Raw genomic sequence first — 140007 nt, forward strand, 5'->3', positions numbered from 1 at the left:
CCCCACACAGAAAGCATCTGCAAAACAACCTACTTAAGCAGAACCCGGTGTAATATTTAATTTGTGGAAGAGAACCACATTTTAGAAGGCTAAAAACAATAACAGTGAGGAAACGCTCGTTTCTAATGATCGGCCAGCGTGTCTGGAAGTCAGTCCGGCCCTGTTCGTCCCCTCTGGTCCCCCTGCCCCCCGCCCCTCCTCAGTTGTCGGCTTTCAGTTCCTCCAAAGATCCAGGCTCCCCCTCTGCCTGGCATGGGCCTAACCCTTACAACAGAGAGCCCTGTCCTCATTTCAGCTGGGGAAACTGAGGTGCGGACTCTCGACCGCTTCATGGTCACCCTGTCAGGAAATGGCAGAACCGTGCGCCACGCAAGCCCCAGGGTGTGTGACTCCACGTGCCTGCCCAGCAGGGGCTCCTGGAGGTATTTTTAGTTCCTTCCGCGTGAATGTCTCCTGAGTGCCCTGAGCATCCTGTGGCCCATTTACCAAACGTTAGCGACCATTCAGGATACGCCAGGAGGCTGGCTCGGGCTGCGTGGCCCATCTGAGCAGCACACACAAGGCCGGACGCCCTCATTTTGTGATCTGTGCTATGTTCCAAGGTCCCCACACTGGCCCTTTCCAAGTTTCTGGTCTGAGATCTCCCCCTCTGTTTATTGGAAAAGGGAATACAGAGGCGATGGCTGTGATTATGTGGTTGTGCTTTCAATTAAACACGCTCTCCTGTGACCATGCATTAACAAGTCGGGCACAGTGCTGTCTCCACGAGCAGGGGCGACGGGCACTGTGCCTCTGGTTGTGTGACAGTGCCTGCTGCAGCCCTGCGTGTGGGGCTCTGCTGTCCTTCTCGGCGGTGGTAGGCTCCGTGGCTGAGTGAGTGGACTGTTCCGTGCGTGGCTTCCACGTCTGGCATGGCAGGGGTGGGCGCGGCTGGCATGGACCGCTGGGCCTCCAGCTCCTGCCCGACTCCAGACCTCGCTGTTCCTGGTTCCCGAAGCCCCCCTTTAAAGAGCCTGTTTCCTTTGTGGCAGCCTCATGCTTTTTGACTGGACAGTGGCTACCCATCTGTCCATCCGTCCATCCATCAGCACATTTTCCATCTGTTCCCATTGCCCCGGGATGAGGCCAGGCTCCTGCTGTATCAATTTAGGATGGTTTTTCTCTGAGTCACAGGAGGCCTCAACTCAACCTGCTGTAAACCGTGGGGATGTGTGTCGCCTCACAGCCCAGACGTGCGAGGAAGGCCTGCGCCTGAGGTGATGACAAGGCCCTGGCCTCCTCTCTCCCCAAGCCCACTGGCTCTGCCCAGTCCGGCCTGTTGGCTTTGTCCTCAGGCTGGAGGTGAAATGGGCGCAGCCACTCTGGGCCTCAGAGCCAGACACAGACATGACGCTGTTCCAAGGAAGAAGAGGGGGGCCTCTTCCCCCCACCCCCCACCTCTTTCGATGGCCTTCGGTTGTGGATGTTCTCATCCCTGGGAGCAGCCAGCTACAAGCCAAACGCGAAGAGCAAGTTCAAACCTAGTGGCTGTCTCCCGGAGTCGCAAACCAGGCCAGGGTGCGGAGGAATGCCACCTTCAGCCGATTCCTGGACACCCAGCACTGGTCAGCTGAGCTCTGTCCTTACGACAGGCCCCTGTCCAGAGGACAGCGCTGTCTCTCTTCTCCCCAGAGCCTGGCATCATGTGGCCAGCCATTAAAGGACAGAATCCAAACTGTCTGCTCACCTGGCAGCTTTCCGTCCTGCATCCACGCCCCATCCCAGAACTGGCCTCCCAGGGTCTTACAAACAATCTTCTCGCTTGTTACCTGGGGTTTGCTTTTCTTTTTGCCCAGGAAAGAGGACAATCAACATAATGGTTCCCTTGTGCTCAATGTGATACCAGAGACGAGGCCACCAGAATGGCCTGTGAGCTCCTCTCTCCACCCTGTGCCCATGATAAGAGCCCTTGGGCCCCAGCCCAGCCTGCCTCTTCTGCCCCACATGGCAGAGGCAGCGTGGGGCTGCGGAGATCACGTGGGCTCACTCTTATGCGCTGCCTGAGCAGGGGTAATTGCCTAACCGCTCCAGGCCTCAGTGTTCTCATCTAGGACATGGGGATAATAATGCCATGTTTTAGAATCAAGTGAAATGAGACACCTGAAAAGTGCTTTGTACACTGGGGAGGACTATGTAAATTTGAGGGTGGGGGGCAAGGGACTTATTCTAGAACTGGAGGGAGCAAAGTCTTTGAATTCCAGTGTCAAGGTGGAAGCAAGTAATCTGGACGGTGTTTCTCACATCCTTCTTTATTTTATTTTATTATTTCTTTAAAGGCACATTATAGAAATCTTCTGCAAATTGAAATGAGAGGAAATATCTGAAGTCAGCTGCCCTGGAGTATGGGGGCAAGATGGGCATCTTCCTGGGCATACCTTGCCACTTGCCCCCAGCACCAATGGGCAGCCCCACCTCTCCTCCCTGGATAAAAGGAAAGTCAGAAAGGAAGCACCATTTACATAGTCATTCAACAAACTTTGTGGGGCACCTCACCTACAGCGTGCTAGAACTGGTGCTAAGTGCTGGAAATGGATAAGGAGAGGTCCAGCGGTGGTAAGGCCCATTGGCTGTGGGTTGAGGCAGACAGATAGACTGCCTCTCAGCATCTGGCTGATTAAATAAGCCACATAACCCCTCTGAGCCTTGGTGCCTGGTTACAAAAAGAGAGCAATGGTACCCATCTCAGAGGATGATTACCAGAATTAGATAAAATATAGTGTGTGTGTGTATGTGTGTGTGTGTGTGTGTGTGTGTGTGTGTGTGTAGCATTTAGATGTAGTAAGAAAAGATAGATGAGTGTGATGGTGATGCTGCTGCTGCTGATAGTGATGATGGTGATGATGATGGTGGTGATGGTGATGATGATGGTGGTGATGATGGTGGTGATGGTGATGATGGTGATGATGATGGTGGTGATGGTGATGATGATGGTGGTGATGATGGTGGTGATGGTGATGCTGATGGTGGTGATGGTGATGGTGATGATGGTGATTGATGGTGATGATGGTGATGATGATGGTGGTGATGGTGATGATGATGATGGTGATGGTGATGATGGTGATTGATGGTGATGATGGTGATGGTGGTGATGATGGTGGTGATGATGATGATGGTGGTGATGATGATGATGGTGGTGATGGTGATGATGATGGTGGTGATGCTGATGGTGATGATGGTGATGTTGATGATGGTAGTTATGGTGGTGGTGATGGTGATGGTGATGATGATGATGATAATGATGGTGATTGATGGTGATGATGATGGTGGTGATGAGGATGACAAATAGCTTCCCCTGTGGAAATCACAGTTCACTACAGAAGCACAGATTGGGGACCTGAGTTTCATTAGGGACCTAGGTCAGAGGCTTCTAGAGGAGATGACTCGAGTTGTATGAAAGAAATTCACCATGTTATCAGTCAGGATGGGTTAAACCTCTGCCATAGTAACTGCAGCCCTGAAATCTCAGGGGTTGGGCACATATGATTTATTTGATATTCACGCACAGGCCAGGTATGTTGAGAGACTCGACATCTAGGTGTACTCTTTGCAGTGACTCAGTGATGGAGGTTCCTCTGCTGTGGGGTTCACCATGTCATCAGACAGCACATGAAGAGCTGCCACCTGTTCTTCTGTCCTTCAGCCTGAAAAGATACACATTACCATTGTCCAGAACTCATCACATGACCCAGTCTAATTGCAAGCAGGACTGGGAAATGAAGGGGAGCGCACAGACACTCAATGCACAACCATGTGTCTGGTACGTAGAGGGTGGTGGTGGTGAGTGCCTCCCAGGCTGAGGTAGCAACACATTTGAAGGCCCGGGGACCAGGAGAAGGGTTTTGGAAACCATGAGCTGCAGAGCTCTGGCTACAGTGGATTGGAGGGCATGGCTGGAGGCAAGGAGGCCTGTGGGAGCCTCCTGCAAGGATTTTCATGAGGAGAGCAGAGGCCTGCAGTGGGGTCATGCAAACGGAGCAAATGAGGAAGGGCCAGATCCTTAAACTGTCAACAAGCAGAAGGGAGAGACCAGCTGGAAATCAGGGCAATTCTCAGCTTTCTGTCTTGTGTGACTGGCCTTCCCTGAGCCAAGACAGGGAGGCTGGGCCAGCTCTGAGGGATGGGGGAATTCGGTGATGCCCAGGAGGCAGCAGAATACAACATGCCAGGGCTTGGGAGAAAGACTTGGGCTTAAGATTCATCAACCAACAGAACATAGCTGTCCTGCCCATCTCCCTGGGTGCCATGACTGGCACCCCCTGGTCTTAGCAGTCCTCCTTCCACAGCCCCCCTGCGAGGCACGGCTTGGAGGAGACAGGGAAGCCAGCAGTTCTGAAGAAAAAAAAAAAAGAAAAAGGGGAGGCTGACAGATTAAAAAGCACCAAGTGTTGTTCCAGCCACTGAACTTCTGAAGCCAGTGATCCATTAGTCCGAACACATCCAATCCCAGGTGGACGACAAAAGTCAAGGTGCTAATAATGGCAAGTGGAAGGACACTTTGGACACGGTGGAGGGCAGGGGCCCATCACATTGATCTCAGGCTTCGCAGCCGATGGGGTAACTGAAAGGTGATTAAGCCCCTGCTCTCTGGTCTCGGCCAGGCGACACGCAGTCAAAGGCTCCCTTCTGAAACTGGCTCTCTCTGCTCGTCCTCTGCGACTCCCACAAGTATCAGAAGAAGCCTCCTGCATTATTGAAGGGCAGAGGTAGTTTCCAGCATCCTGAAGTCCTCTGCATTATCTGTCTCCTTCCACGTCAACAAGTCTTCCAGACCCAAGTCTCAGGCTTCAGGGAGGCGCCCTGAACATGGAGGTTAGTGGAAGATGATCAGAGGCGGGCTTGTTACAAATCAACCAGTACCTGCCTTTGATTGCAGCCATTTCGCAGATGGGCACAGGGAGGTGCAGAGGGGGTAAGCCATTTGTCAGACTGGCTGAGCAGAGCCAGATCAGGGTGAAAATAGGGAACCGGAAGCCGGGCTCTGGCTTATGTAAGTTGGGGCTGCACCCTCCTCTGCAGAGAGAACCCCGGCTACAGAAACAGGAGGAAGCTCCTCTTCACTCACCTGACCCCGAAGTGGCAGCTTCTGGGGAAGACAGCCACCCTTGTCTGAGCCTCTCTGCCCCGTAATGGCCCGAGCACCTTTCATTAAACAGACGGCTATTCAACAATAAATATTTCTCACCCGCGGCCCGAGGAGTTACCGCAACTGGCTCTCGCCCAGCCTGGCTGAGTCAGCAGGAAATTAGCCAAGGTGCAGAAAACCTTGTGTTCTGTGGCTTTGGTGTGTTGATTTTTTTTTTCTAAATACCAGCTGGAAAGCAAAAAAGACTGAAAAACACACGCAAAAGCCAGCACCCACCCTCCCGGGTCCCCGATTCCAGGGATAGTGGGTCAAGACCCTAGGGTGCCGGGAACCTTCTCCTCCGCGGGAAAGGGCCGGTGGAGGAACACTGTGGGGGTCTGGGGATGATGTCTGAGGCAGAGCTCTCTGAGCGGGGGTTCCTAATCTAGAAAATGGGTTGAATAATGTGCACGCTTCTGCGCGGCTGTGTGGCTGAGATCTGCTCAGCTGGGAGGGGTTCACAGAGAGAACATTAAGAGCATTAGCCTCAGGTGAATCCTCCCGTTCCACTCAGGACTTCTTAGCTCCGGGTTCTTGGGCAAGGCCCCTGCTCTTTCTGAGCCGACAGCTTCATTTATAAAACAGTGTGTTCCTATCTCCCTCTGGGTCTTTCAGAGCCAAGGTGCAAGGCCCGCAGGACGGGACAAGCACTGGAGTGTTTGTAAACTGTAAGGCCCTAGGGACGCCTGGGGTACACTGCTCTCGCTGCTGATGTTACTGCCACTCTCTGCCCGGGGCAGGTCCTGGCTGAGGCCGTGGACTGCATGTGGGGCTTTGTTTATCTTTTAGGCTTTTCTCCAAGACTGAGGACAGACAGCGCCTTCCTTGGGCTGAACAGAAAAGGACTGGCTCTGTTCCCTCACATAATTAATATTCCAAACAAGAATTATGCAGTTGTTTCTATGAATATTTGATTCCCCCACTCTTCAAATATTGCTCAGCTTTCAGGCTGACTTGAAAGAGGAAATAATTGTTTTTACAACGACCCCCACGGGAAGGCAGCTGTGCCCTGGTCATAGCCGAAGTAATGACTTTGGTGACACCGTGCATGATGCAGTTGTCGGCGGCTGTGGTTCCGGAAGGGGCAGAGAAGCGGAGCTCAGTGCTATCTGAGGCAATTATCCAAGGACTCGACTTCCGAGTCCTGAGCCCCCGTGAGGCGGGAGGGAAGTCCCTGGCGAAGGCCAGTTTCAAGGGAGCCCCTGAAAGGGAGTTTGGTGCTTGACACCCAGGACTCGCAGAGGCTAGAGGCCCAGCTCTGTGGGGAAAGAACAGTGCGGTCTAGGGGTGGGGGTGGGGGTAGAAAGGGCAGCTCGAGGCTTCATCTCCAGTGCAACCCTGGTGGGCACCTGCGGAGGCAGGCAAGGCCCAGGAGGAATAGATCCCCCCTCCTCTCAGTTCAAAGAAAACGGGTCCTCCTGGCTCTGGAAAGAGGGACAGCGGGCCTGCATGCGCTGCAGAGCCTGGAGGCTCCAGGAGATGCCCTTCTCACTCCCCGGCCTCTCAGGGACCCACTCCCTGCTCCCAGACTCCCCCTTCCCTCGGGGTCTACCAGAGGCCAGACACATCCCCCTACCAGGATACATCTGGGCCTGGGCCATGGAGTAAAGGGAGTAAACAAGAAATGACACATGGTCCCGAGGCTTGTAATGGCAACACTCACCTGAAAACACTCACGGTTTTTGATGGCATGTGATACTGGTGTATAGATATGCAAATCAGGAGCGAGGTGACCGGTGGCCCTTGAATTCCTGGAGGAGACACCTCACTGAGTGCCCAGCCCTTGGGGTGCTGACTGACCGGGCTGGGACTCTCAGGTGACATCTGGCTCATTTCTGGTTGGCGAGGCAGGGGTGTGGGGTACCACCCTGTCTCCTGCTCTGCTGTGTGCCAGGCTGTGGCCTGCCTTCGGCCAACTACACGAGCCTCCGTTTTCTCAATTGTAAAGTGGGACAGGGCCGTCTTGGCCCTCACAGGCCCGCACACGATCAGCTTAGCTGAGGAGTCCGGAAGCCATTGGCACAGAGGGACAGAAGTAATAGCCTGCGGACATCTCTCTTGCAATCTGACTTGGTGGGCTCCACTTTTTACATAATTTCTTTTCTGACTTAGTTGCCAATCAAAGATTTTTTTCTTTTTCTTTTTTTTTTAAAATAAGGCTACTTCACATCAGAACTCAGATTTCTGGCTCCCTGGAGCCCTCTAGCAAGAGCCTAGACCTGCCTGGGTGTTTCCCAGGACGGCTGCCTGCACTCTGCCATGCCTCAGGCCCCGTAATTCCCCACTGGCCCCTTGTGGTCTTCTTTAGTGGTGTCTTGGTCTGAGAGAAGACCCCCAGAGGAGGGCCTGGCATGAGGTCAAGGTGGGATAGACATCTTCTTCCCGTCTCTATGTGGCAGTAAGGCTCCTCGCGGGGCGTGGGGGACTGCTCCTTCTCTTTTGCTCCTCTCCCCTTCCCTGTGGCCTCAGGATAGCCAGGTGGCTGGTCCAGCTCTTTGCTCTGCCCATGTGCTTAGGAGACACGGGTAGGTTTGGAGTCCAGGCCTCTGAAAGGGTCCAGGAGGTCAGGAGGTCCCACCTCACCATTGACCAGAAGGGCCCTCAGCTCAATTCCAGATCCATGACCAGTGGTGAAGCCAGCTTCTTCTGGGGCCCACTGAAGCAGCCCATCGGTGAGCCCTCACCGAGTTGTGCCTTGACTGAGTACCCCCATCTCAACCTCTCCAAAAGCTCAGGATGCCTGTGGCTTGGGAAATGACAAAGCCACCTGCAGTCTCCTCTTAAACTCAGTGAGTGGGGGTGACGGAACAGGAGGAGAAGGGCTCCCGATGGACATTCACAGACCTGGGGGCTGCAGGGGGTGGAGCAGGTCTGGGCTGGGCCCTGCTGCAAAGCTCGGCATGGAACGACTACAGGTCACCGACAGCAGTGTGGAGCCTCCATGTGTGGCTGTGTTAATCCCTTTGCCTCCCATGCGCCCCTTTGTGACATTTGGCTGCATTAAACACTCAACCAGGAAAATGAAATTTCTTTGGAAGGCTCCAGGATTTCACATTGAGGGCAGCAATGCAATTCTAAATTTCCTAAGCCAACAGCCCATTTCTGCTGTGACAGCTTAGAACACAGGCAAGTGAACACGCTGCTGGCTGTACACTTTATCTTATTGGAGAAATGTCCATTATGCAGCTAAAGACATCTAGTTAACAGGCCTTCTCTTCAACTATTGGTAGCAGCAGAGTCTGAGGCCATGAGAACAATGACACTATGTCTCTTTCATCAGCCCTGGGTTCTTTGTGTCATCAATTACTGACCACACGTTCCTGCCCGGCCTCACTCGCTGGAGGGTAGAGAGGGGCCCCATTCCTATGAGGCTGTCATCAGTGAAACCGCTTGGAGAACGTTTGAGTCTAGGAAATAGTGGACATCCTTTGAAGTCTGGTGGATAAGTCATCAGTCAAAGCAGGAGATGCCAACTGGGTCATTCACCAGGCATTTACTGGGCATGGAGGCCATGCTAGGCCCTGTGCTAGGCTCTGGGAAAGTAGCGACTCCCACGACTTCGTCTCTGCCCTCAAGGGCTGCCTGTGTCTCAGACTTCTCGAGGGGGAACTCTGAAACAGAATTCTGCAACCTGCACACCGTGGCAGCACCTTTGGAGCGAGGACCTGCCCCTAAGGGGACCCGCGTAGAGTAGACGGCTGTCACGTGAACACACGAGTTCAGGGGTTTGTTTAAAACTGGTCCCGTTCCCCTTTTCACTGAAGTTTCTGTGCAGAGTGGAAGCCTGCAGCTTTAAGGCACCACTGCGTGTTAGTACCCTAAATCCAGCAGAGGTTTTGGATAGAGGGTAGGAAATTTCCCCAAGAACCTAAATTTCACGTCGATTTGTGATGGATTAGCATACCAAAATTGGCTTAAAGTGCACTTAATGGATGCATTCCTGCAGAAGGAATCTGTCTAACCAGAGTATTTCTAAATTTATGAAATTGAAATGCACTTCAGGTTGCCGAGAGAAGTCTAAATTTGTCAAAGTCACAGGGCTGGAGGCAGGTTGGTGGCAGACCCACCGAAACGAATTTGAGAGCCTGTGCTCTGATCCCCAAGGCTCCCCTCGCGCCCAGGTAGAGCCATGCCCTGCAAAAAGGAACCCTGACTCCAGCAGCCGCCCCCGCCCCCATGCTTATCCCCTTGGAAACAAGCTCAAGTGTGGAAATACGGTGTAGGTACATTGAAACCTCATGGCAGTCTCTGCAAAAGTGTTAACTGAAAAGTAACGCCTTAGCTGTAATGAAGGCCTTTGCATCTCACACGGTTTTTCCTTTGGGGGCACTGCATTCTGACAGCAGGCAGCTGGAGGGCCCCAAACTTCCATGTTCTAAGGGTGGGACGACCGAGGGCAAGGCTGTGGCTGCTGGGCTGGGGCCTATAATGAGGGGTGCCCAAGGCCCGGCCTCGTCTCCTTTTCTCCTAAGGTGTCCACTGTCCCCACTTTCACGTTACTAGAATGGTTTGCAGAACTGTGATTCCCTTCCCTTCACCCCTTCAGAAGGGATTGACTTCCTACAGCGATTCCTCTTGAACTCACAGCTCTAGAAAACTCCAGAGCTGCTGCTTTCAAGGTCATTTCCCCCTGCGGTTGGAGAAATTGAGGGCCAGAGAGGGGCATGAGGTTTCACGGATGGTTGGTGGCAGGAACAGAACCCGGCCATCCGAGTGTCAGTTCTTCCCAAGCACCTGGTACATGCGTGGCACAAGGGGCGGGGCTCTAGCTGTGCTCACCCGTTCTCTGTTCTCACCGCACTTCCCTACTGGCTGCCCCTGCCACGAACTTGAATTCATTGGTGCTAGCACAAATTACTGGGGTAGATTGGTCCTTTTCCTATGTGGTTTGGTTTCTGAGCCTCAGTCTTCTTATCTGAAAAATGGGGATGAATAATACTGGCTCACACGGTTGTTGTGAAGATCAAATGATGTCGCATGGGAAAGGGCTTAGCAGAGTGCTTGTCACATAGTAGGACTCTCTGTAGGTCACTATCTTTGGGAGGGGACGGAGATTTGGTAACACCAATATTCACTCCACTGTGTGGCATAAAGTATTCAGGGACTATCTGCTGAATGAATGAGTGAGCCAATGAGTGTGATTGGGGATCATGGCAAGTCCCTAGTCTTTCCATTTTGTGATGTCCTTGCTCTGACTCTTACAGAACCTTTATTCAAGTTATACTTGTTCACTGATTCAATTAATCAATTAAAAAAGTTATGTTGCTATGCAAAACTACTGTCAATAACGTTGACTACTAATAAGAATATATCTGTGTTCTTTCTATATCCGAAAAATTATATTTGTCAAATATTTTGTCACTAACCTTCACAGCAGCCCACTGAGTGAAAGTATCAGTTAGCTACTGCCACAATAGTGGTGTGTAACAAAACTCCCACATTCACTGGCTTACAGCAAGCATTACCCCCCACCCCTTGGTCAATATGTCCTTAGGTCAGCTGAGGCAGCTCTGAGTCAAGCTGTACGTGAGGTGACTGGGCTCCAGCCTGCGGGTTAAGTTCAGGTTTGCTGTATGTGTGCTCGTTCTGGAGCCTTGCTGGAAGACATGTTCACATGTTCTTCTCATGATGGACCACCAGAGCATAGGAGGGCAGGCCTGACTTGCAACACATTTCAAGCCTCTGATTCAGTCAGTCACAATCCCCCAAATCTCATTGTCTAAAGCAAGTCTTGTGGCTAAGTCCAAAGCCAGAGAATGGGGAAGTATATCCATGCACTATGGGACTGTGACAAGGATGTAGACCAGTCACTCCCCTGCGGGCCCCCATGGGATCAATAATTCAATGTACTGCTGGTAGGTGCTATTTTAAGCCCCAATGGAGACACAGGAAGGAGAAGTGACTTGCTCAACATCATTCAGCTAGTAGGTTGGAGAAGAAGGGTTTGAACCAGACAATTTACCTTCAGAATTATAGTGTCCTAAGAGTGTGCATACAGGGAGGGGATATTTGTTTTCTCAAATTATCTGCATTTTTTCTCACCCCTTTACTTGCTAATGTCATGTTGGCACCAACCTCTCTCACAGCTGTCTGTCCCTCTAGCCATTGTCCTCTCATTCACACACATCTGGCTTTTGGGTGTGCTCTCACTCTCCAGACTTACAGGCTCAAGTGCAATTCTTGGGTATTTTTTGAAATTAATGCTGAAGGGGGAAAAACATCGCCCTCCAGTTAATCTCAGGCACGTGTATAAATACCTTTGGAAAGTCCCCCGTGGAATTGGTATCAAAGTGGCTTCATTTGATTTTACTTAAAAACAATTTGCTCCATGTCAACAGTGATTTCTGACACCTGAATTTGAAAGTGATCTGGGTGGGCCCAGCGCCGTCTCCATAACGGAGTCATGTGTTTACTTGGAGGGAGGAGAGGAAAGATGGTGGGGCGGTGTGTGTGGTTGTGGAATAATGTCCCACACACCCTTACAGGAGAGATTTCCTCTTCGGTGTTTCCATAGAACCTTCCCTGTGTTTGTTTAAACCCGTCGCACACTCTGGTCTGACAGCTGCCTGGCCCAGGGCCTTCCTTGCAGACACATGTACAACCAACCCTTTTAACAGCACCCTGCACTATGTCCCCTGATGCAATTACTTGAGTATATAAACCTCACTGAAAGGCAGGCTTTTCTTGGGAGCTAATAAATGAGCCCCAAAGCCACAACGTGTGTAAGACCTTGAAAAATGGCATCATCATCTATTGGGAATTATGAACCCTGCAAAAAGCAGCTCATTGTATTTCCAGAAAAAGTTATTTTTTTTTTTTTTAAATAATGAACAAAAATCACCAAGGGGAGTCTGTATGGAAAAACGCAATCCAGTTTGAGATTCTCAGGCTGGTCACTTTGCTGGCTGCATTAATCTTTCATTGTAGATTTTATGTAAGAGGCATTATTTGCAGAAAAACAAGACACAGCTTTGAAGAATCCCCCTTTCACCCATCTTCCCACTTGCAGTTATAATCCTCTGCCTGGGACCTCTATATTAATTGCCACAGACCTGAACAGAAGTTGACTGCTTCCTGGAAGGTTATCTCTCTCTTTTTTTTTTTTTTCCCAATGGGAGGTGTGTGTGAGATGAAGCCTCAAGCAATAAAGATCACGTTTTTTTCAGGAAAAGAGGAAGGGGGACAAGGCACAGTCAGGAGGCACCCCCTCAGTGGTGTGCAGGCACTAGGGTTCAGCAGCATTTTTGACTCCACTCTGGTTGCTTTTAGGAGGTTTCTGGACTGTGGCCACGGGGACATGGGCAGGCAAAGGGCTGAGTGACTGAAGACAAGGATTCTTTTCTGTCCCTTGGACCTGTTTCCTGAGAGGCTGGGCTTGGTTGCTCTAAGCGCCCCTTGAGTCGAGTCTTCAGAATCCAATGTCTTTTCTTGAACTGATGGCGTCTTTAGCCCAGAATCCGGGGAATCAACCATCAGTGCGGCTTCCATGACCTCGGGCAGCCCAGGTGGTTTCCTGGAGCAGCTGCCTCCCGGCCACTGCGGCAGGCAGTGGCGCTCAGGGTCCGGCCAAGCCGTCTCCTCCCCTGAGAAGCAAACACACTGGGCCCAAGAGCCCAGAGAGCCCTCGCGGGATATGCACAAACACAACAGAGGGCGCAGAACCCACCAGCGCCGTGGCCTGGAATATCAATGTATGGGCTGGCTCCAGACCGCCAAGTTCGTTTAAAAATGTCTCTGGCAGGGTGTCACTGGCAGACTTTAGGGGTCTCGGTTTGCTTTCTATTTGAAATCACCGCATCACACAAACCGTGTTTACTTGTAAGGGGAGGGGGCGGGGACCCAACCCACCGCTGGCTCACATTCTTTGATCTCACATTCTAGACCTGAGCTGATGTGTGTCAGCGCGACATGGGGCGGGGGGAGGGTTCTCTTCGGATGTTTCATTCGCCATCTGCACGTCACTCCCAAACTTTTCCTCCCTGCGCTCGGGGAGTCAGGTTGACGCGCCCTGGATGCGGGGCTTGAGTCGCAGGGCTGGGCGCGCTCCCGCGAAGCCGGAGCCGCAGAGGCTCCGGGGCTGGACTCGGGTTTCTCAGGTACAAGTTGGGTGCCAGGCGCGGGGCTGGGGGCGGAGGGGAGCGGCGGGTGGGTGTCTGGCTCCGGGTTCCCGCACCTCTGCACGTTCCCGCCTGGCTGCGCGGGCGGCGGCCGGGGCTAGGCGAAGGGAGTCCGGGCCGGCGGAGGCTTCGCGCAGCCTCACTCTCCGCGGCGCTCCCGGCGTGGTGGTGGTGGTGGTGGCGGCGGCGGCGGCCCAGGCAGACAATGAACTTGCGAGTGAGCCGAGCCGAGGCAGGTTTTGGCCCGGTGCTCCTCGGCCCAGTTTCCTCGAGGCTACCTCGGTCCCCAGAGCGGGGCGTCCCCTCGCCCCCGCGGGTCCTGGCAGTGTTACTGGAGCTCCAAGCTCCGGGGACCCATCGGGAAGGGCTGGCCGGCAGCGGCGCCGGGGCTCACACGCCCCCTCCCTGGCTCGAGAGAATGCTGCCGGAGCTCAGGGACCGGGGATCTAGCGCTGGGTGGTGGCGCTGCGGGCAGCCGGAGGCCTGCGGGGGCGCACGCCGCAGGGCACACACAGGTCGGCTGACCGGAAAAATGGTCCCAGGAACCGGCGCCCCCTCACCGCTTGTCTTTGGAAGCTGCAGGCTGAAGACGGACGGACAGACAGACCAGTGCCTTCACCTAGTGAGCGCGTGCTGGGTGGTGGTGGTTGGGGCAAGGGGGACGGGAATTCCCCCGCCATGCGCTCCGCTCGGTCGCGCACTTTGGGGAAGTTTCCAGGCGCGGGCCGAGGCTGGTAGGTGGGCATCGTCACTCTCTCCCCGACTCTGGCTTGGAGCCACCTCCCAACCCCAGGCTCCAGTTTCCTGACCGCTCTGGGCGGAGGAGGCGTGCGAGGGGAAGGGGTGTGTGTAGGGGGGTCCTAGGTGGCGGTGACGCCTAAGGCGATCCGGTACTGGGGGGTGGGGACCGCGGAGGCGGGCCTGGGAGGAGACGGGGGTGCGGCCGGGCCTCCAGCGGCCTGAACTTTTGCTTCCCGCTCCCTCCCCTTTCCTCTCCGCCTTTCACCCGCTCCCTGCACCCTGCCGCCGTTCCGGAGGCAGCGAGACCCGGGAGTTGCCGGCGCTTCCCGGCGGCAGTGCGGCGTCCCTGGGCACGGTGAGCCGAGCGTGGCAGGTCTGAGTGGCGCGGCGGGGCAGCGGGGAGCCGTGGTGGCAGCGGCCCCTGTGCGGGGGAGACTCTGGCAATCGTGATGGAGCGCGAGTCTGTGGGGTTGTGTGTGCGGGTGGAGAGGACGCGGTGGCTGTGGGAGGATAGGGGGCAGGTCGTGGCGCAATTGGTCCCCTTGGAGCCCTCTGAGAGCCCCCTGGTGTCTCGGGATGGAGGCGCCCGGTGCAAGGGAGCCTGGCCTTTGGGGGAATGAATGAAGAGCTGTGGAAGCGCTTTCGACTTCTTCAGGCGAACGGATTGGCCAGCGTGCGTGCGTGTGTGTTTAGGATTCGAAGCCGCCTGGGTTCTGGGCGGGGCTGCTTGACCGTCCCGTCGTGGTCCTGGTGCCCAGTTGCCCGTCCGGCCCGCGGCCTGGGTCGGCCCGTGCGGTTGGAGTGGCCAGCCAGTGTTGACACTGGAAGATGCGGGCTCAGTTGCCAGCTGCTGGTGGCTGGACGTCCGCACCTCGTGTAGGGAGGTTCGAGAAGGAGGCGGCAAGGCTGGGGCTGAGACCTGTTCCCTGGACTCCCATCTTTTCATTCCCTGGGGCCTTTCCCCCGTATTCACGTTGGTTGAGTTAATGGCACGGGATTTTGGGAATGAAGTTGTATCTCCAGGAAGCCCCAGAACACCCCGCGAAGGTGGCACAGCATTCCGTGAGGCTGAGCAGAAGGGCTCGCTTTGGTTCCCGCTCCCTGGCTGTGACCCCCTCCCCCTTCCTGCTCTTCATCAGCTGTGGTCCCCTGAGGGCAGACACCACTCTGAGGGGCCCAGGAGGAAACAGGCCTGGCGATTTGCCTGAAGTTTCTTTAGGACCCTTCCACACCATTCTCTATCCCCAACTGTCCGACTAGCCCCCACCCCACCCCCCACGTTGGAAAATCAAGAACTCTCCTTTCCAGAATGTGGCACTTAACTAATTTTACAAACTGTATGTACGTTGAATCAGGATGTCATGATGGATACACAGTACAGATTATAGATGATTTTGTTTTAGACAGCATGGGAATAAAAATGCTTTTTAAATTAGGTAGTTTTTTCTTCTTTTTAATCAGGTAAGTTTTTCTAATAGTCCTGAAAGATTGGCAGGAAAATGTTCTTCTTGCCTCCTAGACGGGGAGACTGAGTCAGCGAGGCGAAGTGGCTGCTGGCAGCCTTCCTCCCGGTGCCTCCTTGAGCAGAAGTGGAGCTGCTGGTCAGGTCGTCTCTCCGGGGTCCAGCTCCTCAGGGGCACCATCTAAGGCTTTCCACAGGACATCCAGTCATGTCTCTGTGTCTTTTCTCTCCTGGCATTGCAGGACTGCAGCAGGCTGGCTGGTGGGTGAAGTGAGCAGGGTTCATTCATCCAGGATATTGGGGGGCTGGCAGGCAGGACTGCCCACAGTGGATCATCACACACGGTACCCTGCTTTTCTTTGGCCGTTAGACCTTGTGATTCCTGAACCAGTGTCTTGGCTGAGCGTCCTAGCACTGTCTCTGTGGCCTGTTGTGTGAGGGCCTGCTGCTGTTTCTGCAGCCTTCTCAGCCTCTGTTGCTGTTGCCCCCCCCCCCCGGGGCCCTGAGAGACCAGGCATTGGTAGGGTTTTCCACCTGCCTGAAAGCAATCAGAGGGATCCCTGCACCTGGAAGCGGGGCTGTCTGCAGGAAAGGTGGGAGAGGTTGGGAAGTGGACTCTGCTTACTTGGTGTTTGGAGAAGAGCAGAAAAGAAACTGGGAGCTAAGCAGTGGGCCCCAGGAGCCCCAGGCCCGTTGAACCAGCACTGCCAGAAGCTTTGGTTTAGGGCGGGTTTGGGATTAGATTGTGGCTACCTCGCCTGACGGGCAGTTGCCTTGGCCAGCTCAGGAAGAGGGGGAGAGGAGGCTGGGGCTGTCCTGAAGCAAGTGCTCCCATGACCCTCCCGTAAAAGGAAGCCTCGACTCAGTTCCAGCCAGTTGAGGACAACACAGACTAGACGGGTCTCATTAATTTTCAGGGGAATGCTCAAGCCTAGGTATTTAAGTGTGGGCTTAACTTCTAGAATGTGAGTAGAAAGGGTTAGGTGAGTGCCAGGAGGTCTGAAGCTTGACATCCAGCCCTGTGTTTGTTTGCTGGGAAGGGTGTCCCACCGCCCAAGAGATGTGACACATGACAGGGCATAGATCACACTCTCCCCAGGGCTGAGAAACTAAGAAATGACGGATGCCCATCCTGCCTGTGGCCATGTGCCAGGCTCCTTCACATTTTTGTGGGTCATGTATTCATTCAATCACTTTTTGATGAATTCCCAACATGTGGAAAGTGACATTGTGTGTAAAGTTTGTCATATGATTTTATTTATAAAATAGATCCCGTAGCTGAGCATCTGGGGGGAGATGCGGTGATAAGACAGATAGGGCCGGCCCTCGCAGGCGGGGAGCAGGCAGGAATGCCTGGGCTGGACCAATGTGAACCATAAGCAGTGTGAGGAGCTAGCTGGGAAGGGAAGCAGCTAGAGAGGGCTGGGTCATGGGGGTCCTCATCTCCTTTTACAGATGTGGAGACTGAGGCTTGGAGCAGGGGCCATGATTTGCCCGAGTTCACACAGCCAGTAAGTTGATGATCGGCCCAGGCCTCTGACCCGCAGCTCCCAGGACAGCTCCTTCATCCATCCATCCCACCAGGCTGGGCCGGCGCCTCTGGGAAACTCCCAGGTGAATGGACATCCGCTGTGGTCGGCTGCAGTTCTGCATCTGTGGTCCGCAGTTCTGCTTCTGCGGTCTGCGCACTTGGACCCTGCCCCTCCCTCGTGCCTCACGAGGCCCAGGAGTTCACAGATGCCACTTGGAACCCATTGGTAGGACAGAGGAGTCTCCTTTGATTCTAAGGGCAGAAAAAAATTTAAAAGTAGCTACTGGCCCCGGAGGGTCATTTATGAGCAGTCGGGTCAGCGCCCACCCCTTTAAACAGCATGTGAGTTAGAAGGGACGCTTTTAGTCACTGGTGACAATAATGCACCCTGTCTTCCCTTCCCCTCTGTGGTTGGGATGCTCGGGAGTGATATTGACTTACTTCCTCTCTGTTCCTGTTCTGTGAATCGCTAGATTGTGTTCTCACTTAGCTGACCAGGTATTGGGAGAGGGACCGTTCTGACGCACACAATGTATTTCTTTATTGTCCTCAAGAGCTAGGGTCTAATTTCCTTCCTGAGACGCCCCTCCCTTACATAGAGCCCCGGACAAGATGGTTGACGTGTAGACCCGTGTTTTCACAGCATGGAACGAAGCGTCAACGTGGCCTTTATCTAGTAAGTGTATCCAGTTTCGTTCTCCAGGAAGGAAAGGAGAAGTTTTGTGTTGTTTTGGGCCAATATAGAATTTTTTTTTTTTTTAAAGTCAGGGAGTTGGGAAGGAAGACATTTGATCACAACAGCTGTTTGCTGGGTTCCTGCTGGCTCCCAGCTGGCCCTGTGCCAGGCAGGTCAAACAGGTGTCTCCCTTTGTCTCGGAGGGCGGGAGGCGCTTTGAGATTGCAAGGACTCAGCTTTTAGTCCTCTGGAGGCGTAGGAGGGCGGATGAAGGAACGAGAGCCGAGCTGGAGGAAGGAGTGAAGTGGGTGGGGGTGGGGGTGTAGACTGACAGTCTCCTCTTCAGAAGGGAGGGCGGGTGTGACCCCGCAATGGAAGCTGGGGGATGTGGCAGCCGCCAGCACGATCTCGGTCGGTGCTGATTTAGAAAGGGACGTGGAGGAAACTCAGGCAGCATCTCTCAGCATCAGCAGCTCTGTGTGGCAGGGATGTGTGCCGGCCCAGGTGCAGGCCCAGGGCCAGGTGCACGGGGCAGAGTCAGCACTCAGCTGGAGGCAGTGCTCAGATGAGTGGGCGAGGCAGAACCTGAACTAGTCAGAGTTACATAATGCGGCTGACAGGAGGCTCTGGGCCTGGGGACGGTGTCGCAGGAGCCTGGCAGGAGTGGTCTCAGACAGCTGCACACCCTGGCCTTGGAGCTGGGGTCCTGAGCATGAGTTAACACCTGCTGCGTGCTTGGAGCGGTGCCTGGCATACAGTAAGTGTTCAATAAACGTTGGTTCTTTCTTTAATACTTACAGCCAGGGGTGGGAGGGGTGTGCCTCTGAACTCCCTGAGACTGCATGTGCAGTTTTTATGTGCAAGTGTATATTTTGGTGGGAAGAGCATGAATTCTGGCAGATTCTACCTCAGAGGGTTTCTCGGACACCCCATAAAGCCAGGAGCCTCAGGGCACCTTGGATTCTAGTCGGTGTCCTTGGGCTGGTTGGTTCACTTCTCTAGGCTGATTCTTCATCGGTGCAGAGAGGGGGCTGGGGACCCAGCTGCGCTCCGAGACCCTGACCTTGTGGACGAGCGAAGTGGCAGTTCATCTGTGCTCCCACTCGAGGCCATTAGCAGGCGGCAGACCGGCAGCGCTCGCTGGAAATGTCCTGGGGTAGCTTTGGAATGTCACGTATTGAGCCGCACTTGAAGCTTGAAAGAGCCCCGAGCAGGCGTGCAGGGGCTGCTGCTGGGCATGCTGTCCCGGCACCTATTTTAGGTTTCTAGAACTCATCCTGGTCCAGGCCTTCGGCTCTGAAGGAAGCAGGGCTGGCAGGTCCTCAAAAGCAGAGGTGTCATTATAATGGAAACTTGGCTGCTTTCCAGAATTGTGTTTGTGATGAAAATATTGAAACAGGCAGCCTCGTCACCCCGGTGCCTGGAAAATACCCCGGTATGGGCAAATAATTAGATACAGGCCGGGCACAGTTACTTTGTCATATGGTATGTTGGGACTTGGAGGCTTCACATTTTCTCTTGAAATGGAATATACGCCCGCAGGTCCCTTCTGCTCCCTGTGGTCAAAACGATAATGGTGTGGCCTCTGAGAGGGAGGAAGGGCCATGAGAGGGGGTGGTTCCAGCCCTCCCTGGGCAGCCCTGGATCTCGGGAAAGTTCTACCCTGCTCTGCTCTGCCCTGGTAAGCAGCTGTGCCAAGGGCCTGGGCTTGTGGCTTTGCGAGGAGGTTGGAAACTGCATTCCAGGGTCTAAGAGGTCTCTGAGGGGGTACTGGTCACTCACCCCTCATCGAAAGCGGTCTGGTAGCTCTGTCGGACCCTTCCTGACACCTGTTAGCTCACTCACGCTGCTGGAAGTAAGTGCAGCCAGCACCTTCAGGGTTCTCGTCAGACAGATGTTTGCTGCCCAGCTCGCAGCTGTTCTTGTATCCTGGGTGTTGAATCCTCCTTGCAGGCCAACATCGGGGACAAGGGAGTGTGGACACCAGGCTGACCTGGCTTTGAGCCCCTCATGTGCTTCTTTGTCCCATTACTGTGACCTTGGGCAAGAGACTTAATTTCTTTGCGTCTCGGTTTCCTTATTGGTAAAAGGTGGGTGATAATTCCCACCTTTTGTAGTATGGTTTGAGTATTATAAATAGCACAATTTAGGGTTCAGAGGGGCTCCTCAAATTGAACCCCTCTTTCCTGGCTGAGTTCTGAACTTATGGAGGGAGAAAGAGGATGGGTGGGGATAACCGTATGGTGTCTGCTCCCCACCGAAGCTAATGTTGGAGCACGTGACTGACCTGGTGGGCGGGCACTGTAGTCCTGAGCTGAGAGCTGGGTGGTCACAGGCAGCATGGGACAGCTGAAGCCTCTCCCGGGGCAGCCCCTTCCTGCCCCCCCCCCCAGCCTCTTCCTCCCCGGCAGCCTGCAGGGTGTCATGCCAACTCTGGAATGGCAGGTCCCCAGCCCACACTCCTGGGATGGTGCAGACACCACCAGGTGTAGACCCTGAAGTGTTATACAGGTGGAGCTCTCCACGCCAAAGGAGCCCTCAGGCGTGGGCAGGAACAGTCCCCCCGAGAGTGACTATAAAGTCTGAGGCCAGGGCCCGGCCCATGGTGTGTGTGGAGGGGGTGTTGATAGATGGCCCCTTTTAAGGTATGCAGTTGATAAAGACAACTGGGCATTGAGGTTAGACAGCGAGGCTTATCGACTATGTGTTATCTGCAGAGCACGGGAGCGATGAGCCAAATGGATGTGAGGATTAACCATGGACATCAAAGCTACATCCCGTCCAAGTGTTACCTTCCTCCTCTGAGCGTCTGTAGTTAGTTCTACTCTGCTGAGCTCAGCCTTGAACCCATCCTACTTTATAAGCTTGTTCTGCTTTCCCCGGTGTGGCCTGCTCCTGCTGACCCGGTGAGCCTCAAAGGGGAGGCTGGGCCCGCGCATAGTCCTGGGAGCCGGCCGTTTGTTGATTTTAATGCATCAAGTGGACAGGGTTCTTTCAAAGCCCCGTTTCTCCTGGAGAGAGGGTGTTACGGACTTCCTGTGGGCTTCTGAGTCTGCGCCCAGAAGGCAGAAAAGAGTCTCCCGTTTGGCAGCACGGTACAGGAGAGTCACTGCTTGTCACTTAGTTTCCAGAGGACTCAAGAGCGTCCTGGAACAACCTTGGGTTTTCTGACGTTAGGTTTTTGGACTATTTTAAAAGGTGGTAACCACAGTTTTTTTCGTGTGTCTTGAGCATCTCGGGAAGAATAGGATGGACCTTTGGTTGGTGTTTCAGGAAATCAAGCAGGAACCATCTACTCGGGCAGGAACGGGGGGCCCTCAGTGTGTCTTCGAGCAGGTGTAATAGCTTGTCCTGATGGCTCCTTGCGTCTTTGTTTGGAATGTCAATATTTGCATTTAAAATCGAAAGTACGTCCTGGCATGTATTTATAGGGGCCATAATTTCCAAGCCAAAAATCAGATTATTGGTCTACAGAGGATCATTTCTTCTGATTTGTGAACCTGTTTATACGAAGAGCCTTCCAAATGCCCACACAGGCCCATCCTCGCTTTGTGCACGGAAGGGAGAGCCAACTTTACAAGAAAGCAGGGTTGCCCCAGGGAATGTGGGCCAAGCGGTTCTATCTCCCAGCATACATGTCTCGTCGGGCAGCCGCGGCCGGAGGGCAGAGTTTTGGCAGAGGCCCCCTGGGACTGTCTGTCCCCTCTGTCCTCAGTTTCCTGGACATCCAGGTGGGGGACTGGCCGCAGCTGGCCCCGCCCTGCGCGTGGTAAGCAGACGCTGAATTTCGGAAGTGCTCTTCCCTTAGGAAGATGTTGAGGAGAAGGGGGGACTGGTGTCCTTTTGGTGGCCTGGCGTGGGGAACAGGAAGTTCTTGTTTCTGGTTCAAGGTTAAATTCCGAGGGCGTTTGAAGGATGTCTTCCTTCATCAGATTCTTGAGAGCTGGTTAGCTTTCAAATTTTCTTAAGAACAGACCAGACTTCTCAGACACTAGCCGGTGGCAGAATGTCACCACTAATCTGGCCTCCGTCTCTGCTCTGGAGTGAGAGCTGCACCCCAGAGAGGCAGTGCAGTGGAGTAGGGGGTGGTCCAAGGGCAGAGAAGTGGGAGCTGGCTCTGACCCCCACACTGCCTCTGGCTGTCACGGAACTTACCCTGTGGGGGCCCATCCTTTGACCCATCAGCGAACTTTCCTTACCCGAGAGAAACATTGGCCGGGCTTAGAAAGGGTGCCTTCTTACTAAGCACCCTCTTCCTGGGTGCCAGGGTGTGGTTCTTGAACTGTGGGAAACTCCCGATCGCCTCTTCTGTGGTCATCTTCAGCCGGACCTGCAATGATGTGACCCTTCTGATTCTTCATCACAGTTCTTAATAAGATCGTATGTCCCAGAGAGGCCCGTCTCACCCCACCAGTGCACCGTTTTGAAAGTCAGAGGAAAGAGCAGCTCTTGGGACATGCCGCACTTGCCCGAGGAAGTCACCAGTGAACGAGGGGGGTGAACGGAGGGATCAGCCTGACATTTGTCTCGTCCTGATTTGAAAAGCTGTTTGTGTCCACTCTGTCGCAGTTTCTATGAGAACTTTAATAGGAATGGACGTACAAAAGAGGAGCAGGAGCTTAGCAAATGGGACCTCCTCGTCAGAAATATCTTCCAGGACCCCCCACCCCCACCCCCAAATAATTATTGGCTGGCGGCGACAGTTGCAAATCCTCAGACCCTTTGGATGGGATACAGTTTGGCTCAGAGAATAAAAATGATGTATTATAAAAAGTAGGTGAGAACTTGGTTGCCATTTGGGGGGAGGGTAGGAAGTAAATTTGGTTTTGGCTGTGAAAACTGAAACAAATCAATAGAGAAATGCAGCCCGCCCGCTTGTGAGTCCACCGCGGTTCTCCTTGGTGTATGGAAGACGGAGAAGCCTTGCCCTCCGAAAGTCAGCTTTGGGCCCCTGGGCCAGTTAGGAGGCCGCAGAATTGTTGAGGGAGGTGTGTGTGTGTGTGTGTGTGTGTGTGTGTGTGTGGTGTGTCTTTTACAAAGTTCTTGTGTGATTGATTTTTAAAAATCATGGAACAAACCCGTTCCCCATTTAGCCGATTCTCTTTTAGAGACAGCTTTATCGAGATAGAATGCACGGGCCAGACAATTTACCCATTGGAAGTATGCGGTTCACTGGCTTTTAGTCTGTTCACAGATGTGTATGACCAGTACCCCGTTCAATTTCGGAACATGTCATCATATCAGAAGAAAACCTGTGTCCATCAGCTCTTCCCCTCCCCCACGCCCCCATCCACCCCCTCCCCCTGCCCCCAGCAGTAAGCAGCTGGAAACCTACTTTCTTTTCTCTCTCTCTCTGTTTGGACTTCCTATATGCTTTCTATATGCTTTTTTGGAGGGTCTGGCTTCTATCACTCAGCGTGCTCTCACAGTCCATCCACGTTGTAATATATGTCAGCACTTCATTCTGTTTTATGGGCAGATGATATTGTTGTGTACGGACAGACCGCATTTTGTTTATCCATTTGTCCGTTGAGAGACGTTAGGGCTGTCTCTATCTTTTGCGTCTTGTGGACAGCGCTGCTGCAAACTGTCATTACGAGTTTTTGAGTGGACGCGTTACTGGGGTTATCTTTTATGAGATTTCTTGTCCCCCTTTGCTCTTATCGGAATTAATCAGACAAATTGCTCCACCAACTAAGACCCCTTTGCTCTTTTTTTTTTTTTTTTTAATTTTATTTATTCATTTTTTAGAGAGGAGAGGGAGAGACAGAGAGAGAGAGAGAGAGAGAGAGAGAGAGAGGAGAGACAGAGAGAGAGAGAAGGGAGGAGGAGCTGGAAGCATCAACTCCCATATGTGCCTTGACCAGGCAAGCCCAGGGTTTCGAACCGGCGACCTCAGCATTTCCAGGTCGATGCTTTATCCACTGCGCCACCACAGGTCAGGCAAGACCCCTTTGCTCTTGATAATAAGATGGATGGACTTTTTTTTACATGCTTTCCCTGGTCCTAGAGAAGGCTTGATTCTCAGGTGCGGTTCTGATGCCCCTCGGAGTTGTCTTCAGTTTAGAGCTTGGCGGGGCCTTCAGGAAAACACGCGGTCCAGTCCCACGTCACAGGTGGGCAAACGAGGCCACACGGAGTCAGGATTGAATTTGGCTTTTTGGGGTCAGGCCAGTTACTTGGAATGTTCTCACTGATAGGCTCCTTGTAAAACCTCAGCCCCCCTGTCCCGACGGGCTGGGGCCATAAACGAAGGCTGGTTGGTGGACAGACAGTGCCGGCCTTGCCGAGTCCACTGCTCTCCCCCACTCTGACCTGGCCCCGGCTCTAGAACACCTTGTCGTCGGCAAACACTGTAGCTGGTGGCGCCAACCCCTCTCGAGCTGTTTCCCTGCGGCCACGGGAGGCCAGCGCTTATCCGGGAATAATTAAATTAGGAACCAATTCAGAGAATGACATTTTATCTGATCTGGCCAAGCCCATAAACAAGGGAGAGACCATTCTGCAGGGGCTGGGGGTGCGTCCCAGGGTGGTGGTAGGCTGTGTTCCCAGACTAGCTTTCCAAGCCCTTGGTTCCAGGTACCAAAGGAGTTCTGGTGCCGTAGACGTGTTTTATGACTGGAATGTTCTCAGGGCTTAGGGAAGGGCATGTTCCAGGGAAGGGATCCTCTTGGATGTATTTCGCACGTGTTGTTACTGTTGACATCAAATGCACCTCTACAGCCGTAATAAAAAGTCAACTTTGCAGGAAGCTCGTTGGCTCTAAGTCCTGGTGCTGCATCAGGATCCCAGTGGTGCTTTTGAAAATAAATACACATACGCCCGTTCTACGTCAGTTCTCAGAGGGGTGGGCCCTGGACATCTGCATGTGTGCGTGCATGTGTGTGTGGGCGTGCATGGATATTCACATGTATACACACGTATGTCGAACTCTTTAGCTAAGTACCACTGATGGAACTTAGCAGGGATTAGACTCCCTCTTCTAAGGACTTCATAGTCGCTGTCACCACTTCCATGGCAAAGATGGGGGACAGGTGACCTGCAGAGTGACCAGTGATCTCAGGAAGCAGCCTCTTTTGTCCTCAGTCTGTGCTGGGACTTGGATGGTGACTCTGAGTTTCTTGACCATCACCCTGCAGCAACTGTGGGATAGTAGATCTGTTTCTCCACGAACAGACACACCCTCATCTCCATAGCCACGGGCCCAGGGGGTCTCCTTTGGCCCTCAGCTGGTTAGTGCAAGAATTACCTTCATTACATCTCTGTCACTGGAACCGCCTTTATCCCTTTAGGGCAGTAACTGTACATTATTCAAGGTTATAATCCCCAGGGAGAGCCCATGGGGAAAGATGACTGGATAGATGAATGGATGGATAGATGAATGGATGGAAGGAAGATGGGCAAGAATGGGCAAGAGTTGACTGGACAGTTGACAACATCAACCCACGGTGCAGGGACAAAGGTCTCACAGATCGTTTGGTTTGTTTTCCTGCCCTGCTCACCCTCCATTTGTAGCCGGGGAAACTGAGCCCTGTGGAGGTAATGACTTCCCCCCCATCCTTCAGTGTCATTGAGGAAGAACATTGGGAGCTGATCCTTCCACTGCCCCAACTTTTCTGACTCAGTCTGCATCTTCCTTAAGACTGACCCTCCAGTGACGGGGACTGCTCTGTGCTCGACACTGTCCTGGGAGCTGGGAGTCCAGCCATAACTAGGACAGGACCCCCGTGCTCAGAGCATCTATCCTCAAGTTCACAGATATCGGAGAACAAATGAGTGCCGAGCCACGGGGAGCACCTGACTGGGTGTTCGGGACGGACTTTCCACGGGGGTGACATCCAAGCTGACCGTTGAATGACAAGAAGGCACTGCTTCAGACGCTTGGGAAGAGTGTCGGAAGCAGAGGGAACAGCCAGTGCCAAGATCCCAAGAGGGGCCGGTGACGGGATGGGGTCCAGTTGGCATGGGAGAGCCAGTCGGGACAGTTGATGGCGCACTCGGGCGGACGTCCGTTCTTCTCTGTTCTGCCTCCTCCGGGCTGTCATCTGCAGCTCCGCCTACTTCCCTGTCTCGTCGCTGGGTGAGGGGCACTTGTCCGGTGCCGTACTCTGTGAGGCAGCAGGGCCCACGAGAAACTAAGGGGAGCCCATCCTCCTCATCCTCTCCCTGAGGTTTAGCTGGCGAGCAGAAGTTATTTTCAGCAAGCACGTGCTCAGAGGGGGGACGTCTTGGAGGTGGGGTGGCCCCTGGAAGCACACTCATCAAAGCAAGACAGGAATAGTGAAATCCCAAAGGTGAGCCTGCCATGAATAACTTGGATTGAGTGGCAGTTCTAGGCAGCCTGGTTCGGGGACCCTTTGGAGAGGGACTAGGGTGTAGCAGACTCCTGGGCTGGTGTGGCCCCTTCCTTGAGCGTGGCTTTCCTGCCCTGGCCTTGACCGAGTCCCAGCCCTTGCGTGGGACTTGACTTCCTCTCGAGCCCTCGAGGGGCAGGTTTCCCCCTCCCATTGCAGCCCCTGGTGTTTCTCTCCGGGAGAGCTTCCGCTCCTTGAGGAGCTGTGCCTTACAATCATCTCCCTCCTTCCTCGAGGGGTCCCCCAGGCGGCCCCTCCGCCCCAGGCCCTGCCATCGCCAGGTGTGGTGGTCTTCGCGGGGACAACTGATTCGGCACACGGGCCTCTAGGGCCCTCCGCCTCCTCAGGCCAGCGTGTACTGCCTGCAGTCAAGCCAGGCGAACAACGTGTTAATAACCACAGCCTCTGTTTCTTGGGAATCAACGCCCCAGGACCAACTGGTCAACCCAACCCATAGGATAGCCTCAACAGATTGTTTCTGTCAACTGTTTTCTGAACCTTTTCATCTCTCCGGTCCTTCCTGGACATCCTTAAGAAGTGTAACATGGCAGCATTTTCCTAATAAATGTTTATCAGTCGTGGCAGCAATATAATACGTCTTCATTTTATGTTAGGATTCATTTTTAAACAGTGGACCAAAACTAAATTTTCCTGTGCTTTAGTAAATGGAGAAATAAAAGAGAAACCGGTGGTTTTTTTTTGTTTTTATTTTTTCAGAATAGCTTGATTTAGAATCAGTCCAGATGCTCATTCAGCATCTTTTTCCAAATCCCCAAGGGGGCCATAATGACTGGAAACTGACTATATTGACACATTGGACACTTGCCAAGAGCCCCCTTAATCTTTTTGGCACTCTGAGATGTTGCCTTGTAATTTTATTTCAGCTTTTTAAAAAATTTTGAAGTGCTTTTTGATTCACCGGAAGCTGCAGAAACAGTTCAGAGTTGCAGCGCCCCCTTCAATTGGCTCCCCGCAATGGTGACATCGTCCATGGCCGTGGACTGTTCCCCAGGTCAGGAAATGGGTCCTGGTACCATCAGCTGAGCTACAGGCCGTATTCTGTCACACTCTCCTTTCATTCAGTCTAGGGATCTACAGCCCTCTGGAAGCATTCTAGAATTTCGTAAACTTCGGTGGTGGTGTTTATCTTTTAGATCGTTTTTGGATCCCTTCCCACGGGCGACAATTAAAATTCATTTCCATCGGGTCAGTCAATCCTGGAAGACCCACGGTCGATGCCTTTCCCCATGTTCCACGTGCCCTGTGCGGTGCATTGTGGGGCATCCGCCCTGGTGTGTGCGCAACATCGACGAACTTCTTCCCGGTGTGAGCAGTTCTTGAGGAGAAGGAACCATCGAGAACAGTTTGGCATAACAGAATGTAGGACCACCCTGGCCGGTTGGCTCAGTGGTAGAGCGTCGGCCTGGCGTGCAGAAGTCCCGGGTTCGATTCCCGGCCAGGGCACACAGGAGAAGCGCCCATCTGCTTCTCCACCCCTCCCCCTCTCCTTCCTCTCTGTCTCTCTCGTCCCCTCCCGCAGCTGAGGCTCCATTGGAGCAAAGATGGCCCGGGCGCTGGGGATGGCTCCTTGGCCTCTGCCCCAGGCGCTAGAGTGGCTCTGGTCACAACAGAGCGACGCCCAGGATGGGCAGAGCATCGCCCCCTGGTGGGCAGAGCGTCGCCCCTGGTGGGCGTGCCGGGTGGATCCCGGTCGGGCGCATGCGGGAGTCTGTCTGACTGTCTCTCCCCGTTTCCGGCTTCAGAAAAATACAGGAAAAAAAAGAAAAAAAGAAAAAAAGAATGTAGGATCGGGAATGGGGAAACAGGTTCTGTTTCAGCAACCCTTAAGATGGACGTGGTCCACACGCCCGTTTTACAGACGCGAAGAACTGAGGCGAGAGGTCTTGGCAGCTCAGGAGGGCTGGAGTTGGGACTTGCACCCAGGCCGTCCCGCCTGAGAGGTTGCTGGCTCTCACCTTGGAGGACTGCCCGTCCTTGGTTTGGGCCTGGACATCTCTGGCCCCCGTTCTCACTGACTGCTTTGTATTCTGGGCCCGCTCACTGGACTTCTCTTGAGTCTCTCTCCTCAAGGACCAGGGGCGCGGCTGAGAAGGTCTGTCCCTTCCATTCCTGAGCGCAGTGCGTTTTACTAGCGAAGACAGTGGTACCGGGAAAACCCTCCTAGAGCCTGGTGAAATTCCTGCCCCGTCTCTCTCGTGGGTAACTGCAGGTTGAGTAGATGTCTACCGCCTCTTCTTCCGGTTCGACGGGCTCCTCACTCCCAACAACTGAGTTATGCTCTGGTGTATTTTAGTGAAACCCCCTACAAACGGATGTTTAAAGATGGCACACTCCCCACACACAGCGTTGCTGTGTCTGAGCCCCCGACCTGCATTCAGCTCCGGGTCAGAGTTGGTGCTTGAGTAACCAGAAGGGGTGCCACGCCGCTCCCTGCCAGCTTCGTGGGCAGCATTGATTGTGAAGTGCCGCCGGAAGGAGGTGCGAGGGCATTGTCAGCGAGGACTTGATCGACTCTGCAGTCTCCATGACCCAGGGTTCCAATTAAGCTCGTTTGTACACGGTGTTTGAACTGCACGGTCTTAGGGACAGGCTGTAAAAACCAGCCGAGCAGGGCGCGCAGGGGAGGCTGAATTTTCTCTTCAGGTTGTGGGATGAACCCGACCCTTTTCGAAGGGAAAGATTTTCCCGTTTGAAGGGTCTGGAGGAGCGTGAGCGCACGGGAGGCGGCCAGACTCCTGGCACGGATGTGTAATTGCATTAACATGATGAATTAAAGGGCCCCATGGTTTTTGAAGCGTCAGGCAGAGCTGCATTAGAGAAGGTGCTGCTACAGATCAGAGAGGATGATAAATGCTCTCATGGAAAGTGCTTTTGCTAACCTCATTCCTGGTGCAGAATGGGAGAGTCTGATTCTGAAATGCTCCTGGAGGGGTCCCTGCCATTTTCTGAGCATTTGCTCTTTAGCTGTTACCTGCACCTGGCGTAAGGGAAGCTCCCTGGATGTGATTTCTCCTTTAACTCCTGATTAAGTCACGCCTTCGGCGTCTCCAGAACCAGCTATATAATTTGCAGAGCCTAGTGCAACGTGAAAATGTGAGCATGTATTAAAAAAAAAAAAGTTATTAAGAATTTCAAAACTAGCCTGACCAGGCGGTGGTGCAGTGGGTAGAGCATCGGACTGGGATGCCTCAGGACCCAGGTTCGAGACCCCGAGGTCGCCAGCTTGAGCGCGGGCTCATCTGGTTTGAGCAAAAGCTCACCAGCTTGGACCCAAGGTCGCTGTCTTGAGCAAGGGGTTACTCAGTCTGCTGAAGGTCGGCGGTCAAGGCACATATGAGAAAGCAATCAATAAACAACTAAGGTGACGCAATACGCAAAAGAAAAACTAATGATTGATGCTTCTCATCTCTCTCTGTTCCTGTCTGTTCATCCCTGTTTATCCCTCTGACTCTCTCTCTGTCCCTGTAAAATAAATAAATAAATAAATAAAAAATAAAAGCTAGGACAGCGAGAGCATTAAACCTTGTGCGGGCCCTTCTGAGCACCGAGCCCTGTAGCTCCTGGCCGCAGCCCCTGGGGCCGGCGCGGGGCATCTTTTCTGAGGCTTTCATGGCAACTCGTGTGAACGGGGGATTGTAAGTGGCCAGAAGGCAGGGCTGCAGCCCCGTCACCTTGGTGCTCTCTGAGAGGTCTGCTGGGGTGCCTGACCCCAGTCCCGCACTTAGGAGAGACCTGTTACGCTGAACTGGTTCACGGAGAGATTGTCCTGGTCTGTCGGTGTGATTTCCTGTGGCTTTTTTAGGTTCTACGCACCAGGAAGTCTGGGGAAAATCCTCCTCTGGGCTCTTTAGAGTGGGCAGGTACAAGGTTCAATGTCCGATAAGCGCAGTGCAGAGGAGAGGAGGGAGTCTAAATTTAAAACCTTTCTCTAGAGAGAGAGAGAGAGAGAGAGAGAGAGAGAGAGAGAGAGAGTGTGTGTGTGTATGGTGTGTAAACCCAAAGTCACAGTGACTTTTCACTGCAGAACAGGAGAGGCTGACAAACAGTGCTGACCCCGTCCCTGAGCATGGTCAACGTTGTCTCTCTCTGCGCCCCGTGTCTCAGTCCCTGGAGTGCCTCCCGTGTCCAGTGCTTGGGCGGCGTCCCCCCAGCTGAGTGGAAGGCCCCTGGAGAGAGTCCAGGATTTTAGGTCCCCTGTAGGTCACCCTAGTCACTTCCCAATCATGGAGAAAGCCAGTGTGCAGAATTGGGGGGCCTGGCATTGCACATCTTGGCGAGGAAGAACTCCGGCGCCCGGAGCCTCCTGTCTCTGGAGCTAAGGGGCTGCAGGGCCGGGCAGGCGGCCTGCTCTGCTTTGTGTCAGGTCTTCGTTCGCTCCCTGCGTGGTGCTCTGGGACCGGCACCCGCTGGGGGTGCCTTTCTTCTTCGAAGCCCGTGGAGAAGCGGAGAGCTGCCAACCAAAGAGGGGGAAGTTCAGCAGGACTTTGCAGGTTTTAAATCAGAACCAGGATCCTTGAATGAGGATTCAAGTTATTTTTGGTGGCGGTGGCGGTGGGGGTCGGTGGGGGAGTGCGGGGTAGACACCGCTCAGAACACAGGAGCAGCGCTCCCCAAGGCAGGTCCGGCAGAACCTCGTCTCGGGGGACCCGGGGCACTGTCCCTGGCTGTTTTGCCTTTTGTGCTCGGTTTGCGCAGAGGTCATTCATTGGAGCCGGGAGCTGCCAGGGAGCCAGGACGCTGTGCTCCCCTGTCATTGTCCCGAGCTGATGGTCTGAATGGGGCTCTGACGCTTGTGGAAAGAAAGCAACTGCCTTTTGTACCTGTTGGCCGGGGAGAGAGGACCCATCGGGAACTGGGCAGCTCTGGCGGCCGCAGCCGGCCGCCCTGGTGAGCTCGGCACTGGGCAGGCAGGAAAGTCTGGGTGGCACGTGGGTGTCTGCAGTGACATCCTCCCTTTCACGGGGGCTCGGTAGCAGCCAGCGCGGCTCCGTCGTGTGCAAGCAGCAGCTGGTTTTGTTTTCTTTCTCTGTTAAGATTTCCCCAGTCTTTTTGATTTTTGAAAAGAAAACTAATAGGAATAAAACCCACAATGTTTTTATTACTTGGTGTGGGAGTCTGAGATAACTTAATATGTCTGGTTTGGAGCTATTGGGGGGAAAAACATCTCGAGGCACCAACAAAACAAAAAAAGAGAGAGAGAGAACATAGAAAGCTGAAGGTGGCCACATAGTCCTCTGTGCAAAGCTCACACTGTGCAGAGGCAGGGTCCCGCCCGCCCTGCCCCTGCCCCTGCCCCTGCCCCTGCCCCATGCCCCTGCCCCTGCCCCTGCCCCTGCCCCATGCCCCTGCCCCTGCCCCTGCCCCTGCCCCCTGCCCCTGCCCCTGCCCCTGCCCCATGCCCCTGCCCCTGCCCCTGCCTGGCACAGCCACACTGAGTGGCATCTGTTCATGAACCAATCAATCTGGTACCAGTTCCTCTTCGGGCCTGTGAGTTGGCATTCTTGGACAGTGGCCTCAAACGGAAGGGGACTCTGAAGCTAGTAGATAACAGTATTGTCATGTGTTGAGGCATTGTGGTCAGTACTTTCCATAACTCAGTTAATCGGCCCTCCCGCCCTGAGACGTAGGCGACTTGTTGATAGAGGGGCAGACCATACCCAGAGAGGTTTGGTAACTTGCCCAGGGTCCACCAGCGGCAGTGGCTGGGCTGAGACGTGGGTGTGGGCCCTGCCCCCACGCTGTGCTCCACTCCTGCGCCACAGCGGATGCCAGGGAGGGAGAGGACTAACGCGGACGGCTCGGTGTTCGGGATGCCTGCCTGGCCCCACTCAGCGCACCCCGGACCCCCCGGGGGGCACGGACAAGGGAGTCAGCACTGGCTGTCGGGGTGGCTGAGGCCCTGTTCTCGTGGACCTCGGGTTCTGGGGGGTGGACTAGGCATAAACACTTAGTCGGGTGGTCATTTGATTCCTATTGTGATGTGTGTGACAAAGGAGTGACCGTGGGGTGAGGGGGAGCGAGGCACGAGGGTTTCTGTGGGTGGACTGAGCCGGTCCGGCCCGGGGTGCAGGCGGTGGTGGAGAGTCCCAGGTAACGATGGAGGAAGCGTGGGGAACAGGAGGGAACCAGGGAGCTCTGGCCCAGCGGGGAGGGAGGGGAGGTCCCAGAAGGCCTGCTGGAGGGGCAGAGACTGCGGGTGCCGGGACAGGGCCTGAAGGGGGAGGCTGCACCCAGTGAGGGGCCCGTACTTCTCTCTCTTTAAGGTACAGAACGTGTGGGGTCCTTGCTTCTGGAGCCCGGGCTGATGCCACAGCTGCTCCCCCCGACCCCACCCCCGGCCTTGTGCCCAGGAGTCGGGGTGGCCCACACTGTCTGGAGCCTCCTCCTTCCACACCTTGAGGGACCTGGGCTTCTTGGCGACATTTAGGGTTCCTGGGACTGACTGATCTTCTCTCTCCACAGGGAGACTTGAGGGCGTCTCTGGAAGTGACCTGCAGGGGCAGCGTTCCACAGCCGCAGTGTGAGTCTTCTACGTCCCCTCTTCCTGGGGGTCCCGGTCCTCTTGGACACGAGGTGGGAAGACTGAGTCAAATAGCAGGTTGCTGTCCCCGGGGGAGGGGGTGCCGCAGGAAGGCGGGGGCTGGCTGGTGACGGCAAGAGGCTCAGCAACAGCAGACGAAAGAACGCCCTTTCAAAGCCCTGCCTCAGACCTCACCCCTGCCCAGGGGATAGGTGGCCGCCAGCCTGAGCAGGACCACGATGTGGCCCCGGAGGGCTCGGGACTGCGGCCTCCTGGACAAGTCCACTCCTGAAGGAGCTGTTTAAGACCCTGGCAACGGGAGGTCGTTACCCATCGACTGTGGGCTGGGTTGTAAAATCAGCCCTAAGTGGTTACAAGCTCCGTTAACCAGTCCGAGATTGCGGGAACGGAGCAGGCCTTGGCTTGGCACCTCCGAAAGCCCGTAGGCATCGATCTGATGGGGGAACCCTTACTTCGCGGCCAGGGTGAGAGGGCCGGCTGCACTGGCACAGTCATGCCCGTGTCAAATTGCCTGCATGCCCTTGGCTCCTCTCTTGGTTTCTTACAGGGCAGAAACTTAACACCACCCATTCTAACTTTCTCTCTCTCTCTCTCTTTTTTTGTGAAATTTTTTTCTTGGAGCATATCATATATGCGTTAGGGAGCACCTACCAGACCCGTACGGCCTGATGGGTGTGCATAAACTGAACTCACCTGTGTAACCAGATCCTAGGTCCAGTACAGGACCAGCGCCCCAGAAAACCCTGGCTTCGTTCTGCGCGGTAATCACCCCCTCCCCCCAGGCAGGGACCCCCCAGCCTTGCCTGGTTCTTCCTATACTTTGTACTTTGTGTGGGGGGAACCAAGCAGCCTGTCCTCTCTGTGTCCGGTTTCTCCTACTCGGTACCACGTTGACGAGATTCTGTCCCCAGTGTTTCTTGTAGCTGTGGCTTCTTCTTCATGTTGATTGCTCAGTTGTAGCATCCATTCGACTGGGGATGGAGAACCGCAAGTACGAGCTTCTGGCTCTGGAGCCGGCGCGGAGCGTTCTGAAACCTGTCTGATGCGCACCCGGACGCATTTCCTCTGGGCACGTCCCTAGGCGCGGATCTGCTGGTCCTGGGACCGAGTGTGTGCAGCTTCAGTGCTGCTGCCAGTTTGCCAAGCGAGTGTGTCAAATTCAGGTCCTGCCAGCAGAGCAGGAGCCACTGGAAATATGGAATAAGAACCTGGAAAAATAAGACCGGGAGACGACTCCCCTTAGCCCCCTGCCCCAAAGGGAGAGGCCCCGGGGAATCCTGCTGACCCTCTGGTGGCTTTGTGTTGAATGGGTGGCTGAGAAGGGACTCTCTCCTTGATGAGGCCCCAGAAGAACGCCACCGTCCCTCCTGGGATTCTGTGTGTCATGGTCACGTCTCGCTGGCAGCCATCTCTGTACTCCAACGTGGGATGGGGATGTGTTGGTTTTTGGGAGGAGCCCAGAATGCAGTATTTCCATCACCCGCACTGAAGTAAGGACTCCAGGGCAGTCGCTGAGACGACACGGGTAGGCCTGGGGTTCCTCTCCCCTGGGTGGGTGGCGGGATGGGGGCGGCCACCACTGTGGCCCGGTCTAAAAGATTTAATTCGGAAATCACTGCAGTCCCAGAACCAACTGGTTCTGCACACTCCCCTCTTCCATGCAGCTTGACCAGTCGGACCTTTGTACCCTTTGCTCAAGGTGGGTGAAGAACATTCCTCTCCTCACCTTGAGCTGACGTTCGGGGTGACTGATAGGTTCACATGTGACCGATGTTCAGTGTGACCGGGGGTCCAAAGCAGTGGGAAGAAGCAGCTGGTGTTTCCTGGGTCCCTGTGGGTGGGTAAGGACTCAGAGTGCAGGTGTGCTGGTCTCACTGTTACAGACAGGAAACCGAAAGGGAGGGGACTCACGCTGTCCCTGAGCGCAGAGCCCCCCTGGGGCCGGGCCTGGCTGACTTCTGAAGTGTCCGCTGTCCACCTGGCTCCGTCAGTTGCTAACTCACAGCCCTGGCTGCGGCTGGATAAGGGAGGCTTGGGAGAAAAGGAATTCTGGGGCCATGAGCTTGAGGCTGAAAAGCCACCTGCAGTGACTGCCCATCTGCATCCCCTGCTCACAGAGGAAGCAGTTAATCTGGGGCAGGGCCTGGAAACCGCGCTTTTATCTGGTGCCCTGTGGAGTTGTGCATCGATTTTGGGACACAGAGACTTCGTGGTGCCTTTGGTTGGCGGCCTGGGTAAGGGGGAAAGTGAAGGAGGTAAGAAATGGTCCCGAGCAGCCCTGCTGGGTAAGGGGGAAAGTGAAGGAGGTAAGAAATGGTCCCGAGCAGCCCTGCTGGGTAAGGGGGAAAGTGAAGGAGGTAAGAAATGGTCCCGAGCAGCCCTGCTGGGTAAGGAGGAAAGTGAAGGAGGTAAGAAATGGTCCCGAGCAGCCCTGCTGGGTAAGGGGGAAAGTGAAGGAGGTAAGAAATGGTCCCGAGCAGCCCTGCTGGGTAAGGGGGAAAGTGAAGGAGGTAAGAAATGGTCCCGAGCAGCCCTGCTGGGTAAGGGGGAAAGTGAAGGAGGTAAGAAATGGTCCCGAGCAGCCCTGCTGGGTAAGGGGGAAAGTGAAGGAGGTAAGAAATGGTCCCGAGCAGCCCTGTGTGGTGGGACTTTCTGTGATGATGGAGACGCTTTGTTCCTGCCCTGCCTGGTGTGGTGACACCAGCCGCATGTGACCCATGAATGCTTTAAAATATGACGAGTGCTGCTGAGGAACTGAAACTTTAAATTGTACTTCGTCTTGATTTAACTTAAAAACAATCACTGGAAAACTTCTGAGAGTTGTTTGGAACAACTTGGACCCAGAACTTAACTTTTTCAGCTGTAAATTTCATGAGCTCTTGGAGGTCAGTGACTTGTGATGAAAATTTAGCATCCAGATTGAGATGGGCTATCAGGGTAAAATTCATACTGGATTTGGAAGACTAAGTGGGAGAAAAAATATAGTGCAAACTATTTCATTAATAACGGTTATTTATACTTGAGCCCGTATTAAAATGATACTATTTGGGGACAACATATCGATGTGAATAAAACATATGAAAACAAACTTCATCTGGAACACTTGAGATGGGGCACGTGGCCCCCATTCTCCTCCCTCTGGGACCTGTGGTTGGAGGGACCTCCCTTCCGGCGGCAGTTGGAGCCAGAGCGCTGGGAATTGGGGGAGATGAGGGCTGCCCCTCCCCCGGGCCGTCCCCTGGGCTCGGCTCACCTGGAGCAGGGTTCCAGGCCGGCCACATCCCTGGCCCTGTGCGTGGCCTCAAGAACACCTGCCCGATGAAGGCAAGTCCTCAGGGGGCTGCTCTAGGGCCCTGCCCTTCCTCCGTTCTCTCCAGGAGGGGCCTTTGGAATGAGCACGTGCTCTGGCACTCCACGCGGGGAGGAAATGCCAGAACGTGCGTGAGCACGCCTCCCTCTGGACATGCGCGGCCGGCACACGTGAGCAGGCTGGGACTGGCCACCCGTCAGGGTCAGAACTTGGCCGTGACTTGTCAGTTAAGTTGGATTTAATTTAAGTCTCCACCCTAATGGGGTAGAGCCCCTCCAAACACGATGCCACAGAAATGTGCCCCAGAAAGTATGTCGTCGGGACGGGTCTCTGCCTCCCGCCTTGGCCCCGCCGTGTCCGGAGGGGCAGTGGGAGTCCTGCGGGGAGTCCTGGGGAGGCGTGGCAGGTGGCCACACTCCGGTGAGGACTTCGGCAGACCAGCGGGTTCTCTGGGTCGGGCCAGTGGGTTCCGTGGGTCGGGCCAGCGGGTTCTCTGGGTCGGGCCAGCGGGTTCTCTGGGTCGGCAGCACTTAGCCCGTCCGACATGCTGTTACCTTCTTCCTCTTCTTCGTGGGGTTCTGGTCGCCTCCCTCGCGGGCTGTGAGCCGGGCCTGGCAGTGGCCTGGCTTGGTTCATGGCCGTGTTCTGGCTGTGCACCGGGGCCTGGCACACAGTAGGGGTCTCGTGCTTCGTTGAATGGACTGAATTAGGAGCGTGCTCTCCTAACGTGAGGGTCACGTTTGGCCCTTGGAGGTGGGTGGGGGGATTGGCCTCCTTCCTGAGTTATCCAAGTGAGTGGCCCGAGCATTGGCGGCAGGTCAGGAGCTCTGGGTCTATATTGTGCGTTAGTCGAAAACTCCCAAGTGACGGGTTTGCTTTTCCTTCTAAAAACTGCTCCTATTACATATACTGAAAAGAGAAATCTCCCGTCAGGCAGAACTTTTCTCTCTACCAAGTACTGCCTCTGTCAAACTCTGTCCTCTGCTCCTGACAGCACCGCGGGGCGACACCAGGTGTTCATGTTGTCCCAGGAGACAGCTGCAGCCACGTGGCCGCAGTCGGGCAGCGGAACTGAGATGTGGGGAACTCCCATCTAGGGTGACTTTTGCACCCTATTGTATCCCCACATTTACACGGAAGCCCAATGCGCAAAACCGCGTCGGTCAGGCTCGGAGGGGGGGGACACGACACAGCAAAGTCAAGGTAGGGAGAGAGAAAGCGGGGCCCCGTCTCCGGGGGAACTGGGGTCTGGTTCTGTGTGGATGGGCTGGCTGGTTGGGGAGGGCCTCAGGCTGACCTCTGTGCTCAGGTGTCCCTGGGCAGAGCCTGTGGCGGGGAGCACGGTGCTGCTGGCTCACCGGTCCTCTGCTCTGCTCGCCTGTTCAAAGTCACCGACTCAAACTTCTACAACCTGAAACCATAAACTCGTGACCTACCAGACTCCCAGCCCCCTCGAGTCTTCTCCCCACCCCGGGCGCAGGCCCTGCCCACTTCTCGTTTGTGCTTTTCCCTCCATCATCTCGGGGTGGGGGGGCACCCTGAGACCTGCCGGAAACCCTGGGTTCTCCACTTCGCCTCCCAGGGCCAGGCTGATGACCCCCGCAGGGCCAGATTGTTTACGCCCCTTGGCCCGTTTTCACCCATTCCGTTCTGCAGGTGGGATCTGAGTACGGCAGGGACTGACTTGAACTTCAGAGACTCTTGCATTTACTGGCCATACTCGTGGTCTGTGTGGCTGTGGTCTGTACCTGAGTTAAGCCTGCAGCGTTCAGCTGAACCCAGTTTTCTCTATATTTGGAGTGCAACGAGATGTGGGAACTCAAAGGGGACATGGGTTTGTGGGAATTTGCACCTTGGGCTGGCCAAACTCAGACTCGCCGCCTGCGCAGAGGGGCCTCCGGGGCACAATGCTGAGTGGATCTCTCTGCAGGGACACAGAACGTCTCCCCGCCTCTGAGGGGCAGAGCACCCCGCCCTCCTCCACCGACTGGTCATGTCCCACCCACGTCTGATGGCAGCTTAGCTCGGTGGGACGTGCTCCTAGTTGTTTGGAGACTTTCTTCCCAGCTTGGACTGTCGTCTTGCTAAGCCTTATTTTTTTGGGGGGGGGATATGGGGCCCCAAATCCTATCAGGCCTAAAATAAGAAGGATCCTCTTTTTACCGTTTGAATTTGTGTTTCTTTTTAATTAATGGAACGCTTTGCAGTTATTTACGAGACAAGGTCTTATTTTAAAAAGAACGTTTTCTCTAGCACCCATTTGCTTCTCCACCCCCGCCCCCTCCTTCCTCTCTGTCTCTCTCTTCCCCTCCCGCAGCCAAGGCTCCATTGGAGCAAAGATGGCCCGGGCGCTGGGGATGGCTCCTTGGCCTCTGCCCCAGGCGCTGGGGTGGCTCTGGTCGCAGCAGAGTGACGCCCCGGAGGGGCAGAGCATCGCCCCCTGGTGGGCAGAGCGTAGCCCCTGGTGGGCGTGCCGGGTGGATCCCGGTCGGACGCATGCGGGAGTCTGTCTGACTGTCTCTCCCTGTTTCCAGCTTCAGAAAAATACAAAAAAAAAAAAGTTTAAAAAAAAAGAGTGTTTTCTCTGCCTTTCTAATTGATTGGTATTTACGAGAGGGGCTGTCGAGGCAGGTGATAAGGGAAGCGGAATTTCTGTAAAGAGCTCGGTGATTCTTTTTAAACAGAAGACATTCAGCTGTATGTCTTCATCTTCTTTTTCTGGACCAGAATGTGATGGATCCATTGTTATAGCGGGCGGGGAAGTGATTCCTTTTGGGGAGTCGGCCTTCAAGAAGAGGCCAGGGTGGAACATGGCAGCGTGTGACAGAACAGACCAGAGACACCCCGACAGGTTAGGCTGAGACAAACGCGGAGAGCCGGTGGTGACGGGACCAGCAGTGGGGATGATGACAAGCGTCAGAGCAGAGCGGCCAGGCTCCTTGCCCAGCACTGTTCATGGGTTAGCCACCCCCCCCCCCCCCGCCACCCCACAACTCCGTCAGACCAGACAGTGTCGCCTTCATCCCGTTTTTCAGATGGGTACTGAGGCGGGCGTGGGGTCAGGCCGTCTCAGTGACCCCTGGGCTCAGGGCCACCACCCTGCTCCCGAGGGCCCAGCCAATGGAGACTGACCCCGGAGCAGGTGGCCATATGCTTTTTCTTTTTCTTTCTTTCTTTCTTTTTTTTTTTTTTTGCTTCAGTTAGTTTACTAATCGAGGCAAAGAGCCTGCGAGTTTTGACATGAAGTATCTGGATAATTGCCTCAAAGCGTCATTTCCATTTCTGCATGTTAAGACACAGCCTTTAATGAAATTTGAAAACCCAGCTTCACTTGGGGAAATGGTATCAATTTCTACGCCCGACTTTGCGGAGAGACCGCGGTGGCTGCGGCCTGTGACGGGCTTCCCTGCAGCCACACGCCCCGTCCGTCACCTCCTGTTTGTCTGGCTTGGCCGCCAGCTGGGACTTGGGGCCGTAGGTTGGCTGACCTCCTGACCTGGGAAGGGTGCCCTTTACAAAGATGGTCTCTCTGGTGCCTGGCTTTGGTTCTGAGGTTCTGTTCTGGTGGCTTCTGTGCCCACCGGGACCGCAGGTGTTGGGCGGGCAGGACGGAAGCGTGCCCTCTCTTCTGCGGCCCTCCCCGAGGACCGAGCGCTGACCACCGAGCAGATCAGTCTGAACAAGGAGGGAGGGAGCCAGCAGTGTCCCTGCATGTAAATTACGGGCCAGAAAATACCCACAGAAGGTAATAACTAAGAGCTTCATGCCACCTTTGAAAAATGTTCCTAATTTTTTTTTTTTTGAGATCCCCAAAGAGAACTTGAAAGAGGCTTGATATAAGCTGCCGGTGCTTGTGCCCGATGATCGTGTCATCCGGCTTCAGGGCAGAATGTGGTTCCAGGGAGCTATCATCGTGTCCCTTGTGATGGGGGCTCGCACATCCAGTGCTGCTCTGAGAAGCCCTGTCAGTCACGTTGGGTTTGCAGACAGTGGCTCTGCTTCAACTGCAAAGCCTCTGGCGGGGGGTGGGGGGGGTCCAGATCCTCACGGGGGAGGGGTGAGCGGGACAGAAAGGGAGAAAGGGCATTGGCTCCACGGCATGTACTCCATGAGTCCTGTCCCTCCCAAACCCTGTGTGGTCTCAGGAAGCTGTGGGAGGGGAATGGCCAGTGGTGGGGAGGCAGCCCCGAGAAAGAGCTGTCTGACTGTGTGACCTCTGCCCCACCCCTGCTATGGGGGAGAGGTGCTCAGCAGTCAGGTGGCGGTGCTCCCTCCCCAGCTGACTCGCCTCCCTCCCCTTTTTAAATTTTGGACTGAATGCTATTGGCCGTTTTTAGGGAAGAAAGCGTCTTTGGGATTGGTTGCTAATCACTCATTTTTGCTCAGCATTTTACAACAGCAAGAAAGGGTGCGAAAAACTCAGCGCACCTGAGTCAACCTGGGGCAGTCCAGCCTTGTAACTCCTTTGTCAGCAGAATGAAAATAGCTCCAATGTCTGAACGTAGAGGGAAAAAATAAAATAAAAAGTGAGCCCAGACTGCTCTGTGAGGCTGTGAACTTGCTTCCTTCTGCCAGCTCGCCAGCGGAGGAGGGGGCGAGGGTCAGCAACCTTGGGCAAACTGGGGGGGGGGGGGGAGAAACCCCTGGGATGGAGTCCTGCCAGGTGGAGAGCTTCTAGAAGCATCCGTTGCGTGTGTGTGTGTGTGTGTGTGTGTGTGTGTGTGTGTGTCCCGCTGCTGGAGCAGAGCTGGCTGACACCCGGAACACTTCCAGCCCGGCACTCGGGAATGCCATGGATAATTTTTTTCAATCCAAAATTCTAGTCTTTCCCCCACCCATTAAAGCCGGTAAAACCCTGAAATTAATTAAGTGGAGGAACTCATTTAATTACATAGGTAATTGGTACTTTTCTCTTCTGGAGAGTAGACAAGGGGGAAGCAGCTGAGGGGACAAAAAAAGAAGGAAGAAAGAAAGGAGACGGCATGTGGAGGTGTAAGTTGACTTTGACCACTTGGTGTTGCTGAAACAGTTCCAAGTTTCCTGTATGGGAAAGAAAGGAAAGTGATCCAGAAGGAAAAGGGACCCCCCCTTCTTTTGTCCTGAACTCAGGCCCGAAGCATTGTGTCTATGGAGGGAGCGCCTTCAGAAAGGACTCTACGAACTGAAAATGGGTAAAAAAACGAAGCAAAACGGAAAAAACAAAACTGGCCACAGATAAGAATCCTGTAATTAACAAAGACATGTCATTTTGGTGTTTTCTTAAGTAGGAAAGCTAATTTAGAGAGGCTGGAGGCGTGCTGGAGGTGGGCGGGGGTGAGACCGCAGGTGGGGGCCCTCTGAGACCCTTGTTTCTGCTCCTTCAGAGCTGGGGGGGAGGGCTGGGGGCTCTCTTCGGGTGTCAGGAACCTGAGGCCACCAAACAGCCCCACAGTGGAGCCAGGGCCAGCTGTAGGATCAATCCGTACCAGGAAATGGATTTGTTTGGTGACATAGGTACTAATCCTAGACAGCCAGAATTTAAAAACCTGCAGAAAATTCTATTTAAAAACAAAACAAAAAAAGCCCTCCCGTTTTTATTGGGAATTTTCTGTTCACGACAGATTTGTATATGTGTTGCTGGTCTCCCTCCCTCCCTTCCTTCCTTCCTTCCTTCCTTCCTCCTTCCCTCCCTCCCCATTTTCTTCCTTCAGGAAATATTTGTCACCATGAACAAAATAGATAGATACCCTTGCCTTCCCAGAGCTGGCAGTAAGGTGGCCTGCCCCAAGTCACACAGTTTGCGTGGTGGTCTCAGGATTGTGTGCTGTCCCCTGTGTGCCTTTCCAGAGCTGGCAGTAAGGTGGCCTGCCCCAGGTCACACAGTTTGCGTGGTGGTCTCAGGATTGTGTGCTGTCCCCCGTGTGCCTTTCCAGAGCTGGCAGTAAGGTGGCCTGCCCCAGGTCACACAGTTTGCGTGGTGGTCTCAGGATTGTGTGCTGTCCCCTGTGTGCCTTCCCAGAGCTGGCAGTAAGGTGGCCTGCCCCAGGTCACACAGTTTGCGTGGTGGTCTCAGGATTGTGTGCTGTCCCCTGTGTGCCTTCCCAGAGCTGGCAGTAAGGTGGCCTGCCCCAAGTCACACAGTTTGCGTGGTGGTCTCAGGATTGTGTGCTGTCCCTTGTGTGCCTTTCCAGAGCTAGCAGTAAGGTGGCCTGCCCCAAGTCACACAGTTTGCGTGGTGGTCTCAGGATTGATTGTGTGCTGTCCCCTGTGTGCCTTTCCAGAGCTGGCAGTAAGGTGGCCTGCCCCAAGTCACACAGTTTGCGTGGTGGTCTCAGGTTTGTGTGCTGTCCCCTGTGTGCCTTCCCAGAGCTGGCAGTAAGGTGGCCTGCCCCAAGTCACACAGTTTGCGTGGTGGTCTCAGGATTTTGTGCTGTCCCTTGTGTGCCTTTCCAGAGCTGGCAGTAAGGTGGCCTGCCCCAAGTCACACAGCTTGCGTGGTGGTCTCAGGATTGTGTGCTGTCCCCTGTGTGCCTTTCCAGAGCTGGCAGTAAGGTGGCCTGCCCCAAGTCACACAGTTTGCGTGGTGGTCTCAGGATTGTGTGCTGTCCCCTGTGTGCCTTCCCAGAGCTGGCAGTAAGGTGGCCTGCCCCAAGTCACACAGTTTGCGTGGTGGTTTCAGGATTTTGTGCTGTCCCCTGTGTGCCTTCCCAGAGCTGGCAGTAAGGTGGCCTGCCCCAAGTCACACAGTTTGCGTGGTGGTCTCAGGATTGTGTGCTGTCCCCTGTGTGCCTTCCCCTGTGTGCCTTCCATTGCCATCTGGTGGCTCCACGGCCAGTGCCTCACGTGGGCACTTGGGTTGTCAGGAGAAGTTCTTATGTTGAGCTGACTTCCGCTCTGAGCACTGTGTGTGCTTCGGCCAAATATTTGTTTTTATGAAACAGACCAGAGCAGTTCTTGATAGGAAGTCAGCTATAAGGACTGTTTAAAAGTCATTTTTAAAAAAAATGTTTGAGCCTTTTTTTTTTTTTTTAGCCCGGGAGAAGTCTGTTCTCTGTAAACAAGTCCCGACCTTCCCAATGAACACCACCCAGGTCTTTATGAAAGAAGCCCCCATTTTTCTGTGGTTGATACCAAGAAGGATTTAACTTGTTTACCTGCAGCTCAGCAGTCAGACTTTATATCCTGGGTCACCTCCCCTCCAGTCCCCTCTCTGCTTTACCTACTTGCCGCAGGGGGCTTCTGTCCTGGGCCAGCAGCCCCTGCCCACTGACAGGCTAGACATGGATGGCAGCGTTCCATCGGCGTCTTAGCTGGGCTCTAGAGACACAGAGGTGTTCTGGAAGAACATAACCCTGTTAGGATATTTATTGAGTGTCCACCTCTTCACCATCGAGTATTGAAACTTGGAGAGATTTATTTTTTGGGAAAAAAGAAATCATACACACTACCAAATGCTTTCAGAAATGTGTCTACTTACCAGAGGAGAGAAAAGAATTTCTTTTCTGTAGACCGGTGACATCTAAGGTCAGCGCGTAGGGCGGGACACCTCTACAGAAATACTTGCTCTTATTTATTTTACAGACGGTAGGAATCTGGATTTCGGGTTTGAATGGGGTCATCAGAAACTGGGTCTGCTTTCTGAAAGGGTTTGGAACTACCATTTTTAAAAAGTCAGTTTCTTCTCTGGGTCTCTATTCCCATCTAAAGAGCAGCTCTTGGCTCTAGTGTCCTGGTGGCACCAGCATCTTCGTCGCTGGGTCACTGGGGGGGGGGGCTCCTCTCTGTTTCAGACTTGTCCAGACATTGCTGATAGGAAGCCTTTGTGACTTTCCTTCTCCCTGTTTCTATCCACACTTGGCTGGTCTTCCTACTCCAGGCGGGAGTTCCTCCTGCTGACCTGAGATCCTGGTGGCAGTCGGGAGGGAGGGAGAGACGGAAGGACGGAAGGCGGTCATGGTGGTGTGGGTGTCGTTGATTGAGCATGTGGGGTTGGCAGGCACCCTGCAAGCTTGTCGCGTGGATTATCCCATGTAATCCTCACAGCTCTCTACACCACTTCACTGCTCAGAGCCTCAGTGTGCTTACCTGCAAAATGGAGCAATTATATAGACTCTTTGAAGACTCCAAAATTGAGAAGTAGCATAGTGCTACTTCCCGTTCTGTTAACTCCACCACCCTCATCTGCGAACACCCCCACCCCCACCCGCCCTACATTGGTGCTTCTTAAGCTCTTCTCCAGGGTACCCTGAAGGCAGAAAGTGATCAACTCCCACTAGGGGGCCCAGGCTGGCCCCAGGCAGCCTGCAGCAGAGGGGAGCTGGAACTCTCTCTGCAGACTTTGTATCTCTCAGTGACCTATCTGAGTGTAACTTCATTTAAAAACAGTATTTCAAATGTTTAAATAGTTTAAACTGGAAGATTCAAATTGTTTTTGTAGCTTCCTGCAGCTTCTGGCATGCCTCGGGATAACCCTGGGAGGGGGTGGCACACCTCCTCACACCCGTGGGGGGCTGGTACACCTCCCCCCCCCCCCGCCCCTGGGGGGGCTGGCACACCTCCTCACACCCGTGGGGGGCTGGCACACCTCCCCCCCCGCCCCTGGGGGGGCTGGCACACCTCCTCACACCCGTGGGGGGCTGGTACACCTCCCCCCCCCGCCCCTGGGGGGGCTGGTACACCTCCCCCCCCGCCCCTGGGGGGGGCTGGTACACCTCCCCCCCGCCCCTGGGGGGGCTGGTACACCTCCCCCCCCCCGCCCCTGTGGGGGGGCTGGTACACCTCCCCCCCCGCCCCTGGGGGGGCTGGTACACCTTGCCCATCCCTGGGGCTTACGTTCCCAAGCTGGAGTTGGGGCTAGAGGTATAGTCCTTGCCTCTTCCCACACCTTGTGAGGGCCAGGCCTGTCTCATGGGACAGTGAATGTTCACCGACTGCAGGTGACACCCTGGAGAAATCCTCTGCTACCTGTTTCTGAAATCCCCCAGAGGACAGGGAGACACAGTCAGCTGACTTCCTCTTCCCATCAGAAAGAAATTCCAAAGTAGTGCTATTTCAGGCGATTCTTCTCATTCAAGGGTTAACCGGATTCTTATTTTGCTTATCTTTGGAAATAAAACAATGTTTAAAAGTGTACTGATCAGCAAGGCCATCTGGTGGGGAGGACGCAGCTGCTCCTGTTAGATTGTGCCGCCTCTAATTTATTCGCTGTCGGGGGCCCTGCGCAGCTGCAGGGCCATTGTTCGCAGATGGGTTTGAACGTGGAAGCTACGTGTCCATGCATGTCCTCTGTCCTCTGGTCTCCGCCTGTCCTGAGGGACATTTGGGTTGGGCATCTTCTGCTATTTGCCAGCCTTTGCATTCTTCCCGAGTCATGCCAAAGCAGGCAGGAGGGATCTGGGGACCCAAGTGGGGACAGGGCCATCCTGCTCCTTTGGGCCCTCATCTGTATTGTACTTGGAGTCTCATTTTGTTCATTTTCCTGTTGGTGTGAAGGAAAAGCTGTTGGAAGGTAACTAGACTCTACTTCTCATCTTTGTGGTCTGGCTGTGCAAGAGCGTCAGTCTAAAAGTGGGTCACTTCCTCCTGATAGCTAAGGTTCATGGGGGCTGATGTTTGAACCCTCAAAAGCATGCATGAAAGAGTAATAGAATTTGTCACATATCTGGGTTCCTGAGATCATTGGACCATGTGCTGATCCTTTGAGAAGAGGACGCTGAGGGTCTAAGTCAGGGGTCGTCAACCTTTTTATACCTACCGCCCACTTTTGTATCTCTGTTAGTAGTAAAATTTTCTAACCGCCTGCCGATTCCACAGTAATGGTGATTTATAAAGTAGGGAAGTAACTTTACTTTATAAAACTTATAGAGCAGAGTTACAGCAAGTTAAAGCATATAATAATAATTACTTACCAAGTACTTTATGTTGGATTTTCGCAAAGTTTGGCAGAATAAATCTTTATAAAACCACTAACTATAGTTAAATCTATCTTTTTATTTATACTTTGGTTGCTCCGCCACCACCCAACATGAAAGCTGGAACGCCCACTAGTGGGTGGTGGGGACCAGGTTGACCAGCACTGGTCCGGAGTTTACCTGCAGTCATGTGACTGGGTAAGGGGCGTGCCAGGGGCCTGCCCAGGCCTCTAGACTCCCAGGCCAGCTCTCTCTCCTCTACTCTAAGTCAGTGATTATCAACCAGGGTTCTGCAAAGAATAGTTAAAACATGCAAAACCTGACTATTTGGTCAGGGGCGCTGACCTCTTTTCCCTTAGATCGTCAAATAAAAAAAAATGACAACATCCAACAGAACAATAGTTATCTGGGGCAAATGAATCAAAATGATACCTATTTTGTTTGGTCAGATCATCAAAAACATATTTTTTGGTGTGCTGCAGAATTTTAGTAATTAGTATATATTGTGCTGTGAGATGAAAACAGGTTGAAAATCACGGTTCTAAGTCCTATTGGGGGGTGGGGGGTGGGGGGGTAGGTGTGTATAGCATGAAATTCTGTGGGCCCGTTTCCCCCTCTGTAAAATGGGAGTGTTCATTGTGCTTTTCTCTTAGATTATCCTGGTGTCCCAATAGGACAACTCACCTAAACCCCAGCCTGGTGTCTGGACCCCGGGAAGCTCTCAACAGACAGTAGCTTGCGTCACTTGTAGCATGGTTCTCACTAAGGGGTTAAGAGCCCTGCTCTGGGGGTCTGCTGGCAGGTTGCCCCTTTGCTTGGTAACCTAGAAACTGTTTAGTGGGCAGCCTCACTCCCTGTGCCCTGGTCGAGTCACCCACTCCTGCCGTGCCTCCTGGCCCGGGAGATGGGGTTGGCTGAGGGCTGACCTTGCTGCTGCTTCATCTCGGGTTCTGAGCCGGTTTTCCCAGAGCTCTGGTCTTAATGATGGTGCCGGAGAAAGGCTCATGGACCTGGTTAGCGGTGGGGTTCGGTGCAGGCTCTTAACCCAGCTCTGCCTCAGTTTCCTACATGTAACTCGGGGATGTCAGTGCTGACCTCCCAGGGCTACCATCACGAAGGGACCCTTCGTGGCTCTGCGCATGGCAGGGGCCCAACAATCGTGTGTTCCTCCTGCTGCTGTCACCGTCCCTGGATTCCTTGAACGCCCTAAACCAGGTCCACATCTAGATGTGCGCACCCCAGTCTGCGCCAAGAGTGATATTTAATTTTTGATTTCATTTCAAATGTCTTAAAACGGGCTGAACGTTGCTTCCTTGGTATGCTTTACGTGATGCGACTGTCATCGCTTCCCTGCCAAGAGCCACTTCAGTGGGCGAGTTTCACAGCGAAGTGTGGAGGCGCGTCTGGCGTAGGTCCGTCGGCGGTCGGAGAACCCTCGTCAGTAGGTAGACAAGCCTGAGCGGGAAATCTAGCCTAAACCTAGTACTTGTTTGAGTTGCTACTGGAAATAATAACATGAATGTTCAGCAAGAGCGTTCCCCCCCGTCGGTTTCAGAAAAAGAAAATTGTGGGTTGTGTCACAAAGACCTGTGGCGTCTTGTGTGCACATTGGAATCACTGGGTGACAGCTGCGGCGTGAACATGGTCACAGGCTCTTGTCCCCTGCCCCTGATCGTTTGTGCACGTCAGAGAGACGGGGGCAGTGCCCTCTCGCCGGGCGGTTGTGCAGGAAGATGGAGCAGATGACCCTGTTGTTGGAGAGCCGCCCGCCCCAGAGACCATTGAATAGACCCCTTGCCCTCCCGCCTCCCGGTTGGAGAGACTCTGGGCTGGGGGTTGGGCAGAGCTGTTATGAGGCTGTGTCGTTAGCTCCGTGAATCAGCGCTGGGTCTTCCCGGGGTCTGCACGTTCTCAGGGGCTGGTGGGCTTCAGAGGGTCTCGGATATGGGATCAATGGAGGGTGGGCAAACAGAGGTTCGCCGTTGTGAGTGCACGACACACATTGATTCTTGTATCATTGTTTATTAATTATGGTATTCTTTGCCTTACAACGGTGAGCCCACGTTTGCCCACCCCCTGTGTGATCTTTGAGTGTGGGTGAGTTTTGGAAGCTTCTGGAGACCTTGTTCTGGGATCTGATGGGCTGTCGCCGAAGGGCTGGGGGGGTGTGTTTTCTGTATCTGTGGCCTCAGCAAACGCTGTGGGTGCCTGATAAACCGTTAGGCTGTAGGCTGCGAATAAGGAGAAAACACTCTGTGCGTCTTCTGGGTCAGTTGACCGTTCTGTTCGGCATAAAGCGGGCACTGCCCGGCTTCCCAGTCCTCGCTGCGGAACCGCTGGCTTCTTATCAACCCTGGACGGCATAACAGGTGATGACAATGGGATTTTATTAGGGGCATGTCAGTGTCAAACCGCACACGTGAGTGTTAGGGCGGAAAGAGGACGTCCCGACTCCATGGTGTACACACAAGGACAACGGCCCGCAGAAGTCCGTCCTCACTGCAGAAACTCAGCTCAGGGGCCGCACGCAGTAGCTTGTTGCCTTGTCGGGAAGGTGCCGCCATAGTGGCTCTGTCCAAGTGCAGACGGTGGTGGCAGCCCCCACTCTGTCATCCAGAACCCAGGCTTGTCCCTTCAGTGTGCAAGAAGAGCAAAGGATGGGGGGACAGCACTGCTCCCGTTCCTGCCTGCCTGGCACAAGGCCCATTCCGTCCCCCTCCCCCATCGCGGCTTCAGCGCTTTGTTATCAGACAAGGGGGCCACCCCCAGCCCCACCGCTGCCCACCCTCCCTCCCAGCCCTCTGCCCGCCTTCTCCCTGCCCCCCACGTGGCTCCAGGCCAGCCTCCGCAAAGCTCGTTCCTGTCCTGGTGCTGTCCCTGTCACATATCACACTGCACAGCTGGCGGAGGTCCACCCCAGTGGCCATGGTTGGAGACTCGGTGTCCCAGACCGACAAGCTGATTGAAGGAAGTGCCCGTGTCCCCTCCCATGGCCGCCTCCCCGAGTGCTTCCCTCCCCGGGGCTCCTCGTCTTGGGTCTCTGGGTGAGACGCAAGCCTGTTCTTCACGACGGATTCCTGCAGCGATGGAAGGTGCTGGCAGCACTGCTGGGCTATCTGCGGCCAGGCTGGGCTGACGGGGCAGAGGTTAGGATGAGCTCCCTCGTTGATGAGGTGCGGGGAGAAGACTGGGGTCAGGATCCGGGTCTTGATCATGAGCTGTGCGTCCTTGGGCAGAACCGCACTGGGCCTCAGTTTCCTCAGTTGTAACCCGCAGGGCTGCACGAGCAGGTGCCCACAGGTTTTGGTTGGCAGGAGCCAGCTGAGGTGTTGACCTGGGCTGTGTCTGCCCCTCCCCCCGGCACTTTCGAGGAGTTCCAGATTTTTCAGCGAGAAGGACTGCAGTACAGGTCCCTGGGATGCCCCAAGAGTCTCTCTCTGCTGTCTCTCCTCCCAGGAGTGGCTCACTCCGCCCAGACGTGTAAGGCCTCTGGGGATGGCCACCTTTCTGGAAGGCTGACCCTCCCTGTGAAACCCTGAATCAAGTTCTGGATGGACGATCGGTCTGAATGGGCCAAGCCTTTCTCGAGCTGCACCCACAGAGGCCCCAGGTTCTCAGGGCTCCCCAGCCTGGTGACTGAGGTGCCCGAGTGAGCCCGGTGGGCCCTGTTGTTCCCTCTCTCGTTTCTGATGTGCGGCCTGACTCTCCCTGCGCCTGCCTGCCTGTGGCTGCCACCTGCCTCTTCTCCTTCATTACTCAGGATCAGTTGCAGACAGGACAAGCGGACGCCTGTGCTGACAATTACATACATACAGTGAAAGCAGGGAGGCCCGGGGGCCACTCCTGTAATAATAACACGAACAACACCTATCATTTGCTGAGGCTTGCCCTGTGCCGGGTGCCAGGTTAAACATTTTGTGTATGTGATCCCATTTGCTCTTCACATCCATGTTGGGGCGCAGAGAGAGTTTTAGCCCCATTTTACAGATGAGGGAATCAAGTCACAGAATGGTTAAGTTGGTCTCCTGAGATAAAGCTGATTCCCTCGGTCGGATGCAAAGGAGGCTGCAGAGTGTGGAGACTTGATCTCGGTGAAAATGCATATATTTATATATATTGTGGAGTCAGTTGAGAGTGTGCTTTCTATGCCATAAAACATGGAAGGTAGTCATTAACAAGTAGGGTGCTGATGATGAACTTATGTGATTAGAAATAACAGGCTGAGTTTCGTATGACACACATTTTGGGCCAGCTGGGTAGACCCTGCTGGTCGCACAGGGTGAGGATGAGGATCCCGTTTCAGATGCAGCACGGATGAGGCGTCTCTGGCAAGGAAGCCGTAAGAATCATGCAGGCTGCAGGAAGGGCTTGCTCAAGGAGAGGAAGCAAGGAGGAAATAATAGAAACTCTAAACCTGGGAAGGAGCAAGGCCTTGTCATTAGGAAGTGGGAAGAATGGGGCCCTTCGTCCGGGTAACTAAAACAGAACAGCTGTGGTTGTCATAACACATGTTCTGCCAGAAAACCACCTGGTGCGTGACATTTGGGCTGTTACGTTTTGGTCTGAGAAAGGCTGCCATCTGGGCTTTTGGTGTCTCTGGTTCTGGTGTTTGCTGAGGGGTTCTTTAGGTCTTTGGGTGAGTTGCTTGTGATTCACGTGACTCATATAAACACACTTTTTGGAACTCTTTACGTGTGGAATTATACCAGTTTAACTTAGTCGCGTCGCTTGTTTGTAACCTGTGGCAGAGTGCGTCACATAACAAAATGCCCCAAAACTCAGTTACTTAAAACAAGCATGAATTATTCCACGCGTGTCCCTGGGGACCAGTTGCGGCAGGCTGTGCTCATCCAGGTGGCTCTGCTCCACATTCCCTCGTCCCCGTCCTGGCCGCGCCACCGTGCCCTTCCCGCGGGGACGGCATAGCTGCCCAGGGCAAGCAGCATGTCTTCAGCCCCGGACTTGGAACTCCTTGTTGTCACTCCTGCCTCATTCTGTTGGTCAAAGCGAGTCTCCACACCCAAGCCAAAGAGGGGAGAAATGTATTCCACTCCCTTTGTTGGAGGAACTGCTGAGTCACTCACGGGGCGGGGGGTGTGAATACAGAGAGGGATCTTACACTGAGTTATGGGGTCGATGCTCTAACCCACTGAGCCATCCAGTCAGGGCGGGATTGTACAGTGAAACCAATAATGCAATCTACAGTAACTATACTGCTCACAGGAATGAGGAGATATTTAATTGCTTCATATTTATTTTGAGATATCCCCTAATTTTGGTGAGCAGTATAGTAACAGACTGCTACTTATCAAATGCTTAACTGCGGGCCGGAACTCTGTGGACATAGCACTAGTAAGCACCATGGTACGTAGTAAGCACCTGCGATGGGCCAGCCACTCTGCTAAACGCTTTACAGGAATTGTCTCACTTGCTCCTCACAGCAGTGCTATGACATGGGTCCTATAATCATTCCCAGTTTACATCTGAGGAAACAGGACGAGAGGGGTTGAGCGTCTTGCTCAAGGTCAAAGCTGGCTAACCAGCTCCAGCACCCATGCTGTGCTGTTGGATGGCATCTGTTACTGTCAAGGGCTTCTTTTGAGAATACCGAGGCCCAGATCACTGAAGTGACTTGTCTAAGGTCACTGAGGTGGACACGACCTTAGCATCCTGGTCCGTACGGCTGCTGCTTTTTCTTTCCACCACGGTGGAGGCCAGTGAGCCTTCATCAAAGGGCGTAGCTTTATCCTGTTGATTGACTACCGCGTGATCAAAAGCATTAAACCCCAGGTAGGAGATTGAAACTGACTGTCTCTGGTAGGTACAGACAGTCTTGTTAGCTTTCTCAGCCTCAGTGACAGCCTTCTGATGTCTTTGAGCTCTATGTGAAAAAAAAAAACAAAAACCACACAAATATTCCTTCCTCTACTTGTTGATGAAAATTCCTTTGAAAAATGGACTTCCGTATACATAGCTGAAAGAGAAATGTCGGCAGGTAGACAGGCTAATCAGAAGAAGGCTTTGTGTTTTAGTAAAGGTTAATTAGAACCATCAATTTTTTTCTTTTCCTCCCTTTAAAACATTAAAGTGAAATAATGTTATTAGCCGTATTTTCTTCTCTGCTCCCAGAGGGCACATGTAAATGTTCTACCTAAATGAAGCTATTTATTTAAATCCATTCAGATTTCTTTTGAAGTTTCATACATCTTTCTTCTGCTGTATCAGCTTATAGCTACAATAATTTAATAAGTTTTTCCTGGGGTGAAATTGGATGCCCTTTATCGATCTAACACACCGAGGGGGCATTCAATTACTTAATCTACAGCAGGATTGCTGGGTCTTTCAATTACGATTTTTGTTATAAATGGCTTGCTAATGATGCTTGGGGTGCATAGGTTAATAGGGGGCATCCTAGCCAGGGCCGGGGGAATCGGACGCTTTCTATTTCGGGGCCAGTTAATCTGATCTCTCGCGGTGGCAGGGGGCTCCCACAGGTATAGTCTGTGTCCACAGGGCTCAGCTCCGCGCCCAGCCTGGGAAGCGATCTCACTGAAACGGACACCTGAGCACTTAGGTTGAGAATCTAAACCAGAGCGCCAGGGGTCCCGTCTAATCTGAGCCCGCTGGCACCGAAACGTGGACATTCTAGACAGGTGGGTGCGGTGCCAGGGGCGTGCGTGGTTCCCTTGTTCAGTGCAGTGCCCCCCCCAGTGTTGGGTTTCTGAAGGACCAACTGTTCTTGGGATAATTGGTGGCGGAGGGAGGAAGCCAGTTCAGGGACAGAGGGAGTCATCCATTTTCCTCAGCACAGTCACATTGACTTGAGTTTTCTTCGCGGAGTTACGCTCGTAAGTAGTTATACATAGTGTAAAGATCCTTTTGGAAGGCTAGGTCGTGGGCATCCCTGTTTGCACTTGGATGAACCCCAGCCCTGACTCTGCCATCCAGTCCCTACGGAGCCTGGTCCCTGCCTTCCCTCCCACCTGCGTCTCTCAGGTCCCACCTGCCCCCTTAGCCCAGGGGTCTGCCCTCGCGCATGCGGTCCGGTCCGGAAGGTCCTCGAGGTCCCTGGTCTCCAGAATCTCTCCTTCGTGGGGTCTTCACTTCTCCGGATTCCTGTGTGGCTGCCTCCTTGGTGGTCGTACGGACGTCCCTTCCTAAACTGCGGCTTCCCTGGCGGTTCTGTCTGCTGTACCTCCGCCCCTGAGGCGACCACTCTCATGGGGCCGGGGGTGAAGGTCAGGGATGCCGCTCCGAATGCCACAGGGCACAGAACAGCCCCCGACAGCGAAGAATGGTCTTGTCTGTAGTGCGGCATCGAGAACCTCCATTCCAAGGGTTTTCTTGTACTCTCCCTTTTAATTTTCCTCATGACCTGTGGGCATCCGAGGTGCTTCTCTTCCTCATTGTGACTTTCTTGTTGTCTGCAGCCACCGATTCCCGGTGGAACGCAAGCGCCAGGCGGGAAAAGCTCTGCCCCTCCCAGTCACCCCTGCACCACTCCTGTCCTGGAGGGCGAGGTTTGGCTCTGCCCTTGCCAGGTTGCATGCCCCGTCCCCACCTGTTATTTTTAACCAGCATTTCATATACTATACTCGGGGCATATGCTTTGGTAAAACTTGTACAGGTTAGATAGTTTTCTATTTTATCTCAAAGCCCCCCCCCCCCCCCCCCCCCCCCCCCCCCGCACCAGACTCCAGCTGGGCGACCTACAACTCAAGAAGTTCTGACGCTAACTGCTGGGAGTTAGTGCGGAGCCCCCAGGTGAGGTGCTCAGTCCCCCGAGGCTGCCCCCACTTCAGATGCCAGTTGCAAGTATCGGGTCCCCAGGCTACCCACACTTCCGTCTGACCTGGCAGCCAATGCTGAGACCCCCGCCCCCACCATGCTCCTCCAGTTTGTTAATTTGCTAGAACAACGTGCAGAACTCGGGAAGATGCCGTACTTATTAGTACCAGTTTGTTAGAAAGCGCACGACCCAGGAACAGCCTGTTGGAAGAGTTGCACTGGTGAGGTGTGAGGGGAGGGGCCCACAGTGTCCCTGCCCACTCTGGGGTGCCGCTCCCAGCACCTCCATGTTCACCAGTGAGCAAGCTCTCCGAACCCCGTCTTTTAGGAGTTTTATATGGAGGTCCCGTTACGTAGCCACGATTGAGGAGATCATCGGCCCTCGGTGATTGACTCAGTCTTCAGTTTCTCAGAGAGGCGGGGCTGGGAGTACCAAGTCTCTGAACCAGAATTGGCATTCTGGTGACCTGCCCCATCCTGAAGCTGTCTGGGGACTCACTGAGAGACACCTCATGAACAGAAACTCAGGTGTGTTTGAAAGGGGTTTATGAATAACAGTCGACCACTCTGACATTCCTAGGGTTTTTGAAATTGTGCGCGAGAAATAAAGACCAAATATTAATCTTTTCATTGTATCACTCCCCCCCACCCCCAATCTGGTACTGGACCCAGTGCCCCCAGACCTGGGTTGGCATCTTCAGCAGTGCCCGGTACACCGCTGGCCTGCACAAGGGCTCTGGTGAACAAAGAACAAACCAGCGAATAAATGATAACTCATACGACACCGAGGGTTCTTTTTCTAAAGCCCCTGCGGCACCTGGAATTGTCTCCCCAGTTTCCTGCTCCCCGTTGTGTGTTCAAGCAGTGAGACGGAGTCGGGAGAGGCACCTGCCCAGGGAACAAATGCTCTGACAGGTCCCAGAGGCTTGGGTCTGTGTCTGCTTTCTCCATCTACCCGGGTTAGTTTATTTACTTTGCGTGTAATGAGAAACCTTTGCTCTTGTTTAGGAATGTTTTGCCCATTCTGTTGGGTCCAGATATTGTACATTCTTGTCTTGGAGCTTCAAAGACCATGTTTTTTCTTTCTTTCTTTCTTTATTTATTATTATTTTTTTTAATTAGGCCTTGCACAACTAGAGAGACAGGCTGGGAACTCGCTCCCCACCAGGAACCTAGCGGGAGCCTTGTTTCCGACGTGTAAAACAGCGTTTTTTCTGGCTTAGTGACGGGGTGGCCGGGTCAGGGAGCTCGCCCTTTTGTTTCTTTGGTTTGGAAGGGTTGTTTGTACCGAGAGACAGGTCAGGGGTGGCTGAGGAGTTGGAGCCTTGCGTTCCTAACGCGTCTCTCTAACTGCTCCCGGGGGAGCTGCGATGTGGCCAGGACAGTTTGCTCAGGCAGCCCCCACGCCCCTGCTCTCCCCAGAGCTGCCCCGACCCCGTCTCAGCCCTCACTGACCAGCCTGTCTCAGACTGGTTCCGTGAGACCCCACTGAGACAGTCCATGACCAGTTTGATGTTTGGAAAGTTCTGTGTATTGTCTCTCTCTCCTGTGGATCCACAGGGCTGACGAGCAGGCTCAAAGACCCTGAAAAGTCTTGTTATAAAGCAGCATGTACTTTTTTGTTTGTTTGTTTGTCTATTTCAGCTTTTCTCCTGGTAATTTAAGCATAGAACTTACGGACAACACATAGAACATTGTGTGGGAGGCCTTGCAGGATAGGTTGCTCTGGCTGTTTCTTGGTCAACGTGTTTTGATACAATGCGGGCCTTTTGGCCCAAGGGGAGGGCACACTTCTCTAGTGGGTTCTGCTTGTTCAGTCCTTTAGCCAGCACAGGGAGGCTTCAGTGCAGGGTCAGTCATTTCCACCTTCTCTGGGGACAGACAGCGAGGCTTGTTTGAGGGTGTGCGCACAGAGCTGGAGCTGTACCAACCGCCCTCGGGTGAGGGTGCTGAGGGAGAGTCATAGGAGAGGAGCCCCCATTTCTGACTTCCTTTCGACTGTTCTTGGCATTCACAGACAATTAAAAATCATAGTAGTTGCAGTCATCGATGATGCTAGCTAGTATTGTTATCTCCCTTTCAGGGATGCTAAATATGCGTGGACAGTACGCACACTCTTTACATGCACTAACTTAGTGTTTTTGTAGATGTATAGGGGAGGTTCTTTTACCTTCATTCTCGTGGGGAGGAAGCCGGAGTTCAGAGGGGCCATAAGGCTTGCTCAAGGCCATACTGCTAGTTAGTGGAAGTCTGTTTATCACTGTTGGAAACTAAGTAGCTCTCTTTTTTCTTTTTTACAACATCTACAAAGAAGTATCGTTTGGCATCGTTTGGCAATAATGCATATTATAACCATCAGATTCTATTAATAGATTTTTAAGAATCGTGTTTTCACCAGGATGATGAGAGTGAGAAACTATTTCAGGGTCTAGAAGAGTTAGGTCCCACAGGGGAAGACTGCACATTGGGTTTAATTGCTTTGCTTAATATCTTCAAGTCAAATGGTTTTTTGGTTGTTTTTTTTTTTAATGATATACTCTACTAGAGAAGAGAATCATTTCAGTCTTTCCAAACTTTCATTAACTTTTGCCTCCTAAACCGATAATAAAGGTTAGCTCTAGGGGAGAGACTCTTGGAGCTATCAGAAGAGAAGAAACGTTTTTATCTCTGCCTGCTTGCAACCGAACCATCCTCTTTTCTGGGTTTTTAGTCGACTTCAAAGCGCTGATGTTTCCGTTCATCGCCCAGGTTCATAGTGGCCGACTGTGCATGAATCTGAGAATGATGGTCAAGTCCTGAGACTGGAGGCTCCCATAACTTACCTGTGTCAGGCGGAGGCATGACTGGATTTGTGAATTGGGCAAAATAGGAGGCGTCTGACGTGGTGCTGGGGCTGCTGGTGTCGAGGCCACATTTCTGGTGGAGAATGAACCCCAAAGCCAGGCACCAAGGCCCCGACACCTCCCTTCATCCCGTAGAATTTTCTATGACTTCTTTGTGACCCAGCGGGCTTGGCAGAAACCTAGACATTCTCTCCTGGGAAGAGGGTCCCTGGGCTATTGCTATTTGTCGCAGGATGTAACAAAACCTCTCTTCTTTGTTGTGTAGGTAGGTAATCTGACATTTTAAGGATTTTTTTCTGGCCCCGAAGAGGAAACATGTCAAAGGCACCCGGGACGTGAAGGAAGGAACGCTCTCGGGCGTCGCCATGGCTGGTGTGCCGGCCCAGCCCTCACCGAGAGGACCGTGATGTCTGGCAGCCTCCCGGGCACGTCCGTGTTCTCCAGCAAGACTTCTTCTGCTGCACGTGGAGTCATGGGGAAAACCTGAAGGAGGGGCAGGGTCACCCCCGAATGTGCGATGGTTCCCTCCAGTCTCCGTGGCCCGGACAGAGCATGACCATTGGAGGCCACTTTCTTCTGTGGTCCTTCAGAGTCAAACCAAAGAAGGTCCCTCCTCATTCTCGAGGGCTTGGGCGACGGCTCGTGTCTGTAACAGTCACCGGTGCTTCCCCACCCTCTTCTGTCACCGCAGGACGACGTCCCCCCCGTCTTCCCGCACGACGTGCCCGCCCCGGCCGCCTCGTCCCTATGGCTCAGGGGGCCAGCCGTCCACGGCCGTTACCATGAGGCACTGCGTGAACTGCTGCATCCGTTTGTCGCCCGACGGCACGCGCCAGCAGGGGGTCGGTGGCCACGAGGGCCCCCATCACAGTCGCCAGGAGTGCCCTGCGTGCCAAGGGGAAAACAAAATAGTGTTGCGTGTGGACGGTAAGCAGATGAACTTGCTTGCCGTCCTCGAGGTGAGGGCCGAAGGGAACGAGGGCTGGGGCGGGCTTCTGCGCTTCAAGAAGGGGAAGCGATGCAGCCTCGTCTTTGGGGGGGTCATCATGACCTTGGTGATGGCCTCTTACATCCTCTCCGGGGCCCACCAAGAGCTGCTGATCTCGTCGCCCTTCCGCTACGGAGCCTTCCCCAGCAGCGGCCCCAGCCCGGCGGGCGGTGAGAACCCGAGTGACCCGAAGGAGCACCATCACCAACCCTCTGTAACTAATATTTCATACGTGAAGGACTACCCGAGCATTAAATTAATTATCAACAGCATCACCGCCAGGATAGAGCTCACCACCAGGCAGCTCCCCGACATAGAAGACCTCAGAAAGCAGGAGGCGCATGTGAGTAGCCCGGTGGAAAACCTCTGTTGATTGATGGACTAAAAAAAAAAAAAATGGATGCTTTTGTTTTCTGACACGGTCTTTAGGACACATTCCTCCAGTGTCACACGGATAATTTGACAGCCGTGTAGACCTGGGTGCACCGGGTAAGGGCTGTCTGTTTACTGCGTTTTCGCCAAGAAAGGGAATTTGCAGGACCGAAGTGGTGCAGCTAGAAATGTTGAAGGCTGACCCCTCCTTACCAATCTAGTCCAGGACTTCCTGTATGAAACGTGGCCGTGGCGATTGAGGCTGCTTTCGTCGTAGGTCACCATCGTCCTGGTTCTATGCTGTGCACGTCAGAACGTTTGTCTCTGATGACCACCAGATAAGCCACTAGTCAAAAGATTCCAGCTCTTCAGTTAGACTGTTTGTGAGTGTGTGAGAGGTAGATCATGGCAGAATGAATGTTGATCAGACTCTTCATTCTCTCCAAGGTTTGTCTTTATTTTGGGATAAGAAAAAGCATTGGCTCTTTGCCCATTTTGCTTGATTTTAGTATTTAGTTACTGTCAGAAGATACTTCAGAGTTGAATGCGGGCCTTCGGTGTCCAAGCGGGATTGTGTTGTGGTTAGCGAGGGGGCTAATTCCTTTCCGCTGTGTGTCTGTCTCCCCCTTTTCTTCTCGTGGCAGATGTTTTCCATAATCCCCAGTAAATTCCTCCCAAACAGCAAGAGCCCGTGTTGGTACGAGGAGTTCAGGGGGCGGAACACCAGCGACCCCTACCTGACCAACTCCTACGCGCTCTACTCCAAGCGCTTCCGCTCCACCTTCGACACGCTGCGCAAGGCCTTCTGGGGCCACCTGTCCCACACGGCCGGCCGCCACTTCCGCCTGCGCTGCCTGCCTCGCTTCTACATCATCGGGCAGCCCAAGTGCGGCACCACCGACCTGTACGACCGCCTCCGGCTGCACCCCGAGGTGAAGTTCTCCGCCATCAAGGAGCCACACTGGTGGACGCGAAAGCGGTTTGGTGCGTGAGAGCGTGGTCCCCGCTGCCGGGGTGGGGGGTGTCCAGCGGGTGGCCTGGGTCTGGCTTTCTGCTCACTATCGTTTTCGGGGTCAGGTGGGGGTTCAGTGCTTTCTGCTCACTGAGGTCATCAGGATCAGGTGGGGGGGTCAGTGTCTTCTGCTCACTGAGGTCACTGAGGTCAGGTGGGGGGTCAGTGCCTTCTGCTCACTGAGGTCACTGAGGTCAGGTGGGGGGTCAGTGCCTTCTGCTCACTGAGGTCATCAGGATCAGGTGGGGGGTCAGTGCCTTCTGCTCACTGAGGTCACTGAGGTCAAGTGGGGGGGTCAGTGCCTTCTGCTCACTGAGGTCATCAGGATCAGGTGGGGGGTCAGTGCCTTCTGCTCACTGAGGTCACTGAGGTCAGGTGGGGGTCAGTGCCTTCTGCTCACTGAGGTCACTGAGGTCAGGTGGGGGGTCAGTGCCTTCTGCTCACTGAGGTCATCAGGATCAGGTGGGGATCAGTGCCTTCTGCTCACTGAGGTCATCAGGATCAGGTGGGGGGTCAGTGCCTTCTGCTCACTGAGGTCACTGAGGTCAGGTGGGGGGTCAGTGCCTTCTGCTCACTGAGGTCATCAGGATCAGGTGGGGGGTCAGTGCCTTCTGCTCACTGAGGTCATCAGGATCAGGTGGGGGCGCTCAGTGCCTTCTGCTCACTGAGGTCATCAGGATCAGGTGGGGGCGCTCAGTGCCTTCTGCTCACTGAGGTCATCAGGATCAGGTGGGGGCGCTCAGTGCCTTCTGCTCACTGAGGTCATCAGGATCAGGTGGGGGGTCAGTGCCTTCTGCTCACTGAGGTCATCAGGATCAGGTGGGGGGTCAGTGCCTTCTGCTCACTGAGGTCATCAGGATCAGGTGGGGGCGCTCAGTGCCTTCTGCTCACTGAGGTCATCAGGATCAGGTGGGGGGGGTCAGTGCCTTCTGCTCACTGAGGTCACTGAGGTCAGGTGGGGGGTCAGTGCCTTCTGCTCACTGAGGTCACTGAGGTCAGGTGGGGGGGTCAGTGCCTTCTGCTCACTGAGGTCACTGAGGTCAGGTGGGGGTCAGTGCCTTCTGCTCACTGAGGTCACTGAGGTCAGGTGGGGGGGTCAGTGCCTTCTGCTCACTGAGGTCATCAGGATCAGGTGGGGGGTCAGTGCCTTCTGCTCACTGAGGTCATCAGGATCAGGTGGGGGGGTCAGTGCCTTCTGCTCACTGAGGTCACTGAGGTCAAGTGGGGGGTCAGTGCCTTCTGCTCACTGAGGTCACTGAGGTCAGGTGGGGGGGTCAGTGCCTTCTGCTCACTGAGGTCACTGAGGTCAGGTGGGGGGTCAGTGCCTTCTGCTCACTGAGGTCATCAGGATCAGGTGGGGGGTCAGTGCCTTCTGCTCACTGAGGTCACTGAGGTCAGGTGGGGGGTCAGTGCCTTCTGCTCACTGAGGTCACTGAGGTCAGGTGGGGGGGTCAGTGCCTTCTGCTCACTGAGGTCACTGAGGTCAGGTGGGGGGGTCAGTGCCTTCTGCTCACTGAGGTCACTGAGGTCAGGTGGGGGGTCAGTGTCTTCTGCTCACTGAGGTCACTGAGGTCAGGTGGGGGGTCAGTGCCTTCTGCTCACTGAGGTCACTGAGGTCAGGTGGGGGGGGTCAGTGCCTTCTGCTCACTGAGGTCACTGAGGTCAGGTGGGGGGGTCAGTGCCTTCTGCTCACTGAGGTCACTGAGGTCAGGTGGGGGGTCAGTGCCTTCTGCTCACTGAGGTCACTGAGGTCAGGTGGGGGGGTCAGTGCCTTCTGCTCACTGAGGTCACTGAGGTCAGGTGGGGGGGTCAGTGCCTTCTGCTCACTGAGGTCACTGAGGTCAGGTGGGGGGTCAGTGTCTTCTGCTCACTGAGGTCATCAGGATCAGGTGGGGGGTCAGTGCCTTCTGCTCACTGAGGTCACTGAGGTCAGGTGGGGGGTCAGTGCCTTCTGCTCACTGAGGTCATCAGGATCAGGTGGGGGGTCAGTGTCTTCCGCTCACTGAGGTCACTGAGGTCAGGTGGGGGTCAGTGCCTTCTGCTCACTGAGGTCATCAGGATCAGGTGGGGGTCAGTGCCTTCTGCTCACTGAGGTCACTGAGGTCAGGTGGGGGTCAGGCCCTTCTGCTCACTGAGGTCATCAGGATCAGGTGGGGGTCAGTGCCTTCTGCTCACTGAGGTCACTGAGGTCAGGTGGGGGTCAGTGCCTTCTGCTCACTGAGGTCATCAGGATCAGGTGGGGGTCAGTGCCTTCTGCTCACTGAGGTCACTGAGGTCAGGTGGGGGGGTCAGTGCCTTCTGCTCACTGAGGTCACTGAGGTCAGGTGGGGGGGTCAGTGCCTTCTGCTCACTGAGGTCACTGAGGTCAGGTGGGGGGTCAGTGCCTTCTGCTCACTGAGGTCACTGAGGTCAGGTGGGGGGTCAGTGCCTTCTGCTCACTGAGGTCATCAGGATCAGGTGGGGGGTCAGTTTCTTCTGCTCACTGAGGTCACTGAGGTCAGGTGGGGGGGTCAGTGCCTTCTGCTCACTGAGGTCACTGAGGTCAGGTGGGGGGTCAGTGCCTTCTGCTCACTGAGGTCATCAGGATCAGGTGGGGGGTCAGTGCCTTCTGCTAACTGAGGTCACTGAGGTCAGGTGGGGGGGTCAGTGCCTTCTGCTCACTGAGGTCATCAGGATCAGGTGGGGGGGTCAGTGCCTTCTGCTCACTGAGGTCATCAGGATCAGGTGGGGGGTCAGTGCCTTCTGCTCACTGAGGTCACTGAGGTCAAGTGGGGGGTCAGTGCCTTCTGCTCACTGAGGTCACTGAGGTCAGGTGGGGGGTCAGTGCCTTCTGCTCACTGAGGTCATCAGGATCAGGTGGGGGGGTCAGTGCCTTCTGCTCACTGAGGTCACTGAGGTCAGGTGGGGGTCAGGCCCTTCTGCTCACTGAGGTCACTGAGGTCAGGTGGGGGGGTCAGTGTCTTCCGCTCACTGAGGTCACTAGGGTTCGGTGGGAACAAGAGAGCGGGCTCTGGGCTAGGCGCCGTGCTGGGCTCTGGGGCAGGGGAGGTGAGGAAACCTGCAGAGAAGCAGAAACTAGATCATTCGTCTGTCGAAGATCCCAGGCAAATACCCGATGGGCTGGACCCCTGCTCCCAGCCACCCAGAGGACACTGATTGAGTGCCAGCTGTGCACAGGGTGAGAGGAAGAGTGCAGAACCAGCAGCCCGTCTTGTCCTCAAAGGCCGAGGTGCCAGGTGCCGGGTGGACATTTGCTGGGGCTGTCCCCTCCCAGCTCCGTAGCTGTCCTCCTGGGGCTTCTGCACGGGGAGGAGACGGGAGAAAGGCTGACACATGGGCCGGGGCCGGATTTCTGCTGGCGCAGCCGAGGGCCCGCTAGTATGTCATTGAAACCAGGCTTTGTGTTCTCACACCTGCCCCGTCTGTCTCATGGGGTTGGAATGGAAACCACATGTAGATAATTCTTGGTGACTGCTCACGGTACCCCTCTTTCTCACGGGGCTGTGGGCACAGCCCATCCCCCCTGCAGGCTGGTTTCTGCTCCAGCCCGCTGGGCCGCCCTGTGGCTCTTGGGTCACTGTTTCCTCTCCTTAACCTTTTCCTCTGCCAGGAGACATTTGGTCAGTGGTGCTCAGGGACGGCAAATGCCAAAGTCAGGGCGGGCCGCAGGGCGTGTTCCCTGGACAGGCCCAGGTTGCTGAGAAGGGAACCTTAAAAGCTTTCCTTAGTGGAACCCAAGTTGAGGCCAACGCTTAATGCGTTTCCTGACGAGCGTCCGACTTCCTCCTTTTGATGTCCCTCCCGGAGCCGACCAGAGTACCCGCGTGTCTTTTTGGGCTTTCGCCGCAGCAGCCGTGGGAGACGGGGTTTCACGTTCGTGCCCGTTTGGGATGCGCCCCCCCACCCACCGTTCTCCCTTTTCCTAATGAAAAATCCCGGTTCCCCCTGCGAGGGAGGGGGGAGCCCGGGGCCGTTTCTCTGGAACCCGCTATCCCAGGTCACTCTGCCAGGGAGGGGGGGGCCCAGGGCCGTTTCTCTGGAACCCGCTATCCCAGGTCACTCTGCCAGGGAGGGGGTGGCCCAGGGCCGTTTCTCTGGAACCCGCTATCCCAGGTCACCCTGAACCTCTGGTCTTGCCCGTTTGCGTCCCCTTTCCACTCCCGGTTACCATGGTATCCGTGGTTTGGGGCAGCGGGTGGTGAAGACTCTTGCAAGAGGCAAACTGAGGCTGCATGTGGCCCATCCCAGAGTAACTACTGAGTTCACCCTGAATGTCCGTCTGGGGGCCATCCGGACTCCTTGTTATTTGGACAGACAGACAGACTGCTTGATCTGACGGGACAGTAGCTGGAGCCTCAGGTGGAGCCGCTCTTTTCTCTTTGGTGTCTGCTTTGTGGCACGGATGCTTTTCTGCCCACAGAGGTCAGGGCCTCACCCGGTGCTGGTGTTAACCAGCCCCAAGCTCTCCGGCCCTCCAAGCAGACACGCTTGTAGTGTTTACAGTTCTTGAAGAGCTGTGACACCCTTTTAGTTGCCACCGTGCTGCTTAATGGTGGTGCGCGTCGCCCCTTGAGGCAAACGGGTTAGAAGAGGGCATCCGGTTTGATGCTGCCCGTCTGCCCGCTGCCCCACTTCAGCAGCTTATTGGGCCGAGCCTTGGCTGCGGCAGCTGGTCCTGGGGCCTTTCCGTCACTCCCCAGGAGGCCAGCAGCCCAGCAGTGGCGATTGGTCCTCAGTGGCTCCCTGCTTCTCTGTTCCCATAGGAATCGTCCGCCTGAGAGATGGGCTGCGGGACCGCTACCCCGTGGAGGACTACCTGGACCTCTTCGACCTGGCCGCGCACCAGATCCACCAAGGACTGCAGGCCAGCTCTGCACAGGAGCCCAGCAGGCTGAACAGAATCATCATCGGTAGGCACGGCTCCCACGTGGTGCCGCGGGGCTGCCCCGCCCCTGCCCTGGGCCAGGCCCAGCTTGGCGCTACCTGCACTGCCCACCTGGCCGTCACACCTTCACATCACTGCCTGGTTTCTTTCTTTTTTTTTTTTTCTGAAATAAGAAGTGGGGAGGCAGACAGACTCCCGCATGCGCCCGACCAGGATCCACCCAGCATGCCCACCAGGGGGCGATGCTCTGCCCATCTGGGGCCGTTGCTCTGTTGTGGCCAGAGACATTCTAGCACCTGAGGCAGAGGCCATGGAGCCATCCTTAGCGCCCAGGCCAACTTTGCTCCAGTGGAGCCTTGGCTGCAGGTGGGGAAGAGAGAGACAGAGAGAAAGGAAGGAGAGGGGGAGGGGTGGAGAAGCAGATGGGTGTTTCTCCTGTGTGCCCTGGCCGGGAATCAAACCTGGGACTTCCACATGCCGGGGCCGATGCTCTACCACTGAGCCAACTGGCCAGGGCCTTGCCTGGTTTTCTATAAAGCCGAAATGATAGTGGACTTTCTAGTTCTATGGAGACTCAAGTGCACCAGAAATGACTTTTTTTTTTTTAAGTTGCCATTTCTTTGTTTTGATTTTAATTAAGCACACATTTTTGGCTTCTTGAAATGATAAACCAACCTAAGTTTGGATGGGGGCAGCTCGTAAATGCAATTAACCAGTTAGTGGGCTTTTGGAATCCCAGCTGCTGGGCCCCCGGAAGACAGGGCAGCCTCCCAGGAAACGGGCACCTTTCACTCACCCTTGCGACCTGTTACGAAAGCCCAGCCCAGTCAGCCTCATGCCTTTAGACATTCAAAATGAGGCGGACTGATGATCATTTCTTTAACTCACAAGCATGTTTTATTAGAAATGTGTCTGTTGGCTCCTTGTATGGGGTTCAGCACAGGCGAAGGCATTTAACCCCATTGATATCATGAAAGAGGGAAATATAATCACATATTTTGCTTAAATTGGGAGGTAACCAATTAAAAAAAAATTTCTCAAAATCTATTATAAATTCAGTAAATCTGTTGGCAACTAGGAGGAATTGTAATTGACTATTTGAAAGATGGCTCATATGACTCTCTTGTCCAAGGTACCTAAGCTCTGATTTAAAAAAAATAAGATAATTTTTATTTTAGCTAATAACCAAGTCCTGGGGGCCATACGAGATCATACCCCTCTCCCCTGCAGTGTGAATTGGCTACTAGCTATATTTTTATAGTCTTGGTCCAATTAAACCATAAGTCTAATTAATATTTGGCTGTGATTTCCACCCCATATGCCTCTGGAAAATCTCATGTTCTTATGAAAGCCAAAAAAATGCATTAGAGGGCCAGGAAATGGAGACTAAGATAATGAATGAAAATGGAAGGCCTTAGTTTGGTTTCCTAATTTTATTTACTTCTAGATTTAAAAAGGAAGAATAAAGAACAAATATGCTGCTCTGATTTTATTTTTTTAGCAAGAGAGAGAGACCCACAGATAGGCAGGAAGGGGGAGAGATGAGAAGCATCAACTCATAGTTGCAGCACCTTAGTTGTTCATTGATTACTTTCTCATATGTGCCTTGGGGGGGGGGGGGCTACAGCAGATGAAGTGACCCCTTGCTCAAGCCAGTGACAGTAGGCTCAAACCAGTGACCTTGGGCTTCAAGCCAGATACATTTGGGCTCAAGCCAGTGACCATGGGGTCAGGTCTATGAACCCACACTCAAGTCAGCGACCTTTAGGCTCAAGCCAGTGACTATGGGGTCATGTCTATGATCCCATGCTCAAGCTGGTGAACCCACACTCAAGCCAGCGACCTCGGGGTTTCAAACCTGGGCCCTCAGTGTCCCAGACTGATGCTCTATTCATTGCACCTCCCCTGGTCACGCATGCTGCTCTGATACTTACCCAAAGCAGAGTGTGGTGAGTCTTACGGTAGTAGAGAGCTGGCATCTAGCCCTGCTCGTGCCACCAGCCTGCTTGCTCTGTGCAACCTTCCAAGTCAGTCTTCGTGGTCCTGACCTCAGTCTGCACATCTAGAAAATGGGTTTGTTGGATCAAATCAGTTCTGGGCTCCTCCCAGTCCTGCAATGTGATTCAGCTCTGCCCTGGCTCCCTCCTGTTATCTCCTTGGTAGACTCATCAGGGCCTTTTCTTCATCTTAGCCCATACTTCACATAGAGAGGGCCTTCCTCAGTGGTCTGGCTAACAGCTGGGGTCACAGAGGACTCGAGTGGCCAGGTCCTTTGGAGCTGGGGCTCTAGACATGTTGAAAAGTGCCTGCCTCTCCTCTCGTGGCCCCTGTTCTGCCCGGTCCAGGTGCACATGAGGGGGGGACGACTCTGATTGGTCATTGAATTGATGGTCTTTCTCCAGATTGTACTGTCTGAGAGAGGAGGGGAGTATCTGTCTTGTTTCCCTGATCTATCCCCAATGCCAGGCATATAGTAGAGACCAGATGAATGCTTTCTGGATGGATGGATGGATGAAGGATGGATGGATGAAGGATGGATGGATAGATGGACAGGTGGATAAACTAATGCTTCTCTGGTTGGAGAGCCAGTTCATTTCTGAGAGATGGCAGAATTTGTGCCAAGCAAGTTTTAAAGATACTTGCCTTGTCCTAATAGTCCCTTATTCACTGTGAGTAGAATTTTCAAAGGACTTCTGATTGACTTGTCTTTTCTGAATTCTATGGCATTATTGCTTTAAAAAAAATAAAAGGAAAGCAAGACCGAGCTGAAATCTCCCCTGGACATGATTGCACCCCCAAAAGCACCGATGGGCGCCCCCCCCCCCCCGCATGTTGTTCTGCGCTCATCCCTGATCAAAGAGACGGCGTCTTTGGTTGGGCTCCGGCTTGTTCCTGCATAAGTGACTTTGAGCCGTATCATAGAGTCCCACGTACGATGTCAGGAAATGGAGTGTATACCTGATTGGTTGACTTGCCTTTTTTTCTAAAACTCTGAAGACTGTCCTAAAAAAAAATAATAATCAGAGAATTGGTTCAGTTTTCTGAGGGAGAAAGGTGTCTCGGCCTCACCCCTGTCCTAGAACATTGGACATTTTCACCCTCCTTTCATGCGGACCACGATAGACAGGGCGAGCACCCTGGTCCTGCTCCCCCAGCGGGACTGAGTGGACGTGGCCGTGTGAGGGGCAGTTGGGTGGGTGGGCGGGCATGGCGGGCACGGAGCCTGAGACTGAGGTCCTGGGCCCCCTCCGGCAAAGCCTTCCTCTCATTTGTGCCTGGAAGTCGCTGCTGTGACTGCGCAGCAGGATTGATACAGATTGTTTCCAGTGTTCTCGCGAGGATCAGTTTCCCCAATGGCTCCTCTATTCCTGATGCTTTTTTTTTTTTTTTTGAAGAAAACCATCTTGTACCTTCTCAGTGGGCCCTTAAAACGCCACAGAACTCTTTGCCCTGAGCAACGTTAACTATCGTGGCATCGGGAGGCCACGTGCACATGCTGGTGGAGGTTTTCTGGCCCGTTCCAGAGAGAGGAGCTGGGAAAGGCATGCCCGGTGTTACCTGGCTCATCCTTGATTTCCAGACCAAGGTCCTTGGTGGGCGGGGGATGTCCCTGTGGCAGAGGGCGGTCTCAGCCTCCGCTGTCTAGAGACCAGTCTGCCCGCATGGGGGACCGGCTCGCGCCCTTGGGGCTGTTTGAGGGGACGGCATCAGAGCCAGGTTTGGCTCCTGGCCCGTCACTTACTGGGCACTGCTCATCTGCCGTGCCTTCCGTTCCCAGGGGAGGCCAGCGCCTCCACCATGTGGGACAACAACGCCTGGACCTTCTTCTACGACAACAGCACGGACGGCGAGCCACCGTTCCTGACGCAGGACTTCATCCACGCCTTCCAGCCCGATGCCAAGCTGATCGTCATGCTCAGGGACCCCGTGGAGAGGTGAGTGGTTTAGATGTGGTGTGGGGGCGGGGAGGGGAGGAAGAGGCAGTTTTAAAGAACAGTCTGCCTTCTCATCACGAACAAGATTGTGCCTTCTTTGTTTTGTTTTTCCAAAAAGGAAGCAAGCTTAACTCGCAGTGTTAGTGCTATTTCTTATGTAAATATTATTGTTGGGCAATCTTTGCTGTGTCTAAACAGATGGTGGACTGCTTTCCTGGCCGTTCTGACCCTGGTCTCTGGGCTTTAGCCTCTGGCTGGTTTGACTCAGGGACGTGGGACCCACGGCTTCTCCGGCGGGCGTTGTCAGGACATGAACAAGGCCCTTGGAATCTTCGGGTTTAACTCCTGGAATTCCTTGTCTCCCCTGTGGCTATGGGCGTGCAGGCTCCAGCCTTCCTTGAGAGGCGGAAGGGAAGGGAAATGGCGGGCAGAGCTGCTGTGTCAGAAAGAGCAGGGGTCCCCCAGTGTGGATGAGGCCAAGCTTCCAAGGGTGGTGCACATTCCTGACCCCGTCCGTGTCCTTGCCAATGACAGCAGGAAGACGTGCGTCGTGGAAATTTTAGAAAACACCGCCACTCTCCCGCCCAGACACCTGTTATCTGTATTTTGGTGTATTTTCTTCCAGACTGCTTACTGAGGCAGATGAGTGTAGGGTATGTGAAGATAGTCTTACGTCTTTTTTCTTAAGTTTCACATTATTGCCCCCAGAAGGACATGCCTTAAAGTCCTGCCCTGGGCACTACCGCCACCAAATCTGTCCCTTCTCGCCACGGCCCTGCTGCTGTCCGTGCGATCTGGTCAGAGGAGAGCTGACGGGCCTGCTCGGTCTCTGTCCCGCGGTCCCCCTGGTGTCACGCCACAGGGCCGTCCCCCTGCCTTCAGCGGCTTCCTTTGCCTCTGTGCAGAGTGCGTCCTCTGGCCTCGGGGACCGTCCTCTCCGACTGCGAGGCAGCCCTGACTGCGGAGCCCCTCCCCTGTCCTACCTGCCAGTTCCCACAGTTTGGAGGCAAGAGTTTGGCTGTCTGCTTATGGAGAGGGCTAGTCCCCCTCGGTCGAGAACAGGTGGCTCAAACCAGTGGGCCCCTCGGGTGGACACAGTCCTTAGGCACCTTGAAAGGAGAGGCTTGGTGACTATACTGACCAACGCCCCAGCCCACCCCCGCGGCCCACGGGGGTGTTTTCACAGCTGCTCTGCGCCCCGCCCCTAGACCACACCCTGGCTGCAGTCCGCAGGGCTAGAACATTCTCTCACGTCTTCCTGCCCCATCTCCCCTGTTCCTCATTCCAAGGAAGCCCACACTCTGTCTTAACACCGGGGCTGGGAATTGTGGCCTTTTGTTGCTCCCTGGGCACAGAGAGGTGGGCGCCAGCCCCGCTGTCGGCCCCGGGGCGGCGGGGGCTCACGGCTGGTCAGGGAGACAGGCCTGGTCATGGTCCCGATGGGCTGCAGCTTTGGCAAGAGCGGAGGGAGGACGAGGTGTAGCACGGAGTGGGGGAGAGACCTCCTGGGCCCCCCCCCCCGGCAGGCTGCTCTGGGGGAGCTGAGGCCAGGCAGGGTTTTGAAGGACGAGGAAGGGTTTGTCAATTAAACAAAGAAGGGAGGTGGGCAAGGGAGGACGCGTCCTGCACGGGAGAGCAGAGAGCACGGGTGAAGGCTGAGCTTCTGAGAATGGAGCCGCCCCCCCTGAGTGTCCATCTTCCTGCAGTTCTGACTCTGCCCCTGAGACCCGAGCCCCGTCCAGGTGAGCCTTGGAACGTGGAGGGCAGTTCTGCTGCCTGGGTCCAGGCAACTAAGTCAGGGTGGCACCTGCCCAGCTCACCTCTCGGACCCCAGCCCCGTCTGTCTTCTGTAAGGAGGCTCATGGGTCATAAGACGGCTGTCACAGGTAGCCACCGTGCGCGCTCTCTCTCTCTCTCTCTCTCTCTCTCTCTTTCTGTAAAGAACAAATACTCTGTTTATACTAGGAACTAAAAGTGCAGGTTGCTTGCCTCCCCGGTCCTGGTCTCAGTCTTAATAGAAATATTTCATCGGTTGAAATGTTTATGGATCCCCCACCCCACGTTGGGCACCGTGCTTGTTGCTGAGCAAACACTCGGTGGTGAATGATGGAGGTGTCCCGGCGCCCGCCCTCTGGAAGCCGGCGCGTTTCAGGGAGTGAGGTGAAATGGTGCCGAGGAGAAGGGAGGCTTCGTGGTGGCATCTGACATCGGGAAGTTGACCCAGTTTGGGGGCTGCCTGATGTATTAGTCATCTACAGCTGCGTAACAAACATCCCAAAAATGTAGTGCCTTTAAAAGAACAGTTTCTGAGGGTCAGGACCTGGGCCAGCTCTCCTGGGCCCTTCTGCTTCAACATCCCATCACTCCCACGGCTGCTAGGAGGGTGTCACCAGGGCTGGTTCTCATCCAAAAGGTGGACAGGGGAAGGGTCTGCTTCCCACTTACATGGTGATTGGCATGATTCAGCTCGCCAAGAGCTGTTTGAAGGAGGGCCTCTGTTCTCTGCTGGCCATCGACTAGAGTGTGCCCTCAGTATTTTGTTGTGGCCTCACCAACATGTCTGTTACTAAGTCAGAAGTTTCCATGTCTTGTAGTCTGGTCAGAAGAGTGGCAGCCGACCACCTTTGCCATGTTCTGTTGGTTAGAAGCAAGTCATGAGATCCTGGCCACACTCAAGGGGAGGAGATTATAGGGCGTAATATCCGGGAAGGGGGATCCCGGGGACCATCCTGGAAGTTGCCTGCCACACCTGCCCTGTCTGCTCCATGCTCTGGTCCTTCAGGAACGGGGTCCTGGTAGCCAGTAGGAGACAGGATTGGCCAGGGTGGTGCCAGGTGGACGTCGCAGCCGGCCTCCACGGGGCACCGCAGAGGACGTGTCCACAGGCAGTCTCCCTGGGGGTTAGTTGACAGCAGCAGCCGTTCCGTTGCTTTTTAAACATTTATAAAGATACATTAACGATAGGAATTTCTTCTTTTTAGAAACTCGTGACTCATGGTCTCTCTGAAGTGGCTGGCCCGTATCCCATCCCAGCCAGCAGCAAGGATGATAAATATCGCGTGTTTAGGTCACTCTTGAAGAAACAAACACTGAAGCCCAAGTTCCCATCGTCTAATTGGGTCCCGGGCCATTAGCCGTGTCAGTCAATCCCTGACCTTGCACTTCTGCGAGAGGGAGGTTCCTTGGTTAGCCTGCTGCCCGTGGGATTGGGCCAAATTGTTCATTTCCTTTTACAAATTGGCTTGGAGATAAAGGGTGTGTGTGTGTGTGTGTGTGTGTGTGTGTGTGTGTGTGCGCGCGCGCGCGCACGCGTGCGCGCACGCGTGCTTTTATTTCTAGATTGAGTTTCACACGGACCCGTTATTTCCATAACTGACCAAACAGGTAGAGGGTTTGAAAATGTTGGACCTGTAGACAAAGTCAAATCCGTCCCTTGGAAGTTTCCAGAGAAGGATGTCAACGTTAAGCCTACTTATTTATCTTGGTGGTGGTGGGGGGGGGGGGGGGTAGAAGAGAGAGGAATAGTGAACAGAGGATGGGATGGTTCTTACAGCCCCGGGCCAGCCAAGAATTCCTGTAAGTTCCTCCATGTAAAAAACAGCGATGACTTACAACTCAAGGGGTGCGTTCCTGGGCTCACCTGCCCAGTGAATTTAAAAGAAGCCACCTCACATTGGCCTCTTGCTGATGAGATGCTTGATAGAGTTTCACTCAACTCAGGCAGTTCCTGCCCCTGTGAAATGTGAACCGTGGCTGGGAGGCGCTGACCCCTCTGACGTCAATGTCCATCGAGGGGACATTTGGAAAGTGGTCATGCGCCATCTGTTAGGGCCTTTACTGTCTCTGTATTTGGGTTTTAGTTCTGCGGGCAGCCTTGCCAAGGCGGGGCGGGGGGTCTGTGTTGTTTTTCATGTATCAATATTTCGGTGATGAGTCAAAGGAGAATGGAGCTCAGTGAGGACTGGGAACTGGATTTTGACCCAAACGCCCTGGAGCCTGGGAGCCCAAGGCGTGGTTTTCCTCATCTGCTTATGTAAACGGATTTTCAGTGACCAGACCAGGGGCTGGTTAAATAATTAATCATTTTACGAGGATAAACTAGGAATGAAAGGAATGAGGCCCTTAATGGAAGGCATTCACTTCCATTGGGGTCATTCGGATAGAGACTGATGAGCCAGAGCCCCGGGCTCCCGGCTTTCCCTCCATCTGCGGGGTGGGCTGTGGGGGTGGGCAGTAGGCTATGGGGGTGGTGGGGGTTGTGGGGGTGGGTGGTGGGCTGTGGGGGTGGTGAGCAGAGAGTGAGTCAGGAGCATGGCAATAGAGACACAGCCTTTGGGGGATAGACGGTCTGTTCTGAACCCCAGATCTGCCACTCACTGGCTGTGTGACTTCAGACACATTACTTAACCTCTCTGTGCCACGTTTCCTCACATCGGTGAAATGGGGGGCTGGGGGTGGGAATGACCCTACCACTAGAGTTGTGAGAATTAAATGGCAGGACAAGTGGAAAATGCTACAGAATTCTTAGCTATTATCACTAGGTCCCTGTAGGTGCAAATAATCATAACCATAAGTACACCGAGCACTTCTTGGCTCACCTTGATGTGCTAGGTGCTGTGTAAACCCTGGAGAGTAGAGTGCTCCCGCCTGCCCTCCGAGGGCTTGTCTGGCTGGGGTGGGGACAGCGCTCAGGGAAGTGACCTCGCACTGACTGAGCACCTGCTCCAGACGGGCTCTGTGCCAGGCTCTTTCTAGGCATCGCCTCCCTGGAGCTCTGTAAGCAGGTGAGAGCACTGAGGCGGGCGGGTTCCGTGGGGAAGGTGCCTGCCCACGGTCACCTGGTTAATAAGTGACCAGGCTGGGATTTGATCCCGTGTCAGTCTGGCTGAGGTGCTAAGGCTTTCCCCCCCTGTCGTGGCTCAGGATCCTGGGGGGACGTTCTGAGACAGCGATTTGTGTGCGGGAGGCTGATGGCGGGGGACACGTGGGACAGCCCTGTGAGCTCTGGGGCTGGGACGGCCCCTTCGTGGGGCCAGGGAGACATCTCCCACCCACTGGCCGTTAGCTGTGGTCTGTCCTGGGACACTTGACCTTGGGTGTGGCCGGTCTTTTCAGAGAAACAGTTTCCGGGGGGTGGCTGGACTGTGAGCCATCAACAGGATGACTCCCCACTTCTGCAAAGGTCCATAAGCAGTGAAGGACCCAGTCTGTGTGGGTGCCGCAGCCTGGACTCAGCCCGTTCCCTTACTTCCCCATCAGAGACGGCGAGATGGGCGCCCTGGGAAACGACCAGCATGCATTGCAGGGAGCAGAGGGGGGTGGATGCTCCTGAATCGCTGTTGACCTCTCACTGGAGAATCCTCCTGCTCAGCGGTGCTGAAAACCTGCAAAGAGCCGGGGGAGCAGCTCCAGGTCGAGGGGCGGGGGGAGGGAGTGCTGGCACCCCGCATCGGGCAGCACGGCTCTCTAACAGATTTGCACGAGGGTTGGGAAGCGGGCTCTCCCCGGCCCTGGTGGATCAATTATTAATATGAACGATCTCACCAGGGAATTAGGAGAGCTTCCCGTGGGCCGCAGAGGGAGTGGGCGAAAAGGCCGCTGTGGTCTGAAGGTCAGGACGACAGCCACAAATCCATTTCCACCCCCCGCCCCCGCCCCACACTCACCCACCCACCCTTTCTCTCCTGAGCCTTTGGGGGATTACGAATCATAGGCAGTGGGCTTGAGGAAGACTGGAGCGCAGTGTCTCGAAGCTGCCTGTTAATTTTCCGGTGAATGGAGGCATTTTGCTTCCCCGCAGCTGCCAGTCTGGGTGTCACTGACACCCCTTTTTGTGGGCCCTGCAAGTGGTACGTGGTCACTTTCATGGGCTGAACGGTGAGCCGCCCCCAGGCAAGGGGCTGGCCTCAGACCTTGCAGCTGGTGGGAGAGGTGACTGTGGCCAGGCCAGCTCGGCCGGTGAGGACTGTTCAGTGGAACCAGCCACCTGGTGAGGGACCCCGTCTTGTTGTTGGTGGGAAAAGAACCGTCATGCCGAAAATTCCTGTGTTGAACATGCTTGTTTTTTTGGGAAGTGTTCACAGGCCATTGGCCGTCCTCAGCGTCCTCACAGGATCGTTTGTGGAGGGCGGTTCTGTGTGGTGAGGGTCACGGGAGACGCCTGTCTTTCCTGGGTCTGCAGACATTCCGATGGGGGCCGTGTGGGGACATGTGTGGGCTGACGGCCCGACTCTGGACCCCCAGGTGGAGTTCAGGGACCCCCTCTCCCAACAGTACTGGGCAGTGACGGGCTGCCCATGTCACGTACAGGGACAGTGGCTCTGCAGTGGGGCAGGCCCTCGCCCAGGGACCTCGGCTGACCTGTGCCGCTGCCTCAGCCAGGGGTGGCCACCGACCCCCGGGCGCCTGCCCGTTCTCATGGTGGACACCTGCTGTCAGGGTCACTGGGTCACGTGGAAGAGCTTGTGAGCCACACCCAGCTCGTAGATAAAGGGGACATTTGGTATTGTCTCCGAGAGGCGCTGCCTTTCACTCCACGGGCACTTTCCAAGGACCCAGGAGCGGGTGGAATAGAACAAAAAGGGGTGCCCAGCCCTCCCCTCGCACTCAAGGGGAGGAGACAACCACCCCCAAACGGCCCCAGCGAACCGGACGCTCTGCGTCCCTTTGGACATTTTACACCCATACCTGGCAGAACAGGAGCCTCCTCAGTGTCACCCACATGGATGGCGTAAGGTGACTTGACATTTCCTCCACATGAGCTGGTCTGTGGAGCCCCACTTCATTGTCCCTGGTGGTCACGGCGTGTGAATCAGTGGGACAAAAGAGCCTCCTGCCCGGCTTCATTCTCTGGCCTTTTCTCCTTGTAGGAACGGTGTATACAATGATTAGTACTGATGGCGCGTGTCAGAACTCCAGAACGTTATTGATGAGTGGATCTGGATGTCGGCAAATGGAGAATAACGAGGGGCTCCTTGGGGCCATCCAGCTGTTGTGACCCTTCACGCGTCATCACAGCTGTTGTGACATTCATGTGGCCAGAGAACCATGCGATGTCATCGGGGGAAGGTTAACTGGAAGGCAAGCATGTGCCTGCCTCCCAGGGGCTCCTGGTTGGGGGAATGTCTCTGTTCACATGGGTGACATTGAGAAGCGGCTGGCAGCCCCGGAGGAGCACAGGGACGTGGGGTCAGCATGGCCTGGGGCGCGCCTGCCCAGGAACGGTCAGCTGCTCCTAGTCATCCGTCACTTTGGCATCGCCCCACATCTTCCCTCAAAGCCTGGGTCTCTGCGATGCCCCATTCAAGGAGCGCTCACCGGGAGGGACACACAGCTCAGGGCCACCACGAGCGTGCCCTGTCTGACGTGAACCCTACCCTGCGGCTTGTGTTTTGTGTGCCCTGTGGGCTTGGGATTCTTAGTGACTTCTGACGTCAGCCCCTCCGGGAACCAGCAGCTTAAGACCAACACCCCCCCCCCTTTTGGGGGAGGAAGATGCTCTGGAACGAGACATTGGTGGTGGTTGTCCTGCTGACTTTTGTTCATATTAGAGGGTGAAGTTTATGCTGTATGGAGTATATCTTAATATTAAAGTGGTAGGAAGAAAAATATGACGAAAGGAAGAGAGACCAGCCCAGGGAGAGGTTTCACCACACTCGTGACGTTGCAGCCACAACGTGCAGAGTCTCTGTGGAGAGAGGGGAGGCCAGGGAACAGGCATGCGATCGCTCGGGGCCGAGTGACTGCAGTTAGCAGTGAAGGTTAGAGATCACGCAGTGAGTCCTGAAATGATGGTGGATGCCCGGACGCCGACCTGCCGCTCTGGTTTTCTAGAAGTCCGCCGGCCCCGTGTCCCCTGAACAGGTTTGTTTTTCCTGTCGTGTCAATGAAATTTCTCATGCTAACCCTGCGTGTTTGTTTGCTGCTCTGTTACACACTGTAATTGCTTCTCAGCCTCCTGTAACTTATTAAGCAGTTCTGTGACAGGACTGACTTCTGCTTCTAAATCACCCTGCACCTCGGACAATGAAAACGTCAAACCAAACACGAACCGAACAGCGTGGGCTCAGACGGCGGAACACCCCACTCCGGTCGGCTGTTGATTTGACTCTGTCCCTCAGCTGTGAAGCCAGGGCCACGTCCTGTTGGATCAAGTGGGCTTTGGGCTCAGGCAGACCTGAGTATGTTTGAGTCCCGGCCCCGAAGACTCATGGGCCACTTGACTTAGGGAATCTTCTTAATCCCTCTAAATGTCAGTCTCCTCCTAAGCCCGGGTGGTGACAATCAGTGCGTAGCTCGTGGAGTCGTGCATGTGCGTAGAGGACGTGCTCGTAGTGCCTCGTCCGGGGCTGGGAGAGGGACAGCCCTCAGTGACTATGAGCAGCCACCTCAGGTGGCGGGGACACCAACAGGATTCTGGGAGCCTGTATGCAGCACTCACATGAGCCTGGCCTGGAAACGGGGCCGGTGGGGTCATGCTGCCCCTTTAGTCATGGCGACCTGCACACCTGCCTCTGCTCATGTCAGAGCCGTGCCCGTCAGTGCCATTGATTGAGTTCAGCGGTGGCCTGGGGGTTACTGTTCAGATTTACATGGTGGGGCCTTCAAACTCACTGGTGGCTGCCCCTCTGTGGGGAGAGTCATGCCCCCTCCCCAGCAGCACCAGGGTGGGGAGCTCTCTTGACACGCGTGTCCAATCCCACCCTCCTCCAGGCCTGCCTGCGGGGCCCCGGGACCCTGCAGGGTGCAGGAGGGGAGCTGGGGACCGCAGCCGTGAGCACAGGCACAGATCCCGGGGCCACCCGGCTGCCTTCTGAAGTAACCACAGCGCAGAAGGCCCGGAATGCATTTGGGCTTATATTTGGAATTGCTGTTGGAAACAGTCCTGGCCAAATGTAACACCCATCTGTTTGGGATGGTTTCAGAGTAAGAAAATGAAGTGATTCTGCAGGAGGGGGTTTGGCAGCCCCCTAGCTTGGGGTTGGCAGGGTGTCAGGGTCAGCTGGCCGTCGCTCTGCCCGGGGGCCCTCACCGCCTCCAGCCTCAGGGGCTCTTGCTGCTGGGGCCATTTGCTTCATGATGGACTGCCCCAGCGGAGACACTTTCCTTTGAATCAAACTAGTTTTTGTTTCTGAACGTTCGATTGGCTGGTCAGTCCTTCAGGAGTGTGGGACAGAGCTCCGGGCTCTGGACAGCTTCTTAGCTTTTGAAGCAGGCCTCATTCCTGCTGAGGCTGTTATTCCATCTGGAGAAGCATTTCCCTCTCACTGTTTGGCTCCCAGCACCTCAGGCAGGTATCCTTTGGGGTTCTGACTTGCCAGGGTGGAGCAGAGTGATATCCTCCCACATTCTCAAGGCCTTACCTCTATTAATGCATCCTGAGCTTTCATCAGTGTGCCTGCAGTTCAGTGATGATTTAGTAGGAGTTTCTGTTCACCAAACCCGTAGGTATTTTCCCTGTTGGCCTCTTTCCCCTGCTTCAACATTTATTTTTCTTCTTGTTCCTCTGTGGGAAAGCGGCCGTGTGGTCAGTCTTTCTGCACACCCAGATGACTCTTCCCGGGCATTGGGGGGGAGGGAGGTGCTAACAGGAACTTTGCAATCTTCTTGGGAATTTGGGGTTCAAATCCCTAATTACCTAATTACCATAAACTTGGTGGTGTAAGACAACAGAAATGTGTTCTCTCTCAGTTCTGGAGGGCAGAAGTCCCCAATCCAGGTGTTGGCCCGGTCGACTCCTGCTGGGGGCTCTGAGGGGGTGTGTTCTGGTGGCTTCCGGCCGTCCTTGGTGCCCCTTGGTCTGCAGATGCACCTCTCCAGTCTCTGCCTCTGTCGTCACATGGTCTTCTCCGTGTGGGGCTGTGTCCCCTCCTCTTCTTATAAGAACACTGGTCATTGGAGTCAGGACCCACCCTAAATCCAGGACAACCTCCTATCAAGACCTGGACCATAATTGCCTCTGCAAAAGGTTCCTAATAAGATCCTGTTCACAGGACAAGGGGGTGGGACTTGGACATAGCTTTTGGGGAATCTGCCGCTCTTGGTTGGGGAATCGTAGCTTTTGGGGAATGCACGTGGGAGGGGTGGCCACTGCTTGGGTGAATGAAATTCCTGTTTGCCTATAAAGTGTGGGGAGTGAAGGAATTGTCCTTGTGGAAACACATCTCAGCAGGTGCATGGCTTTAGGGCACCCCAAAGCCCACTGCCTATTCTGTAGTCAGATCCAGGGACATTGTTTCTCATTCTGGTTTGGTTCTAAATGGCTGTAAACCCGACTCACAGAAGTTGGGGTCCTTAGTTCAATTCCATGGCTGGGCTTACCTGGTTGGAACATGGGACATGTCCCAGTGTCTCCCCACCCCCTAAATCACTTCTTGATCTCTAAAGAATTGTACGGATTCAGCAGATTCTTCACAAGGTTACTCTATGTTCAGGGCTCTTGTTTTATTTGTGAGCCTAATGTCTACAAGAATTATTACCACAAAATAAATTCCCACCATGGAAAGCTTAAGTGTTTGGGTGCCTAGGTGGTCATTCATGTGACAGAATTCCTGTTCTGCTAAGGAGTTTGGTGTGTGGGAGTCCTTGGTAAGAACTCTGGGCTTGGCCTTCCTATAAATACAGATTTTGATGACAGTTTCAAAGGCATCTGGTACTTTTTATGGCAGTCGAGTCTTGGGCTGAGCCATATGGATGGGACTGGTAGGGAAGGTGTGAGCCAGGGGGCAGCGGGCAGACCCATCGCCGCAGGGCACCCCTCGGCCCGCGCGTCGGAACTGCACGGTAAGGGCCACGCACGTCTCATGTTGGCATCCGTCCCCCAGCCTTGTAATTCATTCTAACGACGCTGACCTGCAGGGACAGGGTGGTGTTCCAGAATGGATGGATGGCTTATTTTCAAAGAGGGAAAATGGCACAGCTCGCGTCGGGGGCGCCAGTCACAGGCGAATGTAATGTCACCCAGAGTCTGTACTCTGGTGAGCATGACCTCAGGGCAAATCTGCTCGCCAGTCACTGCACATCACTAATGACTGGTTTTGAAGCAAGTCCTTCTGCAGCGTTTGACTGGGCTGAGCCGGACTGAGCAGGCCCCTTCCAGAATGTTCTGATTCCAGGCAATTCGTAGGCAGTGGCTGTGGGTGAATTCTCGATGGCCATGCCACAGGCCATTGCTGTCGCATGGCCAGTGCTGGCGGTGAAGGAGATCTGGTCCCTAAGGAGCCGTGTCCACATTGTTAGTGACTCTTTGTATCCTACTGTGACCATCACGGGCGGTGAGGGGCGCTGGAGAAGGATCGTTGGCAGCTGACCCGTGCGAAAGGGCACTGCCGTTTCCACAGGTGCAAGTGCGGCCCTGGGCTGGGGATGGCGGAAGCGCGGGGTATACTTGGCACCGTACGTGTAACGTCCCCGGACCTATGGGGTCACACAGCGGTAAGACCGGAGGAATCATCTTCAGCGGAAAGCAGGGAGCCGGGCTGGAGATGTGGAGGCAGCTGAGCATGGCGCTGAGAGAAAGAGAATCGTAATACCGTGGAGCCAGTCTGAGCCCGCCCTGCTTCCCCGTGGCCACTGGGCGTTGGGTGTGTGTGTGCGTTGCAGCGTGTGTGTGTGTGTGTGTGTGTGTGTGTGTGTGTGTGTAGGGTGTCAGGCACAGCAGAGGGTGAGGGCGGGTCCCGTGGAGGTTTGTGTTGAAAAGGTGCAGGACAAATAAAGTGGGGATTATTGAAAACGAGGAGAGGGATAAAGACTTACACCCTCTCTGCAGCCAGAAACAGGGAGAAAAAGGCTGGAGAAACTTATAACTTAGAAGTTCTGTGAAAAGCAAAAGCCACTGGGAGATCATGGAATAATGCTACATGAGGCTACAGGACACTGGCTTCTCCACGGTGACCGCAATCCCATGGTCAGCAAAGGTCCATGGTGATAGATGCACTGTCTGAGTCCATCAGATCCATCTGTATTATAAAGATTATGAACTATGCAGACATGTGCCTGAGTCTGTCTGCACAGGAAATTTATGGAAGGATGTTTAAGAAACCTAAAGTGAAGGTCACTTCCGGCCTTGGCCGGTTGACTCAGGGGTAGAGCATCGGCCTGGCATGTGGAGGTTCCGGATTCAAATTCCCGGCCAGGGCACACAGGAGAAGCGCCCACCTGCTTCTCTACCCCTCCCCCTCTCCTTCCTCTCTGTCTCTCTCTTCCCCTCCTGCAGCCAAGGCTCCATTGGAGCAAAGTTGGCCCGGGCACTGAGGATGGCTCCATGGCCTTCGCCTCAGGCACTAGAATGGCCTCTGGTTGCAACGGAGCAACGGCCTAGATGGACAGAGCATCGTTCCCTGGTGGGCGTGTCAGTGGATCCTGGTCAGGCACATGCAGGAGTCTGTCTCTCTGCCTCCCCGCTTCTCACTTCAGAAAAATACAAAGGAAAAAAAAAAAGATCCCTTCTGCGGAACCTGATGGAACTCTTTGTGCAGGCAGGTCCCGGTGATCAGACATCCACTGGGGGCGCTGGGCAGGAGGGACCAAGTCAGCTGTGGAGGGCAGGGTTCTGGCTGAAATTGGGCGATGCAGAGATGGACAGAAGTCCGCATGTTGAGGCCCAGCTGAGAAGCAGGTACAGAGGAGCCTGAGTCAAGTTCGGCCGGGGTGGGGCTGTCGGCTCCCGTCTGAAAACGCTGTGTCGGCAGTTAGACAGACATGGACGAAGCAGCATGATGGGCCGGGCCCAGGCCACCGGGGCGGAAAGACCCAGGTGCCTAGCCAACAGGCAAAACTGGGGGAACCAGGACCTCGTCCCCAGGGTGGCCTTTCCTCCACTAGCCCATTGCTGGTCACGCGGTTTGGACACCCCCAACCTTTCCTCCCCTGGATTGTCGCTGGTCAGCAGTTTAGACTCCCTGACCTTTCGTGCACTGACCGTGTGGTTCGGACCCTCTCCTGACCTTTCTTCCCCTGGCAGGTTGCTAGTCCTGTAGGCTGAACCCCCCTGAGAAGGGGAATGAATGAGGGGGCCGGAGAATAGCCCTTAAACACACCCGGAGAGTTGATGAGTCTCTTGGGATCCTCCCCAGAGACCTCAGATAAATCCCCTCGGGGAGCAGGACCCAGTGAGGTGATCTGTACCGCGCCTTCCCTGGGACTCCTCTCCCCCCAGGCGTGTTCCTTGCCCCTCTCTCCTCTGAGCTCTAAGGGCCCCTCTTTTGCCTCTGTGACTTGTTTCCTGAGTCTATTTCTTCTATCCCGGTGACTTTCTAAATAAACTTTCCCTTACACTTTTGAGTCTTGGCTCCGAATTCTTTCTTAGCCAGAACTCACAAGTACCGAGGTGGCTGACCCGAGGTCGAACACCTGGGGCCGCCAGCAGATCCGTGTGAGTGGACACAGTGTATATAGTGTGCCCTCACGTGTGGGGGGGTTACACTGTGTTAAAAAGGAGCCCCTACCCGTCTCGAGAGACACATTTCATAACGTTCCTTTTTTTTTTAACTTCTGAACGTCGGTGGAAAGGGACGGGAATTCTTGCGGAATCATAATATTGCAAGAGCGACAGATGTTCTCATTCTGAGCGCCGCCACCTGGGGAAGGGGAACCCGGAAGGAGCGTAGCGTTCACGGCCCCTCTCTGCTGTTGTCCAGTTTGGGTCACCTGGTGTTGTCTCAGGCTCACTGTTCCTGTGAACACAGCCCTGGCCTGAGGTGGCGGGAAAGAACAAAGGCCCCCCCCCCAAAAAAAAATTAGAGAATACCACTGGGGGTTTGTCTGCCTCCGGTGTAGACCTGTCCGAGTCCGGGAGAGTCTGGGTAGCCCTGGGGAGGAGGCAGGGAGGGAAGTAGGAGAATGGCGCCTCTGCAAGGGAACAACACTGGGGAAAGGCAATTACACACGGTGATTTTCATTGTCACCCAAATGGCCTGGTTTCCCCATCCCCAGGTGGTAAAATAAATAAATAGATGATACATATAATTTGTTCATTTTATTCACAGGTTATACTCAGATTATCTCTACTTTGCAAGTTCAAATAAATCTGCGGACGACTTCCACGAGAAAGTGACGGAAGCCCTGCAGCTGTTTGAAAACTGCGTGCTGGACTACTCGCTGCGCGCCTGCGTCTACAACAACACCCTCAACAACGCCATGCCTGTGCGTACCCTGCAGAGCCCGCGCTCTGTGCTGCTGATTATGCAAATAGACTGTGGATGGGGATGTCAGCAGACACACACAGAGCAGCGTTTCAATGTGCCAATGACTCCCCTCCCTCCAAGCCTCGGAGCCTGTGGCTAATGCAAAAAGAAATATTCATGTAAAAATGTAGAAACCGATGGGCCCTTTCAGCTGGGGAAGCCCCCCCTTTCTTCCCTGCTGATTACAATGCCTGCTCCTCCCTCCCTCCCTCTTTCCTCCCCCTTCTCCCTCCCTCTCTCCTCTCTCCTTTCTTTCTCCCTCCCTCTCTCCTCCCTCCTCCCGATTCCCCTCCTCCCCCTCCCTCTTCCCTCTTTCCTCCCCCCTCTCCTTCTTCCTCCCTTTTCCCTCCTCCCTCTGCCCTCCTCCCCTCCCCTTCTCCCCCTCTCCTCCCTCCTTCCTCCTCCCCTCCCCTCCTCCCCCCTCTTTTCCCTCTGCTCTCCCCCTCTCTCCTCTCTCCTTCCCCCCTCTCCTCCCTCCTTTCTCCCCCTCCCCTCCTTCCTCCCTTTTCCCTCCTCCCTCTGCCTGTTCCCTCCCTCCTCTTTCCCCCTCTCCTCCTTCCTCCCTTTTCCCTCCTCCCTCTGCCTCTTCTCTCTCCTCTTTCCCCTTCTTCCTCCCTTTTCCCTCCTTTCTCTGCCTCTTCCCTCCCTCCTCCCCTTTCCCTCCTCCCTCTGCCCTCTTCCCTCCCTCCTTCTTTCCCCCTCCTCTCCTTCCTCCCTTTTCCCTCCTCCCTCTGCCTCTTCTCTCCCTCCTCCTTCCCCTTCCCCTCCTTCCTCCCTTTTCCCTCCTTTCTCTGTCCTCCTCCCTTCCTCTTTCCTTCCCCCTCCCCTCCTTCCTCCCTTTTCCCTCCTCCCTCTGCCCTCTTCCCTCTCTCCTCCTTCCCCCTCCCCTTCTTCCTCCCTTTCCCTCCTCCCTCTGCCCTCTTTCCTCTCTCCTCCCTCCTCCTCCCCCCTCCCTCCCCCTCCCTTTTCCCTCTTCCCCTTTCCCTCCTCCCCCTCCGTCCTCCCTCCTCCCCCTCCTCCCTCTCCCTCCTCCCTTCCTCCCTCCCTCCTTCCTCCCCCCTCCCCCTCCCTCCCCCTCCTCCCTCTGGAGAGCTGAGGGTGCCACAAGGAAGAGTCCTGTTGAGTGAGGCTGTGAGAACACACCAGGCAGTTAGGACTGGCCTGGCCAGTGTGTGGACCCCCAGCTCTCAGACTGTCTTCACTTTTTCTCCAGCAGTGGGTTGTTTTGTTGGTTTTAAGAATTACCCGCCAGTGACTTTCCATGTTTCTTCAACAGGGTCTCGGTGGAAAACTATTTTCCTTTCTCTTGTTTGCCTTTAGGAATGTAGCTGTCCATTTCGTGCATATATTTATATATATTCTTGCAAAAGAAGCTGTTAGTGGCCCATTGAGCACATTGTAGCTAAGGGATGGGTTTCCACCATGCGGCCAGTGGGAGGAGTCAGTGTCACTGTCGTTAGATGAGCACAAGGAGGGTGAAGTGATGTGACTAGCTATTGTGGTGCAGAGACAGGGCTGGAACCATCCGCTCCCAGGCCCTGTTACTACTGTGACAGTCTCTTAAGGAGATTGCCTGACAAAGACCCAGGGAGGGAGGGGTTTGTGTGGGCTTTTCCTCGGGGTCTCCTGGGCTGGGCGGGCAGGGCTGGGCCGAACTCCCGTCCGTCCGACCAGAGGCATAGTTTATTTCAATAGCTTTAAATGGCGTTTCTCTCCACGGACCAGTGAATGTCTGAAAGAAACGTGTGGTCCATGTGCCACCAGGGGCGCTCTGCACCCTGCAGAGCGTACCAGGCCCTCTGACCTCTGTTCTCGTCCCAGTCGGTGCCGCAGGGACAGAGCCTGTGGGGTGTGCCTGTCCCTGTCTGTGACTGTCTTCAGGAGGCAGGACGTCCACAGCTAGGCTTCTCCCTCCCGCAGCAAAGAAAGGGCGGGCTCCCCCTTCCGCTTCCCTGTTGGCGCTCGAGCTGTGAACATGAACCATGTTGAGGCTGGGGACATGTTCACGGGCATCACCGTGAGGCTCCACTTTTGTGCATGCTGGAAATTTTTTCAAGTCAAAAGTTCTTCAAACCTTCTGCCCTGAGGGAGGGGAAGGGCTTCCTTGTTTGTTCATTACTGAGCAGGCCCCGTCTTTAAGTTCTTTTAATACATCATCTTGTCCAGCCTTCCCAGGTCTCTTGACATCCACACCCATTTTACAGGTGAGGCCACTGAGGCTCCGAGACTTCACTCTCACCCAGAGCCACATAGCTAGCGACAGGCAGGCTCAGGGTTCAACCCCGGGTCCCGGGGCCGTCGACACTCCTGGGGCTCCACCCACCCTGGTGGCTCCTAGAGGCAGGAATCCGAATCAGCAGGAGGCGTGTGCTTTTTAATTCAGTTTCATGTTTTGCTGAGGTCGACAAAGACAGTGGCTTAGCAGGCACCTCTGGTCAGAGTGAGCTACCCAGAGGCAGGGTCACTGGACAGGACCGAAGTGGCCGTCACGGATTGCAGGTTGACCGCTGTTCTGGGTCCCTGGAGACCTCCTGCTGGGAGGGAAGAGCCAGGCAATCAGGGGCAATCCAAAACCCTCCTCTTGGGGGTGAATGTCCATTTCTGGGACAGAGAAGTCAGTTTTCCTCCCGCTGTGAGTCCCAGCCTGGCCCCGTGCAAGGAGGGCGACGTTTCTCAAACACATGAGGACCCGGGAGCTACGCTGCTGACGACGTTCACTGCCTCCCTGCGGCCCCTGACTGCAGGAGCCTCCCACCTCCTCTCCATCTCTCTCTTCATCACTGCTGGGCACCACGCTCTCAGTCTGCTCTGCAGACGGGCCAGCCTCTGGCCTGAGAGCAAGGGTTCACACAGTTGGCCCCTGGACCACCAGCACCCCCTGGGAACTGTCAGAAATGCGGACTCTCAGACCTCACCCCTGAGCCCAGGATCGGGGGCTTTGGGGCAGGATGCCCAGTCTGTTTCACAAGCCCTCCACGTGGGTGTGCTGTGCTCCCAGGGTGGGGCCACCCAGTTGGAGAGCCTTTCCCCTCTTCCCTTTTCCCAGGACTTGCTTCTCCTGGGTGTGGCAGCTGGTCTCACCCTTCAGGTCTTGCTTTAACCTGACCTGTTCGCTCTCTCTTTCCACTCTATTGTATCCCCATGGCGTGTATCCCCATTGGTGGTCATGGATATCAGTTCCTTTGGCAGCTTCACTGTGTCTCTGTCACTAGATTCCAAGCTTCCTGGGGCCAGGAGGGGTATCTGTTACATAGCAACACCCCCCCCCCCCGTTGCCTAGCGGGGTACCTGGCCGCAGGCCCTAGGTTACTCACAGGATGAATGAATGAGTGGGAATTTGTTAGAGTAGTGGAGAGGCTATGTGGGGACTCATGAACGGGTGAGCCCTGATTGCAGGGACCTGGCTTTAGGTCTAAGTCCCGGCGTATGCCGCTAGCTGACCTGCGCACTCCCCGCCCCGTGGGCCAGGCCTGCCTGCGAAGGAAGCCGCGAAGGCAGACTGTCTGGGAGAGAGAAGACTCTTCAGGCTGGATAGGGTTGAAAAGCCCTGCGAGGCCGAGGACGTAACAAGGGGACATCCTCATAGCGGCTCCTCTGTCGGAGGCGACGCACATGTGTTTCTGAGGCCACACAGCCTTCATGATCCGTAGCGTCCGCCTGGCAGAGGTCTGTTTACGAGCTAGTGTCTGCGGCAGCGCAGCCCGTGGCTGGCGGTGGCTCGTAAACTGGGAGCACTGCTCAGCCTCTTGTTTTTCCTCCTCCATGCCCGCTCACGCGGTCAGAACACGGATGGCAGGGAGGAGGGGCTGGGAGGGGAGGCTAGTAGCGTGGGCACGTATTCTGTCGGATGGACGGGTTGGCCTCCAGCCGTGACCACGGTGCTCTGCAGTCCCAGCCGCGAGAAGAAGGCGCCAGGACGCACGGCCTGGTGCAGATAGGACGAAGCGGCGCCGTGGTCCCCGCCCTTGAGGGGCTCAAGGTCGAGCTAGGAAGGAGAGGGAATATGATGCCAGAGTGTGCCAGCCTGACGACCTGAGAGGGGAGGGGTCTGGGCAGCTTGGCGCTCAGGCTGTGTGTGGGGGGGGCTTTCCACTCACAGAGACCAGGGAGCCTTGGGGCTGGGACCTGGCGTTCAGATGAGGGATGTGAGTGCCAGTCAGGTGACAACGCCAGGCAGGTTCTGATGGGGCTGAACAAGGGGAGTGTCACTGAACGAGGCAGAGGTGGGCGAGACTAGAGAGAGGCAGAGGGAAGCCAGGCGCAGAGCAGGGGCTCTTGAGTACCTGGGTGGGGGGAACTGGAGCACTGGAGGAGGGGCCTCACGGAGAAGGGGAAGGGTCTGCTCTCTCGGGCTTTGCCCGGAGCTTGGGGCCAGCTTCAAAGTTAGCAGGTACAGCCCCCGAGACCGCTCTCATTTCTGACACCATTTGCAAGTTGAGGAGGGGATCCCGGAACCACCCTCAGGGTTAGTAACTCACTGGAAGGGATCACAACAGACAAGGATCGTGGTATAGTCATGCTCACAGCTCACAGCAGGGAAAGGACGTGGATTTAAGTCAGCCAAGGGGAGAAGCGCATGGCGGGGCGGGGGCGGTGTCCGGACTCCGAGCTTCCAGTCGTCCCATGAGGCGTGGGCGGTGAATGCCTCCCGGTCACCGGGTGTGACGAGATACATGGAGCGCTGCCAACCGGGGGCACCCACTGGAGTTTTTCGGGTCCAGAGTACGTACTGGGGCTCCGTTGCATTCTGTGCACATGGCTGACCTCCCCCTGGACGTCAGGCTGCTATTGCATGGTACAAAGCCCCTAGTGGCTACACCCCCAGGTGAGCAAAGACTGTCATATCAGGCAGGACCTCCTCGGTGGCCTAGAGGTCACCTCCAGGAGCTGAGGACAACGGCCAGACCTCTCCCTGGGGAAGGTTCATTCTTGACTCTGCAGGGTTTCAGGTTGACACGAAGGCAGGCCCAGGAGGAGGACAGGGAACCCAGACACATGTAGGTGGAAGGGGATGGCTTCATATAGCCTGGCTAGTTTTCCGATGTGCACATACCCCTCCTGGTCCCAGATGTCCAGCAGTGCCGGGCAGTAGAGGTTTCTCACCTGGCTCGTCTCCCAGGTGTTGGGTGGTGTTTCTCACGCCTGTGTGTGCCCGGCATAGGAGCAGAGACAGCTGGGATATTGTGCCAAGAACATTCACAGCCACTGGTGGCTCTTCCATTGTCCTCTTCCAGTACCTCCATCCTCACGATGAACCGTGTTGTGGAGCGACCTGCAGGGTTGTCATGAGGATCAAAGGCCACCCTAAGTGGGAATCCTGGCAAGGAGCAAGAATGCATGATGTTTAAAATCCGGCCTCTGCAGACAGTTGTTGGCTAGGGTCACTCCTTGGGGCTGGTTTGTAATGACGAAGCGCCGTCCCACGTGGGCACAGTGCTGTGCGGCGCGGGGGCGCTCCTCCAGGTCTCACGCCGTCCCACGTGGGGCACAGTGCCGCACGGAGCGGGGGCGCTCCTCCAGGTCTCACGCCGTCCCACGTGGGGCACAGTGCCGCACGGAGCGGGGGCGCTCCTCCGGGTCTCACGCCGTCCCACGTGGGGCACAGTGCCGCACGGCGCGGGGGCGCTCCTCCGGGTCTCACGCCGGCCTTCTTGTTTGGTTCTAGGTGCGGCTGCAGGTCGGGCTGTATGCCGTGTACCTTCTGGACTGGCTCACCGTGTTCGATAAGGAGCAGTTCCTCGTTCTTCGCCTGGAAGACCACGCCTCCAACGTCAAGCGCACGATGCACAGGGTCTTCCAGTTCCTCAGCCTCGGTACGGATGTCGCTGGAGACCCAGCGGGCGGGGCCGGAGCTTCACGGGACGCTGGCTCTCTGAGGGACCCCCTGAGTCACGTGCAGCCGGGACGGGTGGGCCGAGCTGGGAGGGTGTTCGGCAGCTGTGCAGGGGGCCTCGTGTATGGTGTGGTGCCTGGCCCCTGGGGGAGGGGATGGGGGAGGGGACAGCGCCTCTCATCTGGGGGCTTATGGTCCACTGGAGGGAGAAGCTGCAGCTCAGATAACTGGTAAGATGATGGGGAGGGTCAACGTCATCACAATGGGTGTATGCAGGTGACTTGGGGTCTCAGCTGCTGAAGGCAGCACAGAAGGCTTCGTGGAAGGAAATAGTTCATGAGTTGAGCCTTAGGGATGGAAAGGATGTCAGCGGGTGGCTGGGACAGTCCTGCAGAGGCCACAGGGCTTGCGGGAGGGAATGGCCAGGTCATCGCATCGTCCCAGGCTCGGGGGGACCCTGGAGTCAGAGCTGTGGGGCTGACTCCTGGCTCCTGGGCTTCTGGGTAACAGAAATCTATTTTCCATCACTGGGACTCGGGACCCTCTCGTCATTTGATTCTCTTTCTGCCCACCCTGTAGGGCTGGCAATGTGATGGCGTGTGATTACGTTCTTCTAACGCCTAGAACCAGTTTTTTTAATTTGGCCACCTGCAGACTCGAGCATTAACGAGCTTTATCTTTGGTCCCTAAGATGTACAGTGAGGCCAATTCTATTCCTTTTAGTTCACGTAACTGAAGGACTTGGAGAGATGGGTTTTCAGGGATTTGGCCAGGTCCCCAGAGCCTCGGGCAGAGAGGCCTGGGCAGAGATCTGATGATGGGTGAAGCCAGTGAGAGACTGATGGTCCACAGGGCTGGGGGTGGAGGTGGCAGCCTCAGGTGGCAATGCTTGCTGGCTTGTTCCGGGCCTTTCCCCACTGATGTCCTTGCTGGAGGTAGAGGTCCAGCCGGTGGGGTCTCTGGACACAGATAGTTCCTCTCCTCTCCCCACTCCCTGGGGCCACTTCTCAGCAAGACACCGGGTGAATTATGGCCCAGCCATGGGGCCCTTTGCACTAGGAGCCCTTAGTAGAAATGATGGTGGGCTGGCAAATAGGAAACCTAAGTGCACAAACTATGCCTGGCAGGTTGCACAGCTGTCCAAGGACAAGCTGATGGACGTGGGGACCAGCCCTTTACGGGCAGCTGGAAGGAGGCCAGGAAGTGATGCTCAGGGGAGGTGGTGGCCTGAGATCTCAAGAGCACCCCTGAAGGCAGGTGTCAGACACCGGGCCATGGAGCCAGCCGCTTCGTAATGCTCTATGTCCACCACCATCCTCAGCAGTACCCCCAGTCTCGGACCCAGCCAGAGAATTCTGATCTCCAAACACATCCTTGAGGGAGGCAAACTCCCGTCTCAACACGAAGCGCGGCTGGGAGTTCTGCCAAGTTCCTTTGCCTTCTGCCCAGCCGCCCGCCTCACGGGGCTCCTTTCTCTGTGTTCCAGGCCCCTTGAGCGAGAAGCAGGAGGCCTTGATGACAAAGAACCCCGCGTCCAATGCTCGGCGTCCCGAGGACCGGAACCTGGGACCCATGTGGCCGGTCACACAGAGGATCCTGCAGGACTTCTACGGGCCTTTCAACGCCAGGCTGGCCGAGGTCCTCGCCGACGAGGCGTTCACCTGGAAGAAGACGTGAGGCCGGGTCCCCGCCGCCAGTCCGGGCCGGCAGGTTTCTTGATTAAAAAAATAAAATCTCTTTGTTTGGGGGACCGTCGTATTCAGAGCGTGGAGAAAACCCCACGATGCGAGGTGTCCTTCCTTCCCAGGCACGTGTTTATTGTAACCTTCCACAATTTCCTTGGCGACATCAAACAGCCGCCATCGGACCCTCCGCGATGCGTCTTCGCCTGAGACCACCGGAAGCCCCACTTCTGGACAAATGACTTTTGCTCTGAGACTGTGACCATCGCTCCCAGGATGAGGCTGGTGGGCACAGTCCCGGGAGGCTGGAGGGAGGCCTTGGGCCTGGGGCTTGACAGTTCTGGGGTCCGGCTGAGCAGGCTCGAGGTCATGCCGTGGGGCCAGCCAGAACTGACACGTTCCGTTCTGAAACACTCACTCTGTGCGGGTCAGCAGCTCGGCTGGCAGAGAACGGAGCTGCTTTTTCCCCCTTTTACTCCAAAGTCAGCCCTTCAGTCTCTTCAGAGATAAACCCTGGGGTCTCCCGGACCTCCTTCCATTCTGTTCTGGTTGGACTTGTGTTTTGCACAGAAAGTTAAACACCGTGCGTGGCACTGGCTGGACTCTCCTTTCTGCCTCTTTCGAAGTTGGCTCAATAAATTCAGTTTGTAATGGAAGGGAGATTGTGGCTGTTGAGGCCAGACCGGGCAACGTTGAGGGACTGCCACACTTCACGCAGATCGAGGTCACCGGCGCCCGTCCTGCACACGAGGCCGTCGGGCCGGAGCGTGTTTGAAGTTTTAGTTCCGGCTGCCACGGCCGGAGCGAGTTTGTAACCGACCTGCTCCACCATCCGTGGCCAGAGGCCGTGACTCAGTTCACAGACTACCAGACACCCTGTCCTGATTAAGAAACACAACACATGAGCTAACTGGGGTGGAATGGGGCATGCTGGGACTCCGAAGAGAACTTTCTGGGCCATCTGGCAGCTCGCTTTACTCATGGATAGGCAGGCGGCTTTGCCATGTCTTGGAGGTGACGGGGAAAGACAGAACAGAGCCCTGTGCCCGCTTGGCACACGTCCCCAGAGGAGACCCGGGAGAAACCGCCGCCCCAGCATTGTCAAGGGAAGCTTCCTGCAACCAGAACTGTCACTCAAGGTCCTGGACACCAAGTCAGAGAGTGCAAACACCCCCTAGCCCAGCCGCCACTCATGGGCGTGAGGATTTGCTCGGCCTCCAGCCCCCGGCGCCCTTGTCTTTCTGCCGTTGGAGGTGGGGTGCACAGCCCGTTCGAAGGCGCGTGGAGGGCTCCCAGTACTGGCACGGCCTGGCTGTTTCCACTACTTCGCTACTGGAGGAGCTATGTGTCCCGAACACCCACCTTCAGGGACAGTCTCCCCACCTTTTCCCTCGTAGCTGGCGCTTGGAGCAGCAGCAAGCGGGGAAATGTGGCCTGAGCACAGGGGCGTGGGGGCGTCACGCCGGTGCGTGCGCCCCCTGAGCACGGGAGCGTGGGGGCGTCATGCCAGTGCGCGCGTCCCCCCCCCCCCCGGGCACGGGGGCGTCGGGGCGTCACGCCAGTGCGTGCGTCCCCCTGAGCACGGGGGCGTCGGGGCGTCACGCCAGTGTGTGCGTCTCCCTGAGCCCGGGGGCATCGGGACGTCACCTCAGTGTGTGCGTGTATTTAATTGCAGCACCGGGTGTGTGTGCAAGTGTGGGTGCATTTTCTGAGTGGGTCCCTTCAGTTCTGTGGCTGGCGAGGCTCCCCGCTCTGGACATCTCTGCCATGTGTCACTTTTCAGGACGTGTTTTGCTATTCCTCCCCGACCATAATCCCAGGAGACTTTTCTTAGCACTACAATGCATGTGAATAACATGTGGCCTAACTCTACTTCTTACAGAAGTGTCATGGACAGTATTATTTCCAATATTAATTGGTTTGCTATCCACATATTTTTTTATACACGCAGGCCCAGCCCTTCTTTGGTGGTCAGTGCCATCCAGACACCCGTTTCTGTCGAGGGGCCTTTCTTCAAAGGGCACGCGCCCTTGCTTTCTCTCGTGTGGGGCCCATTCCTGTTGACGGCACTGGTGCCGTTCTGAGCAGTGGTCCTGGAGCCTGCCACCCAAAGCCAAAGCGAAATGGGACATTTTTCACGGCCTGGTACTGAAGTGACAGTGTATTCTGCAAAGCCGTTTGTGGGAGTGTGTTGAGCGGTTCTCCCTCTGCCCCGTAAGGTGTGCCGAGTGCACCCGGGTTACGCTGTACTCTCATTACTATGTGCTGGAATTAAATGTGGACCTGTGACAGGCTCCCAGAGCTCAGGCTCTTCCTCGCTGTCGTGAGCCCTCGCCGTGTCCATTGCACGAATGAGTCACAGGAGTTCGGTGTTGTACCTGCGGGAGATGTGCACTTTCCATAGGAGGGGGACCTACCCCCTGTGGTGACCAGGGAGAGAGAGAAGGGTGCAGAGGTTACCGGGGACTCCCTGTGCGGTCCTGGTGGTGGGGGGTAACAAGTCAGTGTGTGAGGGCCAGCCCTGACCACAGACAGGCCTAATGTTGTCTTCAGACATTTGGATTTAAAGGTTTTCTGGCCCGTAGGAGAGCCTTGGGGGCCAGTGACCTCTGTGGCCCCAGCCTCCTAGTCCAGGGATGGCTTTGGCAGGCTGACTGCCAGCCTCCCTGTCATGGGTCTTACCTGATGGCCCCAAGGTGGACTCAACCCCACGTCCTCTGCTCTGTCCCTGCTCCTGAAGTCTCTTCCTGTCCCCAGCTCACCCTCCTGGGGCCGCACCCCTGCTTCTCTGCACGCCCCCTTATTGACAGATCAGACATCACATCCTGCCACTTGGTGCTCAGCCTTGCCCGAGGGTTTCGAAGGCACTGAGGGACACACACAAGCTAGAAATGATACAAAGAGTAAATGTTTAATGTTTCAGCAAGTATTTTCTGAACATCAGCCTGGCACAAGGCCCTGCCTCAGGCACTGGGGTGGGGCACGGTGGGGCTGTTCATTTGCTCATTCACAGGGTGAGGCAATGGGGGGGCGGGGTCAAAGGCAAGGGTTAGGGTCGGGAGCTCATGGCCATGGTGGGTGGGGGGGCTGGGATGGGTCAGGGTTCTCAAAGCACCTGTCATTTGGCAAATTAGGAAAATCCTACCTAAGCATGTATACCTTTCTTTAAAAAAAAATGTATGTTTACTTAAAATACTTAAGGTTCATTAATTTGTCTTTCTGATATAAAGGGCCAAAGACTTCTCTGAATGTGAGCCTGCAGGTGGGAACTCTGGGTCATCTCTGTTGCCAGAACTGCGTGGTCACGCGTCATGCGCCAGGGCTGGTTTCCGGGTTTGGTTCTCTGAGGGGCATGAGGAAGGGAACCACCAGCGAAGCTGTCTGAGCCTGCCCTCCACTATCTGTGTGTTTGTGCTCCCCAAGTTGTTTCCTTCCTCTGTGCTGGACTTCCTAAGGTTTTCCACCTGGCAGCTCATTTGTTACATCAGTGGTTCTCAAAGGGTGGGCCTGGGACCCTTGAGATCTTTGAGTCGTGATCTGCTCATTCAGCTGTTTTCACGATCGTATCAGGACGTCATTCACCCTTTTGGTATATCACAACTGTTGGTAAATGTAAATGACATAAACCAGTGGTCTCCAACCTTTTTGGGGCCACGGACCAGTTTAATGTCAGAAAATATTTTCACGGACCGGCCTTTAGGGTGGGACGGATAAACGTTTCACGTGACCGAGACAAGCGTCAAGAGTGAGTCTTAGACGGATGTAACAGAGGGAATCTAGTCATTTTTTAAAAATGAAACATTGGCCTGACCTGTGGTGGCGCAGTGGATAAAGCATCAACCTGGAAACGCTGAGGTTGCCGGTTCAAAACCCTGGGCTTGCCTGGTCAAGGCACATATGGGAGTTGATGCTTCCTGCTCCTCCCCCCTTCTCTCTCTCTCTCTCTCTCCCCCCCCATAATGAATAAATAAAATATTAAAAAAAATAAAAAAAAAGGAAATATCATTTAGACTTAAATATAAATAAAACGGAAATAACGTAAGTTATTTATTCTTTCTCTGTGGACCGGTACCAAATGGCCCACGGACCGGTACTGGTCTGCAGCCCGGGGGTTGGGGCCACTGACATAAACGAAAGCTCCGTGGGATGTTGGGTAAATTTTAAGGGCGTAAAGGCATTGGAAACTGCTGGTTTATATACTTAGTTAATTGAGCGTTTATAATGTCAAGCACAACTGGCATAAGGAAGACTTGGGAACAATTGTCACTAACTTATTGTGAATATAAAATCGACTAGAGGGCATTTTGCAGAACAGCCAAGAGCGTATTCTGGACGTCAGCCCTGGACATCTGACCACTGGGGAGGCCAGATAAGAGGCCATCTACGGTTGAAGTGGTGACGAGAGTAACAATGCTAGTTACTCACTGAGCATGTGTTTGAGAGCCAGGCCCTGTGCTGAGTGCAATTTCTCCTTGGCTTCCCACCACCATCTTGGGAAGGAGGTTCTCTCTCTATTCTGGTGTTACCGTTATACAGGTGGGGAAACTGAGGCCCAGAGGGGCCAAATAAGGAGCCCCAGACTCCCTGGCTGCTGAAGACCAGAGCTGGTCCCTGATCTCAGGTTGACTGGTCTCCAGGGCCTGAATCTTCTCACTTTGCTCTCCTCCACTCTGAGTTCCTCAAGGAGGGAGGTGGAGAGGGCAGAGCCTCCGGCAGAACTGGGTGGACCAGTGCCTTCCAGATGGTCTGGGCTGGGAGGCTGCCACAGGCCCTGGAGGATGAGGTCAGGGCCAGGTGCATCTTCCAGGTCATTTCCTTGTAGAGGCAGCAAAACAGACTGGGATAGTGCCCGACCTGCTGTTCATCCAATCCGGGGTGTCCGGCCTTGCAAGGGCCACTGGGGCAAAGATCCATTCCTGGCCTCCAGTACCACCTCACTGCACTCCTATGTCCTGCACGCCCAGAAAGCTGAACCAGGTGAGCTGCCCGCCCTTGGTAGGAGCCCCTGACTTGCAGGAGGTTGAGCAGATGGGACCGGACGCTCCATGGGGCCTTCTACCCCACAGTCGGAGGCTTTCTCAGGAATCCTGGCTGTCCCCTGGACAGCTGGTTCTTGGTTTAGTAAGGGGTCTCGCCTGGCCAGCAGCTCCTGCTGCCACTGCCAGTTACAGTCATGGTTGAAGAATGAGGAGTGGCTGCTTTCCTCCTCAGGACTGGCCTTCAGATCTCAGAAGGGCAGCTAGACATCCCAAACCAGGCCCCACGGTTGCCATGGAGACCATTTGTTTATTCCTACCTCCTCATGTGAGCTCATCTGGAGAACTGCCATTTTCTGCACTTTCAACCTAATGGAATTCAGGAAAACTCCACATCCAAGACAGCCCCCATTTCAAGAGAAAGCCCGATGGCTCACAGGACGGGAGCAAACTTCTCCGGGTCTTGCCTCTCATTTCCTGATTGCCCCTAAGAGAACACACGCCTCACCTGTGCTCCCAAGGTTTTGCCTCTGCCTTTGCCCAAGCCATTACCCCACCAGGAGTGCCCACCCTCCCCGCTGTTCAGCTGAATCAGCTTCTTCCTCCACCCCAAGGCCAAGTTCAAGTGTCCGCTCTTCCTCTGATGGCCCCCTGTCCTCCCCCCTTCCTCCCACCTCTTGACCTGCATGAGGAGCTCCCCTTTCTTAGGCCCTCTCCAGCTAAGGCGGCATTGATTCCCCTGTGCTCTGTTCTCAGTTGTATGTTTCCATTTCCCATCTAGACAGCGAGTTCTGGGGACTCCTACCCACAGGTCCATCAACCAATGGTCCATGGCGCCAATTCAATGCCAACAGGAACCCCCAGTTTGTGGCACAGTGAAGAACCAAACTTGATGTGGCACAAACAGCTCAATCGTCACACAACACAGCTGTGAAAACATTTCTGTGGAACAGCTTAATGACGTTACAGCTCAATTATGGGGCAGCATGGCTCTGCAACAGCACCGCTGTTAGGGAGCAGTGGGGCCACACCCCTGTCTTGTTGGACAGCTCTGCACTGCTCCATCTTGCAAAGCATCTCGGATGGTCCATCTTCCATGTTTCAGCTCCAGGCAGGGAAACCACTATCTTCACCGTTTGGTGGAAAGTGAAAGGACGCTGTCAGAATTTGAGGGGAGATGACTTATATAGACCTAAGTCCTCACCCCAGTCCCTGATTGGTCTGTCCTCATGCAAATGAGGGCTCCAAAACCTCACAGTTTGATTGGTCCTAAAGACACTGCCCTGATTGGTCAGAATGGAGCCTGTCTGATTGGTCGGTGGGGATGCTGATGGAGGCTAGAGCTGCAGAGCTCCAATTGGATAGGGATCTCAGTCATACTGGTTGAAATAAAATTCCAGGACCCTCCTGTATCAGGTCTGGCTCTGATGGTGGGAACGTACTGCAGGAAGGCAGTTCACTGTGAGAGGCAGGCAGGTTAGTGCAGGCTTCTCCCTGAAGTATGGATTGCTTCAGAGGCCCCTATGTAGAAATGGCTACTGGGCTCTGTTTTTTTCTTTTTCTTTTTTTTTTTTTTAAATTTTTAAGCCCAGTTTGTGACCCCGGAGCCCTTCTTTCTCAGGGTTCCCACCCAGCAGTGGAGTGAGGTGTCTAAGAGAAAGGCAGTGGGTGCTGGAGAGACCGAAACTGGACGCTAGGTGCCTGGATGACACTGGGCAAAGCTATTTAACTTTTCTGAGCCTCCGTTTCCCTGGCTACTGACCGGGGCTGGGGGGGCTGGAGGGGGCTGGAGGTTTTCAAGGACCCTTTCGGATCTGCCCATCTTTTTCTTGCCTTTTGAAAACCTGTCACTTTCCCTAAGGTGCTCACCTTCCTAAGGCATTTCATTGAGGAAATGTATGCAGAAGGGGGTTGAAGCGGGAGTGGTAACCCCCCTCTCCACCCTTCTGGGATTCTAGGACAACTCACCCTCAGCGCAGGAGGCACAGCAACGCAGCCCTAACCTGCCCCCGTGTGGCCTCTCTGGGCACTGCAGGCAGGAAGCCTTACCCAGGGCTGCCTTAGGATGCCCATCACCCATCTGGACAGCCCACTGGACTTCCTGTCTTCCCGCCCACCTCTCACCTGGGCTGGGGACCAAGGGTGGAAGGATTAGGGTCTCAACTCAGCTGATCAGGAGCGTTGTTCTGAAGGTGCTGTGATGTGTGGGGAGGGATTGTTGTGGCCTGTGGCCGCCCCAAAGAGGTGTGCCCCTCCTCCTCTCCGTTTCCAGGCTCCTCCCACCGTGTCTCAGTGGAGCCAGCCTGCAGGCCAGGCACGATCATGGCTACAGTGCCCGTAGGGAAAGGGAGGCTGGGAGAAGGCCAATCAGGTAGCTGGGAGCTGCCCCGACTCCCAGCTCAGTGCTCCCTTAACTGCACTTGGTCCCTCCAGAACCCTGCTCTTGATGGGCTGAGCTGAGAGCCCCTGGGCCTTTCGGGACTGGTAGTGGTCCAGACCCCTCCTCCCCAGCCCATCCTCACCTTCGTTCTAGCACTGATGCTTCCTCTTCCCATCCCTTGCTAACCAACCCACCTGGCCCTCCAAACACCCCATCTTGAGCTGCCCCGTGCTTTGTCTTGGGTAGCCCCCTAAGACTGCGCACACCAGGAGGGCCCCGAGGCAGCCATCGCCGGCTATAGGTGCTGCGGAGGCCTGGGCTTGCAGCTTCTGCCTGCAGCCCTGCAGAGCTCCATCCCTCCTATTCTTGTCCTGCCTTCTCTCCCCCTTCCCAGCAACCTGTATCCCAAGGCTCCCCTCCCTGCTACCTGCAGACGGCCCCCCGGCTCCAGGCCCCACTGCTGTGGCCCTTTAGCCCCGTGCACACAGGACCTACCACCCCTGACCTCAGAGAAGCCCCTTCCTACACAGGAGGGGTTAGGGGTGGGGGCGTGCAGGGGCCCAGGGGGCTGGGAGGCACCCACCTCACCTTTCTCCCCATGGCCTCCTGTGTCAGCTGCACACCAGCCCTGCCCCACTCAGACGCATGGGGGTCTGGGACTTCCAGGTGGCAGCAGGCACTTCTCCTGTCTGACCTAGTCTAATGGGGCAGGCCCGGCCTCTCCTGCCCCCTTTGTCCTAGGGAGAAGGTGAGGAACAGGTCATCTGCACGTTTGTTCTGTCTCAGGGAAGACACAGAAGTCACCCAGTGAGCCTGCAGGACAAACAGGTCAGGGCCCACCTGTCTCATCCCTGCAGGATGACCCGTGAAGAATGAACTGAACTTGTGGGCTCTTCGTAACTCCACAAAACCCTTTCATTGGGTTGCTAGCGAGGAGAACCACTTTGCCCAGGGATAGATAGGTCACAACTAAAACAAAGCATGAAGGTAGCAAATTTCTGGCTTGTAACTTGAAGGGCTGTGGTCTGGAAATAACAAAAGATTCGGGAAAAAAATAGACAAAAAATGTTTTCTTCATCAACAGTAATGTCCCTTCCAGATAAGGCAAAGCCGGATGGCAAGGAGCCGGCCTCCTGGAAGGAGTGGGGTGAGGACGATTGGACAGCAGAGCTTGTGTGGGGCCCGTGGGCTCCTGGACGGAGCATGCCAGCTTCAAGTGCATCAGCCAAGGGGCAGAGACGTAAGACAGCGGCGTCTGAGCAAGGTGACAAGGTTTGGCGCACGCTGAGGACGCGCGGTTGAGAGCCTGGGTTAAAACCCAGGAAGCAGGTACGGCCTCTGTCCTTCCCCGTTTGCAGAGACCTTGCACTTGAAGGAGCTGACCCTTGCCTGGAGTCTGCTGGCCCCTGCCCCCCACCACTGTGGCCCCGCGGCAGCAGGGGCTGGGTGGGGGGCAGTGATGCAGAAGACCCCTTCCCCTCCTCTACCCCCTACCCTGCTCCTAGCCTGGGAATTAGAGGGCGTTTATTAATAGTTTAAAAATAGCGTACAAATAATTTGTCCGTCCACTCCGGCGTCGATGCGGCAGCTGTCCTCCCACCTGGCCACAGCTCTGCAGAGAGCCCACCCCAGGCTCCAGGAGGGGGAACCTGTGGAAAAGCGAGCCGGCAGCCCAGCATCCTCCAGGGGGCGCTCCTGCCCCAGGGCGCGGACCTGGGAGTGTGGACCCCTGCCCACCCCAGGGTGTGTGGTGAAATTCAGAACAAAAGGAAAAATACCTATCCCCTCCCATGTATTTATATACATGTATATGTACTTATATACCTTTCACTGTTCATGTTCTGCTTATCATTTTTTCAGCGTTCTTCTGATATTTTGACCATTTAAGGGATTGGCATTCGCTCAGGAATCAGGACAGGATACACTTTCCATGAGCCAAATGTGCATCTTCTTTTTTGGGGGAGCAGACAGAGAGATGACAGATAGGGACAGACAGACAGGAAGGGAGAGAGATGAGAAGCATCAATTCTTCGTTGCAGCTCCTTAGTTATTCATTGATTGCTTTCCCTTATGTGCCTTGATGGGGGGGGGGGGTGGCTACAGCAGAGCGAGTGTCCCCTTGCTCAAGCCAGCGACCTTGGGCTCAAGCTGGTGAGCCTGCGTTCAAGCCGGTGACCTCAGGGTTTTGAACCTGGGTCTTCTGCGTCCCAGTTCAATGTTCCATCCACTGTGCCACCACCTGGTCAGGCCAAACTTGCATCTTCTGCTCATATCCCTTTTAAATAGTCCAATTGCTGAAAAAGAAGTGTCACTCCTCATCATTAGATCAAATTGATAATCAATACTTACACAGCAGTACATTAAAATATATATATATACATGGGCAGAGCTGGATGTCCTGGCTTCCCTGGCCTTCCTGCCTAAACCTTTAAGCCAGAAATGGGGAAAGGGAGAGGAGAAAAAAGAAGTTAAACCCTGTGAGTGTAGGTGTGGGTGTGTGTGCGTGTTTGTGACAGTGTCGTACACTCTAAGGCCCAGGGCTGGGTCCTGCAGGTGCAGAAAGGATGTTCCTTTTCATTAGGGTCCCGAGAGCAGCAGTGACCGTCTGGGTCCCTGCCCCTTGCAGTGGGGCCCCATGTCACTTCCAGGATGCTAGGGCAGGATGGCAGTGGGTGGCTGGCAGTGTTCAGATGGTGAGTGCCCATGGAGGCCTGGGACTGTCCTAGAGCTGAGGGCATAGCCCAGAGCAAGCCCGGATCTGTCCTCAAGGGGCTGGTGCTGTCCTGGGGGAGGCCGGACAACAAGTAGGTGACCAAGATCATCGTGAGGGCTGCTAAGTGCTGCAGAAAGTGTGAGACAGGGAATGCGGCTCGGCTGGAGGCCAGGGCAGGATGAGCTTGGATGTTTGTGGGTGAAAAGGAGGCCTGGGTGGCCAGACTGAGGGCGAGAGGGGAGGGAAGGGAGAGAACAGGCCCCAGGCCCCCTTACAACTTTCAGGGAAGTTGTCCAGTGAGCACCTCATGTTCCTCCTGACCCCCACCACTGCTGGAAAACCTGCCTTCCCACCTGATACCTCCGTCCTTCCATGGCGCAGGACCCGGGGGTGGGGTGGGGCTGGGCTCTGCTCTCTGCCCCTGCCCCACGGGCCCAGGATCCTGTGGGGGCTGGGCTCTGCTCTCTGCCCCTGCCCCACGGGCCCAGGATCCTGTGGGGGCGGGGGCTGGGCTCTGCTCTCTGCCCCTGCCCCACGGGCCCAGGATCCTGTGGGCGCTGGGCTCTGCTCTCTGCCCCTGCCCCACGGGCCCAGGATCCTGTGGGGCTGGGCTCTGCTCTCTGCCCCTGCCCCACGGGCCCAGGATCCTGTGGGGGCGGGGACTGGGCTCTGCTCTCTGCCCCTGCCCCACGGGCCCAGGATCCTGTGGGCGCTGGGCTCTGCTCTCTGCCCCTGCCCCACGGGCCCAGGATCCTGTGGGCGCTGGGCTCTGCTCTCTGCCCCTGCCCCACGGGCCCAGGATCCTGTGGGCGCTGGGCTCTGCTCTCTGCCCCTGCCCCACGGGCCCAGGATCCTGTGGGGGCGGGGACTGGGCTCTGCTCTCTGCCCCTGCCCCACGGGCCCAGGATCCTGTGGGGGCGGGGGCTGGGCTCTGCTCTCTGTCCCTGCCCCACGGGCCCAGGATCCTGTGGGCGCTGGGCTCTGCTCTCTGCCCCTGCCCCTGCCCCACGGGCTCTGCTCTCTGCCCCTGCCCCACGGTCCCAGGATCCTGTGGGCGCTGGGCTCTGCTCTCTGCCCCTGCCCCACGGTCCCAGGATCCTGTGGGCGCTGGGCTCTGCTCTCTGCCCCTGCCCCACGGGCCCAGGATCCTGTGGGGGCGGGGGCTGGGCTCTGCTCTCTGCCCCTGCCCCACGGGCCCAGGATCCTGTGGGGCTGGGCTCTGCTCTCTGCCCCTGCCCCACGGGCCCCGGATCCTGTGGGCGCTGGGCTCTGCTCTCTGCCCCTGCCCCTGCCCCACGGGCCCTGCTCTCTGCCCCTGCCCCACGGGCCCAGGATCCTGTGGGGCTGGGCTCTGCTCTCTGCCCCTGCCCCACGGGCCCAGGATCCTGTGGGCACGTCCCCCAGCCAAGTCTGGGCTCTGCCCACCTCTCACCATCTCCCTCCACGCTGCTTCCCAAAGGACACCTCCTCGCCCTCCCCGCCCTCAGCCCCCACCATCTCTGTACACGCAGTGGCCAGAGGAGCCTTGTGAATGTGAGCTGGGGCTGTCCCTCCGCGCAAACCCTGCCGAAACTCCCCACGGCTCACGTGGACGTGGAGTCCTTCCCGGGACCCCACGGCCCTGCCGCCTGGCTGCTCTCCTCCTCGCCGGCCTGGCGCCCTGTCGTCTCCCCGTGCTCTCTCAACCCCGCCCCTGGGCTGGGCCGTTCCTCAAACCCCAGGGCTGCCCCCACCTGGCTGACCCCTGCCCGGAACACACGGGTCACCCACAGAGCGTCCAGCTTGGCGGCCCAGCTCTGGCTTCTTCCCCTCCCAGCGCTTTCCAGCTTCCGTCCGATTTTCCTTTACTTAGTAAGGAACTGCCCCCTGCGTCCCCGCCTCCCACCACATGGCTCCATGGCCACGAGGACCTTCCCCTCTTCATTTCCTGGTGTCTCCTCCCGCACGTCCCTAGATCAGTGCCCGGCACGTGGTGTGTGTGCTCAGTACATGTCACTGGACGTTGGATGCACATGAGGCCTGGTCGGCCGTGGAAGGAAGCTGCGTTTTTTTCTGGTCACCAGAATAGGCACTGGGACACTGGGGAGGGGACGCAAATGTGAGGTGACAGCTGATTTCAGCTTCCGGAAGAAGCCATTGCCCACCACTGGGGGATGGGCGGGGTGGGGCAGGGGACCCTGAGCAGGCAGCGGTCCTGACTCTTGTCCTCCAAGAGGTTCCGGAGCAGTGCTGTCCACGGGACTTCCAGCTGTGACACAGACGGTCAGTGTCTGTGCCCTCCCATAGCCGCCATCCCACAGGTGACCCCTGAGCACCCGGAATCAGTGTGACAACAGCTGGATTTCAAATTTCTTTTTTATTAATTCATTGAAATTTAAGCAGCGACATGTGGCTAGAGGCTTCGTATGAACACGGCAGAGCTAGAGTCAAGGGCCCGGGCGGTGGCAATGCAGATGGTGATGGTGGAGGAGGTCCCCTTTGGAGGTATTGGGAGGTGGACCTGGAGGCAGAACTGGTAGATTGCCTTCGCATGTGAAAGGGACAGGAAGTGACGCCCATGGGTCTGGCCTGAGTCAGAGACAGGGATGGCTTGGAGGGTGTGGTGTCAGTGGGAAGGACATTTCTGCTTTAACTGCTGAGCCGGGGGCACAGGGAGAGGTCTGGTCTGCCCAGAGAAACAGGAGTCGCCTGCAGAGGAACACACTTTCATCCTCAGGCCTGGATGAGACCAGGGAAGGAGAAAGTGTAGGGGAGCTGAGAGAGGGAGCCGCTGTCCCTGACGTGCGCCTGAGGGGACTGGATTCATTTTCTGGTATTAAGTGGATGGAGCTCCACTCCCAAGTTAAGTACAAGTGTAAAGGCCACCGAAGCTGTGGCCTGTGAAACTCCTTCTTGCCATAGATGGAGCCCAAGGCAGGCAGGAGCCCAGGGTCCTGGACAAGGGAAAGCCAAGTTAGACTTTCTTCCTTCAAATACTCAAATGATAGCAGCTGCCTGGAGGGAGGCCAGTCGGCCTGGAGGCTGGGATTCTGTTGATCAAGTCTGGGTCATGGAAAGCTGCCCGTCAGCTCAGGGGGGCTTCTGATCATCTACAACTGCCCTAAGGGATCAGACTGTGCTCACGGTAGCTGGATAAGGAGCTTTTGAAAATATCTAATGACCCAAACCATGAAGTTATTGGAGGGCAGAAGAAAGCATCTCATCGTTAAAGAGGCGGCACACACTGTTTTCTTTCTCTTTCTTTCTTTCTTTCTTTCTTTCAGAGACAGAGAGAGAGTCAGAGAGAGGGATAGATAGGGACAGACAGACAGGAACAGAGAGATGAGAAGCATCAATCATCAGTTTTTCGTTGCAACACCTTAGTTCAGCGGTTCTCAACCTGTGGGTTGCGACCCCGGTGGGGGTCGAACGACCAAACCACAGGGGTCACCTAAAGCCATCAAAACACAGGGGTCACCTAAAGCCATCGGTTCTGTTCCGATGGCTTTAGGTGACCCCTGTGTTTTGGTCGTTCGACCCCCACCGGGGTCGCGACCCACAGGTTGAGAACCGCTGCCTTAGTTGTTCATTGATTGCTTTCTCATATGTGCCTTGACCTCAGGCCTTCAGCAGACCGAGTAACCCCTTGCTCGAGCCAGTGACCTTGGGTCCAAGCTGGTGAACTTTGCTCAAACCAGATGAGCCCGCGCTCAAGCTGGAGACCTCAGAGTCTCGAACCTGGGTAGTCTGCATCCCAGTCCCACATTCTATCCACTCCGCCACCGCCTGGTCAGGCAGCACACTGTTTTCTGAATGGACTCCAATTCCTGCTCCTCATTGTTGAGGGTTTCATTTAAGCACCCCCCCCCCCCCCGGCCCCCATCGCAGGTCACATGTGTTTGGCTCTTGGGTCTCCGAGTGTCAAATTCCAAATGGCCCCTGCTACCTGGTGCCGTCTTGCCTCACAAGGCTTCTAACTAAGGACCTGCCAGCAGGGGGCCAGCGGGACCTGACTTTTCCAGTAGAAGGACACATCATGGAGTGGACCCCGACTTGCTGGGGCAGGGGTGCACCTGGAGCTCGGCCTTTTACCCCCTGCCCCTGAGCGCCCCCCCTGCCCCCAGCCCTGAGAAAAACTTGCTGCGCGCACATTCTCTACAACGCGGGGCAGCGATTTCATCGACACGCGGAACACGCGCGGAAGGTTTTCCGTCCGAGCACGCAAGGAGAGCGGATGGGAAGTGACTGCGCAGTGCTCTGCTGCCGCTTCTGGGGGATTGTCACGCCGGGTTCGTGAGAGCACAGACCTAAACCGGGCCTTGGAGAACCCAGGCTGAGGATGCTGGCTTCGTATTCAGGTCCCTGATGGGCCCAGCAGAGGGCAGGCTGACCCTGGGAATGTGCTGGAGACGGCTCCAAGTGAGGGGGGCGGGGTGGCTTCCCAGGAAGAGCGGATGGGTGCCCAAGGCTGACCCCTCCCGAGGCCAATTCCCCGCTGGCCCCCTGCTAGCACCCAGTTCGCTCCCACCCGTCTCTTGGGGGCTGGGACTCTGAGCCGAGGTCTTGTGAGAAGACTGCCCCTCACCTCCCAGCCCTGTCTGCCCTTTCTGGACCAGCTGGCTTGGTCACCCTTGGGCCCTTGGCTCGTAGCCAGCTCCAGGCCGCCCGACACAGAGGTTAGGAGCCTGCTTTGTCGGCCAGCCTAGGTTCAACTCCCGGGCTCCACCGTTTAGTAGCAAAGCGACCTTGGCTGTCCACGCCTTGGTTTTCTCATCTGTAAAACGGGGCCGAATGAATTAATATTTGAGCAGTGCTTAGAAGAACACCTGTTCTATATAACCTGTGATCGATACGTAGATACAGAATAGATAGATAGCTATAGAGATGACATTTTTTTTTCTTAAGCTCTGGAATACCCTGATTTTCCACTTGAAACCCTCACTGGCCTCAGAGTCCTGAGGTGGGGTGGGCGCAGCCAGAGCCGACTGCCTAGCGGGTCAGACACTCACTGGGGCTGGGCCTCGGCCTCCCGCAGGCAGGCAGAGGGGTGGCTGCGTGGCCTCCTGGCTCCCCAGGCGTCCCCATCCGCGCATTAGGCTGTATTTTCTTTGAAGGAGATTTTAAATTGCAAAGCTCTGGTCCCGACGTGCCAGGGAAGGAAAGGGGATTGAGTTTTTCTCTTGTTTATTTTAAATGTGTAGAGGTTGAGTTTCAGTCCCAGACTGGAAAAGTAAGGAAACCCTGAAATGATATATGTGTCTCGATCATTCTAGAAGCCCCCAGAGATAGACAAGGCTTCTGAGAGCTACCCGGAGCCGGGAAGCCTCCTCCCTGCTGGGCCGGACAGCCCAGCACAGGCAGCAGCAGCTGTGCCAGGGCTTGCCCCGGGGCAGGGAGGGCTGGAGGTGGCCAGGGCGTGGACGGGACCAAGGGGGCAGTCAGGCTTGGAGAAACATACTTGTCCTCTGTTTGGGCCACGGAGCAGGAAACTGGATCCTGCACAAAGCCCTTTATCTGGCTTAACGCCCCTCCCCCACCAGTGTTTGCTCCCCAGGTTTCCGAAGGCCCCCCATCGCCCCACCCAGTCCTGGGCAGGCCAGTCTGCCCAGCGCAGGCCGCTGGGAGCAGCTTCTGTTTCCCTCTGCTGGAACAGCGTGGGGCTGGTCTCTGTTCGTCTGGCCGTGTTGGAACAGGCTTTGAACTGTGGGGTGATCCGAGGGTGTGTGCACCATGTGAATTCCAATTCCAACCTTTTTGTAGCCATCCTCTTCGCTTTGTTTTATTTCCTGTGACTCAGATCACCAGCTGAAATGTTAATTACAAAAAGGTAATGAGGCCCCTGCGGAGTGGGCCCCCACAGAGTGGGAGATGATTCTGTCTGACTCCTTCACTCTGGGGGGAGATAGGCCTGGCGGGGGGGGGGGGGGGAGGCTCATCCTTGGTCCACAGGGCTTTCTTCTTGCTGATTTAGCCTGCATTTCTGGTATAGTTGCCTTGGAAGTGGCAAAGCGCTAGAGTAACCCCTGAGCTCAGAAAGCATCCGAGCTAGCGTGTAAGCCCTGGCCGGAACCTGGACCCTCTTAGAAGGAAGGCTGAGGTGATGAGAAGCCAGTGTCCCTTTCTCACTTGAGTCATTCATTGAGTGGGGGACCCTAGGGCCTGTTACCCTGCTGGGGTGTTGGGTGGCATTGGTGACATCTCAAGAGGCTGCCTTCAGAATAGAAAGAGAATGGGGTGCTGGTGTCCAGAGCTCGTGAGTGACAGGAAGTCACTCTGGAGCGTTTGGGCTGCATTCATGGGGGTCCTGGCAGGTCGGAACCTCAGTTTCCCTATCGGCAAACAGAAGGGGGGGGTAGCAGTAAAACTTGTTTCACACAGTTGTTATGACGATAAAATGAAACCTCTGAGAGGCTGTGCTAGCAGGGACTTGCCAAGGGGACTCCACAATGACTTATTTCATCACGACATGCTCACAGGTTCTGCCTGGTTAGTTGGTTCCAGTGCGGAATAAAAGGATTGTGTCACTAAAGTTAAAGGAATCACACAAGGAGGCATTAGCCTGGGGGGGTGGGGGGGTGAGGGCTCTGAGGCCTTGTCGCCTGTCCAAGTGCACCTAGGCCTACACCAGGGTCAACAATGCACTTGAGTCGGAGAACGGAAACGTAAGAACAGCCGATCATAATCAGCCACCTATGTTTTTTCCATATAAGGCAACTGCCTCAGCTACAGCCAATCACCTAACTTCCTGGCTTTGGGACTGTGATGTCTTCCCTATAAAAATATCCTCGACCCCCTGCCCCAGGAGCGCTCCTAGCCACCTGCGGTTCCGTGTGGCCTGATCTGAAGCTGTGTATGCACAAATGAACATTGTAACGCGCCTCAGTTTATTTCTTTAGTTTACCACTAAGCGCTTTGCACAGTGCGCCACCGTGGGACTCATCCAGCCCGGGTGGGGATGGCAGGTCTCTGGGTGGAGGGGCACCCAGGCAGGGGGCTCAGAGGGACTGAGAAAGTCTTCAGCCTTGGATGCACGTTTCCATGGAAACCTGCACTTGCCCCGGAGTTGCTGGAGCTGGGAGCCCCAAGGGGGTCCCTCACACTCCGGGCCCCTCCAGGCTGGTTGGTTCTGTGGCTGTGGGCCAGGCCGGCACAGTAAGGGATGGGAGGACAGCAGGCCTGCCCCTTCCTCTGGGAAGCGGGGAGTCAGGCTGTGTTTCATTCTGGAGGCTCTGCGGGGCTGGCCGGGGAGCAGAATCCAAGTTTGTGAAGGTAGAAATGTCTAGGTTTGGGCCTGGCCCAGGTGGGGTGTGTGTGTGTGTGTGTGGGGGGGGTAGGTTGTGGTGTCTGCAGGAGACTGGGTCTGGAACGCACGGGATTGTCCCTAATCTAGAAAACCACCGTGTGGGAGGGCGTAAGGGTCACTGCTAGAGGGTGTGGGGTGGCACATGTCGCTGCCGCTTTGGGCAATGGAAGACGAAAAGTTCTAGCCGGAGCCCTACCGTCGCCAGCCAGGTGGGCTTGGGGCGCGTTCCCTCCCGGGGCTGCAGGTTCTTATCCACTATGAGTGCTCAGTCACTGAGGGGCGGTCCGTCCCAGGGCTGAGGTTGGGGCGAGTCGGGCGGGATGGGGGCTGGCTGCTGTCAGAGGAGCCTGACGCTTCCAGGAGCACGGAGCCGAGGTGCTGCGGGACCGTGGGCTTCCGCCCGCTGCCCACCACCCGCTGCCCACCGCCTGCTGCCCACCGCCCGCTGCCCACCACCTGCTGCCTACCGCCCGCTGCCCACCGCCCGCTGCTGCCCACCACCCGCTGCCCACCGCCCGCTGCTGCCCACCACCCGCTGCCCACCGCCCGCTGCCCACCACCCGCTGCCTACCGCCCGCTGCTGCCCACCACCCGCTGCCCACCGCCCGCTGCCCACCGCCCGCTGCTGCCCACCACCCGCTGCCCACCGCCTGCTGCCCACCGCTGGCCGCCTCGTGTACCCGTGTGCTTCTGGCTTCTCATGGACATTTTCATTTGAAGTAACTACCACCTGGAGATCCTCGGAGCCAGAGCTGAGCTCCCCTGGCTCTCACGTTTGATGATTCTGCAGCAAACCTTGGTTCTTGGACAACCAACCATCTGGGTTTGCCCGGGACCCAGGGTTTCTCAGACACGATTTTCAGTGCAAAACTGGGCATGTCCCGGGCGAACAAGGCCCCATACCATGTTCTGACTCGAGCAGCTTATATTTTGAGTTGCGTTTGCTTTGAGGAAGGAAAGACACTCCATTTAGAAAGCCTCCTTGATGTCTGTGTGCCCAGACAGATGGACTCAGTAACCCAGTCCAGTGGTAACAGCGGGCGGGAAAGGGGGAAGCGCATCCCGTCTGTTTTGGAAAAAGCAGCGTTGACTTGAACTTGCAGGAGCCAGCCGGGGCCTGGGCGGGTGTGGTCCCTGGGAGCTGAGGGTGGAGGGGGGCTTTGGAGAGGGGGAGGGGTTTCACACTGAATCTCTTCATCTGTTTTTCAAAGAGACTCATAAAACCTTACAATCGCCCCGGAACTGTCATGTTTATAGACATGGCATCCGCAGTGCTCGCAGCAGGACCGGGAATCTGCAGAAATGCACAGCGAGGGACCTGGGTTAAAAGACAGCACTGCCCCCCAGCCGGGGGGGGGCAGGGGAGCGGGCGCATGTCACCGGTCAGTCCCCACCGTGCGGAGGAGGCTCCAGGTCAGTCCCCACCGTGCGGAGGAGGCTGAGCTGCAGCCCAGTCTGAGGCTCCAGGTCAGTCCCCACCGTGCGGAGGAGGCTCCAGGTCAGTCCCCACCGTGCGGAGGAGGCTGCGCTACAGCCCAGTCTGAGGCTCCTGGTCAGTCCCCACCGTGCGGAGGAGGCTGAGCTGCAGTCCAGTCTGAGGCTCCAGGTCAGTCCCCACCGTGCGGAGGAGGCTGAGCTGCAGTCCAGTCTGAGGCTCCAGGTCAGTCCCCACCGTGCGGAGGAGGCTGCGCTGCAGTCCAGTCTGAGGCTCCAGGTCAGTCCCCACCGTGCGGAGGAGGCTCCAGGTCAGTCCCCACCGTGCGGAGGAGGCTCCAGGTCAGTCCCCACCGTGCGGAGGAGGCTGAGCTGCAGTCCAGTCTGAGGCTCCTGGTCAGTCCCCACCGTGCGGAGGAGGCTGAGCTGCAGTCCAGTCTGAGGCTCCAGGTCAGTCCCCACCGTGCGGAGGAGGCTGAGCTGCAGTCCAGTCTGAGGCTCCTGGTCAGTCCCCACCGTGCGGAGGAGGCTGCGCTGCAGTCCAGTCTGAGGCTCCAGGTCAGTCCCCACCGTGCGGAGGAGGCTGAGCTACAGTCCAGTCTGAGGCTCCAGGTCAGTCCCCACCGTGCGGAGGAGGCTGAGCTGCAGTCCAGTCTGAGGCTCCAGGTCAGTCCCCACCGTGCGGAGGAGGCTGCGCTGCAGTCCAGTCTGAGGCTCCAGGTCAGTCCCCACCGTGCGGAGGAGGCTGAGCTGCAGTCCAGTCTGAGGCTCCAGGTCAGTCCCCACCGTGCGGAGGAGGCTCCAGGTCAGTCCCCACCGTGCGGAGGAGGCTGAGCTGCAGTCCAGTCTGAGGCTCCAGGTCAGTCCCCACCGTGCGGAGGAGGCTGAGCTGCAGCCCAGTCTGAGGCTCCTGGTCAGTCCCCACCGTGCGGAGGAGGCTCCAGGTCAGTCCCCACCGTGCGGAGGAGGCTCCAGGTCAGTCCCCACCGTGCGGAGGAGGCTGAGCTGCAGTCCAGTCTGAGGCTCCTGGTCAGTCCCCACCGTGCGGAGGAGGCTGAGCTGCAGTCCAGTCTGAGGCTCCAGGTCAGTCCCCACCGTGCGGAGGAGGCTGAGCTGCAGTCCAGTCTGAGGCTCTGGTCAGTCCCCACCGTGCGGAGGAGGCTGAGCTGCAGTCCAGTCTGAGGCTCCTGGTCAGTCCCCACCGTGCGGAGGAGGCTGAGCTACAGCCCAGTCTGAGGCTCCTGGTCAGTCCCCACCGTGCGGAGGAGGCTCCAGGTCAGTCCCCACCGTGCGGAGGAGGCTGAGCTGCAGTCCAGTCTGAGGCTCCAGGTCAGTCCCCACCGTGCGGAGGAGGCTGAGCTACAGCCCAGTCTGAGGCTCCTGGTCAGTCCCCACCGTGCGGAGGAGGCTGAGCTACAGCCCAGTCTGAGGCTCCAGGTCAGTCCCCACCGTGCGGAGGAGGCTGAGCTGCAGTCCAGTCTGAGGCTCCAGGTCAGTCCCCACCGTGCGGAGGAGGCTGCGCTGCAGTCCAGTCTGAGGCTCCTGGTCAGTCCCCACCGTGCGGAGGAGGCTGAGCTGCAGTCCAGTCTGAGGCTCCAGGTCAGTCCCCACCGTGCGGAGGAGGCTGCGCTGCAGTCCAGTCTGAGGCTCCTGGTCAGTCCCCACCGTGCGGAGGAGGCTGCGCTGCAGTCCAGTCTGAGGCTCCAGGTCAGTCCCCACCGTGCGGAGGAGGCTGAGCTGCAGCCCAGTCTGAGGCTCCTGGTCAGTCCCCACCGTGCGGAGGAGGCTGAGCTACAGCCCAGTCTGAGGCTCCAGGTCAGTCCCCACCGTGCGGAGGAGGCTGAGCTGCAGTCCAGTCTGAGGCTCCTGGTCAGTCCCCACCGTGCGGAGGAGGCTGAGCTGCAGTCCAGTCTGAGGCTCCAGGTCAGTCCCCACCGTGCGGAGGAGGCTGAGCTACAGCCCAGTCTGAGGCTCCTGGTCAGTCCCCACCGTGCGGAGGAGGCTGAGCTACAGCCCAGTCTGAGGCTCCAGGTCAGTCCCCACCGTGCGGAGGAGGCTCCAGGTCAGTCCCCACCGTGCGGAGGAGGCTGAGCTACAGCCCAGTCTGAGGCTCCTGGTCAGTCCCCACCGTGCGGAGGAGGCTCCTGGTCAGTCCCCACCGTGCGGAGGAGGCTCCAGGTCAGTCCCCACCGTGCGGAGGAGGCTGCGCTGCAGTCCAGTCTGAGGCTCCAGGTCAGTCCCCACCGTGCGGAGGAGGCTCCAGGTCAGTCCCCACCGTGCGGAGGAGGCTCCAGGTCAGTCCCCACCGTGCGGAGGAGGCTCCAGGTCAGTCCCCACCGTGCGGAGGAGGCTCCAGGTCAGTCCCCACCGTGCGGAGGAGGCTCCAGGTCAGTCCCCACCGTGCGGAGGAGGCTGCGCTGCAGTCCAGTCTGAGGCTCCAGGTCAGTCCCCACCGTGCGGAGGAGGCTGCACTGCAGTCCAGTCTGAGGCTCCAGGTCAGTCCCCACCGTGCGGAGGAGGCTGAGCTACAGTCCAGTCTGAGGCTCCAGGTCAGTCCCCACCGTGCGGAGGAGGCTGAGCTACAGTCCAGTCTGAGGCTCCAGGTCAGTCCCCACCGTGCGGAGGAGGCTGCACTGCAGTCCAGTCTGAGGCTCCAGGTCAGTCCCCACCGTGCGGAGGAGGCTCCAGGTCAGTCCCCACCGTGCGGAGGAGGCTGAGCTGCAGTCCAGTCTGAGGCTCCTGGTCAGTCCCCACCGTGCGGAGGAGGCTGAGCTGCAGTCCAGTCTGAGGCTCTGGTCAGTCCCCACCGTGCGGAGGAGGCTGAGCTGCAGCCCAGTCTGAGGCTCCAGGTCAGTCCCCACCGTGCGGAGGAGGCTGAGCTGCAGTCCAGTCTGAGGCTCCTGGTCAGTCCCCACCGTGCGGAGGAGGCTGAGCTGCAGTCCAGTCTGAGGCTCCAGGTCAGTCCCCACCGTGCGGAGGAGGCTGAGCTGCAGCCCAGTCTGAGGCCCTGGTCAGTCCCCACCGTGCGGAGGAGGCTCCAGGTCAGTCCCCACCGTGCGGAGGAGGCTGAGCTGCAGCCCAGTCTGAGGCCCTGGTCAGTCCCCACCGTGCGGAGGAGGCTGCGCTGCAGTCCAGTCTGAGGCTCCAGGTCAGTCCCCACCGTGCGGAGGAGGCTGAGCTACAGCCCAGTCTGAGGCTCCAGGTCAGTCCCCACCGTGCGGAGGAGGCTGAGCTGCAGTCCAGTCTGAGGCTCCTGGTCAGTCCCCACCGTGCGGAGGAGGCTGAGCTGCAGTCCAGTCTGAGGCTCCAGGTCAGTCCCCACCGTGCGGAGGAGGCTGAGCTGCAGTCCAGTCTGAGGCTCCAGGTCAGTCCCCACCGTGCGGAGGAGGCTCCAGGTCAGTCCCCACCGTGCGGAGGAGGCTCCAGGTCAGTCCCCACCGTGCGGAGGAGGCTGAGCTACAGCCCAGTCTGAGGCTCCAGGTCAGTCCCCACCGTGCGGAGGAGGCTGCGCTACAGTCCAGTCTGAGGCTCCAGGTCAGTCCCCACCGTGCGGAGGAGGCTGCGCTACAGTCCAGTCTGAGGCTCCAGGTCAGTCCCCACCGTGCGGAGGAGGCTGAGCTGCAGTCCAGTCTGAGGCTCCAGGTCAGTCCCCACCGTGCGGAGGAGGCTGCACTGCAGTCCAGTCTGAGGCTCCAGGTCAGTCCCCACCGTGCGGAGGAGGCTGAGCTACAGTCCATTCTGAGGCTCCAGGTCAGTCCCCACCGTGCGGAGGAGGCTGCACTGCAGTCCAGTCTGAGGCTCCAGGTCAGTCCCCACCGTGCGGAGGAGGCTCCAGGTCAGTCCCCACCGTGCGGAGGAGGCTGAGCTGCAGTCCAGTCTGAGGCTCCTGGTCAGTCCCCACCGTGCGGAGGAGGCTGAGCTGCAGTCCAGTCTGAGGCTCTGGTCAGTCCCCACCGTGCGGAGGAGGCTGAGCTGCAGCCCAGTCTGAGGCTCCTGGTCAGTCCCCACCGTGCGGAGGAGGCTGAGCTGCAGTCCAGTCTGAGGCTCCAGGTCAGTCCCCACCGTGCGGAGGAGGCTGAGCTGCAGTCCAGTCTGAGGCTCCAGGTCAGTCCCCACCGTGCGGAGGAGGCTGCACTGCAGTCCAGTCTGAGGCTCCTGGTCAGTCACTTCCTCTTGTCGCAGAGCAGGTCAGCCCAGGTCCCCCTGGAGAGGGGGAGGGGGAGGGGGAAGGGGAGGGGGAAGGGGAGGGCCCTGCCCCGGCCCCGGAGAATTGCAGTCTTCTGTGTGAGAGTGTGTGACGTAGACGTGTGACGTTCAGTGTGACGTGGACACCGTGGGACGGGTTTGAGCCTGGCTGAGGTCGCTGAGACAGAAGTCAGGCTGGCTAAGTGGACAGGAAGGTCCCTGCGTCCTCCCGGGGTGGGGACTGTGGCTAGACCCCGCAGCCCTGGGGAAGGTGGGCAGGGAGGGACCTGCCGGGCAGGGAAGAGGCCCCAGCGGAGGCAGGGAGGCGGGTGAGCACGGCACCTGGAGGGCCGGGGAGGCCGGCGTCCGAGACGGGAGGGTTTCTGTTCAGGTGAGAGGTTCTGTTCAGCCTGGTCCCGGCCTTGGAGACAAGAAGAAGAAAACTGTTTTTTAGAAAACTAAAAAACCCAAGCTGAAAACCTGTGACTCAAGAAGAGCTCACAGTCTAGACTGTACCTGGGACAGAGGAGAGTGTTTCTGAATGAAGGTGCAGGGTGATGCCCGCCGGGATCGGGGGCTGGTGTGAGCCCACGGGGATGGGGAGGGCGCTCCCAGCAGAACTGGACCCGCTGTGTCCCAGGGCCGGCCCTCCCCCTCCCCCTTCCCCTCCCCCTCCCCCTCCCCCTCCCCCTCCAGCCCTTGCCCCTCTCTCTGTGGGCTCCCACCAACAGCCCAGGAATCTGGGAATTGGCCAGCCTCTGTGTTAACATAATGGCTTTTTAATTTTTTCCCCCATTACGCGCTTTTGAGGAGTAATTTCCAAACATTGGTCTATGTGGAAAAAATGAAGAAGGAGGCAAATGTTTCCGGTCTAAGGTGCAAGTGGAAACTCAAGACAATGCGATGAGTGTTTCATAACGCTACGTTTATTCAACTGAAAGGCGTGCGTGCCCTGCCCGCGGAGGGAAGGAGGCCCCTCTTTCTGCCGCTGGGCGGCTGGTTTTTAATGGAATCGTCGTGAGATGAGGGTAGTTTGGTTGTGGTTGCTGCTCGGTTTTGTTCTGCCTTTTGTGTTAAGCAGACAACCCAATGTCAAACCCGATGTAACCGAAGCTGAAACGTGCTGGTCCCTGGTATCCTGAGGGCTGAGAACCACGATTGGACCGTGGACGGTCCCCCTGGCTAGGATGTGTGTCAGTACAACGTGGAGTTCTGACTTACAGACTTACAGGCATCCGGAAGACAGAGGGGACTTGTGGGGGACCGACACTTCCATGTCTGTGCTCTAGAGCACGGAGGGTCCCAGTGGAAGGTGAGGCCCCTCCAAGGCGAGCCCCATGGCATCGCTGCTGCCTCCTCGGTTCTGTCCCCTGGAAGATGTGCGTGATGACAATGGTGGCAAGTGGGGGTGAAGGGGGAGGGGGGAGGCGATGTTGGGCGACGGGGCCCATGAGAGCTTTGTGCAAGGGTGTTCCTTTGTGCCAAGCTTGGGACAGAGAACAGTTTTCTCCCTTTTGTCCCAGGGGGATCTGAAAGTCTCCTAAAAAGCTGTGTGCCGGCCACTCTGAGTCCTCTGGGTCACCTCTCTCTGGCCTTCCATTGGCCATGCCTGTTCCCAGAAAGCCAAAGAGTTCAACTGCCAAGTTGGACATGGCCTTCAAGAGCCCACGTCCCATTCCTTCAGGACAAGACTCCAGTTCCTAGAATCTTGGAAGTCCTCATCCAAATGGGCCCCAGGCACTTCCAGGGACTAAGCTGGCCTCCCTCCTGGGTCCGGGTCCATCTCCAGGGAGGGCTACTGTTTGAAGAGCAGCTCTAGACCCATTGCACGGCCAAGAGGGCTATTTGCAGGGTGGGGGAGAAGAGCTTAGAATATAAGGAGCCTGGGGGTGTGTATGAACATATGTGTGCATGAGGGGGTCCGCCGAAGGCCAGGTGACGGAGGGAAGAGAAAGAAGAGTTGGCTGGGGGCTGGCTGTGGCCCCAGGACGGCTGTCAGCGCAGGACTCCTGGGGGGCTCTTCGAGGTTGAATATATGATAGCATGAGTTTACAGAGTCCACAGAAGAGTCGGAAGAAATTAGGGGAAAAGAAAAAAAGGGAAAATAGGAGAGATAAGATAAGAAAATTAGATTAAGTTAAAAATTCCACTATCTGCTCAAGAAAGTCAGAAAGAAAAAGTAAAGAAAACAGAGAGAAGAAAATCATCAAAGAAATAATTCCTAAGTTCAGCTGTTACTGGGATATCGTCTTTAAGTGAAAAGTAAGCCACTCTCATCGGTGGCCAACGCAGAACTCTGAACCCTCCACGGCCCCTGTTTGCAATTCCCTCCACCCCAAACATACTCCTCCTAGTGTTCTCATGCAGTGAAGGGTGCGGTCGTGGGCTCAGGAGCTAGAGGTGACGTGGCCTGATGGTCCCCACCTTCTTGGGCACAGGACCTGGAGGGAGGAGTCTTGGCCCCAAGAAAAAAACCAGACTTGATTAGATGATCTCATGCCTTTTGCTGCTACCCACACTTTTCTTTTTTCTTTTTTTTTAACGGATAGCTGAGCCCATTCGAGCTGAGTGACCCACAGAAAGGAACCGGCATAAAACCGATGCACAGAGACAGCTGGAGAAGAGACCAGGAGGAAAGGAACCTGAGTTAGAGGCAGATGCGTCGGGTGCTTCCAGCGAGAGACTGCTCAGAGGAGGAAAGGAGAAGACCCAGTGGGCTCCCCAGCCTCCGCAGGAGCCGAGACGCAATGGATGGGATAGAGGCACGTTGACAGAGCTTAGGAACAAGCAGGAGAGAAAAAGAAAACGATGCAGAGACGGAAAGGACACTTTAGAGGCAACAGAAACAAAAAACACGTCTGACAAAATCACACACAAACAGAGACACCAAAAGGCCTGTGGGGCAGAGGGTGGAGAAGCGGCGTTTCCGCGGAAGAGAGGGGCAGACCGGAAGGGAGAAGGCATTCCAGGGAACAGGGGAAGTCAGCTTTTCAGAGCAAGGACTCGAGTCTTCCATCCAACTGAGTGCATGGTAGCCCTGAAGTGAAAAAAGAAACCAGTGCAGAGGGGTCAGGGCTGAAACATAACCATGCTTAGCCTCTGAATGCCACAGCAAAGGCGAAACCCTGTAAACAACCCAGCCAGACAAAATGGAACGACAAAAATACCCCCACGGCATCCAGCGCCTGAGGATGGTGCCAAGGCGCTGGAAGGAGTTTGGAAGGAAAGAAAACATGACCCAGCGGTCCCCGGGATATAAAAGTCAACGGGCATCTTTAAGGATGTGGCAGGCTGGTCCTACAAGCCATTTTAACAGACTGGCAGGTCTCCGAAACCAGGCACCGTGGTCAAAGAGTTGGTGGTGAGCACAGAATCCAGTCTGTTCTGTAATTAGGACTCAACAACTCTTGGAATTGTGTAGTAGGACAGAATGTCGGTGTTCCCAACCTGGCCAGTGTGGACAGTGATGCCCAGAAGCACGTTTGAAGGGAGGAGGGAAGGGTGATATGACCCTCCCCTTTCATAGCAGGAGGTCAAGTGTGGAATACACAGGCGTCTCAATATAGAATATACCCTCACATTCTTTTTTTTTTTTTTTACCCGTCAACCGTCTGTTATTTATTCAATAATAGCAGTGATGTACAGTTACATGTCTGTCTATGCATAGAAAAAGGTTCGTAAGGAATGTCAGTCATTAACAGGGGTTCCCACTGAAGAATAAGAGAGGAAGAAGAAGCTGTCACCAGAGAGGGACGGGGCCTGGAGTGGGTCTGCCTGCGGCCAGCTGGTAGTGCGTGGCTTCTTGACTTCCTGCGGGAAAGATTCACAGCAGGAACCCAGGTGATTCTGAGAGGACGTTGACTACCGCTGGAGACAGTGACCCAGGAAAGGGCTTAGGGCAGGAGAAGCCACAGGAGAGAGCTGTGGGGTGGGGTGGGGGGACCACTGTGAGCTCACTGGAGCAGGGAAAAGAGAGCCTTGGGGACAGGGGACAGGCTCGGAGGATCAGCCCGAAGCTCTGGGACTTCTGCTGCTCCTGCTCCCCTGCTTGTGCGCCTCCGGGACCCTTGGAGTTTAGGGGGTGCAGGCCTGTAGGGGGAGAGAAGGAGGGGGAGGTGCAGCTGTGCTGGGGGGAGTGCGCTGGGCCCTTTGTCTGGAGGGAATAACCTCAAGTTCTTATTATTTTTATACTCTTTTTCTCCCATAACTTTGAAGGGATCTTTTGGTCCTTTTTATATTGCTTGGTTTTATTTTATTTTTTAATGAGCATGATTTTTTAACAATAACAACAACAGCAGAAAGAGTCACGAGTTTTAAAAAAGATTTTTTTTTTGGAGTTTTCTCTTTTCCATCTGGTTTGCTTCATTAAAAAAATAAAAGAAGGAATTTCCATACCTTTGAAAGGCAGCTGCCCTAATTCAACATCCTCAAGGCAAGAAGGGAGAAGAGGGCTACAGAGCAGAGCCTGGGGGTGGGGGTGGGGGCTCCCTGCTTCCTGCTGAGTGGGGGTCGGGGCCTGGGAGAGGGGGTGGGGGCTCCCTGCTTCCTGCTGAGTGGGCGTCGGGGCCTGGGGGTGGGGGTGGGGGCTCCCTGCTTCCTGCTGAGTGGGGGTCGGGGCCTGGGAGAGGGGGTGGGGGCTCCCTGCTTCCTGCTGAGTGGGGGTCGGGGCCTGGGAGAGGGGGTGGGGGCTCCCTGCTTCCTGCTGAGTGGGGGTCGGGGCCTGGGAGAGGGGGTGGGGGCTCCCTGCTTCCTGCTGAGTGGGGGTCGGGGCCTGGGAGAGGGGGTGGGGGCTCCCTGCTTCCTGCTGAGTGGGGGTGGGGGCCTGGGAGAGGGGGTGGGGGCTCCCTGCTTCCTGCTGAGTGGGGGTGGGGGCCTGGGAGAGGGGGGGGGGGGCTCCCTGCTTCCTGCTGAGTGGGGGTCGGGGCCTGGGAGAGGGGGTGGGGGCTCCCTGCTTCCTGCTGAGTGGGGGTGGGGGCCTGGGAGAGGGGGTGGGGGCTCCCTGCTTCCTGCTGAGTGGGGGTGGGGGTCTGGGGGTGGGGGTGGGGTGTCTCCCTGCTTCCTGCTGAGTGGGGGTCGGGGCCTGGGAGAGGGGGTGGGGGCTCCCTGCTTCCTGCTGAGTGGGGGTGGGGGCTCCCTGCTTCCTGCTGAGTGGGGGTGGGGGCCTGGGGGTGGGGGTGGGGTGTCTCCCTGCTTCCTGCTGAGTGGGGGTGGGGGTCTGGGAAAGGGGGTGGGGGGCTCCCTGCTTCCTGCTGAGTGGGGGTCGGGGCCTGGGGGTGGGGGCGTGGGGTGGGGTGGGGGCTCCCTGCTTCCTGCTGAGTGGGGGTCGGGGCCTGGGAAAGGGGGTGGGGGGCTCCCTGCTGAGTGGGGGTGGGGGTCTGGGGGTGGGGGTGGGGTGTCTCCCTGCTTCCTGCTGAGTGGGGGTCGGGGTCGGGGCCTGGGGGTGGGGGGGCTCCCTGCTTCCTGCTGAGTGGGGGGTCGGGGTCGGGGCCTGGGGGTGGGGGGGCTCCCTGCTTCCTGCTGAGTGGGGGTCGGGGCCTGGGGGTGGGGGGGGTGGGGGTGGGGTGTCTCCCTGCTTCCTGCTGAGTGGGGGTCGGGGCCTGGGGGTGGGGGCGTGGGGTGGGGTGGGGTGTCTCCCTGCTTCCTGCTGAGTGGGGGTCGGGGTGGGGGCCTGGGGGTGGGGGGGTGGGGGTGGGTGTCTCCCTGCTTCCTGCTGAGTGGGGGTGGGGGCCTGAGAAAGGGGGGTGGAGGTGGGGTGGGGTGTCTCCCTGCTTCCTGCTGAGTGGGGGTGGGGGCGTGGGGGTGGGGGCGTGGGGGTGGGGTGGGGTGTCTCCCTGGTTCCTGCTGAGTGGGGGTGGGGGCCTTGGGTGGGGGCGTGGTGGGGGTAGGGTGTCTCCCTGCTTCCTGCTGAGTGGGGGTTGGGGCCTGGGGGGTGGGGGGCTCCCTACTTCCTACTGAGTGGGCTCGGGCAGGGCCAGGCTGGAAGGTTCTGTGAGCACCTGGTTCATGAAGAAAGGGTCACTGGCCAGAGGAAGGCCCTGTGCTAGGGGCTAGGGCCTGCTCTGTAGGGCAGATAGACCCCTGGGAGGGTGGCAGAGCAGGCGGTAGCCCGCAGCCCTGCTGAAGGAAGGTTGCCGGGCCCTCCTTGATTTCCATGTCAGTGGGCCCTCTCGTAACTGGGGCCAGGTGCGTGAGTTGGGGGACAGCAATCCTGCTTGTGGCCCTCCCTTTCTCCAGGCTGTACCTGTGCCCGTCTGGAGCCGGCACTTGGACAGAGAAAGAGGAGGCGCCCGTATGGGAAGGGGGAACACGTTATTCGTTTGTGCCCTGAGTAGCCCTTGTGTGCACACTTGTGTAGCCTCCGGGGACACAGACATGGGTCTGGTGCTCAGTCCCCTTTGTGTCTCTGCTGGGTGTGATGGGACCACTGAAAAAACGCACCTGGTCCTTCCAGAAGCCCTCTGTGGGAGGTGGAAATTTTTTTTCTACCTTTCTAGATTCTTTTGACTGGTCTAATAATTAAAATGCATAAGACAGAGTAATAAGGGAAAAACAAATTCAATTACATACATACAAGGAGCCCCATAAAATATGAGATCCACAGGCAGTGTGACAGTGTGACAATTGAGGCTCCTATGCTGTCCTGAGCTAAGGAACGGGACAGGACGGGGGCCCGGGGCTTCCAAGGGGGGTGGAGGGTCACTCACAGGACGAGGGCCAGAGCAGATGGCTGTGAGCCACACAGATCTTTCATGTGGAAAGTGATCTGAGCAAGGCTGGCTCTCCCTGAGCCGGGCCCTCTCTCTCACTTCTTTTAGGCAACCAGGGAAGAGGTACAGTGTAACAGTTTTTCTGGAGTCGGTGGCACCTTGACTGCCAGCAGCTCACAGCAACCTAGATGCCCCAGTGGCACATTGTGGGGGAGGCTCGTTCTGAACCCTTTCCTTCACCTCCAACCAGTAACAAAATACCCTTTAAAGGGAAGGAGCAGCCAGTCCTCACAGAAAGGAGGGCAGGCGGGGAGGAGAGGCTCGAGTGGGGAGGACCTCGGGGCGAGGACCCATCCTCTGGACCCATCTTCCCTCCTCTGAGAACGCAGTGTTTGGAAAAGGCTCCCCTTCCTGCATAATGAGAGACAGGGGAAGCCGCTTGTGCGAAGGGACCATGAGCTAATGCATATGCATGCGGATGCTGGTGCACAAGCTTGTGTTATGTCTGCCTTTCCATTTGTTTTTTCTGGATGCGCCTGCATTTAATAGACATAACAAGATGTCTCTGTTGTGGTGTGTTTCTCATTGAAGGAAAAGCAAAACCCGAGCTTTGGAAACCCAGGATAGGACCAAAAGCTTTTAAACTCGGCAACGGCATTAAACAGTGAAATGGAAGCGTGCCCGGCCTCCTGAAGAAGAGGCTGTTGCAAGGGTCCTGGCGGGCTCTCTCTGTGTGCAGCCCCCCCCACGCCCCTCACGCCCCAGGTTGTTATGACTCACCCTGCGGACGCCTGCCAGCCTCAGCTGTCCAGTGCGTGTCTACTGTGCGGACATGGGAGGACAGAGCTGTCCTTTTAGAGGGAATGCCGTGACCCGACCTTTCGTGGGGAAGACTTCACCTGGAGGATTTTCTATCGTTCCAGCAGGAAGACAGATTCCGGCGAGTCTCTAGGATTGGCATTTTGATCGTGACGATCCTGTGGGTCTCTCATCTCCCGTGGGCAAACGAGGACCCTTTCTCCAGGGTGACCACTGCCAGTGTCCGCTGGCCAGGTGCCCCGCAGCTGTAGGAGAGGGTATCAGGTCTCCAGCTGAGATGGGGTCCTGCCCCACACTTCAGGCGGATGGAACGGCACAGGGACCTTGGTTCCTGTGGCCCGTTAATGTTGCTTTAGGTTATAATTAATGACCTTGCCGGGCCAGCTCCGAGCTTGCAGCATCTCTCACCGGCTGCCAGTGCTGCTTGCATGGGCCTGCCCGTTGACCCTTGCCACCCCAGTCCCTCCCTGGGCACCTTTTCCAGGCTGAATTAGCGGGTGTCTTCCTGGCCCTGGGTGAGCCAGGCATGGTGGTCGTGGTTCAGGAAAGGCTGGGATGGGTATCGGGGTGGGTGAAAGGGAATGGGGGGGGGTAAGTCGTTTCAGCAGTAATCTGCCATTACCCCCCCCAGTGTCCCAGGGCTGACCCTGGCTATTGGCCCACCTGCCCCAGGGCCCTCATGCTGGCCTCAGGTCCCCTCTGGCTTCTTGAAGCATTTCCCCGTGGGCCCTCCTCCAGGCCGAGGTGGAACACCTGTGACTCTACTTCAGGCTCTGCCAGGATGGTCCAAACTCGCCGCACATTGCCTGACTTGACGGCGGTCCTCAGGGGCCCACAGGACAGTCCCGATGCCGATGCCGTGCGCTGGAATCTTTGGTGCAGATCAAAGGGAAGGGCAGCAGCTTGGGTGCCGCCCGCTGGAGGGACACAGAGGGCAAGGTCAGGAAGGCAGGGCGGCCTCCCGGAGGGTGTAGTGCTGAACCGAGCTTTGAAGGGCGAATGGGCAATGCCCGGGAAAGAAGGGGGCTGGGAGGGCTTCCAGGTGGAGGATGCGGAACAATCCGGAAGCGCATGGCCACGCCATCAGGGGTTCTTCTTAGAAGGTGCCTATCAGAGGCGGTGACGGGGGAGGCAGGAGAGAGGTTTGGGGCTTAGAAACCTTGTCGGTCTCTCCATCTTACTCTCGGGACCACAGGGCAGATCGTGTCCTGCGTCCTTCTAGGAGCGGTCCTAGACCTGTGCAGGGCACAGCCTGAGCAGCGAACCGTGTGACCCTGTGCCACGGAGGGTCCGACAGGTGGGTTAAAAGATGGCGCTGGCTCTGGAGGTGATGGGAGGAGGCAAGAGAAGAGGTAAGAACAGCAGTTAGGAGGAAGCCGTGGAAACCTAGGGAGGCATGAGCTGCCTCTCCCAGGCCCCTGGGGAGGCAGGACGGGCAGCCCTGCCGGCTGCAGGGGTGGGGGCAGGCCGGCTGCAGGGGTGGGGGTAGGCTTGCCGGCTGCAGGGGTGGGGGCAGGCCTGCCGGCTGCAGGGGTAGGGGCAGGCCTGCCGGCTGCAGGGGTGGGGGCAGGCCTGCCGTCTGCAGGGGTGGGGGCAGGCCTGCTGCAGGGGTGGGGGCAGGCCTGCCGGCTGCAGGGGTGGGGGCAGGCCGGCTGCAGGGGTGGGGGCAGGCCTGCCGTCAGCAGGGGTGGGGGCAGGCCTGCCTGCTGCAGGGGTGTGTTCCGCAGGGCTCAGAGCCTGCGGGCCTGCGGCAGCACAGCTCAGCAAGTAAAAAATGTACCCAGACCGCTGTAAGCACCTCCCGTGCATAACGACAGGTCGTGCATGGTCAGCTCCCATGTGGTATTGCTTGTGCCACCAAAACTTTTCAGGATTTTTCTCCTCCACGGTTCCAGTGACGCTCAAAAATTGTTTGGCTTGTGGCAGGTAATATGCACACTTCAAGGCTCTGCTTTGTTGGGGATCTCTTCCAGGCCGATACTCAGTGCTTTCCCCTTTTGTGGTTCACAGAATGCTCTTGGTTCCTACTGCCTTCACATCGCCTTGATTTTGAAGAAACAAAAACCTTGGGTGCTTGGGACGCAAAGAGGTCCCGTGTGCCCAGGCCCGTGTCTGTCACTCATACCCCTCCCCCGGTGAGAGCATGGCGCTAGGTGGCCTCAGCTCTGCCTGGGAAACCTGCAGCAGAATTTGCTAGAGCCTGACCCTGTAACCCCCCCCCACACACACACACCCCCACAGCTCAGCCCCCCCCCCTTCAACACTCACAGGAATAATTCCCTCACTTCCTCTCCCTCTCCTATGGCTACCCTGAAAACTAGCTGTCGTGCTTGGTCCTTACGGACTACTATGTTCTGCCTCATAGAGGGAGAAGAATCTGGAATTCCTGAGCACAGTTAAAGAGGTGGGGTAAGGCAGAGGGAGGAAGGGTAGAGAGGAAGAGGGGACCCACTGCGATGTGGAGAAGATGAAGGACCTTCTGGCCAAGAAGTACAGTTCTCATGGTGGCGTGGCCAAAGAGCCCCAATGGGGTCCCAATGGGAGCGTGTAGCTGCCCTGGAGAGCTATATAAATCCGTGAGGGCAGGCAGCTGTAGCATAAGGCTTGTCTCTCTTCCACATGGTCACTCGGGGCCCCAGGGTCCTCTGCCCCACCGTCCTCATTGTCTGAGTGTATGCAAAGGGCCTGGGGCAGAGCCTGTGGGGTTTTTGCAGGCCAGTCTTGGAGGTGTCCTGCTCACCTTTTTAAACATTTATTGAGCTATGTTTCACATATCAGAACATTTCCCCAGGTCAGGTATACAAGTCAATCATTTTCAGCAACTTGAGAACGTTTTCCTCCTCCCACTGTGGTTCCTTGCGCTCCTGCGCTGTTCCTCCCTAGTCTTACCCTGTAGGTAATCACTGGTTTACTCTTCACCTCCATAGATTTGCCTGCTCTGGACGTGGCATGTAGATGAAATAAGACGGTACGTGGTCTTTGGTGTCTGGCTTCTTTCGCAGAGCATAATGTTTTTGAGGTCCGTGCTGGCGTAGCACGGGTCAGTTGTTGGTTCTTTTTTATTGCCCAAGAATATTCTGTTATCTGCCCAGACTAACAGTTCCCTTTGGTTTCCCTTCCCTTGGTTCAAGCTTGTCACATGGCCACACCCAGCCACAAGGAGAGCTGGGGCAGGCGGCCTGTTAGGCTGTGTGCTCAGGGGAACGGAGCCTATCGGGTGAACAGGTAGCAATCATCGCGGGCCTTCCTGGTCTGCAGCCCGCCCCCTGCCAACCCCCAACTACCCCACAGAAACCTATAAATATAAATGCCACATGTGAGTGGTATGTGTATGTGCATGTGTGCATGTGTGTGCACATATGTGTGCATGTGTGTGTGTGTAGAAACTGCAGAATCCTGGTCTGAGTGGACTCTGTGAGTGACAGAGGGCATGTGTGAGAGGGTGGGGGGGGAGGGGGGCACAAACCATAAACTGAGGGGTGGAGGTGATGTGGAGGACATGAACGTGACTCCCCTGCTCTCCCGCTGCTGGGGACCTCTGCAGACCTGGGGGTTCGTGCTGATCTCGTCCAGCTCCTTGGAGGCAGGGAGACACACGGGTTATAGTTCATGGAACTGTTTCAAATGCACTTGAAATAGCTCGAGAGGGACCTTCCGCGGGGGGGGGGGGGGGGTGGCAATATTAAAGGCCTTTATTGTGCTTGCAAACTTTCACCCCAATAGAGACAGAGAGAGAGAGAGAGAGAGAGAGAGAGAGAGAGAGTGTTGCTGACTGTTGGGCATCGGCACCGCCCAGTCCAGAGGCAGACTTTTAGGAGAAAGTACAAAGTCTCTTTGCATTCTTGGAATAGATGTCTAGGGGGAAATGTCTTCCAGAAAACACATGGCCGTTGTAGGAGAGGGAAAGAAAGTGTACCCTGAGTCTTCCTTGAGGTTGACGCTCCTAACGGAAGTTCAGGGCAAGGCGCTTTACGGGTGGCGCGGCCTGGGGGTCGTGTAAGGACACGCTCGCCCCAGCTCCCTTGGAGTCTCGGCACTGTTTTTCACTTAATACTCTAATTATTTGGCAGAAACCTGGAGGCTAATGCCTTCATGGATGCAGTGAGTTTTCCAGTGCCAGATAATTCCATCACCTTGAATAATAACAGGCCATCTGCCCACACGGACCTGCAGCTGGCCGGCTTCTCAGGACAGCTGAGGCCTTGCACCTGCTCTGGGGAGCCCACGCTCTGGCCTCGGGTGTCTGAAAACGACTGAACATCCTAAGGAGGGAAGAAGGGCTTTCACTCCTTCCTTCAGAGGCAGGGTGTGGGGAAGGCAGCAGAGAAGCTGTCTGTCAGCCAGAAGGCGGCGGGGGAAATACCATGAACAACTCCGAGGGGCCATCGTCAGATTTGCTCTACCCTGTCCAGAAATTCCCATCCAGCTCTCTCTGCGGAGGGTCAAGAGGAAGAGAGAGTAGGGACAGCATTTTGCTGAAGTTTTGCAGCTCTTGCCTAGAAAAGCAGCTCAGTTTCCCCAGGTCCTGAAAGATGGCAATGCTGATTGCTTGGATTCCATACCCGGCTCCGGTCCGCTTATTTTAAAGGCCCAGAGAGCAGAAACAAGTGTGTCTGTGTTGGAGTCAGAATGACATCGTGGCACAATCCTGTCTGGTGCGTTGAGAGTCTACCTGAGACCCGTTTGCATTGTCCTGGAAGGAGCAAGCCCAGGTCAGTCACGCCCTAGCTGGGGATCTTGGCACAACTTCGCAGATGATGAGTTTCTGACATTCACCTCGCTGGGCTGGCACATCCTGACCCAAATCGCAGGATGGCCCCAAGGGGAAGGAGCAGCAGGTGACCACGACAGTGGGCTTCTTTAGCTAGAATTCTACCATGGACCTGCCGCAGCCTCAGCTCTGGGGACAGGAGTGCCTTCTTCTGTCCTCCGTGGCACAGACACTCCCGGGGGCTCTGTCTCCTCCGTCTGGGAAGCGATTCCAGAAGGTGGACGCTCTGCAGTCCCGAGGCAGACTCTGCTTGTCTGGGGAGGTGGACCCACGACTGGACAGCCCCAGCACAGCCCCAGCCTGGACCCCACCCGCCGGGGCCGTCTGTAGCATCTCAGCACCTGGCTCCAGCCTGTTGGCATCCGCATGGCCCAACCGTATGGCCAGTGGTGACACTTTTACGATCTTGTTTGTTATTTTTCAGACCTAACCTCATCACTCTGCCCTGCGTGGAGCTGAATGGCAGCCCTGGGTCTGGCCTCCCTGCAGCCAGCTGGCCACCCAAGGGGTGCTGATCATGTCCCGAACAGCTGGCTGTCAAATCGCTTCTGAGACTGTGCTTGTGACCGAGATTCCGGGATGTCACACCCCGATGCTGTTTTGTTAATTATCATTATGATTGCTGCTGTCATCTGTGACCATACATTTCTCTACTTTCCAGGAACTTGTACCTTCAAATGTTTCCTCCTTCTGCCCCAGTTAGAAAGATAATTTTGTAATGGTTCAAATCAGGGGTTCAAATCAGGACTCTCAGAACGTATGAAACGAACATATGTCAAGTTTATTTAACTCATTGTTCAATGAGGAAACCAATAGTAGGTTACAACTCATTCCAAGAAAAGGTCAAAGAACACACACATAGAGGCAACCAGGAATGCCGAGAAGAGTATAAAAACAGAGGCAAACCCGGCCCGGGGCCATCGGGCGGCAGCCTGTGACCCCCACCGGACAACAGCCGTTTGCATTTCTGTGGTTGAGCACCGTGTGCATTGCTATATAGGGTTTTCCCGACAACTGAGAGTTGTCAAGTAGTGCAAAGACAGCAAGAGATGCAGGGACCTGGAACGCCAGACCCTCTGGAGGGTGCGCAGGACAGGACACCCATGATCGGACGCCTGTTTCAAATTCTTTCACACCTCCCCTCCTCTATTAAGGTCTAAGTGCATCTGAGCTTGTGAGCCGTCATGCCTGCCGAGTCCAAATTTACATAGTTAGGGTGCTGTTACCCTTGTCTCAGCTGAGGCTCAGAGCGGGTAAGTGGCCTGCTTAAGACACAGGACATAGTGAGGCCTTCCGGACTCTGGCTCTGAGCTCTTGCCCCAAGCACCCCAAGGCAGAGGAGGGCGAGGGCCGCCCGGGCCCAGCCTGCGGCGGGCCTGACAGTCTCCATTGTAGCTCACGAGAGTTTTACGTCTTATCTCCTCACTCACCCATGTTGGGTTAAACGCAAAGCCACTGCGGGAAGATGCCTGTGGGGGGTTGGATTGTGTCCCCCAGAAAGACGTGTTGAGCTTTTAACCGGCAGGACCTTGGAATGGGGCATCGTTTGAGATAGGGTTGTGTCGGATGTAGATTTCCATGAGGTCAGACTTAAGTAGGGTGGGCCCTTAATCCTCTATGACCGGCGTCCTTTGAAGAAGAGGGGAAGAGGCGCAGAAACATAGACACGTGGGGGATGTGCCAGGGGATGTGCACGACCAGGGTGAGCGAGACAAGGACGCCACAGAGGACGCCGGAGGGAGCCTGCCTTCAGGGGCCACGCGGCCACAGCCCGCCGACACCTCCGTTCTGGACTCCCGCCCCCCAGGACTGAGACAGCACACTTCTGTGTTTGAAGCCGCCCAGCTTGTGGTACTGTGCTGTGGCCGCCCTGAGGAAGGAACACACTCATCATGGAGGCGACAGACGCCCCGGGAAGAGGCGCCCAGCTGACGCACCCCTCCCTGCCTCCCATGTGGGAACCTCGGTCTAATCACCACCCCCCGGAGAGGCGTGTGCGGCGGCTTCCCACCCCCACCCCGAGAACTCGCCGTTGGCTTTAAATGCTGGAAGTTGAGGGAGAAAAGCTACTGAATACTGTACACAGATGCTTACTGGGTGGATGTTGGGGTTCCCCCAGAACTTGGAAATGAGGGAACAGGTCTGCTCATTGGGCGCTGTTGTTACAACCGGCAGCCACGGCGTTGAGATCGGAGGTGAGCAGACTTGCCGGAGAATGACTCCCAGGCTCAGGAACGCCTTGGCCAGGCTGCCTTCCTGGGAACCCAGGTCTGAGTGCAGAGCGGGGCCCCTGCATGTGACCTCACCGAGAGCTCCATGTCACCCCAGAGGTCCAAACCCACCAGGACACCAAGTGCAGAGGCTTTCTGAACCTGCCTGCTCTCCTGGTTCAGGTGGAATACCTAGAGTCCCGTTTCCAACCTCACCCAAAGCAGGCCCGGGTAGAAAACGTCACCATGGCAACCCTTGTTTCCAAGGGGCAGCCTGTGGCTTCTGGAGTGCGTGACACCTGGGCTCCCAGCACTTACCCTCTGTACGGCTACGGGCGAGTTTTATTGGCACCGCTCACGGCTGGCTCAGCAGATGCCCTTCTTGCCTTTAGGTCCCTGGTACCCTTTCCAGGATACCAGGAAAGAGGATGTGCCCGCCCCTGCAGAAGAGGAAGAGGGGCATTCAGGTGTGTCATTGGCGTGGGCTCTAGGCTGTCTAAGGAAAGGTGCTCTGACTGGGCGGGGAGGGCGCGTGGCCTGTGACCCACCTGAGTTCCCAGGTGAGGGACACCTGGACTGTGTTCCATCTGCATTCCCCTGTTAGGGCCACAAGGGGCATGTCTCACCGGTGTCCCCCAGTTTGGGTCACCTGGGTCGTGTTCCACCCTATGTCCTGGAGGAAGGTTGCTTTCCATTGCCACCACCTGTCCCACATTGAAAACCTGGCGGGACCCCTGTCTCTCTGCACCGGCTCCGAGTAGGTCTGCCTACTAGAGAGGGGTGGCCTCAGCGTTGGAAGGATGGTGATGTCGACGGCAGACACTGCTGGCCGGCAGGCAGTGTCCAGCAGCCACTCCTTTCCTTGTTTGCCGAAGGCGTCCCTGTGGTCACCCCATTCCCTTCCCCCGATGCTCACTCTCCCAGGCTCCCTTTCAGCCCAGGTGGTCACAAGACAGAGTGCTGGCCAATGAGATGTTAGGGCACCTCTCTTGGGTGGCTGCTGGGGTAACTGTTCCCTTCCTAGGAAAGGGACAGGCACACCCTTCTGCCTCTGTCCCCACACATGCGAGGACACGCTATTTCAGTCGTCTTTTCTCCTTCCCACAGCTTCTCTCTCCCACATGCCTGAGTCAGCCAGAGAGGAATGTTGGGGCCACCTGGACCCCACCCTCTTATTTTTATTTTCACACGAGTGCGCTGTGGACCACCCTGTGTCTGTCCGCCTCCAGCCCACCCACTTTGGGAGGTGAGGAAACCCCTCTTGTCATGGGGCCCTTGCTGTTCAGGTGTGACCCAGACCTGCCGCGGCAGCGTGGCCTAGAAGCTGTTAGACCTGCAGATGCGGAGGCCCCTCCTCAGACCTGCGAGGTCAGAAGACATCTTGAAAGAAGATCCCCAAGTGACCCATGGTTACATAAGACATCTTGAAAGAAGATCCCCAAGTGACCCATGGTAAAATAAAAGTGTGAGGAGCGGTGACCCCAGAAAGAGAGAAAGTTTAGAACTCCCAAGGGAACTGGAGATTTTTTTCAGGAGATTCATTTTCTGAGTGGTATTTGTACGTTTATGCCTCTTTGAGGTAGGAAGAGGGGAACCCTAATCTGTGTGAAAGGAAGGCAAAGCTACCCCTCCCCCACAGCCCCACCCTGGCTCTCCAGCTGCGGGGACGGACAGTGAGGGCGGGGTTTCTCGGGCCCACAACCGGTTGCCACAGGGTGGAGGGGACGCTTGCACTGGCTCCTTGTTCTTAGAGCTAGAGTTTTCTCTCATCTTCTCTGAAGTCTGGGCTTTTGGTTTAGGAAAGATTATAACTTGCATGTTCAAAACAGAGCCCTGAAAAAAAAATGTTGCCAGAGGCTTTCTCTTTCAAAAAGCTTGTTTCCCGTCTCAGACAAGCTGTCAGGGTGCGGGGAGGAGAGAACTCCCGTGAAGATCAGCCTCCAGGAGCTGTCGGGCTGGTGGAGAAGATTCCTTCGTGGGGAAGGCTGTGTGGTTTCTGAAAGAACTCGGCCTCACAGTGCGCGACTCCTCCCCATGACACCGGGGTTTCGATGGTCTGTGTTCTTCCTTCCATCAGAAGCACAGCAGCTGATAGAAATTTGGGGGTGGAGGGACCTCAACATGGCAGGACATCAGAAAGTTTTCTGGGTGTTAGATCAGGAAGGCACCTCAGGGTGCAGTCAGAGCCTCTGCCCCAGCGCCCTCGATGCAGAAGGTAAACCCGGGGGTCTGAGAGCACCCTGGCTTTCCTGAGATGCCCAGCTGGTAAGTGGTACTGGACCACTTACCAAGTTAAGGTTTCTTTCTCCACCGGTTAGCAGGCCTGAGTTACCAGGAGAGACACGTCGGGGTCACTGGGCTCCTTATTTTGTCAGGGAGGTCCAGAGAGGGGGGATGGCTGGGTGCTGAGAATCTGGTGAAGGTCTCCATCTGCCTCCTTCTCCACGATGGTGAGCCTCCGTTTCCTCGACTGACTGAGAGGGAGATAAGGAGAGATGCCCGGTCTTCCCCCCGGCGAAGGCGGGGAAGGGTCCCGAAGCCAGGGGCAGGGAGTCGCTTACAGCACGGAGAGAGAGAGAGGGTCAGGTGGGCAGGAGGCCAGGGACCCGAGGACAGGGGTCCCTGAGTGAGGGGAGATGGAGATGGGAGGGAGAGAGAGGGTCAGGTGGGCAGGAGGTCAGGGACCCGAGGACAGGGGTCCCTGAGTGAGGGGAGATGGAGATGGGAGGGAGAGAGAGGGTCAGGTGGGCAGGAGGCCAGGGACCCGAGGACAGGGGTCCCTGAGTGAGGGGAGATGGAGATGGGAGGGAGAGAGAGGGTCAGGTGGGCAGGAGGTCAGGGACCCGAGGACAGGGGTCCCTGAGTGAGGGGAGATGGAGATGGGAGGTGAGAGTGGAGGACAGATACCACTGGGTGAGAGACTTGGGGAAGTCTCGAGAAGGTTTTAAATCTTGAGTGTTCTCTGATGTAAGTCCCTCTTCAGTCAAGACTGTTGTGCTTTCTAAGGCTCATTGGAGGTCCATTTCCATTCTGTTTGGATGCATCTTGGAGCTGCGATGGGGCTTACAATGCTTGCGTTCGGCATGGAAAACACGTGGAGCATGGGGAAATTTCTTCTCCATGGCTGTTGCCCAGAGACAGAACCCTGGCATCAGCCTGCCCCACCCACACGGCGGGAAGTTGGCATGCAGCTGAGAAGAGCCACAGAGACTTCCAGAATCTTCTGAGTAATCACTCAGCCCCTGACCCATCTGCTTCCATAATTGCTGATGGATCTTGAGGAGGGAGTAAGGCCTGATGGTTCAGACCATATGTTCTAGAGTCGGGCAATTCTGGATCCGAGTCCCGGACCACCCACTACCTGATGAACTTTGGGCTGTTCATTTATCATCTTTGAGCCTTAGTTTTTTCATCTGTAAAATGGGGATAAAAATGTTGATCTCACAGGGTAGTTTCAGAGATTAAATTACACAATGACTATAAAGCACAGTGCCTGTTCCTGGTAAAAATTAAGAATTCAGTGATCACAGATGATGATGGTGATGATGATGGTGATGATGGTGATGATGATGGTGGTGATGATGATGGTGATGATGATGGTGATGATGGTGATGATGATGGTGGTGATGATGGTGATGATGGTGATGATGATTATGATGATGGTGGTGATGGTGATGATGGTGATGATGGTGATGATGATGGTGGTGATGATGATGATGATGGTGGTGATGATGATGGTGATGATGGTGATGATGATTATGATGATGGTGGTGATAGTGATGATGGTGATGGTGATGGTGGTGATGATGGTGATGATGATTATGATGATGATGGTGGTGATGATGATGGTGATGATGATGGTGATGATGGTGATGATGATTATGATGATGGTGGTGATAGTGATGATGGTGATGATGGTGATGATGATGGTGGTGATGATGGTGATGATGATTATGATGATGATGGTGGTGATGATGATGGTGATGATGATGGTGATGATGGTGATGATGATTATGATGATGGTGGTGATAGTGATGATGGTGATGATGGTGGTGATGATGGTGGTGATGGTGGTGATGATGATGGTGATGATGGTGATGATGATGATGATGGTGATGGTGGTGATGGTGGTGGTGATGGTGGTGGTGATGATTATGATGATACTGATGATGGTAATGATGGTGATGGTGATAATTGTGATTATGATGATGGTGATTATGATGTGATGTTAAAGATGGTGATAGTGAAGGTGGTGGTGATAATGGTGTTAATGATGATGGTGATGATGATGGTGGTGATAGTGATGATGGTGATGGTGATTATGATATGATGGTGATGGTGATGATGGTGATGATGATGACAGTGGTGATGGTGATGATAATGCTTCTTTTTCTGGCTGGATCATTGCTCTGAATTCCTTCCTGACTCCCTCACCTTGTCTTTTTCTTCCCAACCGCTCTGGGTGGTCCCAGGCACGGGCCCACACTCCCAGACCAGCACATGAGTGTCTGACACCAAACTTACTCACCACGCTGCGAAGGGCAGTCAGGTGGGGAGAGGAGGCCCTCTCGATCCCTGACAGAGCTGTTGGCTCCCCCTGGGTTTTCTCCCCAGCTTCTGGGCCTGTCTGGTGAGGCCAGAATTTATATGGGCAGCTATACACCATCAGAAGTGGGTCTCTAAGTGACAGGTGCTGCCACGCCCTGTGCGCCGGGTGCTGAGCTGAACCAGCAGGCACTGCCTGGTCTCTCTCTGAGGCTCAGCCTGCCTGTCTCCTCTCAGGACAGCTTTGCTTAGAGATGGCCCCTCAGTCGCCTCTGCCCAACTACGGGGCCACTGCCTCTGCTTGACAACCCCCCTACATGCCCTGGAAATATCACCAGTTCAAAACTTTACTTATTTAAAATGCAACTCTCTCTGAGGTGGGTCATGCTTTGAGCCGGGCCTGGTCCACCCTCTTGTGAGTGATGGCTGCCGTCAGAGTTCCGCCTCCAGGTCCCAGTGTGACAGCGCCCGTGCACACAGTTCACAGGATTGAGTGTGTTTCATGCACTCGGCTCCGCGGCAGGACATGTACCCCCAGTGCCTCCTGCTCTGCACACCCCCTTCCCTTCACGGAGAAGGGGACAGGAGACACGAAGGTAAGTAAGGAACTTGCCAAGAAAGGCTGGAGCTGGGTCAGATGGGAGGGCGTGTGCCGAACAAAGCACCTGAGGACTTCCCGGCTGGATGGTGCCCGTCTTACAATTTTCCCTCCGGACCGCTTCAGCTGCGTCCTCTAATTTTGAGTGGTGAGAGGCTCACCTCGCTGCGGCGTGGTGGAAAGGGAGGGCTGGGCCGTGGACTCGGGAGGAACCGGAGACAAAGCCCATCTGACACGTAGTGACAGGCCACACAGTTGCCATCCTGTGAACGGTCAGGTTAGAGCCGCGCGCCGAGCATGGTGAACCCAGAAATACGGCGGGGGAGAAGGGGCCCCACAGTGCAACCCTCCCCTCCACGCCGTGGGGGCATGGGGGAGGGCCCCGCCTGGTATGCTCCTAGGAGGGCCTTCCCACAGGAGAGCAGAGATGTACACCCACTTTTTAAGTCGCCCCATGACAGCCTGACCAGAACTCAGGCCTGCCCTCCGAGCGTGGTTCACAGGGTCTGTTCTTTCACTTGGGGCAGTGGTTGGCAAACCGCGGCTCACAAGCCACATGCAGCTCTTCGGCCCCTTGAGTGTGGCTCCTCCACAAAATACCACGTGCGGGCGCAAAGGCCAGTTTAGGAGTACCCTAATTAAGTTAATAACAATGTACCTACCTATGTAGTTTAATTTTAAAACATTTGGCTCTCAAAAGAAATTTCAATCGTTGTACTGTTGATATTTGGCTCTGTTGACTAATGAGTTTGACGACCACTGACTGGGGGTTTGTAGTGGATGGATTAGTCACCGTTCCCCCCTCCCCCACAAGTCATGTCCACCTGGCACCTGTGAATGTGACCTTATTTGAAAATAGGGCCTTTGCAGGTGTCACCAAGTCAAGACGAGGTCATGCTGGATTAGAGTGAGCCCTAAATCCAGCATGACTGATGTCGTTATAGAGGAGGGGACGTTTGGTCAGAGAGACAGGGACACACACAGTGATGCTGCCACAAGCCAAGGATTGCTGCCACCCCCAGAAGCTAGAAGAGGCATGGAAGGGTTCTCCCCCAGAGCGTCCTGAGGGGCACGGCCCTGCTGATCCTGAGGTTGGACTTCTGTCCTCCAGGACCGTGAGAGAACACCTTCCTGTTGCCTTAAGACACCAGCATGTGGTCCTTTGCTGCTGCAGTGCCCGAGGGGACTGGCAAAGGGCTCCCTTCACGTTTTATCGGATACAGCGGGCACTGTTGTTACCTGCTGGCATGTTTATTCCTTCTTTGATAACAGAGGCTGACGTCTGCTCAGGTGTTACCCCACCCCCGGCCCCAACAGGACTAAGGAGGAGGGATCTTGTCCTGGCCCTAGGAACAGCCCTGATTCCCATTGGTCAGGTCGAGGCATGTCGTCCTATGCCGCTGCTTGGGACGGGTTTTAAAGCAGGCATGATCCCGTCTGGCCAGCCAGAGATGAGGGAGTTGAGGGGGTCCTCCTGGTAAGAAAGGTCTCCTCTCTCTCAGAAATGAGGCTCCAGAGAAAAAGATGGCCCCCTTCTCCCCACGCACCTTGATCATGTTAAAGGTGGAAGGGCCTCGCGTGGCCTGCCTGGGCGTGGCGGGAGGGGCCGACACCCATAGGATGGGGCTGCCGATGGTGTGAGACAATGTATCAGCATTGTGTAAGCCAGCCTGAGCCCCTGCTGGTGAAGCCCGTGGCGTCCTTACTGACACCCCAGGCCTGGATGCAGAGGGAGGCGGGTGAGGTGAGCACAGACCGGACAGCCTGGAGGAGGGAGCCCAGGTGGCCGTCAGCCCGGCCGCCCACACAGCTGGGGCCCAGTTTCTGCCCGGCTCCCTTCTTTGATTTTTGCAGTTGCAGATATGGTGACATCATTTTGGGTTTTCTTCTTGATCCTTGTAATAGCTCATCCATCTCAAGGCAAGCCCTCCCCTCACAGGATCCGAACACCTGGGACTTATTTAATCCAAAGGCAGCCTGCCCTGGGCCGGCGCTGGACAAGGAGCTTAGGACGTCAGGGGGTCCGTGCGGGCTGCTGCCGCCTCTGGCCGTCCTGCCTGTCCATCTCTGCGAGGTCCTCACTGTTCACTCCCCGTCCAGGCCACAGAGGGGCCTCGTGCGTGGTTCCAGGGTCACACCCAGGGGTTACCTGTGGTCAGGTTGTCCCCATGGATGTGGCTGGACACTCAGAAGCCTGGGCCATAGTCGGGGATAGGAAGGCAAACCCAGTGAGTGTGCCCTGCCTACACTCAGACCCGCCACCGCAGAGACAAGATTTGTGACCACATGACCAAGTTTTGGGGACTTTGCGGGCCACTCATTTTTTTTTTTTTATAACTGAAAGAATTGTGATAATCAAACATTAAACTGTCCAATTTAATGCCAGGAAAATGCCATTGCGAATTGTTTGGGGAGCATTCTTTGAGTGACTTGTTGAATCCACACTTTGGATGTATTTTTTTCCCTGCTTTTACCGTAACAGGGAAATTAAAAGCACATGGTTGCTTTCAGGCCTGTTTTCAATTTTCGAATCCCAGCTCCCCAGCCTGAGGTCTGAGTGGGAAATCAACCTGTTCCTGGACTGCTTGTCCTTCTCGTGTGTATACCGTGAGGTTCCGAGGGCAGAGGGAGGCCCGGCCTGCTCGGAGGGAGCGCTGCGGCCTGAGCGGGCCCCAGGGACCCTGCGCGGCCCGGCAGGAAGTGCATCACGCCCGTGCTCCTCGGGGCCGGTCCCTGGCAAGGGCCGCTGCGTTCCTTTGCAGTGTTTCAGGCCCAAGATAAACCAAACTGGGGCCACGGGGCTGCTGGAAGCAGCAGGCCTCCGCTTGTTGTTCCTCTGGCTCTTCTGATGGTGCTGGGGGCAGGAGTGGGGAGTGGGGGGGGGGGTGGAGAACACACCCCCGGGGGTGAGGGAAAGGCTTAGGGGAAGGGGCTGGGCTTGCCTTATAGGTCCCCTGTGAGCGCTTGGGCACAGGGTTTTCCCAGGAAAGTTAATAGAACCATCAAGCTGTTGAGTCAAGAGCGGGCCTTTTGGGCAGGTGTGCACTATTTATCTAGGGGAGGGGGCGGGGCTGGGCAGAGAGGCTGGGCTTCCCGGGACAGACAGCCACAGACGGCGGGCAGTGTGTGTGCCCTGCAGGGGACACGCGGGGTGCCAGGTGGGTATTTGTCAGGTCGGCTTTGGCAGGGGCGCCAGGCACACCAAGGAAGCCCTGGCCACAGGGAGCGGGACTGGCGGAGACAGCAAGGTGTATTCCTGATGATTTGCCCCTTTCCTGGCGATTACAGACAGGGCATTTAGACATGAATGAGAACTGGTGGGGGGCAGGCTGAGCATGCTTATGTGCGTGCGTGCATGTGCTTGTGGTGCACACTTGGCCCAGGTAGGGCTGCTTGCCTCTCTGGGCAATCGCCAAAGCAGGAGTTCTTGGGCGGCAGGTCACCTGGAGGCAGCCATTTTGAGATGGCGCTTATGGAAGGCAGAGGAACGTTCTGAGCCTGCGCAGAGATAGGGAGGAAGAGGAACGATGACCAGGACTTTGACCAGAGGACCCACTGCAACATAGAATCCACGAGAGTGAAGCAGCTGGTCCAAGGGCAGTGCAGTCTTCTCCAGGGTGGCTTCCCAGCTTTCTTCGTCCTAGAAGTGTTGTCTGCTAGGTCCTCAGTTTTCTTGGTCTCTGCTCAGATGCAGGTGCAGTTCTGCAATTTCCTTTTTGGCAGGAACCCTGGGGATGCTAACCATAAAGCCATCAATGGGACCGGCTAGGAAGCCTGGAACATGAATGTGATGTCTGGAGGTGCAGCAGCCATATTGCAACCATGAGGACTAAAGCCTCATGGACTAAAAGCACAGGGTATAGCAGAAAGACAGGAAGAGGATGGAGCCCCCAGTGGCTTCCAAGCTGCTGCATTAGCCCTGTCCTGCCAGACTTGTGATATGAGAGAAATCCCTTTATTCCCTTAACCCATTGCTGCTCAGATTCTCTGAGTTCTCAGCCAAATGCATCCAGACTGATAGAGCCTCTCTGGGAAGGGATAGGATTACTCATTCTTATATTCTTAGACATAGTGCAGGGCCTAGACCAGGGGTCCCCAAACTACGGCCCGCGGGCCATATACAGCCCCCTGAGGCCATTTATCTGGCCCCGCTGCACTTCCGGAAGGGGCACCTCTTTCATTGGTGGTCAATGAAAGGAGCACATTGACCATCTCATTAGCCAAAAGCAGGCCCATAGTTCCCATTGAAATACTGGGCAGTTTCTTGATTTAAATTTACTTGTTTTTTATTTTAAATATTGTATTTGTTCCTGTTTTGTTTTTTTATTTTAAAATAAGATATGTGCAGTGTGCATAGGGATTTGTTCATAGTTTTATTTATAGTCCGGCCCTCCAACTGTCTGAGGGACAGTGAACTGGCCCCCTGTGTAAAAAGTTTGGGGACCCCTGGCCTAGACCATGCCTGGAACCTGGTAAATGCTTATCTGGGGATGGGCACACGGGCCTTACCAAGCTCTGCCAACTTTCTCGCTGTTCTCACCGTGACTCCTCCTTGATTTCTAAGCTCCAGCCACACTCACAGGCAGTTCCTTGTGTCCCCTGTGATCCGGCTCACCTTCAGGCCTTTGCAAAGGTGACTCCCTTTATAGGAGTAACCTACTCTGGAAGCCTCCTGTGCCCCACCTTCCAATGATACCAGACCAGCAAAATGTCCCTGTGCCTCCATGGCCTCATCCATAAAATGAGCATGATGACAGTACCTACCTCAAAGGGTTGCTGTGAGGATTGAATTAACTAATTCTAACCATTAGAAAAGCAAAGATTTACACAGCACTTACTGCCTGCCCGGCACAATTCTAAACCCTATAGATACCATTAGTTCATTTACTCATCTCCATGATCCTTTAAGTACTAATGTCATCCTCACTTTATAGATGAGGAAATTGAGGCATAGAGAGGTCAAGCACTGTGCCCAGGGTAACACAGCTTGAGTCTTCCCAGACATCAGGGAATAGGAGAGGAGACATCCCCACTGGCTGTTTAGATTTTTGGTCTACAGAATGTGTGAGCATAAAAAAAGTATTTGTCACTAAGTCTAGGGTGGTTTTACGTTACCTAAGAGTAGTCACTCAGACGTGGGCTGCCCCTGTGGTGCCTGGGAAGCCCCCTGTGGTCCTGAGTGGGAGCAGGAGATACTCTGACAGGCAGCCGGCAGCTGGTCCCTCTGCTGGACAGAAGGCAGGAGCAGCGAATCCTCGAGAAGCCAACAGGCTTGAAGCCAGGAGACATTTTGAGGTCCTTGTCAGAGATCTGAGAAGGGGGGCTGTCACAGGTGATGAGGACGGGGCAGGCAGTGCCCGGACAAGGGATGGCTCAGCACCCAAGCTGGGCTGCCTTTGGGATGGCCACAGTGAAGGGTCTGAGAAGCCAATGGGCTGGGGCACAGGCAGCAAGATGAACACATGAAGAAATGATTCCAACAGACTCTGGTTGGTGCCGCAGCAGAGCTGAGGACTCTGGGAGGGGGGCGATAGTGGCCAGTGAGGGACATCTGACCAGTGAGGGCCCCTCAGAGAAGGCCGTGTCCAGCTTAAATCTTAGGGACAGTAGGAACAAGCAGAGGAGGGCAAGCAGAGGGAACCGCACCCCCGCCGGGAGATTGGGTTTACGGTCTCAGTTCCTCACTGCCCGCTGTTGGCTTGGAGATTGGCCGGTGACTTGCTTTGGCCAATGGAACTTTGGGAACATGGCGCAGGCACTGCGGCCTCTGGCCCTCTTGCCATCCACCGTGAGAAGGACATGTCTTGAGTAGCTTCTCGACAAGGGGGTGGGCCTGGGATACATATTCTCTAGGGGCCCTTATGGCCCTGAAATCCTGCTATACTTTGAAAGCATGACACGCATACATATGTTACTGGGATTTCATTGGGAATCAATGTAAGTGGAGCATATCCGTGTAGATCTCAGAGCCTAATTTTGACCGTGTTGCCATTGCAATTTGATATGCTTACGTCTCTAAGCACCACGAGTTTTGTTTACCGTGTGCTGTGTCTACGTTTCTAGATCGGGGTCCTGATATAGGTTGTCAATACATCATAGTGTTTGATGAGTGCGTGAATGACTGACTCTTAGCACTCGAGAGGAGGAGCTGACAGGTAAACTGAAGAGGAAAACGCAGTGTGGCGAGCGTGGTGGTGGGGTTGTAGGAGCTGCAAGCTCTACCTCAAAACACAGGTGAGAACTCGGGAGACGCCGCTTTCCTCGGATGTGTACAACTTACAAATATTTTGGCGTGCGCGTACGATTTCTGAGAGGAGGTTTGTGAATCAGAGTGCTTTGGAGAATGTATGCGTTTCGATTACGTTTACTCTGTTATGTGAAATTGTGGAAGCCACGCTTGCTCTCAGCACACTAATTAGCAATCAGAATGCTGGTGTGTTTTGCAGAGTTAGCCAAGACTGGCAGTGATGGTCTTTGATTCACTGGAAAACAAAATTAATAAGTGTGTGCGAGTCTTTCTAATAATTTCCACTGCCTAATGAGCTCTGGAAACTTGCCGAAGAGCTAGGCAAGCATTCAAGCCTGATGTCGCTGAGTTTTTTAAGTGATGCAGTTTTTACACTGAATTGAGAAAAAACAGCCAGCAGAGAGAACTCCCAAGTCTCCCCCTGCTAAAACCGTGCATGGGAAGCCGTGGAAAACCACCAGATTTGAGGATAAAACTGGCTTCAGGGGCTTGTCTTCCTCCTTCCCTTCATGGAGGGTCAGCTTCTTAAGGTCAGCAGGGCTGTGCCCAGCTGGGCTTGAGGCTGCCAGTTCAAGGTCAAGGCTGAGCTGTATACAGCAGTGCTCGTCCTCGTGTGGGAATGGATAGTTAATGCATTGCTATGGGAACTGAACTCATGACCTTTAGTAAAACTTGTCAAACTTACAGCAAAGTTGAAAACTTGTGCCCTCCACCAAGATTCAATTTAACATTTTTGCAGTATTTGAATTTTCTCTCTGTGTGTGACTGTATCTATAGCTGTCTATCTCCTGTAGATACACATATATGTATCATTTGGAAATAAGTTTCAGCTAATAAGACATTTCCTGTAGTGATGCAACATTTTTATTACATTTTTAAAATAGCAATTATTTTAACTATATAATACCTGGTCATTGTTCATATTCCCTCAACTGCCCTGACAGTGTGATTTACATTTCTTTTTTTTTTTTTTTTTTTTTTTTTTTTCATTTTTCTGAAGCTGGAAACAGGGAGAGACAGTCAGACAGACTCCCGCATGCGCCCGACCGGGATCCACCCGGCACACCCACCAGGGGCGGTGCTCTGCCCCCCAGGGGGCGATGCTCTGCCCATCCTGGGCGTCGCCATATTGCGACCAGAGCCACTCTAGCGCCTGAGGCAGAGGCCACAGAGCCATGCCCAGCGCCCGGGCCATCTTTGCTCCAATGGAGCCTTGGCTGCGGGAGGGGAAGAGAGAGACAGAGAGGAAAGCGCGGCGGAGGGGTGGAGAAGCAAATGGGCGCTTCTCCTATGTGCCCTGGCCGGGAATCGAACCCCGGTCCTCCGCACGCTAGGCCGACGCTCTACCACTGAGTACAGTTCTTTATTTTAAAAAAATACCAGGAAAAAAAAAATACCAGGGATCCACTTCAGGTGTGCACACTGCATTTGGTTGTTCTTTTTCTAATTTTTTTTTTTAATAGTCCGGCTGCTTTTTCATTTTCTTTGCCATGAGATTGACTTTTTGCAGCCTGTATCATTGGGTCCTTGTGGTTTTTCTATGTTCTTGTAGCCCTTGTATTTTCTCTGAACTGGGAGTTAGGTCTAGAGAAGGGGTCCCCAAACTTTTTACACAGGGGGCCAGTTCACTGTCCCTCAGACCACTGGAGGGCCGGACTATAAAAAAACTATGAACAAATCCCTATGCACACTGCACATATTTTATTTTAAAGTAAAAAAAAAAAACGGGAACAAATACAATATTTAAAATAAAGAACAAGTAAATTTAAAGCAACAAACTGACCAGTATTTCAATGGGAACTATGCTCCTCTCAC

At 55.6% G+C, this 140007-nt stretch overlaps 1 protein-coding gene across 18 annotated transcripts; it reads left to right on the plus strand.

Moving 5' to 3' along the window:
* Nucleotides 1-13104: 13104 nt before the first annotated feature.
* Nucleotides 13105-92314, plus strand: CHST15 (carbohydrate sulfotransferase 15). 18 transcript variants are annotated; one of them, XM_066355040.1, is made up of 10 exons: nt 13105-13257; nt 20406-20594; nt 32526-32636; nt 56701-57766; nt 58440-58779; nt 63571-63717; nt 67471-67627; nt 81613-81769; nt 87476-87623; nt 89130-92314. In XM_066355040.1, exons 4-10 carry the CDS (start codon nt 57218-57220, stop codon nt 89318-89320), a joined length of 1689 nt encoding a protein of 562 aa, XP_066211137.1. In that variant the 5' UTR covers nt 13105-13257; nt 20406-20594; nt 32526-32636; nt 56701-57217; the 3' UTR covers nt 89321-92314. The 18 variants fall into 18 exon arrangements, with proteins under 18 accessions (XP_066211137.1, XP_066211130.1, XP_066211138.1 ...); XM_066355033.1 differs by having other exon boundaries at nt 32526-32583; XM_066355034.1 differs by lacking the exon at nt 13105-13257 and adding an exon at nt 18076-18445 and having other exon boundaries at nt 32526-32583.
* The last annotated feature ends 47693 nt before the right edge of the window (nt 92315-140007 follow it).

The sequence above is a fragment of the Saccopteryx leptura genome, chromosome 13 (assembly GCF_036850995.1).
Source record: "Saccopteryx leptura isolate mSacLep1 chromosome 13, mSacLep1_pri_phased_curated, whole genome shotgun sequence".
NCBI lineage: Eukaryota > Metazoa > Chordata > Mammalia > Chiroptera > Emballonuridae > Saccopteryx > Saccopteryx leptura.

Coding starts and splice junctions, on each gene's coding strand:
- CHST15 (XM_066355040.1), top strand. CDS start 57,218: ATGAGGCACTGCGTGAACTGCTGCATCCGTTTGTCGCCCGACGGCACG. Junction 81,770..87,475: donor CCCTCAACAACGCCATGCCT/GTGCGTACCCTG, acceptor GTTTGGTTCTAG/GTGCGGCTGCAGGTCGGGCT. Junction 87,624..89,129: donor CTTCCAGTTCCTCAGCCTCG/GTACGGATGTCG, acceptor TCTGTGTTCCAG/GCCCCTTGAGCGAGAAGCAG.